Here is a 137,025-nt window from a genome sequence, read left to right on the forward strand (position 1 = left end):
TCAAACATCATCCAGTATTTTTTATTTTTTTGACAAGTGAGTTGTTAGGCATAAGACTTTATTATAGACACAAAGAAAATCACATATTAGACATACTTGATACATACGTATCAAATATTTTCAAAAAATCTCAAATTCTAGTAAAGTACTGCATTATGTATCGATCAAAGTAATATTGCAAAGGTGTATGTTTGGCCTCACATGGTTTGAAAAAAAGGTGGTTGGTCGATTGCCATTTTTTTTTACATTATATTATATGTGACACAATCTGGTCCATGGAGGCCAAAGGCAGCAAATTTGAAATTAAATTGAGATAAAGGTAAAAAATATGGAGTAAAAACAATAAAATACAAAGAAAATAGACATCACAAAACTTTAGAACCAAGTATGCTAGACCTTTGGTGTTTTCAGTATATGATAGCCTAATGTATGTATGAGGTAATAATTGCAGTAACTCAATTGTCAAAAATGCCTCCTTTGGCCTCCATGGACCAGATCGTGTCGCATATAAAGTTACGCCACTGCAATTGCAGGAACCAATTTTAAATCATTTCACCAAGAATGTTAATTTGTTAAAAAACTAAACTGGATTTTTAGTCAAACGCCTCATTTTGCTTGAGCAAATAATCAGGCAAAGAATACAAGTCTGACAAAATGACTCGGAATACTGTATTTTGTCAACAACAAAGACAGGTAAACAAACACCTTAGTATCAAATAAATATAATTCTTGAGTGCTTAATAGAATTAACACGTCGAACAATAACCGGTATAAAGGTGGTAGAGGAACTAGTAATTACATTTCGACACACGAAGTGGCGGCATTGTGTGATGCTATTGTAATGCATTCAATATCAGATCAACACTTTTGTATTAGTGTGTACTCAGAGAGCGAAAGTTGATGCCTTTGAGGGCCGTTGATTTTGGGTTAAAAAGAAGAGGTGCTTGGTGGTCGATTGACAGGGTAGTGATGAATTCTCTTGGGGGACATAATATGAATAAAGTAATTTTCTTACAACATATTGTGAAACAAATTTATTATTCATTATTACAGCTGCAGGTTGATTTCATTTTCAAACGGATCATCCCCTCACCAACGAAGGGTATAAATGACATCGCTGTTTAAAAGAATAAAAGATAATGAAAAGTTGGAAAGAACCTCATCACCGCCTCTAAACGGTAAACTTTTGGACAAATACGCCCACTGTTGTTTTTCCCCATAACCCTATATAATTGTCTCCCTAGTCTCATTATTTACTTGTAATTTATAGCTTGAAGCATCACATTCACCATTTGGCATTGTTAGTAATTTTGTTTGATCAAGTTTTAAATTGCTCAATGATGACGCATCAATTGTGTAAGCGCTCTTTAGCAAAGTTATAGTTCATTGAATTTACAACCGTATGACAAAACAGGCGAAAATAGTAACTTTTTGCACAAGATTTGCAATTTAAAGAGAATTGGACATTGCTCATTTAAATGAAGCTAGCATACTATATGGACAATATAAGTGTGCTCTTTCGTTTAATGACAAAATTTGAAAAATAGTGTAAGGTTTTGACTTTTAAAACCTACATTTTGGTCCAAAATTGTGCTGGGATAGGCCTAGGTCGTTTTCAACAGATTTACCACATTCGCTTTGCATTGAATTGAATTGCATTGAATTCACTGCATTGAATTGAATTGAATTGCATCATCTGTTGACCTAATGAAAAAGATGTGTTTTTAGGGGGAATTGTTAGCTTTCATTCGATATAGAAAAAAATCTGATTGGATGAAGGGAACACTTGAGGTTTTGACAAAAACCAATCACAAATGCCTATTTTCCACTAGATCTCACACAGCTCCTATGTTATGCACTCAACCGTGTAGTATAACCATAGACTGAGTAGCGGATAGACTCGCGGTGCTTGGAAAGGGTGTGCTCGGGTGTATCGAGGTGGAATCGTTTGTATATGAAGTGTAATCAGCTCAATTCCTTGTAAAAAAAAACCCACACCGGCCAATTCTATTTTTTCTTGACTCAACTACAATGAAAAGATCACTTATTCATAATTCAAAATTTATAAACAATGTATAATTTATTATTTTACTTGGAATTTATAAAAACACCTTTGTACAAAAAAGACCTTTGTACAGTTGCAAGTTTTGACTTTCTCAATTCAATTCTAAATTACTTTATACAATATTACTATGCTAATTATATACTAGCAAGGTTAATGTATTACTTTACTTTTTTTCTACATAAACTATTGTATTCTTATGTACAACACTACCTGGAGTATTCCAGTTAATTGCAAACATGTAAATTGTTTTTGATATTTGTGAATGATTAAGGCTAAAAAAATTGTCATGTCTCAAAGCCCATGGCAGTTTCAAAATCGAATGCGGAATGAGGTTTTTTTTTAAAGATATTTAATTTTTTTTAAAGATTTGTTTAAAACTAAATTTTGATGTCATTTTCGAGTGTTAAAAAGTACACAGGATAAAATTGTGGTTGATTTACACAATTGGAAGTACAAATATCAATTGTTTTATTCCTAAACAATGCAAGTATCGAATCAAGTAACTTTTCTTCTAAATTTGTCTCAGAATTTCATGATTTTACGGCAAAAACTAAAACTAAAAAAAACACACAGAAAAAAAAGGAAATATAAAATTGAATTTGTCGTTTCAGCTGATATGGACGTGCTAAGAAAAACTTAATGCACGCTTGGGCTTTGGGACATAACTTTTTTTTACCTTAAATTTAGACAATCTCTTTGCAAGCTTTTAAACCTTGACAATTCCTTAATACTCTCTTTGTATAATAAGATATTTTTATGCTTCAATCAGTAAAACATCCAATGAATAATGTTACCAACATCCAAGATGCGACTTAAAGATATCTAATTTACATATGTTAGGTGTTCTCGTCCTGCCAGACAATTGTGGCACACATCTTTGAAATAAGTTTATCCATGTGATCCCAAGCAAATATAATTGAGTTCCCTGTCAGACATATGATTATCAAAATCATACATTTTATTCTGCAATCTAGTATAGATACTCTGTGGATTTTTTCACTACCAAATTCTATGTGTTGCCCAAGTTGAAATACATCTAAGCTTCTTTTGACATACTTTTGCCTCAGTATCTTGGCACCCTGATATTGAAAATTATATAAACATAACAAATACTTCACTACACTTCATTTTCTTCATAAATAAACAGTGCAATACGAACATCGCAATTTGCATTATTACTAGTGGTGGGCTATACACGGGTCAAAATGCTTGGTGATTCAAACTTCATTGAGAACAAAATAAGAGATGGATGAAACCCTATTAAACCGACTCCTCCCTTCCCAACTATGAAATCCTGTTAAAGGACTGACCCCTCGCTTCCCAGCTATGAAGCACTGTTAAAGGGCTAACCCTCCTTGGAAAATAAAAGGGAAATGGAACCTTTACCCATAAATGGCCACCCAATTGTTGGTGGCACCAAATTATTGAGAACAAACCATATCAAATAACAACAATGTCCAAGGGAACAACCCAAAATATCAATGAAACTCTAGGACAGGCATGAGAGTGGCTTTACTTGAAAAAAGCTGTAGTAGTAAAAAAAAAAAAAAGCTTAAAACAATGTGGAATTGACAATAAAGTCCCAAAATTTGGCTGAAAATAAATAAAACTGCATAAAAATTTGTCCAGTCAAAAAGCTGAATTCAGCTGAAAACTCTCAAGCCAGCTCTGGGAACAAAACTGGTTTCTTAGTGAAAGGAGGGATTGAGTTGAAAATGTTGATTTTCAGTTTGTTCCAGGTGAGAAGGGAAGGGTCAGTGCGTAACAGGGATTCATCTAGTTGGGAGGGGCAGCCCTGCAACAGAGCTTCATACAGGTGGGAGGGGCATTGCTTTAACAGGGCTGCATACAGATGAAAAGGGAAGTCCTGTAACAGGGCTACATGGGAGGGGAAGTTCTTTAACAGGCTGCATACACATGGGGGCAGTCCTTTAATACAACTTAATATTGGTGGGAGAGGCAGTGCTTTAAAGCTCTTTAACAGCTTCATACAAGTCTTCATAGGTGGGGAAGGGTTCAATTTAGAATGCCAACAGGGCATTATTCTGCTTAAAAAATTGCTAGCTATGCACCAATTGTAACTGAAAGTTTATTTTTATTTAGGGTTTTCAAATTAGATAGATGGTTGCAAAAATTGTTAATAAATAAAAGTATCAAATTGCCAAGAAACTGCATCTCATAAAAATCTTTCAAATTTGTGATAATTATATTTTGTTGTTTTGATCTTAAATCTTGTTTCTTGCAATGTTTTTACTTGCCTTTTTGTGCTTTATTAAGATTGTTTTGGGATGTACAAACCTCTTATTAATTATTATCATAATTATTGAAAAACATCCAATGACATCCAGTGAAATTAAATAATTTTCGTCATTATATGCCACTAACATTTCATTCAAAGAGATAGATATAAAACTGGCAGCTTGTTAAACATGTAACTTTCAGAATGTGTGATATACCATGTTATTATAATATCACTCATACACTAATTCTACACTGCTCATTGGTTGAGTACCATTACATATTTTCACTATCAACCAATGCCTTTTGATCAGATTTTATCATCTCAACAACATTATTACACAATATGCTATGATTCTTCTCACTGAAGCCATATATAGTATGCATGTTGTGCATGTGCGGGGAAAAAACTGCATCTTCACTTTATTTGCAAGCATGTTGTCTCTTAAACTCTCCAATTTAGTTGTGGATTTATTATTGCAAATATAAATTATGTTACGGCAAAACTTGAGTTGTCAAATGAGTATTAAACTGTTCTTCAAAAGTTCTTGAATTTATTTACGAGTGATATATAAAAACGTGTGAAAGATTCATTTAACTCGTCGCGTCCAACAGTTTGGGAACTGTGGCTTATGGTATAGTTACTGAAAACATGCTAAATGTGTAATACTACATGGTAACAGTGAAAAGTGTTGGTACTTTTCCTTGGAATTCTGGCAAACAATGCAAGATTCAAGAACACAGATTGGTATGAAGTTCTCTTAGCCTGTGACAGTGGTACATACCAATCCTTTTATCTTGGCGCTACACATGCCAGGGTTAAGGTTGTTGCTATATTTGGTGGTGCCAACCAGCACTGTGGACAATATTGTTAAGTTTTATAATCTCTAGTTTTTGAGTCAAATAGGACCGATCCTGTATAGTTATTATTTTAATATAAACTATCAACTATAAATTTAAGTTGTTCTCTATAAATATTGGAATGTAGATCATGGTTGAATTTATTTGAAAGGGAACAAACCACTGAATAGCTTGTCCAAATTGACCTCTGAGTAGCCGTTGTATTTGATCCAGCTATCTACTGAAGACTTGAGGCGCTGGTAATCTCCCTGACATGTTTGAGTAGTCATCCTGCCGTGACCTGGGAGTGAAAGAAATACAACAAATATTAACTTCAAAAACTTCAAATTCCAGTATAAGACATAACTAAGACATATCAAAAATCTCAAATTCCAGTAATGCTAATGTGCATCGATTAAAGTAATATTGCAATAAGGCAAAAAAAGTGTATGTTTGGCCTCACATGGTTTGAAGAGGAAAAAAGTTGGTCGGTCGATTACCATTCGAATTTTTTTTTACATTATAATATATAGTGAAATATCTAACTGGTTAATACCTGTAGTTGCCTAAATAATGTGTAACTTGCAATATTATGCTATTATGGTGCTTAATTTACATGTTAAAGCAGGTTTTAAGACAGATCACAAGAAAGAAAGAAAAAGAAAGAAAGAAAGAAAGAAAGAAAGAAAGAAAGAAAGAAAAAGAAAGAAAGAAAGAAAGAAAGAAAGAAAGAAAGAAAGAAAGAAAGAAAGGGAGATTAACATAAAAAACATTATTTTGTTATAGACAAATATTTTCTGTATAAGACTCAATGTGATTCACCTATTGAGTTAGTCAGTCAAGGGGTGTGAGTGACCACAGATAAAAAGTCTGAAAACAGGTATGTGAATTGTGAACAACTTTGAAATTGGGAGAGCTATACTTTTGTAGGGAGCAAATGCAGAAAAAGAGCTGAAAAATCAAAATAAAAAAGTCTGAATTCGGATTTAAATTTGAACTCTCGCACCCATGGTCAGCCAAATAACAACAAAACAATGTATCATTTCACATTATTTGCTCATCATAGCAAAAGCTAAATTCAATTCAATTTTAATTCAATTCAAGAAACATTTATTTCACAACTTATACATGATATACAGGGTGTATCAAAATGATTGGTACCCATCAATATCCAATGAGCATGATCAAGACTGCCACATAACAATGCAGTGCAACATCCACCCTATTTGTAGATTTATAGGTCATAAAACTATAATTTTAAGTCATTTCAAGAGGATCTAATGTTGAATGTGGAAGAAACATGTGTTTCATTAGACAACAAAACTGATGGGTACCAATCATTGTGATACACCCTGTAATGACAAATGCCATGATTGGTAACAGCTTTGTGTACTTACTTTTATCTTCCTCAGGGAGATTCTTGATAGCTCTCTCCACATCAAATATATACTGGAAGAACGATAACTGGTAATACAACATCTTGTCGGTGTACTGTAAAAAGAAAATGCTTTTGTTGCAATTAATTTATTCATACATGTGTCTATCCCCTCTGGACTTAAAGGAGATAAGAAGAGAAGACAAAAGTGCAGTGATTTATAGTGCAGTGCACCAAGCACAGGTATAAATTTTACAAGCCTCTGCACACTTTACACATCCTATACAGAGACTGCCCTGGGGCTTGAACCAGCATTGAACTAACACCAATGCACCAGAGTTAAACACCTTAACGCTTCAGCTAAATTGACTGCTAGAGCAGCGGTTCCAACCCCTAGCAAGTCACAACAACATTTGGTGCCACCAGCTCTTAAAACAAAGTTTCGACACTAGGTTGTGAGGGATCAGACTTTCAAGAAATGGAGTAGCAGTACAAAAGGTTTGGGAGCCCCAGGTCTCAACTGTTCTCACATACCAACCAGTCCTTGTCTCTGGGAGTTCATAGATTCACACATATCACACCCTACTTGCTTCAAGTCTCAGTTCAGCCATCACACAAACCCTATACATTGTCTATACACCTACACTGACACACCCTACTTATTTCTGGTCTCAGTACAGCTCTCTCACACAACCTACACACCAGCCCTTGTCTCTGGGGGTTGATAGGTATACATCTGACACACCCTACTTACCTCTGGTCTCAGTACAGCTCTCTCACACACCCTACACACCAGCCCTTGTCTCTGGGGGTTGATAGGTATACATCTGACACACCCTACTTACCTCTGGTCTCAGTACAGCTCTCTCACACACCCTACACACCAGCCCTTGTCTCTGGGGGTTGATAGGTATACATCTGACACACCCTACTTACCTCTGGTCTCAGTACAGCTCTCTCACACACCCTACACACCAGCCCTTGTCTCTGGGGGTTGATAGGTATACATCTGACACACCCTACTTACCTCTGGTCTCAGTACAGCTCTCTCACACACCCTACACACCAGCCCTTGTCTCTGGGGGTTGATAGGTATGCATCTGGTCCTTGTATTGCAGGATGAGTCCTCACACACTAGCCATCCCTGTTGAGAAAACATCGCAAAATTTGTGTCAGTCAGTGCAATGATATTCTACTTGAATTCATGCTTAAAATTGAATGGCCACTATGTCTGCCAGTGTTTTGTCACGGTTCCTGGGTGTGTCAATTTGTTATTAATTCTGCAAATGCAAAATAGTCCAGAATGTATTTTTGGCCTCTCAAAAAGACCAGTGATTAATATTGATCTACTATTTACTACAATGTACATGGTGCTTAAATATATCCCTACCTTTCGTAGTTCATAAAAAAGAAGAAAGAACTAGAATTACGCGGTTCGTAATTAAGGTGGCCCCCACAACAAAGGTTGGTAAATATAAAGAATACTATCACAAGACCAAGTTTGAAGTTGATCAGTGATTGCGTTTAAGCTGGAGAGTGGATTAATGGAAATGTAGGCAAAATATGCAAATGAGCTCATTAATATTCATAAATATGCAAATAAAATGACACAAAACTATTCAGCACATCAGGCCACCATATCCTATCATTTGACATAATATTGGATGGCTGAGCATGATACCATAACATATCGGATGAGTCATAAAAATATCGGACGAGCAAACGGCGAGTTCGATATTTGTATGACTTAATCCGATATGTTATGGTATCATGCTAAATAAGCTTTATCAATATTATCATTATTAGGTTTTCTTAACTCCTAATAACCCTGAAAACATAATAATGAAGTTGATCGGTGATTGCGTTTAAGCTGCAGAGTGGATTTTTAATGACAATGTAGGGTCAATATGCAAATGAACTCATTAATATTCATAAATATGCAAATAACATGACACAAAAGTATACAGCACACGAGGCCACCCTATAATATCATTATACCAAGTTTGAAGTTGATCGGTGATTGCATTTGAGCTAGAGTGGATTAACAGAAATGTAGGCAAAATATGCAAATGAGCTCATTAATATTCATAAATATGCAAATAATGTGACACAAAACTATACAGCACATGAGGCCACCATATACTATCACCGTATCAAGTTTGAAGTTAATTTGTGATTGCGTTTAAGCTACAGAATGGATTAATGACGATGTAGGCAAAATATGCAAATAAGCTCATTAATATTCATAAATATGCAAATTACATGACACAAAACTATAAAGCACATCATGCCATCATATCCTATCACTGTACCAAGTTTGATATAAAATTGGACGGATTGAGTGTGATACCTGAATTTATCGGTCGAGCTAGAGTTTTCAAATATCATGCGAGACGAAGTCGAGCGTGATATTTGAAAACTCTAGCGAGACTGATAAATTCAGGTATCATGCGAAATAATCCGTCCAATTTTATCATTATTATGTCTTCAGAATCTTTTTTTTTGGTAAAAAACATGATTTTTGGTCAAAAATGCGATTATTGGTCAAAAATGATTTTTGACGTGATTTTTGGTCAAAAACATATTTTTTGGTCAAAATGTGTTTTTTTGGTCAAAAATGTGATTTTTGGTCAAAATGTGATTTTTGGTCAAAATGTGATTTTTGGTCAAAATGTGATTTTTGGTCAAAAATGTGAAAAATGTGATTTTTGGTCAAAAATGTGATTTTTGGTCAAAAATGTGTTTTTTGGTCATGGCTTGTCACATAAACAACAAAAAAATCACACCAACAGAGACTTTTACATATAAAGTATATGAACTATGCACTCTATGAAGAGGCTACAGATATGAAAAAACCCTGTAGCTCCAGGTGACCGATACACAAATTGATCAGACAGAAAGGTTATGTACAAAGTATAGGAGCCCAGATTCTGAAGACATAATAATGAAGTGAATCGGTGAGTGCATTGGAGCTGCAGAGTGGATTAATGAATTTGCTTCCGCCCGGACAGCCAAACAAAGTAACAAACAAACAAACAACCAGGCAACAATCTGGATGATAACATATAAGCCCCACATATATGTGGGGGCCAAAAAGGGCAAAATATGACCTCAAGAAATCCCTAGATGTCAATGTACCCAAGAGTCATTGTGCCCCATTGAAGTCCAAAGCAAGTGAGGGAAATCAACAAAAGAAGGCAGGGATGCTAGATACTTTGAAAGGGGTGTGAAGGAGTCAATTTACATCAGAGTCAACCAACCATCTCTCGACCGCAACAAGGGCCGATACAAGATACCAAGAGTGTACGACCGGGTTTTGGGGTCAAGTGTCCAAAAGGTCACTGATCCCAAACTTGGGTTGCCAGTCTCCATATATCGATAAGGTCAAAGTTGTGATCGAAAATTTGAGGTACGTCTTAATTCTGTGTTGAGATCATAAGTTTAAATTACCAATTAAAAAGAAGGCAGGATTAACATAAAAAGTTAACATTTTCTGCACACACACCTTTCCTAACTTTGTTTGGCAGGGGCAGATGAGATTGATTTCCCTAACTTCAGCTTTTTTGAGAATTTTGATAATCATGAACTCTTCAAAATTCTTTCATAGAATGTTACCAAATGTTTGTTATTAGTATTTTGAGTAGTATTCTTTCTAACCTCATAGTACTTCTGCACATACTGTCTTATCAGCAGAGTGATTCTATTCCTTGAGTAGTATTCTTACCTCATAGTACTTCTGCACATACTGTCTTATCAGCAGAGTGATTTTATTCCTTGAGTAGTATTCTTACCTCATAGTACTTCTGCACATACTGTCTTATCAGCAGTGTGATTTTATTCCTTGAGTAGTATTCTTACCTCATAGTACTTCTGCACATACTGTCTTATCAGCAGAGTGATTTTATTCCTTGAGTAGTATTCTTACCTCATAGTACTTCTGCACATACTGTCTTATCAGCAGAGTGATTTTATTCCTCAGCTTTGTGATATGTTCCAAGGGAACTATTTTACATGCTTTATTGGCACAGTGAGCCAAGGCACATTCCAATGTTGGACCCTGGAGAGGAGATAGTCAAAGAGTAAAAAATTAATTTGGATAATTATGATAAGTGTAAAGCTGAATTTAAACTCGATCGCTTTTGCAGAAAAGCTATTCTCACGCATGCTTAATGTTTACTTCAGCGTAAAGTTTTCAGAGCGTCAAGTCGATCAATCAATACAAATCGCTGAGGCAGAAACGACATAGCTTTTGCAAGTTGACAAAATCTCAACTTCCGAAAGCGATATCGCTGACACATGGCACTGATGTGAATGCATCAACCAATCATTTCCAACCAACTGGATCTTTTATTTTGTTAATTCATTTACCTTTCTCGATTAACTTACGGTGATGAACTAATTCAAAGCAATAATCATTGATAGTAATGGCTTGGCGATCGAAAGTATAAAGTCAGCTTTTATTGATTGCAATTCAACAAGCAACAACAAAACTAACTGGCAAATAAATATGTATCGTATAATGTTATGTGAGCCGTCTTTAACAGCATTTTCATAGGTTTGTAGCTTATATACATATTTTTCCCCTAAAGTATTTTTCTATGTATAAATTTAAGTTTGCATTTCACTTTTTATTGATACAGAAATCACTAGAAATATCTGCACCAAATTTGTTTGTTCTATAAATGCAAGAAATGGCCTCAAAATAAACACTATTTTTTAGGTTAATTTTGAATCTACTTACCGCTCCAGTGAAGACATTATCTATGATGTTCTCTCTCTTGCACTCTGGATTAGGGCAAACAAACTTAAATTTGTCTGCATCTTTGTATTTCTCCTCATCAGACATCAAAGCTTCTCCTCCAAGAAGAGCATCCTCTTCATCGTCATGGTGATGGCGAGCAGCCTGACGATAACCAGACGGATCAAGACCTGGCATGAATAATTAAAGAATGCAAGATACAATCATATTCTTAAATTTCTTTCAGTTGAGAAGATGTCCGTGCAATGTGAGTAAATAATATGAACTGTAAAACCTTAACCAAGGCTCAAGGGTTATGAAGGGCAAAACACAATTCAAAGGTGCCTGCTTGAAAGCCAAATACACCTGTATCATTTCTTATGTTTCCCACTATATTTGTGAGCATTTCAAGGGCCAAACACAATTGGTTGGAGCCTGCGGGCTAGATTTGGCCCCTGGACCACATTGAGAACACATGCCTTAACCGAATCATTGGCAGTTGCAAACACTTGTGAAATTAAAAATTTGCGACAGGCAAACTGAAGACTGATTGAGTTGGTAGCTATCATCACACGTAAAACTTCGGGGTCCAGGAAGTGGTCCATAGGATCTTTACTACATGAAATATTAAATTTTGGGGTCCAATTGGTGAAAATTGGGGGTCCTGGATGCTTAATTTCCTTTTGTATTATTGTAACCATAATGGGCTGAAATTTAGCATATTTGGCCCATTATGATTGCAAAAACAAACACGTGTCCCGGACAACAAGCACAGATTAGTGCCACCCCTGCAGTATGGTAGATTGAGGACATCCTGCATTCTTCTATCATTGAGCATAGAGAAAATACGGGAGGAGGGCTGTATGGATGGCTCCTGTATGGTTGGTTCAGGGGAAAAGATGCAGGTTGGCAAAGTGTACCCCTTCATCACTCCAATACTCACTAACTTGCAATGGTTGCTTGTTGAACAATGCATTGAATTCTCACTTTTGTTTTCAAATCACTTAATGGACTTGCACCGTTATATATCTTTGAGCTTCTGCACACTCACATATCTGTTGCACTGGACTTCATCATTTGTGCTCCTTAACTTTAAAACCATCTTCCTACTCATATTTTAATACTTCTACTACTTATGACTCTTTTAAATCTTTGTTCAAAACACATTGTTTAATATCGCTTTTGCTGATGACTTGTAAGAATGTTTTTCTTAATTTGTTATTTTGTACATAATTTCTGTATTTTAATCTGTTCATCATGTTCTCCTTTGTGCTCTTATTGTGCAGTGAACGGCTCTGACGGATACTTGAGCGCTATAAATTTCCATATTATTATTATAAATGAAACAAGTTGACAAAATTGATCTATAACTGACTCTACACGCAGCCCTTACCTAAGCAATCTGCAATATGTGCTGCATCAGTGCCTTCAATGGGATCACACAGTCTAGATACAACAGGGTGTACTTGATGTGCTAGGTAATACTTGGTGTCTATATGAAGATGATCACGCTTTGGAACCTCATCTGGGTGGTATGCTCTTTGTGTTGCTGGTAGATTGGAACCATCCTGGATGGGATTGAACGGAGTTACAGTATTATGTTATTACTGTCAACTTCAGGTCAAGAAAACTCGAATTCATTACAGTTGATTAGGTGAATAAGTAGAGTCACATAACATGGATCAATCCTGAACCTTCAGAACTCTACAATTGAGTTGCAGTGAAAGTTGAAATGAGTTGTACAATTGCCACGTAACATCCTTCAGACTGACACAAGAGGTCAATTCACAGCTTTTAACCCATCATAGTATAAGTAGCCCATTGCTCAAGTTCTGCATATTCTGTTCTCATTGCAACTCACCAATGGTTTTCTGTTACAAATCCTTATTCCCTCTCACTTGTAAACCCTTCTTTGCAGAGTGGGCCCACCATAACTTATAACTTATGATGTATCATGATTTACTGAAATCAAGTTTGCAAATCATCGATGAAATGCTATTCGAGATGAGAGCCACATTAAAAAGGAAAGTAATTAATTTGCAGGGAATATAAGATTCCATCAGTTAACATTTTTTCTCACCTCACAAATAACGTAAGCCACAGTGTCACCTTGTCCAATCTTCTTGCCACCTTGGCTATTCATCCATAATGCTACATGTACATGGGGTAGACTCTTCTTGTCAGGGTAGTCCTGTGGGTTCTTGGTTAAACTCTGAAATGGTAGAAAAGTTAATATCTTATGTCAAGTTTCATCTTTACAATCTTCTTACAATCTTCAAAATTCTAATCCGTTTTGTTTAGCCATAACAGATGTGTTTGCTGTATTTAAGGATTGTTTTGTGAATCAATCAATCAGTTACATTTATGTCCTGGTGCCAAATTTATTTAAAAATATTCAATAGCACTCAAAAGCTACTGCTGATAATAATCCTAAAATAAATGGTTCAAAAGTACAAGTTTTGATTTGACCTGGTAGTATATTCCACAATCTGGGAGGATAGGTAGCAAAAGCTCAGTCACCTAATGGAACACACAAGAGAGGAACCATCTGAGCATGATGATCTAAGCTGCCTTTAAGTACCTCAAATTTGATGCATATTAATGTCAGATGGAGCTTGTCCGGGTCTGTGATTTGAGGTAGAGAGGTGTAAAAATTTGTCTAAGTTCATACAAGAGGTTAAGAGGTTAAGAGGTTTACCTTATTTATCTTGTACATGTCCATAGATATCTGATCAGCAGCAACTTGATCTCGGACTTCAATCAACTTGGAATGGATATTCTCTACGATGGTCTCTCTGGATTCTGCTGAAAGAATCTGCCCAATCACATAGCTGCAAACATAAAATACAATTACAGGAATTTTATTTGTTGGTTATATTCAAGGTGGTGCAGTCACCTTCATATAGTTGGGGGATTTATTCCTCTCAAAATTTTGTTAATTTTCACCGCAGTTTTGTCAGAAGTAATATATTTTATTGAAGTTATTCACACTCTTATGATCATTTCTCTGTGAGTACTGATTATTTTAACCACCTAGAAGAAATTACAAACAATTGATTTCCTGTGAACATGACATGGACTTAGTTCAAATACAGATGCATATGGATGACAAAATCCATATTTGTGACACAATCTGGTCCATAGGGGCCAAAGGAGGCATTTTTGAAAATTGAGTTACTGTAATAGAGGTAGTCATTGTGACGTCAAAGCCGCCATCTTGTGGATAAGGAGTGCCTTGTTGCTAAGATCACCGCGTTGACGCTTGACTGAAGCGGTGCGTCGCACGCTGCGACTTCCGCGTAATCGGGGGCGTAATGTCTAACGCATGACATGCAGAACAGCAATACCGACAAGATGGCGGATACCGCGGAAAAGGCTGACAGCCTCTATTATTACATTAAACATACAATAGGCTATCATTTCCTGTAAACACCAAAGGTCTAGCATACTTGGTTCTAAATTTATGAAGTTTTTTGATGTCTATTTTTTTAATGTATTTAATTGTTTTTTTACTCCATATTTTTACCTTTATCTCAGTTTCAAATTTGCTGCCTTTGGCCCCCATGGATCAGATCGTGTCACATTTTCAGTATTGGTTGATATTGTCATGGTATTTAAAACCAGAATTGGACACTATATCACAAAACACACCCACTTTGCACCTGTGCTTGCCCTTGTCTCAGACAGTGAGCACCAAAACCATCTTTCTTACTGACCCAATAAGAACAGGCCGGACATTTCACTTACTTTCCAACTTGTTTAGCTAGATCACACCAGTCTCTCCTGACAATATCAAGACCTTTGAGTTCCTGAGTTGTGGTAATCTTACCATCTGCTGACTTCTCTATGGCCAAGGCTGCATACCTACATTAAAAATAAAAGTGAACAATTTCAAACTATTACAGATATTGTTTCAAAATGTAAATATTCACTGAACAAGGATAAAAAAATCTTTAAATGTTATGGGAAATTTCAATTACAAGACATTTTGAGTACATATATCATGTAATTTGAACTAATATCTTTACTTTAAACTTCTTTGAAGAAAAAAATGATCCGTTATCTTTGGGCACTTTCTAGATTGTTTTGTACCTTAATAAATAAATATATATATATGCTAAACTTTGGTTTACCTCTAATTTTGTAATGACGTAGGTGCATATTTCGTTGGTCGCTGTATCAAATTGTAATGCATGAAGTTAGTCATGCAGAGAATACAGGCACATGAGCTTATCGGCATGTTTGCAGCACAACCGCTTAAACAGACTGAAGTCACTACCAAACTTGAGGTGACCAAATTAAAGCCATTTCTCCCAATAAGAATGAGTGGAAAATGTTACAAAAACCCTACCCTGGTAGTGCCTCTTTAATGTGATAGGACCATTAGTCAAAGGATTCCCAGACATACATATATTATAGGTGTAACTTACTTTTTCTTTTTCAAGAGTAGCATGGACTGGAAGACCCCATCAATGTCAATCTCCAATAGTTTGTATAACTTGTTCACTTCACCCTTGACCTGGAAATAATTCAAAACAAATTTTTAACAATTAAGACCAGTATAGGGAAATATAAGTCTATGATGACATAACAATTAAGACCAGTATGGCGAAATGTAAGCCTATAACGCCATAATAATTAAGACAAGGCAAAGCGTAAGCCTATGACAACATAAAGCTATGAACAAATTTTGTCTCAGAAAATTAGACTGGCTTTGTAGCGAGCACTATGCGATCAGCCTATTTTGCCTTTTTTGTTAGTTTTCTACACAGGCGGTGTAGATCTCAAACAGAATCACCCATTCAGGTAAACCCATTTGAAATTCACACTCCCTGTGCGGAAGATGAAGGTCATGTCTTCCGTAGGTGTGTATGGATTTCAACTGGAATAGCCCAATGTTCTAAAGCTAATGATATTTATCTGCAATGAGGGAATACAATTTATCATTTCAACAAGAGTAGAAAGGATTAGCAATAGGAACTTTCTCTACTTGTTAACAAATACCTTGTTGCCAATTTTGTAGACTTCTTCCAAGTTATTTGAGTTGGTATTGATCATGATGGAATCAGTGTCACCATAAATAACATCCAGATTCATCTGAAATGACAAAAAAGAAAAAGAGATTGAATTAATTTCAGTAAGAACTTCAATTGAATGAACCCAGCATGATGAATGCCTGGCTCCAAGTTGCTACACCAGTCTATTTTGACTCCTCTGAATGAAAATATAGTTCTTCGGCAATAAGCCAAATCGCTATTGTAACTTCCGGTTTTTTTAGGACACTTTGCCCTTTGACCTATCTGGAAAATTCAGAAAAATTCGGGTTTTGTGCGTACAAAATATAATTTAAAACGTGTTACTAGAATAAAAACAAACTTAAAAACATTATTATTAAATAAATTAATTATTTAAATATTTTTAATGATAACATTATGACAATAATAAATAAATTATTAATAATTACAGCAATTTTCCTGATAGGTCAAAGGACAAAGTGTCCTAAAACTGCAAAAACTGTCCCACAATGCATTGCAAACTTCCAATGCCGATTGGGCTTATTACATACATGTATGTTTAATCTGACCATTAACCTGAACACACACTTCATTAACCAATGAAGCTTTTGGGGTCTACACATTATCACCGTTTACACCAGAAAAAAACCTGTCGTCGTTGCACAGGAAAAACCTCCTTTGTGTCATTGGCCCCTGAACATGTTTAAAGCAAAACCTCCTATGTAACCTCTTGTTAGTTTTGTTTTAAACATGTTCAAGGGCCACAAATACCTAGGAGGTTTTGCCTGCCCAACGACGCTGTATTTTTACTGGAAGTTTTATGATTTAAAATATACAGGAATAAAGGCTTGAGAAGTTGAGAATACTTACCTTTTGAACTAGATCTTTGGTCTTCATTAAAATCTGGAGAAATAAGAAGACTAAGCAATATTACAACCATTTTTTAATGTTATTCTTAATGACTAGCTATATTTGAAGACCGAATTAAAAAGACTAGTTTGCGTAAAGGCGCGACATGATTGGTTAGTGACCTGCGCAGTACGGCATTTTTGGTGTAGTTGATAGGATATATACGCAAACTAGTCTTTTTAATTCGGTCTTCAATTATACTATTTTGTTTCTAGATGGAGCTAAACATACCCCACAATGGAAAGTTGGAGAATTATTCTTGGTATCAAAATCAAAACACTCGAAATATTTTCTAATATCAAATAAATATGTTCTGCAGCTCACTTCTGTATTTTAAAACAGAATTTTCGAACTTTTCTTACTTAAAAATCCCAAGTTCCCAAAATAATGATATAATCTTACATCTCTTCCTAGTCCAGTAACAAGTGCAGCTAGTGGTTTAGCATAGAAACGTGAGAATGTGAACCCCAGGCATCCGTACATACTGTTAGCTGTCAACTTCAACGCCTTCTGTCGTATGTCATACTGCAAAATGAAAAGGAATGGAAAGTTGGATTGAAAACAAGAAGTACATAATCATAACCTATAGTTAATCTACCTGACATAGTGTTTCTTTTTCACACACCGATAAAGCCATATTGTGCATCTCATGCTTTAGGATACCAGTTATTTTTCCATTTTGGGCCTTAGCTGTCAAATGCACTATTTTGTTACAATCCATGACAATCCTCTATGCCAAGTTTCTAAAAGCAAAAACCATGAGCTCACATGGCAATGACAATATTATAAATAAGCAAAACAAGAGCACCAATGGCGCTGTGGCTCTGTGCTTTTTTGAATGTGAAAGTAATTGCAGTCGAATGTGCAACAGGTGAAATCATATACATTGTATGTGCCAGATCACATGCAATCATACATCTTGCTGGTTGGTAGCTATATCTTATTTGCAGAGCATAATACATCCATCAATAAGTTTCATATCCACATGAGGTCAGGCCTCGAAATAAGGCGGGCCCTCGGCCCCCGAAAATTAGTGAGGGCCCGCAAAAGATACATCCGGCGGGCCCAAAGGGCCCGCAAAATTTGTGGCAATTTTTATCACTTACGGACTTGAGCTTACTGCAGAATTCAACAGTCATGCAACACCAACAAATCGCCCGACTATATTGCATTCTAAATTCACATTTCAGGAGAATTAAAGTAAATTCAAGGCCAAAAACATTGTTATTTACTTAGATCTTTAATAATATTAGATAGTTATGATGTCAAAGTAGGTGTAATAACTCTGTTTTTTCACATAAAATCGGCCGATATTGTGTTTTTTGGTACTTCCGGGATAGCACAATACGCCACTATAATACAGCAGGTCAATGAGGTCATGAATATTAATGAGGTTCTGTCACTGTGGTGGGTTTATAATAGCACTGCATGATTTTTGCATATTAAATCACTTTTGATTTTGATAAAATTGGAGATATAAAGGAAATGAAAAAAGACTGATTAACCGGGATTGATACTAATGACAATGTTTAAAAACAAATCAATTCAAAATAAAATAAAAACTTTTTTTGAAAAAAAAAAAACCCAGCATCAGCTAAGGTTGCTTGCCCTATTTCTTTTTTCTTTGGGCTTCTCTTTCTATTCTTTCTAGTACTTCTTTATGTATTAATTAATTACCTAATTACTTAATTACTCCTACTTATTAAATAATCTATTCATTTGAATGTTAACATATGGGTTATTTGTTTCTTTATTTTCCTTAGGCTCCTACAGTTACTCACTTTTTTGTGGGGTCACATAGGTTAAAATCAATGGCCCAAATTTGGGCCCCCAAAAATTTGTGAGGGCCCTCAAACATTTAAGATCAAGGGCCCAAATGGCCCTCAGAAATTCTGGCTTATTTCGAGGCCTGCATGAGGTTTTAGTAATTTGACCACAGATGACCCCTGAGTGACCTTGGATGACCCCAAAATGACATTCCAAAAATTTGGCTTGAATTGTTGACTGTACCCACCAAGTTTCATGCCCATGCGAGTTTTTAGTAACTTAACCTTAGATGACCCTGGGTGACCTCGGATGACCCGAAATGACCTTCCAAAAATTTGACTCTAAATGTTGACTGTACCCACAAAGTTTCATGCCCATACAACAGTTTTTAGTAATTTGACCTCAGATGACCCCTTGGTGACCTCAGATGACCCCGAAATATCCGTCTAAAAATTTGACTCTAAATGTTAAGTGTACCCACCAAGTTTCATGCCCATACAAGTTTTTAGTAATTTGACCTCAGGTGACCCCTTGGTGACCTCGGATGACCCCGAAATGACCATCCGATAATTTGACTCTAAATGTTGACTGTACCCAGAAAGTTTCATGCCCATATGAGTTTTTAGAAATTTGACCTCAGATGACCCCTTGTGAGCTCAGATGACCCCGAAATAACCGTCCGAAAATTTGACTCATAATGTTAAGTGTATCCATCAAGTTTCATGCTCATACGACAGTTTTTAGTAATTTGACCTCGGATGACCCCTAAGTGACCTCGGATGACCCCAAAATGACCGTCAGAAAATTTGACTCTAAATGTTAACTGTACCCACCAAGTTTCATGCCCATACGACAGTTTTAGTAATTTGACCTTAGATGACCCCTGGATGACCTCGAGTGACCTTCACCCACTAACCAATACAAACTTGTTCTGTCTGGGGTCAAGATGCACCCGCCCACCAAGTTTGAAGAACGTGCGACCCCTAGTCTCCGAGAAAAAAGGTTTTTGCATATTATGCATAAATTATGCAAATTAGGTAGGTAATTACCATATTTTGCGCTGAAAATCGAATCAGGTCGAGATCCTCTGGTCATGCTACCCCCACCACGTTTCATCGTCATAGGGCTTAGCATTCTTACGGATCCCCAGAAACAGCTTCACAAGGCGGATTTCTTCAGATTTCCAACCATTTTGTAGAAGCGTTCATAAATTATGCAACTTAACAACTAAATGCGCATACTTTTCGCCAAAAACTAATCAGGTGATCAGCAGGTGTGTATCATTCCTGTCACAAGGTTTCGTTACCATGCGCCGCTATCAACTTGCGCTGATATTAGCATAAATTATGCAAATTAGCTATGTTAATTTGCATATTTTCACCGAAAACATATGATTACGGAGCAAACTTGGATACCCTTCCTCCCACCAAGTAGCGCCCCCGTAGGTCTTACGGTTCCCCAGATACAGCTCCGGACGGACATTCGGACATCCCACCCCCACACACAGACGGAAATAGTGATTACTAAGTCCCATCCGGAACAAAGTTCAGAAATGAAATTTTATCAATTTGCGCTGATTTTCGATAAATTATGCAAATTAGCTATGTTAATTTGCATTATTTTTCACCGAAAACATACAATTACGGCGCAAACTTAGATACCCTTCATCTCACCTAGTCGCGTCCAAGTAGGTCTTACAGTTCCCCAGATACAGCTCCGGACGGACACACGGACATCCACACCCCCGGACAGACAGAAATACTGAGGCGAGACAATAAATGAAATTTTATAACAAATTTTTGTGACTTGAGATCATTTGCATTTTTTGTAAACACCAAAACTGTTCTGTCCTGACATGTCTGTTGTGTCATGTGTGTTGAACCGGTCCAACCGAACAATCGTAAGTTCTGTTCGGATCTGGATCTGCCTGGATGCTGTACTCCGATTAAGCAGGACTAGCCTACATCACATCAGTGTTTATTTCTGATAGATTTCACTTCATGATTTTTTCTTCAATTTCATCACTTACGAAAGTACAAAAGTAGACAATCTAGTAGTCAGTATAACCTCGGAGCAGTTCGGTATGCGTGTGAGACCCACGTACATGGAATAGTAGTACATGGCTTCCGAATTTGGAACTTCACATGTTCAACTTGTCATGCCGGTCGAGTCCCGCGTTTACAACTAATATCAAACCACTTCTAGATTAAGTCCATCGCTGAATTTTACAAATAACTTAAATAAACATCTTTATATTTAATTAAAAAAATATTATGGTATGCTCGTAAATGCTTTGGAATGACATTTACCAGAAGCTCATGAGCTCATGCAAACAAACTAGCGTATTTTCACCTCGATTATGCACCGTAGCTCTCTGTGGTTGAGTTTGCAAGGTCAGTGGGTCAGTGAACTTAGTCTCCTATGCAGCCAGTTTGGTTACGCTCCCTCCACAAAAATGTTTGTGTGGAAGGGGCGGAACCAAACTGGCTGCTGTGGAGACTACTGCAAGAATCGATCAATCACACAAAACTGTTTGCTGATTGGTTCAGAAATGGTGATGTCATCAATCAAGAAAAACTAATCGATTTATTGGTTCAAAATAGCCTCATAGAAAAGTACGAAGTTTGTTGAGCATCGCAGCTTATCGGTAAAAAGCGTGACCTTTAACAAAAAATCGGCACAGTGCTTTCAGTACTGCACTTGCGCAAGCCAAATAGTCCCCAGAAAAGTCATTTGTTCAGATTTATTCGGGATTTATTCAAGATTCAGACATGTTCTTGACTATTTTTTGACATTCCTTACCTATCTCTTTATTGAAATTATAAAGAAATAGTGAAGAAAAGTTAAGAAGTAGTCAAATAATTTCTGATCTGAACTTAATCTTAAGAAATGTACCTCCATTGGTTTCCGTCTGTATTACGCATCTTAAATTATACAGACCAAAATAATCTCTAGCACACACAGGGAACCAAGATATAACTCGATTATCGTGACTATTTTGGTCTTTTTTACCCAAAAATAATACTTTTATCGCCTGAATTTCAATAAAATCTGGAGTGCAATCGATTCAAAAAAAACTTAGCCAAACTTAGAAACGAAACTTAAGCCTTCATATCAGTCATTAAATGATCCTTAGCATAAAAACCAACAGCGTATTGTGGCCTGAAAATGAATGCTAGTTAGTTGCATGACAAAGGCACTGATAAGCTCCGCTCAGAGCCACAAAACGGGCATGGGTAGCTTCAAAAGTATTTCAATTCAAAGTAGAAGGGATCATTTTTTACCTGCAACAAGTAGAATGCATTCAAACATCATTATCGCTTATATCAAGCTTGTAATTTTGGTATTTTTTTGTTGACAATTTTAACACTTCAACTCATGTTAATAAAATGAAATCAAATAAATCTTGGGAAATAAAACACAAGGGGGTAAATATGCCAAGCAACATGATTGAACTTCTAGTTCCTACTCCCAATTCCAGATATCTGTGAAACTAATTGGATATCATCGTTAAACCTACCTGTAACTTCATATCAGGGTGAAGATCTGGTTGCTTCATTAACGTCTTGACCTGACGACGTCGTTCTACTAATTTGCGGATCTCTGTTGGGAGGACACCTGCCTCCAAACTGCTGTCTGGAACATCTGGGATCCAATCTTCCTCATTTTCTGGTTGCTTTGGAGAAAACAAATGTAAGAGAATCAACTGTAATTAATCAATTACAACACAGTTTTTGGCCTGATGGGATAAGCTTACACATCTATCCTTTTGAAATCATGAGAGAGACTGCAACTGGAGAGGGAGGGTTCCCAGGACCAAAGTGCTCAACCCACCGCCATTCCCAAGTTGGGGGAAGTTGCAGTAGACTGAGAGAACTGACAACAGGATGTAGAATAACCTGGGCTTAATAATCCTAGTACAATCACGACTGTGCACATTAAAAAAAAAAACGCTGATGCAGATCAAGCCAGGTAGAAGCCACACTCGGCCATGGTTTTCAATCTCGAAGCAGCTAAAATGAAGTGTTGATCAATCCTTCATTACTCAATACTGTGCCATTATAAAAAGGAGTCATTTGACAACAATGTCAAGTAGACAATGATGCAACAATCAATAAATATATTAGGCCAAAATGGGTTGAGAGCTGTGGGCAGCTAAAAAATCAAGTGGACAAGTAAAAGTTATATATGTGAGCAGGTTGTCCATCCATCCATCCATCCAACAAACACAAACTGGTCAACACTGGCACAACATTTGATGAGCACAATCATATGTTTGAGTAAACTTACCTCATTGTTTGCTGTTCTTACAATTGTTGTGAAACAGATGTTGTACTCCTGAATAATTGACGGATAGAGACTGTTGAAATCCAGCAACAATATGAACTTGTCATAGAATCCTGTAGCAAGGTGAAGGAGAAAGTATGAATTAGAATAAAACTGGTAAATGTTTCAAACACAATAATAAATATTATGTATTTTTTGTGTTTTCTTATAAAAGTCCTGGTATAATTACTACTGAATACAAAATCCTTTATTTTCTAGGGTTATGGGTAGACTGGATCCTTCGTCTACCAACTATGCATGTATATTGTGTGATGCTTGTTTGGTTTAATTTGTTTTTTCATTTTTTCCCTTCTTTTTTTAATGCCAAGCATATCTAGGCATTAGCAGCCGAAATCTAAGAGATAACGCTGACGAAACATCGGACAGGCACAAGTGACCTGGTGAAGGGGGTCATCATAGATAGCTGGTCAGGTCATTTTAACAGGATATGTAGCAACAATAGGGCATTTTACCCTGATCAGAACAGACTATATCAAGGTCTTTTATCATGGATCATCTGCCTAGCCTTTTACCAGATGAGCCATGGGGAGAGCGGAATTAATTAGTGTGATGCTTGTTAGTGATGACTGGAAAAGAACCATTCCAAAGAGTATTGGAGTCCAGAAAATGTGCACCAGCTACTTTCGTAGGATGTCACCTATTTTATCATTTTGAAGAGGTCTAATTAAAGTGAACAGCTTCTATTATATTTTCTACTTCATTGCATGCATATCCACCCACCTCTACCAGTGAATAGGATGTATCCAACATGCACAAGGTGACAGCATGGCTGCAATCTAGTTTAGTATTAGTATACAGAATCAAATATTGCTACTTGCCTTTCTTAGGTTCCAACACAAGACCTCCAGTATATGCTGGTTTACGCTTTCCTTTCTTACTGACAGCCTGGGTCATGTTACCATCATCATCCTCTATCTGCAATGGAATCACATTTATTATGCAACATTTCTTTACCTACTGGGGAGTGTATTCAATTCTATCGGCAATGGAGCTTCCATTCATATTGACTGATTGGAGAACTTTTATTGCTATAGTAGGAATTCCAATTGCATGAATGAGCAGCTGTACTCGTTCCAACCGCGATCGTATATCGCGTATTTCAAATTACAACGCGAACGCATGACCTTGGATACAATGCTAACCAATCACGAGTGCATTGGCATGGTTGGATTCACTTCGGCGTTACTCACGCACAGTCGCACACGCTGGCGTACATTGCGCAGTGTACGCAAAAAATCGTCACGCTATTGAAAGCTGCGTTCATTCAATTGGAATTCCCACTATAGTTAGTACTAAGGACTTGCATTTAGTTGTTTCATTGGGCATAATATTTTTCAATCCTGAAAACTTCTGCTGTATTTTTATAGAATAGGGAGTAACAAAGGTCGAATTCAGGATGAGCAGTTTCATGCAAATGACAGGCAAACCTACAATTCCAGCCAAGACACTGTTCATATCTCTGATACAAATGGATAGATAATGGGTCATTTCTCGAAAATTCATCAAGAGTTTTTGGGTAGTAATCTCAACTGCTCTTACCATAACTGGAGCTGCTTTCTTCTTGAATTCCTTGTCAGGACAGATGAAATTCTTCTCATAGAATGCATGAAGGAGAAGGTATTCATTCCTCTCTGATCTGCCTCCCATCAAGGTCCGAGACTATCAAGTAAAACAATAGAATAGGTCTACATTATAATATCAACATAGATAATGGGGTATTGCAGTTGAAATTCATACACCCTCTATGGAAGACATGACCTTAATCTACAACACAGGGAGTGTAGATTTCAAACAGAGTCACTCATTCCGGTAACCCCATTTGAAATTTATACTCCCTGTGTGGAAGATTTAAATCATGTCTTCCATAGAGGGTGTGTGGATTTCAACTAGAATGGCAAATAGCCCAATATGGATTCTATTAACCCTAACCGAAACAAACATCAAAAACCTCTTCACAATGCATGTGCGGGTATCCCACATGATACGATTGCATCATCATGCGATCAGTCATATGGTCACGGAAAGCTTGGCCTGCCAAGCTAGACCCCCGTGGTAAGGTAGGCCCATGCACAGGTGTCGCACCCGAGGGGTCCGAGTTCAAAACTGCACCCAAGAAAATAATAATTTCTCTTATTTTTTCTTTCTTCCTTCCTTCTTTCCTTGCCCTTGCAAAAAGCAACTGTGGTTTTAGGGTTAAATACCATGCTACTTGAGTTCCATGAATAGTCCTTGTCTAATTTTCATTTTTTTCTGGGATTTTTTCAGAAATTTGGTTTTCTGTTCTTTTGTTCCAAGTGGTCATTCAATCTTATTTACACAATATAAAATTACTTTTTTTTACAATATATCAAATAGCTGCCAAAAGGTTAAGTACCAGCTTGGAGTTTTTCTTACCATAATATTGCCACATATATTGGTGATCTGTAGAGCTAGTGGTACTACATTGAGCTCACACATAATTCTCACTATGAGAGAGGCATCTACCCATGTCTGCTCAATCAGAAACATTAACTGTTTGGAAGTCCTGTAAAAGCAAACAAATATCACAAAAGATGAAAATTTTCAAAAAGGATATGTATTTTGAATGTAGTTCGGGAGCTTGTTATATCAGAGGAGCAATCTGGGTAAAGAAGAGAGCACCAAACACCATAACAGAGACGAGGGGGTCAATTTCCTTAGTCACATACGACCCACTTCTGTGTGCTGGTGCGCCCTCTGAAGAATCTACAAAGCGAAGTATATAAAAAACTTTCCCAGGAAGTAAATCAGGACCACAATATGTGCAATTTGCTTGTGTGATTGAAAAAAAAGTGTGAAATGTATCTTTTTCATTTTAATAACAGTGTCACTATCCCTGGGAATTATTTCAATGACTTGGCACCAAAACTTGCCTGTTTCCAAATGGAAGTTTATTACAAATATGCAAAGAGTACATTTTACTTACGTGAACATGTTCTTGAATTCCTCAAATGGAACTTCCTTACGTTGCTCTTTTAGAATCTGATTGGCTAGTTCTGTCAAGTCATAACTCTTGCAACGAATCAGCTCTCTAGCCGAGATTTTGATGTCGCACAGCATTCGTCCACATGCTGCATTCCTCTCTGAAAATGTACTGCTCTTGCCATGACCTCCCTGTAAAGCAAGGTAAACAATTTTAGATATGTATTTTATCGCTTGAATTTATTTTTATTTTGATACTATGTGATGTTTCTTTTTGTATATTCTAATGCAATGTGTCTTGTATTTAGTATGTTTTTAATGTTGGTCTATACTCTATGGCCACCTGAGTTCTCTGGGGGGATCAGTCTTGCGCATTGAATAGATTCAGGTTTTTAAAACAAGAACAAATAATAAATATATAAATAATTATTGATGGAATACTGCAGGGTTTCTTTATTATCTGATTACATCACCTACTCTGTAATAGACAGGCCTTTATACATTTGAGCCTGTACTCAACATGATTTTGAACAAGCGATAGGTCACTTGTCGCTTGTTCCTCATTCCACAAAAAGGATCCAGTATTACATAACCTGTACATGTTTACTCAAACAAGAGCCTGTAGGTTGTATATTTGAACACTTTTGTCACATGCGCATAAAAGAGTCGGCAGGACTGAGCTGAAAGCACTACAGATGAACAGATTAATCTTGAGCAAGAAATAGGTTATGAAACTGACATGTTACAGGTGCATTTGTAACCTTTAGACTTCATATAGTCTCAGATATTGGTCACACCAAAGATGATAGTGAAGATTTCGCAGCTATCAACTTGGAAAGCATCCAATATCAGTTCTCTCACACCTGCGGCCATGCTAAATTGTATCCTGACATCGCTGGGAAAGATTCAGATTCTTGTCCTGAAATGGGCTATTCCAGTTGACACCCATATGGAAGACATGGCCTTAACCTTCCACACATGGAGTGTGAATTTCAAATGGAGTCATCCATTCACGTAACCCTGTTTGAAATTCACACTCCCTGCGAGATTAAGGTTGTGTATTCCATAGAGTGTGTTGATTTTAACTGGAATAGCCTAACCTGTTGAATGATTGATCATTAGTCTGGAGGTTCTTAATAGGTCAAGAGCCAACTAGAGGCAACATGGATTCTCAGTACTGGTATGTAATTTGAACTCCTTTCTGTGTGTTATCAGTACTTACAGTAAGCTTTGGCATAATTTGCCTTTTCAGTCTGCCGATACGGGACCAATGCGGGATCTTGTTGGCATTGATGCGGTGAAGCAGAACATCTAGATCAAACCCATAGATATCATGACCCTGAAGGAAGGAAAAACAATTATTAATTTGAAAATAAGATATTTCATAAATTTATCCACGAGATGCTACGCTTGAAGTCTATTTCATTTAGCAGTGAGCCGATAAAAGTAATAATGGTTGATTGATTGAAGAATACTCTCTTGTTATTTTTATATATTTAAAAGTATGACTTACCACTATGACATCAGGGTCAATCTTGTGTACTTTGGCTAGAAAGTATCCCAACAGAGCACGCTCTGTTGCCATGACTTCAACTTTGGCATCCTGAAGGGAAATAATAAAGATGAATGAATAAACTGTCAAAATGCTCCTCTTGTGTGTGAAATCTACTGGTCCTGAAGAACATGTTTTTTTATTTATTATAAAACCAAAATAAATGTTACAATGGCCTACATATTACTAGCTTACTTTAGAGAACAATTCATTCAAGATAATCTACACCATTTTCACCCTGATGTGGCAGTGACATCAGGGCACATTTTGCTGGCGTACACACGCTTTAAGAGACACTGCATAGATGTGTGAGTGATTTTGACAGAACAGAACACAAATATTGGACAAGATTGGACAGAATTGTGGGAAGAGCTTTATGTTTGACTCACCTGTCGTTTGATAACTTCCTTGAAGTCATATGGGAAAATACAATCACTTGGTTTTGTAATTGCTGTAGGGGAATAAATATACAAAATCACTTAATGTTTTTTTAAAGAGTAAAATATTTAAAAGAGGGTTTGAAAAAGTTGATGACCTTTATAAAGAAATCATGAATACATGTGGTGATAAGAAGATAATATTGGTAAAGATTGGATAGAATTATGGAAAGGTTCAATTGTCATCACTGAACTGTGATACCATAAATTATAAATAAACATAATATTTCACCATAAATTATTTTCTTTCGTACTTGTGACACAATGACTTTCCTGCTATTTCTGTTATAACTTTAATGACTTTGACATTTTATCTACACTTTCAAATTCACTTTTTTAAAATTTACACTAGTGTTCAGTATTTCAACTGAATTGATTCTTGAAACTCATCAATCAATCAACCAACGAAGCGTATTCTGCATACATGCAAACCCATGTATTAAAGTTCACTATATTGTTAATACAGATGCACAAACATGTGTCAAAGATCACAAACTGTCATGTGTTTAACTTTACCTCCTGTCATCCAGTGTATAGTAAATTGCTTCAAACCTTTGATGAGAGCGTACTTCCGCGAGCTTGACAAGGCCGGCCTAACATCACCTGTATGACGCATAATGCAGCAAATCCCCAACAGCAGATTGTGTCAGCAACCAATCAGAGACAAGTGCATTTAACAGTCAATAAGTGACATACATATTCTTTACAGCAATTTAATATAAATGTACAAAATTATCATCTTACCACAGAAATGTTGTTGAAATGGTGGTTTGGGAGGGGCTTTGTCCATAGGAAACTTGTAATGTACTAGCCCTGCTACTGCCATCACCTGAAATTTAAAAGACTGAGTTACTGCATTTGTTTAATGATGGATGGTCACTACTCATTTCAAACAGGTAAAATACCTTATGCTTAGCAATTTTACAATTTACAACTTTTTGAATGTTATCAACTTCAATCAAATCTACAACTTTTAACACATAAGTGAGCCATCAAAATGCCACTACAAACTCCTCCACGCCTTCATATCTCCTTCATCTCATTTAAATGTTAATAGCTATGCCAACTCAAGCAACTGCATTTTTCTGCAATGTTAACCCCCTGGACACAACTGGTCATCTAACAGCATATCTGATTGGTTGATAACTTGAAATGCTCATTTCAGTTGCCAATCATGACTAGGCTTTAAACTATTCATGGTCAAACTTGTATAATTTGCAGATGATTTTATTAATACCCTCCTTGATTGGTTCAAAATTGGATACAATATTCATTTCGGCCAGATGGTTCTCATGGGGTTAACTTGTCAACTCACCTCATTCTGGTGAGTCTTCTGGTTGAGTATGGTACGTAGACTGATTGTCATGACTATCAGAGGTGGTGGTGTCAATGCTTTCACAACACTGATGTAATCTGGTTTGGTTATGAAGGACTCAACCTTACACCAAGTTACTGGAGCCTGAGGTAGTTCTGTTGCATGGAAAGATATAGCCTATATGTTAAAATAATCAATATATGTGTACTGTAGCCCTATTTGCTACAACGTCCTTCTTTTTAAAGGTGAGCAAAATGTTCCTCAGCTTTAAAATATACCAAGAGGGAAAACTCACGAGCACTGGGTAAGAATACCTTGAAACAGATATTTCTCTAGGGAAAAGAAGATACAAAATCCTGATATTGATGAGAATTAAACCTAAACAATTTGTATCCCTGATATTTATTTGCTAAACATACTGCAACAAAGACTAGCGATAAATATTGAAATCAACAAATGAAATATTTATTCAAATGAAATTGTGAACTTCACTTACGAGGTAGTTTGACGTCAAGCCAGCATGGTCCTTTAATCTTCCTTTCCAAAAGTAATAACTCTAGACCAGTTGTGTTTGTACCAAATGCATGGCTGAATGTCTGCCCTTGTAAATCACTTGGTAGCTGAGGAAGGTCAGCCTACAGGTGAGAGAAAGAGAACAAAAGATTAATAACAAATTCTGTGACAAGAGTTTAGAATGACAGCTGCCACATGAGAATAAAATTAACCACCTGAGCACTACCTGCCGATCTAACGTTGCCTCTGATTGGTCAATAACATGATATCTTCACTTTAATCACCAATCAGAATGGAGCTTTGCAAATAATTCACTCCAATTTTTGGCGTGGTGAAATTACTCTAACAATGTTGCTGATTGGTCCAATTGATAATGAAAACTTTTGGCCAATCGGCAGGTAGTTCTCATGGGGTTAATGTTAGGTTTTATGGTATCATGGTATTATAGATTAAATCCTTCAGTCGTCTAAACTAATTTGTGCTATGCTTGTAGCGATGATTCAAAATCTTAACGCTCGTCATCTCTCCATTGTAAAGAAGACTACTGAGCAAGTAGTATCCAGTTAGCGCTATACTTAAAGGGGCACTTCCTGATTTACATGCTTGTCCTCTCAACTTTTTCCAAAAAAAGTTGATATCATTTTTTTAAATATATATTATCAGAAACCTAGGACTACAACATGTTTGTGTACATAATCTTTCTTACAGATTCGGTCATTTGACAAAGACATCCAATATGTATTTCCAGTATGTTGACAGCCTGAAATTACAACATGGTGGCCTATGAGGCACATTAAAACATGCAATTATGTGTAACTTGCATATTCAATGTCCAAATCAACTGAAATTGTGAAAACCGTTTTTTGTGGTTATCTATTGAACCATACCATAAAAAGAGGATGCTAGAATCATGAGAAATCCCCTTTTCCTAAACTCATCTGACAACATCTCTTCTTATCATCAGTTACTTACCCCATACTTGATTTCAAGGTATTCAGACTCCGCCGGAATATTATCTTTTTCAAAGCAGTAATGTTTTGTTACTTTCTGCAAGACAAAACACAGAAGAAAGAAATAAATCAAATATGAAGTTAACAGAATATGCCAAACATATACCACCTTATCTGTTTTCAAAGCTACTTTTATTTTTGTATTTAAAAGAAATCGTCTGTTAGTGAAATTGCAGAACTGACCTTTGACCTATACTTCATAATCTTGTATTTATTAGCGATGGAGTCAAATTCCTGGTATACGTCCATCATAGTCACTTCTTCATCGAGCTCCTCCTTGGTTTTCATGTTAAATTTCTGTAACAAAGAAAGAACAAATTTGATTCAAATTAGGCTTTAGACACAGCTTGTTGTAATTTACCATACATTCAATAATAACCAAACATAAATAATAACCAAACATAAATAATGTGGGGCCGTAGTGGTCAGCGACAACCTGTAAAGTGTGCTGAGGCTTGTGGATCAACGTCTAGGCGTTGTGCCTGTGCGTAGCGCACTCTAAATCACTGCGCTTTTAAAAAAAAAAATTTTAAATAAATAATACACAACCTTTATTGGTTTTAACAATTGTTTTTGTTTTCAAATTATCTACCAACACCTATGGTTCAATTCCATCAGGGAAAGTGACAATACATTTGGAACAACATTAGAATAGTTAATTTAACAAATTTTAGTGTAATTTAGTATTTATTTAATGCAATGGCAAATTAACAATAGTACTTTGTGAGTTGTGACCCACCACACAACTCACAAATCAAACCCTAATCATAATCATTGCCCAATTCTAATGTTCATGCTAACCATAACCTAAACCATTAACCTAACCCTTGATTCTACCCAAATATTGATCTCTGTGGAGTGGCAGCCGCTATTCTAAAGTTTCCCAAAAAAGTAAAGTAATCCCAAAATTTGAGGTACTTTACATAACGTAAAACCAGGTCTACAAGCATATAGAGTGCTGTTGATGAAAGCTAAATCAATCCAGACGCCATCCATCGACAAAATTATAAGATTATGGAGTTTGAGCAAATTAATTACCGATACTAACATATACAAACAAGTACTACTGTAAGACCAATCTATTGTATTGGCAAATTTACGACCCTCTCATTTTAATTTAGCTTTCATCAAAAACACATTATGCTTGTAGACGAGGTTTTATGGTATCTTACTGGCTTACCTTTTCCCTGGGTAGCAGGAATACACTTCTCTCAATATTCTTGACACACAGACCACAGCTCACATAGGCTTTGGCAGATTCAATATAAACCTTGCCAAATAAATACACAATTCCTGCAAATTAGAATGCAAATCAAATATGTAAATATAACTTTCAAATAAACAAAACAAAAAGCATTCATTCACCAAACAAAACAAAAGCAAAGTATAATCAATTATGAAGCAAAAAGAAATGATATTTGAATTTCTCCAAAAATGGCTCACATTTTTTGGCAAAAATGTTAAATGTCAATTAAGAATGGCAATTCCCAACTTTCATTTCCTCGGCGTAAATTTATGGCATACTGCAACAACACTACATTGAACCCATAGCAAGTCAAGGTTATAGTGTTTTCAGGCTTGCAATAAATATTTCAGCCTGAATCAAGAGTCAAATAATCAAACAGTTGCCTAATTCTTCTCTTAACCTTTGGTTTCTATGGGACAAAAAACTACTGAAAATCATGGGAGCCAATGCTGAACAGTTGTCCAATTCTTAACCATTGGTTTCTATAGGCCTGGAAATCATCTGAAGTTGTGGGGATAACCTTCAAAAATGGCCCAATTGGGCTACCAAATCGCTGGTGTGGCAACCCTGAGTGTTTTCTCTGATTCTTATTTTACCAACCTGGCTGTTTGTACGGATCCTCATACGAATCTAGCCAATAGAATCTCAGCACTTGATCCCCTTCCTCATTGGTTGTCAATGGCAACGATGATGAGTCTACTTGAACTCTACTGGCTGCTTCAGCATCATCATCATTGGATTCTCCTTTGATGGTTTCCCATCCTGTTGTTGAGCACACAGCAGGGTTGATCCTATGGGGAAAAATGACAGGGAACTTATTATAGATAACTACGTTTTAAAGACTTGAAGATCCCACATTACAATCAGTAATTTTTCAGACACTTTCCTCCTATGACAAGCATTACCCTGATCAAAACTGGATGCAAAGTTTTTGTCATTCAATGCATCTGGCCCACCATTCAAATGCAGTAATCATGTCGAGCATGGAGCATGGATGATTGTTTGTGATATTTTTTCCTCCGATAATGGAACCTGGAACCTCGTGCACCAGAGTTACTGTGTCAAATGTTCTCTACTGAGTACTCTGGTCTTAGAATGCATAAAATTGGCATCTAATGAAATATACAAGAGTGCTCTCAACAACATTAAAATCTTCGACAGTGGAGGGTTGAGAACCAGAAAGCCTTAACTCCCCCAAAATTAGCATAAAGTCACCAAGGCACTATAGAAAATACAGTCCATTAAACATGACTAAATTCAATAAAAAACAAGAAATTCTGGAAGAAATGTTGATCTTTATACACCAAAGTTTTGTCAACTTCATGCTCATTTTGTGAAAGCATGCCATTGTAAGTTAAGGCTTTCTGGTTCTCAACCCTCAAAAATTATTCATACTATCTTGAATAACAAACAATACTTACTTTGGCTTCTTCTCTTCCATGTCCGTTTCCATGGCAGCCATATCTTCATCTGTGAAGTCATCTTCAAACATCTCCATACTGGCTTCCTCTTTAATCTCTGGTTTCATTTCTGTTTTCATTTCTTGAGATTCAAACTGCTCAATGTTGTCAGAACATTCCATATCATCTCCATCTGATCACCAATAAATAATATTACTATAAATAGAAACACTTTTTTCTAAATGTTATGATTGGCTGTTGATTTAAATTGGGTATTTATTCTATCCCTCCACTACACAAAGTTTTAACAATTGCTGAAAACGTCTGCAATATACTTCTGCAGTCTGCTATGTTTTACTTCATCAGTTGGGATATTTTGACCACTATTACCCTTTCCTGAGACCTTGCTATCTTCTTTTATATACTTCATTAATATATTCTTGTTCATTGATTGGTTAAAAGTGGATCACATGACCAAAAATAGTTCTACCATCAGTACTCCTATCCGTAAATAGTACCTCTAAGCCGTAAATAGTATTTGCAATGTCCCGGATGAGCCGTAAGTACCTCCAAGTCGTAAATAGTACTTTTGACCATGCCTTCCGCGTGCGCGCATTTGATGCGACGGTACCGTTCACGCACGCGATACTGCCATAGCGCTGTTGTAATTGGTTAGCCCGATTTTAGTTTAGTCTATTCAATTTTTTTGAAGGGCAAAATATAGGTTGTGCTTAAATTGGTCGTGCTGTTCACTCAGGATAGAAGCTGGAGAGTCAAAACGTCAAATAATTTTCTTTTAACCAATCAATGAACAAAGAACATATTAATGAAGTATATAAAACAAATATATACTGCCTTTATTCGAAGTTCTGGTTAAAACTATGGTCCTTCGTTGAGATCAAGTAATACTATTGATCTCACCTCGGGCCCATAGGTTTAACCAGAACTTCTCATGGCAGTATATATTTGTATAATACATTTCCTGAATGGTGATGGCATTATGGGAGCCAACCAAAACAATGCTGCTGACAACTGCACTTTTGATTGCCATTCATATAAGTGGTTCTGGGACAAGGGTATTGACACCATACACTTGATTCAACTGAGGGACACACATAACTACTATTACTAATTGATCAGGGTTATAGCTAGGAAAATTTTAGTGCCGGGTGAAATTTATATGAAATGGTAAAAAAACTTGAAATTTTGATAAGAATTGCTAATTTTTATACTGATTGTTCATTGCTTTTGAAACATTTGTGCCGGGTATTTGGGCTCAAAATTAACTTGAGTGCCGGGTGGAAATTACGAGTGCCAGGCGGGTCCGCCCGCCACCGCCCAGCGTAGCTACAACCCTGCTACTGATTTCTTTGGAATCAAAACAATGCACTTTGTAGATATCCTGAGTTTTTCCATTGATATTACTTCCTCAAAAGAAGCAAAACTATTCCACTATTAAGTGAAAAATATGACAAAAACAAAAACAAACAAAAGCTTACCCAAACCATGTGCTTCATTGTTGAACTCTTCAGAATCATCTTCTTCAATCATCTCTTCTTTAACCTTGACCTTTGACCTAACTCTTTTCACTGGTTTTTCAAAAACAGGCTGAGGTAGTGGGTCTTCAGGTTCCCGCTTAATTGTTCCTCTAGGCCGAGGTGTGGCTTTGTGTACAATGTTCCTTGGTTGTGCTGTTTGAGCTGATGATCTTGTTGGTGTTTTAGAAAAGGGATTTCTAGAACTAGATGTTCTGAAGATGGAAAATTTCAAACAGGAAAATAATGTTATGCTTACATGATTTGTTGACTGATCACTGCCATTATTGCTAACACTATCAACCTTAACTTTATTGCTTTTAATCAATGATATGATATCTGAAATATGCACAGCTAGGAGGGTTGTGCTAACTGAAGTTGTTGGCAGACCAGGACAAACATTTTTTTGCTTTGCAAAAATGAAATGGATTAACAGAATCATCACACATTTATGTAGTCAAATCAGTGCTATCTCAAAGAACAGAAATCACTGAATGGATCTTTTTTTAAAAAGTATATTGTAGTACCTACCCTTGTGCTTTCATCTTCTTCTTAACTGGTAATGGTTTTAGAATCGGCCCTGATGATTTCTAAAAATAAAGAAGTCAAAATGTTTATCAATTAAATCTAACAAAATTATTAATCAGAAAACTTCTACTATGCAAAATATCTGAAGTGAATGATACACAAATGTGGGCAGCAGCATACGGAAGCAGACTTGCTCTTCAGTCAGAACTCCCACCTGTACGCTGCCCTATCACTGGTCACAAGGAGCCAATACTGTGATGTTACTCTAGGTCTTGTCATACCACACACAAGGAATAGAATCTTCTAGTGCATTAGTATATACTGACCATGAGGTATTGAAAAGCTGTCTGCAATTAATTGCCTAACTCATCAAGCAATAAGAAGAATTACCTTCATTAGGCTGATCAGTGTTAAGGGCCATATATACTCCAAATAAATAAGTATTCCTTATTCAATCTATTTTTTAATTAATACTTATGAGCTCAAGTGCACCATTAGGCCAATCTTTACGATATTATCAATTTTATGTCATCAAACAGTAAACCTGATTATCATGTGATTTTCTAGTGAAACAGAATGGGAATATTAAGTAACAAACAAGTCTCAAAATAAGCAGATCTGGACCAGGAGCCACACATTTGGAAAAAGCAGCTTCTGGTCATGTGATTATCTAGTGAACCAGGAGCCATTTTTAAAGAGCTAAGAGGATTTCAGTTGTACACATTAAATACAAAACCTGCTTTAACTAACAGGCTATTTTTTTAAATGTAGAGCCTGGTTCATCTGGTTTTGGTATGGACCAAAAGCCAAAATGTTATATGACTATTGGGTAAATGGCTCCTAGGTGCCTGGTTATTTTGAAGCTTGGTAACGAAGATGTATTGCATGAAATATATCATGTCAAATATAAAGTATGCACCTGATGAGGATGATACACTTTAGTTGACCTTATAATTAGCCTGGTATCAAGACAGGGATTATACAGCTAATGGAATAATTCCTTAATCCTTTAATAATCTTGCCAATAGACTAGTTTTGTGTAGGCTTACATTAGACCCCAATAAAAACACTTACCTCACTATGTAAATCATTAAGTATATCACCTAGCAACTCATCATCAGCTAGATTCACATCTTTGTCTAGCTTCTTCTTCTTATTCTGTGCTCCCATGGCAAACATCGTCTTAATGTCTCTTACTTTTGGAGCAGCCTTCTTGGAATTCTATCAAAGTTAAACAAAATAAAACAGTATTAGTATTAGCGTTACAACTGTTTTATCAAGATTTTACTCCTGCAAGAGTTATAATTATATTTATATACCTCCTATAGATTCCTGTCATCTGATTGGTTAAAAGTGCACTTATTGAATTAGCTATGCTCTCAAAATGAACTTTGCCCGGGCATGGAAACAAACTATTGACCGGTGTGCGTCTACGCATGCGCAATCACAGCATCCACACACACATTCATTTGGTATAAACAAATATTAACTGGTTTATATTCGGGACATTGTTAAAATTATAGTCTCGACTGCACCTCGGGTCATAGCATGATTTATGATCACCTTAAGCCTATAATTTTAACCATGCCCCTCTTAGCAGTCAATAATAATACTGCCAGTAAGATACCTAAGAATCAATATGATTTGACAATACATGCACAGGCAATTAATAAAAAACAGGATTGTCCTACTATTCTTGGCACTAAGTATAATTCATACACAAAAGCGTTTACAATCTTGACATGATTTTTTTTAACTCACAGGTTTCTTTGGGTCTCTCCTATCACCACTTCCTTTAGATCCCTTCTTGCCTGTAACAGAAACAGGGGAAACATTCGTTAACAGTAAAAGCATGGTGACACTGGCTTTGAAATTGTGTGAATATGTGAAAGTGTCAAAACACTGCAAACCAAACAATATGAATAATATAGGGTAAAGTCTGTCATACAATGAAGTCAATCCTGTTTAGATTGCTCTGTCCACAACCATCTGCATCAAAACTTGCAAGTCCCTTCATTATTAGACAATACCTCAAAATCTATGCAACAAATTTTAAAACTGAAATAGCAAAAAGAAATCCATTTTGTTATGCAAATTTTGATATATCATTTGTATGGATAGCTCAAAATGTGTAGCCATGGTGACTCCTTGAATGAAAAAAGATTAAATCCAAAGGTTGCACTAACAAGCTGTATCATTACATTTGGATGACCCATGGTGACCAGTGACAACTAGGCACTCTAGCAACAAAAGTAATATTTTTAGGTTATGGTGCAACTTTTGAATAGGCAAAATTAGGCATCTTTTTCATCAAAAGAGTCACCATGGCAAAAAGGTTACCATGATACATTAAAATTTGCAGAACAAAACTGTGCTTTTTATTATTTCAGTTTTTTAAATTTGATGCATAGATTTTCAGTTATTATCCCATAATGAGGGGTGTAATTACTTTATGTGATGTGTATATGTACCATATAATGGTATACATAATTTTACAAGAACCTAAATTTGATTCACTCAAATCGTTTTATGAGAATCTTTGCCAGAATCTTGCCAAATTTGTAACCGTACAGGAAAAAATACTGACCTTTGGGCACTTGTTCTTCTTCCGCCACCAAATCATCATCAAATATTTCCCTTCCATCTTCTACATAACCTGAACCATCTACAGAAAAGAGTTAAGAGTAAATGTTAAAAAACAAATTAAAAAAATACAAGGTGTGTATTGAAAGTGTCTAATTGCACTCCGCATACTATGCAGTGTTTCAATGCATGCAAATCACGTAGGATTTACTTATTTTCCTTGAAGAAAATTGATGCATTTATATCACTCATATGTTTTGTAATGACAATGGGCTGTTCTAGTTGAGATCCGCACACCCCCTGGAAGGAAGACATGAGACAGAGGGGGGGGGGGGGCAAATATTTCAAATGGAGTTTCCCATTCAGGTAATCTCATTTGAAAATCCCTGTGTAGGAGATTAAGGTCTTTCAAAATGGGATGTATGGATGCCTTTCAAAATGGGATGTATGAATTTCAAGTCTTCCAACATGGGATGTATGGAATATCGAAGTTTAAATAGAAAATATTGTGGTTTTTCTTTGTTATGTGGTATTTTAAATCAGGTTAAAAATTATTTCTTGTTGCTCAAGAAAATAGACAAAATCAACTTCATCAAATTTGCTGACTGCACGGCACTTTTACAATTGGGAAAAGTTAAGCTTCAAGTTCGTAACTATATGAGTGCAAAATACAAAAAAAAAATGAACGTACCATCGTCTACAATCCAGTCATCATCTTGCCTGTCTCGTACTATTTCTGAGTATTCATCTTCATTGACAATGTCATAAACATTATGCATATCCTCATCATCCTAACAAAGTAATAACAAAAAGGAATTAATGTGCACATCTGTTAATCTCAACGCCAGCTCATCAGTGTGCAATGTTCAGTAAGTCCACTTGGCCCCTCAACATGTAAACACTAAAGTTGTGTATAGTTTCGTATAGTTTGGTAATGTTTTATACATGTTCAGGGGCCAAAACAAATCTTTCATTATGTTGTCACCCTGGAACATGTATTAAACATTATAAAACCCTAAGAAACTATACGTAACTAATTAAGTGTATACATGTTGAGGGGCCAAGTGGACTTACGGTCTTCTTGCGCCAAGGGCTTCAATTTGTGATAGAGCCATTGATTTCTCTGTACAAATATTTTATTTTAATATGTAACTGCTGGTTATCAATGAACATAAAATTATTATGGATAGTGTCTGAATTTTAATGTCTGGCTTTTGCAAGTTTTGAGCAAGACAGTCAAGGTGAAGGATATCATTTTTGGCAACACAATTTTACCTGGTATTTGCTTTTACTGTCGCCAGCCTTTGCTTTCTTCAGCCTCTCCAATGCTTGCAATCTGCTGTTCTTCTTACTCCCTATAGAACGACGTGACCGGCTGGCTGCCAAGGAACCTGGAGCTGGATGGAGCAATAAAATGGCAAGTTTTTTTCTAAAATATTAATCAACTACATAAATTTTACAATAAAAATATACTCCAAATTCCAAATAGACTTACATGTAGCATACTTTTATAACCACATCATCAAAACCAGTAAGGGAAGTATAATGATCTTAGAACCCAATGCTATTTTAAGTACAGATCTATATCAAACTTCATTCAATCGTTTCTGCACAGATGGTCAAAACCAAAACTTCCAATCGGAGGTCACGGGCTGCAAAAAGTCCATTCCGCGACTATGTTGCGGTAGACCAGTTTTCGACCCACTGACAGAGCTAGCGAGCTTAAACTGGTCAGGAGTTGTTTATTTATTAAAATCCATGTGTGCGCTTGGTTTTTCGCTGGTTTCAACAGGTTTAGGATATGTTTTATTCTGTGTAAATGTCATCACAAAAATAAATCATATATGGGTCTAGTGAAGTATAGACAACATATTTATGTATGTTTCTTTGACAGACGTCTGTGATTCGGAAGTCACATAAAGCTGTTGGTCCTGTGTTCAGGAGGATTCATCCCTGTGCGTGTTAAAGTGTCAGAGCTGTTTCGTTTTAAGGACTTGATGAGACAAAAAATTATTGAATGATTCATTATAAGTTTTGTGTTACTGTTTATGAGCTTTCTGTGTTACTTTTTAATATTTGAGTGACTATATGCGAGTTTTTGCCATTTTAAACCTGCCAGCAAAAACAGGTTTTTGCCGGCAAAAACCGAACCCTGCTAGCAAATGTGTTAACTAAGGTTTGCCTTTCATACCTACAAGTACAATATAGGCAGATCTTGTCAGCACTTACATGCTGTGTTGCTCTGACATGTCTGATCTGATGCATTGCGATTCAATTCATTCATTTCATTTTTATCAATGCATGTTTCATTAAACAATCATGACAATCAATGTTGCAATGTTCAACACATGAACATGTTCAATGAATATGTTGATCATTGACAGTTGATGTCAATGATTCAATGAACATCATCATGATGTAGGACCTGTATGACAGGCAAACCTTAATTAACACATTTGCTAGTCAGCCAAATTCGCCTAGAACACAATACATATTTATAGAAATATAAAAGAACAGGTAGGTCAAGGAAACATACATAAATATGTACTTCACTTGACCCAAATATATGATTTTTTATGGTGATGAGACACTCGCACATGGAATTTTAGAGGGATTTTGATAGCAGTTCCACATAGAAAAGCTAGTACCTATACGGTGATTTTTTTAAATTTTGGGTGGATCACCGTATATATAGCATTTTACATTGAAAATACACGTCACCCATGCACCACGCAATTGAATAGCAGCCCGGTACTGCACAGGTTTGCTGTTTACCAGTTGCTCTCGTCTAGGTCTATGTACTCTGCAATCGCGGAGCTTAAAAACATGGCGCATGTTGAAAAAATATTCTAGGTATGACTTGTTGTACTATACTAGAAAAGCTGCTATCATCATGAGACTAAGATCTAGAAACACCACTGAAATCAAATGCTGTTTTGTTAGCTGAATCTTTTAGATAAAAGTCAATCTTTTTTTATTTATTTTTTTTTTTATTCCCTGTGCTTGGAACTGATGGAAGGAGAAAAGACATACATAATGAGCCATCAGTTCCCAACGATCATGAACAATAATTACATAATCAAAATATTATTTTTGAGGGAATTGAGCAACAGTCAATCTTTGAAAAGATGTAACTTTGCTACGGAAAGTGCTATGACAAAAAGGTTTTCAGTTTTGGCTTTCTTTACTCAAGGGCTTTAATTTGATATATATAAAATGATGTGCCTGGCAGTTTCATGACAAATTTGAATTCACCTGGCATACCTAGATCATGATATGACAATTGACATGTCCATGATGATCAGACGTGGTCTAATTCTGCATAAAAGCGGGCAGCCTTATTTCTATAGATCTGCTGCGCATTCAAATTGCATTGTATTGCATCGTAATTTCATTTGTGTCTATGCTAATTATGTTTACACAACATGAACTCACGTCTTTTCAAGCAAATTCGCCGATAATAGGCGATCAAAAGCGATCGGAATGTTACAAAAGCTACAGATTGCATTCAGCTTACTTCATATGAGATGATCTTTGGAAAAATACGGCATAATAATTATTTGTCTTAGTGCTTGCGGAATGCCATGGCCATGCAGTAAAATATTAAAACGTTGCGGCAATTCATGATTGACAACTAGCAATCGGCGTGTCCTTCGTATCCTCCGCTCTCAATTTCTTATGATAAGAAACAGTGTTCGATTTACCTGGATTAGCGTAGCAAAATGCTACTCACAATTTTGGAATTGCTACTCAAATCTGAAAGTGAGTAGCGGAACGGCGGTATACTAGAGCATGGCAATCATTCTTCGGCGAATGTGGTCGGTTTTCACTCATTGTTCACAATGTGGCATGCACAACAAATACAGCCCCGAAATGGTCTACTTTTAGCAAGCCATAACTCCGAAACAGTTTAGTCAAAGTTAAAAATGCGATCCCCAACCCTTTGCTTACCTTTGGACGAATTTGCTGTAATTTCCGCTAGCTCCGTGTTGAAAAATGTCCGGTACTTGCCCGGTACAAACATAGAAAATAGCCACACCGCTTCAGTCCTGGCAATGAATATTTCTTGCGTAAATCCAATGGTTCCAACCATGCCAACGTGGGCATCACGATGATAGTCTCCTACACAACCAGATTGTGTCGGCCTGACGATCGTCGATCCTAATCGCTAAAGTGAGGACAGCGTGAGCTCTTACCTGCGTAAAAGTCTGTTCGACAAAGGCCATTGTGAATAAGGATGATTGACAGCCCGTATATTGGGCGGAGCCATTATGCCCATATTAGGTGCATATATTACGGCGGACAGGTTGCGCTGTCCACTGACCCTGACTGTTCGTCACGTAGACAGGCCGTGACCTGGGTACATGTACAAAGCAGGGGATGCGACTGCGAGCCGCTATTTAACACGTGGTATCTACTCTTCAGAAAAATTACTTTTGTTGACGTTTTATATCAAACAATTTTGGATAACGGATTTCTACTAGGATTTTAATTTTTTATTAATGACGGTACATGTAGTTTTGAGGAATAACACGGGATGTTTTGAGTTTTATTACACCTGGTGGTGTAGGAAGGTGAGTGAATTCGTGAATGAGGCCGGGGATTGAGGTTTTGTTGTTTCAACGATCCGATAGTAGGATACGAAACGTAGGCTAAAAATGTCTAACGACGCCATGTTTACATGAAAACATTAGCTGCTGCGAGGTCAGTGTCGTTGAATTCGTTACCTAAATTCCTTTCAGGATATTCTGAATCTGATTTCACTTATTTATAATGTGTACGAATGTGCTCCACACACCGTCGACGTCCTATACGATAAATATAAATTTAATACTCCGTTGGTGAGCGACGGGCGAGTGGTAGTGAGCGACAGGCGAGTGGTAGTGGCGACAGGCGAGTGGTATTTCACTGAAGCAAGAAAAGGAGTTCTATCTGATTGGCTAGCAATCGATCGCTTAGGTCGCTCAGTAGTCAACTACAAACTCATGCATTCAATTCGATTGAAATCGATTATTCTATTATTGACGAAGATAAAGAGCGTGATAGTGTGTCAATAATGTACATTGTATTGCACCTGGTTTTACCAGCATTCCTTTATAAAATAATTTTCTCAAAGAGTTGAATATTATCAAAATTTTTACAGCGGATTTCAAATGTTTTACATCAAAATTGCAGTTAAACATATCCACAGCAAAATGCCGGTCCTCACTAATTAGTACATTTAATTTCCAGTTAGTACATTTAAACGAAACCTGTGATTTACGTGACAACAAATAAAATTTTCTTACAATAGAAATATCATATAGGATACTGATATGGTAGGCGCAACCGCCTGGCGTGGAGCTGCTACGCGTAGCTGACTTTTTGTTCCGTGGAGCCAAATTGACCAATCATGTTAGAGTTTTTCATTACTCGGAGGTAAAACTGACCAATCAAGTACGACTTACTCATTACGTGAAGCGAATTTAGTCAATAAGAATTTGCCAGACGAGATTCACGTAGTTGCAAGATATCCTCGGTCACGATAGTTATGATTCAAAAAGTAATTTATGAAAAGTACGAACCGACTTATTATTAAGATGGACATGCACTCACAAGAAACTCATACAGTATTGTACACAACTATATAGCTAGGCAGAGTGGTGGTAAACCATGCACACAATTCTGCGATCTGCAGTGTATCGCCGGGAGCTGATTTGTACATCTTTGTGGCGTGGCCTGGAATTCGACCTTCAGCAAACCAGTTCGGATTTACTTTATATACTAGTAGTAGGCCATACATACTGTAGTTACGGTACTGCCCGTTTTCCTATACACAATACTCAGTGCGCTCACCATTGACGCGTGACCTAGTGTATGTTAGAAGTACTATGCCATTGCCTATATGACGTCACTGTGTAAAAAATAACCAGTCAATATTTAAAGTATTCTCTGAAATTCTAGAAAATATAGTTTTGTAACATTTCCTAAATTTTAGCTAATTTAGGTGTTTGGAAATATTGGTACTTTTGTGTTTTAGGAAGGATATGTAAACGACAGATAACACCAAAAAATATGAACAAATTATTTCTAAACCGTGTTAAGTCTGCAAACCATTATGCTTCTCATTTTCAAGAACGCTGGTTAACAATAAGCAGACTATTGTCTCATTTAAGTAAACAAAAGCCCAGACAGTATTGTTACCTTGCGTTAAGCTTTATAATCATTCACCCAACTGAAACTATAATACCAGCTCATTGTTCATTGCACAGGTAAAACAGACACAAGTGCAGTGTGTATTTAACCAGAGAAGATCTGATGTAACATAGTTGAGCTGTTTTCATTGAGTGTTATCTTGGTTTAATAGCTTTTAATGGGGTTTAAGTCCTTCAAAGGTCGTGGGTGAATTCTACTGTAGACATGACTGCATCATGATTATTTTAAAGTCAACAACATTCAACAATATGATCACCGTGATAGTATGACAGTATCAGTACCGTGGGTGTCAGTGATCCTGGCCTGACACAGACAAACAAACAAACACGCCACACACATGGCACATGCATGCAAGGTAACATTGACTATACACTACATTTTTTGTTTTTTTTTTGTAATCAAACAATGGTATTGATCCTGTACAACTGTTTGTGGTTTATTTACATTCGATTCATTTAAAATCCACATATAGTAAACATTAATTTTGGCAAGAGTTTTCTCTCTCTGGAACGATGCATCAACTGGCTCCGCGTAATGAAAAGATCTAACATGATTGGGTCAATTTAGCTCCATGAAGCGAAAAAGTAAGCTTCTGGCGTAGCAGCTCCACGTTATGGCGATTACGGCCAGCCATATACTGATCATGCGAAAATCGTAAAACATAGAATAGAAACAGTGTGGCGGCTCTCAAAATCTCAAATTGTGAAATAGCTCAAAATCACCATGCGTAGTTGTTGAAAAACGTGAGGATTTATCGTACTACCACGGCAATTTTTAACACGAAGATATAGGGATGATGACGGTGTGCTCCATACAAACTCAAAAGTATGAATGCAAGGTGTTACTGCTGACAATAGAAACATTGTTGCAAAGTCATTAAAAACAGGTATGTGCTACAGACGTTCTTTCCCCGAAACGAGATACAGGCCAGTAACGCAGTCTGGCTCCGAGGCGGGTTTCTTCTTCATCTTACGTAACAGTATATCAGTATTGTTCTCCAAAAAAACCCGGAAGCTTGTCGTCTGGCGCTCTAGCTGAAATACAGCAAGATAATGTAAGATAGTAAATGTAAACCTGTATTTTAGCTAGAGTATCTCGAGCTAATGATGATGATCATGTCTGCATGTCTGACTTTCATCAAATTCATGTATGATCGAGATCATTTTTTATCAGAACGAATTTGCTAACTATCTCATAATCAGACAATCGATTTACGTTTCAAATATATCTTACCACCATCGTCTCCAAGATCAGGACTTTTATCTGCATCATCTGAAATTGGGGCCATCATAAACAATGTATAAAACAGCAACAAACACCAACTTCTCTAGCTGGCGCGAATTGTATCTTTCGCGGATTTTTTTGTCGAAGAGGTCAAATTTTAAGAGGTCAAGGTTGAAAGTTCACCATTGGTAAAGCGTACCTAGGTATGAGGTTACATTAGTTTCATATTTAGTAAGCGAAGTTCAAACACGTAAAATTGATTAATCTTTTATGGTAAGTGGTATTTTGTTGAGGTTACGATATAACAACATCGTCCGATATCGTGCGACACAGAAGATGTGTAACTGACGTGTACAGAAAGGATATGTTTTATTAAATTTTAGGAATATTACTGTCGTAAATTGACCAAGATGTCGAAAACAGCAAAGAAAAGACACAGTCCTGTATCGTCGTCAGATAATGGAGGTACGTAGTCTCCGTTGTAGATGTTTTTGTATTGTAAACCCATGAACATCATTGTGATTCAGTGATTGACATGCATGCATCATTGCATGCCAATGCAATAATGTATTGCATGTTTATTGTGTTGTTGAGTAGTGTTGCAAGTTCATGAGTTGCACTAAAGTTGTTTTTTTTAAACTTCCGTGGTCGTGCCTGTGCGTATCGCGTACACGAGCGTAAACGCTAAAGCATACACAATCATGCTGATTGGCTGATCAACACACTTGACAACAAGCCGGTTGACCCATTGGTCTTCGGTGCGGTGCGTAGTAGGCGACCTTGACACTTCTACGCGATCGCAATTCACCAGCGCGCACCCCGACCACGGAAGTTTTAAAAAAACAACTTTACAGTCAGTCTAGTCTGAAGTACAAAGCCAAAGATATTAAAAGTACCGACGCGGACGCAAAATTGTGCCGACTTTGTCTTTGAAGGCACGCATACCCATGTACCTGCAGCAGAGACACAGCACTGCGCGTTGCTTACGCGCTGTATACGCGCGCGTTGTCACTTTGTACTTCGGAGTGGACAAACTGTATAAACAAAATATTTAATTCTCGATCATGAGAGCCAACTTGGGTACACAGACTACATGTACGCCAGTGGCGGATCCAGGAATTTGGGAAAGGGGGGACACATCAGACGTTTTGCGGTGACCACGAAGCTTCGCCGTTAGAACTTAACGGTCACTGACTGACAATGTATCGGCGACCAACAATGCATGACTGCACTCAAAACACTCGTCAATGCGAAGACTGGCGGCCACCACGACGTACCACTCTAATTGGGTCAATAAACTTCCTTTGGCTTTGAAATCGCTGATTGCACTTATGATATCTTGTTAACAAGCTTACAATCGATCGTATCATTTTTCATAGCATAATCATAATTATTTTAACTAATTTGTTGTATTAAATATTGCAACGGCAATGATAACCATCTGTCCAGATCTTTTTCAACATATAGTGTCTTCCTAAATTTAACCAAAAAGTTACACCTGTTGAACAGCTACATTTAACCTGCAAGTGTAAGGCCTACGTCAGTTCAAACAAGTCAATTAATGGAATAAAAAGGCATTTATTTCACCCACAACATGAACAGTGTCTGGTGCCCCCGTCCCCAGGATTGATGCCCATGTTTGTATTTATGATCTCAGTATATGGCCAAGGTCATTCAACATTTGAGGGAAGGTTATTTATTTTAAATTTGGTAAATTTGATTCACTATCAACAGCAGCCGTAGCGATATATCATGATCGTCAACGATGTACTCAAAATTCAGCAAATTTATAATAAACACGCTCATATTGCCACGATTCAGATCTATACATTCACACCATTGCAAAACCCGATATACACAGCTGGTCTGAAGGACGTTCTCTACACGGTACATAAGCATAGTCCACAATCAATATAAACACAGATCTTACTTTAGTTAACACATTTATCAACTATTTAGTTGATCAATTGTATCACATTTTACTTTTTATTTCCACACGTAAAAATAATTGTTTTTTAATATTGTTTGATGAGCCCTGCAACATCATTTAAACAAAATCAATGTTGTACACCTGTTGCGTGTTGTTGTCAAATAACATGTAAATATAAATTATTTTGAGTAATCTTTTTGAACAGTTTATCACAGTATTGCATTATTTTTTACTAGCGGGATACCCGCGCTTCGCGCGGGTCCCCGCTAGATGAGTAAATGGGAGCGATCACTAAAACAGGAGGAATTACTGCAAAGGTAGAATCATTGAAAGGTAAATTTTATTTTTCTAAACCTGTCCCTTCTTGCATTTCCATTTTCTTTTCAGTTTCTTTTGCACGGGCCTAGTTTGTTTCCATTAAAACAAAATGCTCTTTAGCTTGTGATTTTCCGTTTCCATGTTATTTATCTATCTAGGCCTAACCCCATTCCCATTATTTTCTAAATTTATCCTTTCTTATACGTTTCCCTTTATAGCTTCATTTATATTAGCTGCTTAGCTTGTGATTTCCCGTTTCCTTCAGTTGTTATTTATTTTTCTTATTTTTCCTGATTAGTTTCTAATTTTACCTTCTTTTTTCCCTTAATTTTCCGGATTAGTTTCTTTCTTTCCCTCTTTAGTTTGCTCCCATTTCATTTAGTTACTGTAACCATAACCCGTATAATAGGCCTACCCGTACCTTTTTTGTCATCTTCTTTAAAAAAAAAAAATCATTTAGCTCCTTTCTTTCTCTTCAGTTTCATTTGCATAGGTCTATTTTGTTCCCATGCTGCTAAGCTTGTGATTTCCGATTCCATGTTATTCATTTATTGAGCCCCGTTCCCATGCATTATTTTATAAATCTACCATTTCTTACATTTCTCCTTTTAGTTTTGGCTTTTTTCTACATTTTATTCCCTTTTTCATATTTCCTGCTTAGCTTGTGATTTCCCGTTTGAATTTTATCTATTTAATTCTGTTCTCATTATTTTATTTTTTTTTACATGAGTTATTTATTTATTTATTAATATTTATTTATTTATTTATTTATTTATTTATTTATTTATTTATTTATTTATTTATTTATTTATTTATTTATTTATTTATTTATTTATTTATTTTTATTTTATTTATTTATTTATTCTTTCATTTTAGCTTCCTTCTTTCCTCTCTCATATCCTCACGATTTTTTATCATCTTGGCGGGTAATCTCTTAACCGAATCCAGTACCATGCATATAATCCACACCCGACCGTCCATAGGCCTACCTTTTCAGTTTTGTCTTCCTTTCTTTTCTTTTCTATTTCTCGGCACGGAAAGTTGGTCTGTGCATATTATGCACCCGTGCGGCGCTGGCGTCACATTGCTCAATGCGCCCGACGTAGGGCCTACTAACGCGCTGCTGCCAGTTGAATTACGGATGCAGCGCTATCGCTGAGTTTTGACAACAAAAATCCCGGAAAACCCCGGTTTTAACCATATTTTCACTGATTTTGAGGCCAATTCTTGGTCTTGACCGTTTTCAACCAAATAAAGTGCAATGCGTTCCCGTATATTCCTCAATCTCCCGTATGAATTTGGCTGTAAAACTAAGCGGCGATTCATAGGCCTAGAATAAATAATAAAATTCACGCGACGTAGCCTTAATCTCTTGGCTGCCAACCGGTGCAGTGGCGGAAAATGGGGTGCGTAGCTCTGCGTGAAAGGGCTTAAAAGCTCGTAAGATCATTCTTAAAGCACGCGATGTTGTGCATCTAGATAGCCTGAATCATTTCTTGGCCACCTCGCAATTGGCAGAAAGCAGGGCAATGTTGCTCTGCGTATGGTTTTTTAATGGAAATATTATTACTCGGTTCACACTGTCCTTATTACCCACAATGCCACTGCATGCGATTTTGCATAGCAACACGACAGTTTTTTATGTTATTCTCTTAGTTACCATCAATTTTTTTTTTTTTTAATGTCCGATGGAAAAATGGCAATATGTACCCGATCAATATACCACTAAATCAAAGCCGAAAGTCTAGGCAATTCGGAGAACACTCGCGCACATTCCCGGGATTTTTTATCATCTTGGCGGGTAATCTCTTAACCGAATCCAGTACCATGCATATAATCCACACCCGACCCGTCCATAGGCCTACCTTTTCAGTTTTGTCTTCCTTTCTTTTCTTTTCTATTTCTCGAGCACGGAAAGTTGGTCTGTGCATATTATGCACCCGTGACGTCTTGGCGTCACATTGCTCAATCACGCCGACGTAGGCCTACTAACGCGCTGCTGCCAGTTAATTACTGTACGCGCTATCGCTGAGTTTTGACAACAAAAAAACCCGGAAAAAACCCCGGTTTTAACCATATTTTCACTGATTTTGAGGCCAATTCTTGGTCTTGACCGTTTTCAACCAAATAAAGTGCAATGCGTTCCCGTATATTCCTCAATCTCCCGTATGAATTTGGCTGTAAAACTAAACGACGATTCATAGGCCTAGAATAAATAATAAAATTCACGCGACGTAGCCTTAATCTCTTGGCTGCCAACTTCGGTGCAGTGGCGGAAAATGGGGTGCGTAGCTCTGCGTGAGGGCGAAAAAGCTCGTAAGATCATTCTTAAAGCACGCGATGTTGTGCATCTAGATAGCCTGAATCATTTCTTGGCCACCTCGCAATTGGCAGAAAGCAGGGCAATGTTGCTCTGCGTATGGTTTTTTAATGGAAATATTATTACTCGGTTCACACTGTCCTTATTACCCACAATGCCACTGCATGCGATTTTGCATAGCAACACGACAGTTTTTTATGTTATTCTCTTAGTTACCATAAATTTTTGCAAAAGCGAATGTCCGATGGAAAAATGGCAATATGTACCCGATCAATATACCACTAAATCAAAGCCGAAAGTCTAGGCAATTCGGAGAACACTCGCGCACAAGATGGGCAACCTTCCTTTTATTTATATAGATGTATAAAACATAGCATGATAAAAAAATTTTTTTAAAAAGCAAAACTCTTCAGAAATATGTCAGATTTACTACTAAGTGACTAGGAAACCATAAAATAAACAATTTAAAAACTTCATTTTCTCATGTTCTGTGTACCGATTTTTTTACCAGTTTAATATGATTTAAAAATATAGAGCTTTATATAATTATTTCAGCAATCGTTAACTAATTTGTTGTATTAGATATTGCAACCAGGGGGGCCGGCCAAGATTGACTGAATTTTGACGTCGTCATTGGTTTTACACGTAAACACGAAAATGTCTCAAATAATTCCAAAAGTGTATGCATGTTATCAAGCACTATTTTATCAGTCTCAATCCGTTGAGGTTCGACAGTGAACCTCATTGCAAGTACTGTTTTTTATATTTTTTTGTATGAATAACGCACGATATGTTATGATATATAGAGAAATTTTCCTCCCACGTGTATCAATGCCTTCGTGGTATAGTGGTTAACATGTACGCCTGCAACGCCAAGGGTCCCAAGATCGATTTCCACTCCCGGCTAAAATAATTTTTTTTTCTTCACATTCATTTTGAATCCAAAATTATTTATTTTCATGTGAAAATGCATACATTACACTGGGAAATATATTTTGTGCATTTTTTTTTCTGTAACGGGGCCAATAGAGCTAAAAACGCACCTCGGCTCGGGACGTCCAACATCCAGGCAGTGTTGCCGTCATATTGTCTGTTTTGTTTACGCTAGATCGGCTGTTGCCACATTAAATGATTGTCGTCCACCATCGTCTGATTGCAACGGCAATGATAACTATCAGTCCAGATCTTTTTAGTGTTTTCCTAAATTTAACTAAAAAGGTACAGCCGTTTAAATAGTACTGAGAACATGGAATATTTCTTTTTCTTTGAGTTGTCAGGCGGGGGGAGGGTAAACTGTCAGGCACACCACTGGTTCAATCGTGAGCTCCGCGGGTGTATTGGATCCAGGGGCAACGCCCCGGCAGGGTCCAGGCGCTGGGTCTCCATGGAGCTGATGGATTTGAGCCTTTTTTATAGGGCACAGTACCCCAAATGTTAAAACAAATGGCTATGGGAGCCCATAATATTTGACCTTTGGAGCTTATGTACCCAGTGATATCAGTGGAAATACTTAGAGACCTGAAGCTGCTTTAAGCGAGTCTTTACAATATCGCCGCCCACTTTCGTGGTGATCACGAACCCCTTCGCCGTTAGCTCGTCACCACGCCAAGTTGTATGCTTGGCCACCAGCAATTACTAGAAATCTATGATTTCATAACCGATAGGTAACATTCCATCTCCGCCAGTGGCTTCACAACCTCGAGTACCTGGTACTTGAAAACAAAGAGCTTTCAATAGTCATAGAGTAGCAATAGATTATGTATTCTTAAACACTTGAGAACGTTCCTGCAATCTTATTGGTTCTTACCCAGCTTTACCCGTGTGATATGACACGATATCACACGGGTCAGCTAACTTGTCGTCGTCGACGCGACACGTGTACTCGCTATTTGGACCAATCGGAGGCGCTTTGCACAGCAACAACAGGACTGATCGATTTTAAGCCCTAGGTAATTCCTTGCAAAATGTAGATTTAATTTGATTAAAATTTGTATGATATTTTTATTTGAATTGAAGTGTTTAAGAATGAGAATAAAGGTATTGTTTTTAGCAGCTGTCGTGCATCTATCGTCTCATATAACATGGGCGACATCATGAATTTTGGCGTAAAACACTCCGGCTTCGACTCGTTGTTTTACTTAAAATAATGATGTCGCCCTTGTTATATGAGACGATAGAGGCACTCCAGATACAATACCTTTATTCTCTAAATGCTTTGTTCGTTTGATTGCGACAGGCTATTCATAAAAGTGGTACCATTGTTTCGAACAAAGGGGTTCCGCCATTAAATTGGTCATATTAACGCTCTACACAACAGGCGAGTATCAATAAGTGACCACAATACAGTCATGTGTAAGGGCAGCCATGTGTAAAGTGGTACCATTGTTCTCATGTATCCCAAATGTGTGCGTGTGTGGGTCTGAAGTCTACAAGGGAGGCTTTAGCTGTCGATGCAATCATCTTTACCACCCACCTGACTCTAGGCGCTTCATTTAAATAAATTGAATGCTTTTGCTGATCGATTACACATCAGATTGTATTACGGCTGCCATGTCCATATAATATCTATATTGCTCTATAATGGTAATCGCTATACATATGCATGTAAGTATAAGTATAGGCATATAAAGGTTGTTTTTAAGAAATTTCCATATAATTTTATTTTAAGAAGGAGATTTGTATAAAAATAGTGGCGGAGGGGGCGGGGGGCTGGGGAGGGCAGATTCACCCCTGTGAGAAGTCTTGGGAGGGGGAGGGAGGAAGAGGGGATATGGAGAATAAGAGAGGGCTGGAAGAAGGGAGAAAGAGGAAGAAATGAAGAGATATAATAAAGACAAGTAGATAAATAGAAATATAAGGAAAATTATGGCAATGAGAGAGGGGGTGAGAGGGGACAAGGAGAGTGAGGGAGTATAAAGTATAGTGATAAAGTATAGGCCTAGGAAAGAATAAGTACAGAGAAGGGAAAAGAAAGGAATGATGAATACATTTAATAATAATTATTAGGCCTATATATAACTAAACACATAACAGCACTGGGCAGCCATTCGATGATGTCAATGCCTTTATTTGTTACATAATTAAAACGCCCAGTCAGATGTATTTCACACCTGCCAAACACAAGTCACCCAATTTCGAAAACCGGACGTTGAATGTACACTCTCATGAATATTGATTGGCAACATTTTCCAATATTTCAGCGCTCTAATCGGAAACAATCTAACAATAGACCCTGCAGAGCTTTGCTTGAAAACTCAAGATTCCCGTTGCGATCCACAGCGGCCTTCGCCATCAGGCCAAAGTGTTTTTAAACTAATTATCCCGTCTGCGATTAGCAGTATTATGAGCCAATAACATTAAAGAATATTGTATATGGATATATTATGCAATGTTAATATTAAGGGATCTGGAATGAGCGTTTTGAGCATTTCGACAGTATTATTTGTGGGACATGAGAGCACATCAGACATATCGAATTGCATTCTGAATACGAAGAATTTCTTTCTGATATCAAATAATTTTCATTTTTTGAAATTCACAATATTATACAAATTTTATGACAAATTATTAAAATTTGATATTTTTCACATTTTTGATATACAACAGTCCTCCAGGGAGACTCCTGTTTTAATGTTTGGGGATTAGTCAACAGAACTGGCAAGAAAACTTAAAATTCCACGTTTGCTATTGTTGGATTTTCCTTGGCGAGAAATACAACTTTTGCTTGAAAATAATGCAAGCGGAAAATTTTCTGTGGGAGGTCGTTGATCATCATGATGCAAATTATATTTGATAAAACAGGTATAAACAAAGGGGTTTTATATCTTTTTCCAACAAAATTGTAAAAATGGTAATTTTTTTTTTAAACCCTCTAAAAGGGGAGGCACGGGCCCGGTGTGCCCATTCCTGGATCCGCGCCTGACATTGTAATGGTAATTAATAAAAATTGGCATGTATGCAAAGCTACTTCTACAGGACTTCCAACCCTTAATTATTTACAAACCTTTGTTGTGAAGCCACCTTAATCACCTTGATTAAATTATGAACTGCACAATTCTCTTTTTTACCAAATAATTTCAATTTGTTGCTCACAAATCTTTCATTTTACTACTTACATGTACAACAATATGACCTCTGAATCTGGCTATTGAAATACAAATTTTTATACATAATTCTACTACCCTCACGGCCTATTATTCAAAATAATAATGGGTCAAGCGCTGTAACACATTCTACGCATAGCAATATTTTCAATAACAATATTTCCAGAATATGCGCAGTCACTATGCATACACGCTCCACATTGAACCATACAACCTAAAATATTTGGGCAAAAATTTGATATTTTGATATTTGATATTTTGATATTTTCTCTTTAAATTGCACTATTTTGTGTTAATAGAATAGAAATAAATGGTGCAGCATTATCCTTTACACCCAAATAATGTGTCCTTGGCAGTGAAAACGTTTAAATAATTGTAATAATTATTTACGTTTTTACTGCCTCGGACTCATTATTTGGGTGTAAAGGATACTGCATTCCCAATTATTATGTGTCTATATCACTTATCAGTGTCATTTTGGAAAGGAATCTTTATTATAAATAGATGGTGTTGTTCTGCATTCAACAACCATGATGAAATCCAACTTCAAATGAACTCTCTGTATTCATTGTCATCAAACAAAATACAAATATTTGCAATTTAGTTTCAGGTGTCAGAGTTACTATACATAGTATTTGCTGCTCAGTCAGTCATCAGTCAATACTACCCTTTGATCCTTTATTTTACTTATCAGTGCCTGATCTAGTGAATTACCGAAACAATTATCAAATAATCATGTGACTTTTATCATGTCTCGAAGGTGTGATTCCCTGACATAGGACACAGACAATCACAAATTTTGCAATACATGTACTTGATACTATAGTGAGGGCGGGAGTGAGGGTCATAGTTGTGAGCTTAAATGTACTATATTACGCATAAATTTATCAATTACATAATATACTCTACTTATCTTGTGTATGTAAACAAGGCAACCACCTTAAGGGGGTACTACACCCCTGGCCAATTTTATGCCTATTTTTGCATTTTTCTCAAAAATTATAGCACATTGGTGACAAGGAAGATATGTATAGTATAGGGGCAAGGACTATAACTACTGTACTGAAAATTCAGCAACTCAAGGCAAGTAGTTATTGATTTATTGATCAAATATTGGTTTTCCCTCATTTTGACTGTAACCCCACAACTGTTGTCTGTGCTGAAATAAAATTTATAGTGCAGTAGTTGTAGTCCTTGCCCCTATAATATACATATCTTACTTGTCCCCAATGCGCTATCATTTTTAAGAAAAATGCAAAAATAGGCATAAATTTTGGCAGGGGTGTAGTACCCCCTTAAATACCATGATTTGCTTTTCATTGACTAAACATAATAGGAAAATGAAACTTGGTAAAGATGACCCAATGATGAAAGGGAAAGAAGGACACAAAATCCTAAACAACCCCCTCCCCTCCCCCCCCTCAAAAAAAAGGACACAAAAGAGCTCTATAGGCACCATCTAGAAGTTTAAAAACAACCTTTTTTTGTGAAAACCTTAAGCGTTGATCCGGGGTGATGGAGCCCCCAAAAATGTGCCGGTCACTCATATAGGCTGATACCATTTCATGGTTCAGCAAAAATTCCCCAGTTCAATTGGATGACAAATAAAAATATGTCTTAAAATGTCCAAGTTGTCAGGGTGGAGTTGGTGGAGGTGCAGCCATAGAGTTTACACACAAATTGGTCAAAATGATGCCTTCTTTAAAGACTCATATCTGGAAAAGTTTAACTCTTGGGGTCTCAGGCTCAGCATTCACATGTATTGCAATCACTAACATATGTATATGTATTATGAAATATCATTTGTAACAAAAGATGTCATTAATTAATTGTTTAACTCAAGTGCTAATTAGTGCTAATCACCCATAGAGTTTACACACAAAGCAGCTATTTACATACATGTAGAGAGCTTACACACAAAACAGTGCCTTCGGTCAAAACAGTGCCTTCATTTACAAAATCTGAAAAAAGTCTAATGGTGTCTCAAACTTCAGAGGTATTGCAATTTGTAACCAAAGATCAAAATAAATTATTAATTAAGTGTGAATTAATTAAATCCCTATTTTCCATTTTTTAATATACATGATTTTGGCCACCCTGTTTATTTTTACACGAGATTTTTGGAAGAATGGGTTTTTTTTACTGAAAGCTCTATCATGCCCTCTTACTGCAATATTTGTTTTTAATAAAATACTTTCAGAGAAAAAAATAACATGGGTATGTTAAACTAGAAAATATTGTGATTTTTATGTTAGACCCTGTATAATTCATACACACCCTGTATAATAACATTTGATGTTAACATATTCTGTATCCTTATAGAGTCAGCATTTTAAATATGTTTACTTCATGTCAATTGGATGTATAGAATGAAAGTTATGTTCATTTGAATCAGATTTGGTGACTTTTCTCTCAATTTTTAGTGTAACCTTTTTCATACCAACTGAGACTGTATAATATCAGGCTTGAATAGATCAGATTATTTGAGACACTTCTTTCTCAATGTAACATAAAATAATTAATTAGACCTGGATTCTATTATGGATGATCATGATTTGTAGCAAGCTTGAGTACTTGACTTTAGTATTTATAGCGGATAGTTGATAACACATTTTCATGGATTAATGAACAAAATGAAAGAAATCCACCTGTATATGTGAGCAAACTACCTGTATGACAAACCATGTGGCTAATTGAAGGCATGTACTCCAGTCAAGTGTTGATGTGTCAGGGCAGGAATTAACAGTTAACTTTTCCTGTTCAGGGGCAGCATTATATTGGGGTCATTTGTGTACAGTCTTGTGTTGCACATTGCAGTCTTGACCAACGTACACCATGATCAAGATTTGCTGATCCACAAGAAGCAAATTCTGTAGTGGCATTTATTTCTAATAAGGCTGTTATAGACCATCTTTATATGATTCATATTGTGAAGTTAATAGTTTTACATACTGATCTACTTGGGTCTACAACCTACATTCACTGTGAAAGTTAAGTTAAAGTCAACGGTAGATTCACTTGGATTTAAATCAGCCATGCAGGGTTTACTAAAACACCTAATGCCTACATTTGACTTTCTTCCATCGATGACAAACCAACCATCTGCAGAGGAACAAGATATCAATGCCAATTCACGGAAAGCAACATCTCTTCAAGTATCAATCACAAAGCAAGATGACAATGTTAATGGAAAACTACCAGATGGTATGATATCATAAAAGGCTTAGCTACAAGTGATCATGCAATCATCATAGTGTAGCAGTTTGAAAAATAAAAATCAGTGAACTGGAAAATTTGGTATATTTGACAAAATATGTAAAGATGAATGTTTAAAGTACCGGTACCCAGTCCTGGTTTTTACTTTTACATGAGTAGTTTTAGAACAATGGGGTGAAAGTGATTAATTAAAAATTTGTAACTTCGGATACAAAAAGTAAAACTGATTCAGAAAAACAAAATGATGTGCACAATACAGAATGTGTGTTTTTTGTTCAAGATTATAATTTAGTACCTTTGCTAATTCAAGTATATTGCAAATACTTAAGTATTAAATTTACATAAATCATTTGTAAATGTCACCAAATTATGAAATTTACCATATTAGGCAACATTGATCTCCGGGCATTGATGTTTTTCTTATGCATTGGAATGGGTACCTAACATGATTTTTACACACATTCTCTTTTCTCTGGCTTACCTTTACTGACCTGAAATCAATCATTTTGAAATTATGGCTAAAAGGTGAAATGGTTAGAATCGGTGAAATTTGATACTATCTCTACAGTGAAATTAAAAAAAACAAATTGCCGTCAACGTCAACACGCATCAGCCAACCATGCAGTATATTTATTTCCAGTATTTATAGTTTGATCAGCTCATAATCAGCGGACCTTATAACATCATGTCAATATATTTTATTGGAGAATTGTCTTGTGACATCTCACCAGAAGTATTACAAGTTATTATTTGAAGTCCTATACTTTGTCTACTTTCTTTAACACACAAAATATAGACCAAGCAGATCAAGTACGTCCTTCTTAACGTGGGTCTACTTTTCGGCGTAGTGGTAAAAGCCTAATAATTCCCGTCGATTACATGCTGATCAAAGTATACTACATGTAGTATGCTAGTTAAAAAATTTTGGTTTAAAATGCAGTTGTGAAATTATTATCTCCACAAATGGGCAAAGTTTATTTGTATATATGTTTACTATTATTGAATTGTGATTATTTTGCCTTTATAATGTAAACCAACTGTTGGTTCACTATGTTCACAGGTAAACAAATTACATACCCACAACAGTTTAAAAACACATGGTGTCCAATTTTGTATAAAACTTTACCCAGCCGTTGTGATCTAAATGATAAGTTTACCTTTTGCTTGCATATTTTTCGAGTTATCTTGTCATATCGTGCAATGTTGTCAAAAGTAAGCTGTGAGAAATTGATGTTTTAGTAACAAAAATCAAAATTATGCACAAAATGTCCTTTTATTTTCAAATGACTTTCACGCTTGTAAAGACTGTATCTGGTGCATGGTCTAAATTTGTATCATGTTTTTGCACCAATTAATTCAAAATGTTTGCTTTTATCCGAGTGGCATTTTGAATGTAAATCTTTTTTGTTTACACACGTTTGCTAGCGTTAACAACATACCAAATGCAACTTAACTGCGTTGGACATACACACATGTTTGTGTCGCATCACACGATGCAAATCGCACACGAAATCACAATATTTCACATTTCCGACTCATTATTTCCCACCAATTTACTAAGCTGTCTTGAGCCATGTGACTTTTTAGAGTTGAAAAGTGTGAAATAATGATTTTTAAATCAAGAAAAAATGGGAGGAAATATTAACAAGTTGTATTTTATCAATTTCAAGTGAAAGAATACATCTTGGTGTTCACAAGTGTCAAGAAATGTCAAATTCGGGCGTGGACGAATGTATCTCGCCTTTCTAACTTAAAATGTCTTCTTCTTGATCCCAGTGCTCATTTCTTTGTCAGTTGCTGTCTTGAGTTTGTGTACTAATACATGTATGTACACTTATAGATTGAATAAATAGATAAATACAGGTACATAGTTTTGGACACAAAAATTATAACACAGCAATTTACACACGTTTGCTAGCGTTAACAACATACCAAATGCGACTTAACTGCGTTGGACATACACACATGTTTGTGTCGCATCACACGATGCAAATCGCACACGAAATCACAATATTTCACATTTCCGACTCATTATTTCCCACCAATTTACTAAGCTGTCTTGAGCCATGTGACTTTTTAGAGTTGAAAAGTGTGAAATAATGATTTTTAAATCAAGAAAAAATACGAGGAAATATTAACAAGTTGTATTTTATCAATTTCAAGTGAAAGAATACATCTTGGTGTTCACAAGTGTCAAGAAATGTCAAATTCGGGCGTGGACGAATGTATCTCGCCTTTCTAACTTAAAATGTCTTCTTCTTCGATCCCAGTGCTCATTTCTTTGTCAGTTGCTGTCTTGAGTTTGTGTACTAATACATGTATGTACACTTATAGATTGAATAAATAGATAAATACAGGTACATAGTTTTGGACACAAAAATTATAACACAGCAATGATGGGCATCATCATCAGATAGATCACAAAAATGTCACACAAGATGTAATAATAGACATAATTTTGTATTTATTAAAATTTAGCCAGTCAAACACATTTGCATAATGACCAGTGTGTGTAGCAGCTGTAGCTAATTACAAGCTGTAGTAGATAGTGATGTGATACAAGCTGATATAATTATTGCTATCTTCAGTAGATAGTAATACTACAAGTAACTCACTGGTGGTACACTTGTACCCTGTTTTGAATCAACTTCCCTCCCTTCCCCAGGTTCTTTATACGGTAACCCCCAAACATGTAATGCAACAAAAACATTTTTTTATTAATTTTTCTGGGGGCACAGTGTATTTCTAGAGTGACTAAAGTGCAATTGACTAAAATTTTAAACTAGTGAATTGGAAATTTGACAATTCTGTGATGGGGTGCTTTAAGGTGTGATTAACTCAAAACTTGGGAATCAGATTATTTTGGTACAGGCATCAGCGTGAGAAAACAAATGGGGAAAAAACCCAGTTAATAGTGTTTGTTTTCTTGCATTGTAACTCGATTAATTAATTACATGTGCTCAATACATTATTATTATTCATATTTTGTTCTCTTTGTACAGTGGATCTCAAAAGAAAACGTTTACGAAATTCAACAGATGACTATGATGAAGATGACAACATTGCTAATAAACAGCCTCGGATGGTAGGTATACACACCCAGTATTTTTTGTGGGGGGGTGTCATTCTGTGTATGTGTCTTGTGTCTTAGTTTTATTTAAAATTACTGAAAATTCCAGTTACGTGAATATTTGCATTACATTCTGTGAAGGTATCGTTTTTATTTCAAAACAAATTCTTTAATCTTTAACAAAATGTTCATGTATTCTTGCCAATTTCTCATGTATATCAACTGATTTCGCGCTGAATGTATAAAACATGGTTTATGCCAGCACTTAGTGCAGTGCACAATGAGGAATCTTCCATTTTTCAATGGGATGAACAAAAAAATCACATCAGCTAGCTAGAGCAAGTACTACAAAAATGTAGTAATTGACAGCATGTGACCCTTAGATAGCTGTGAGCTACATCAGTTGTTGCTAAGATGGCCGATGCATGCAATGATGACTCGTATATAGATGGGGAGCCTCTATGTGATGGCTATGATGATGATGATGAGGAGGAGGATGAAAATATTCAAAATGGGATTTTTAAACCCGTGGGACCTGAACATAGCTATCCAGAGTTAGAGGGGATTGTAAGTATGTCTAGATTACAAGATGTCATGAATGACAGTTATAGGTGTGGTGCCGACTAGATGTAGTTTTTGTAACAAGTATATTTTGATTTTAATGATTTTTTATCACAAAGTATCATGCCAGTTCTTTGAATTAAAATTGGTATTAGTGTTTTGACTAACAGCTATAACTTGTGCAAAATATCTTGTCCTTAACTGTTTTAATTTTTTGGAAAACATGGAAAAATAATCCGAGTATGTGAAAATTATTCTGTATGTCACTGTATGTCTGGTTTCCATGGTTATATTAAAGATGTCAGTTTCATCATTTCATATTATTTATGAACTGGGCTGCATTGCTTTATGTATAACTAAATTATGCTTTAAAATGAATCAATTTAAGTAAATTGTGTGAGAATAATAAAGAATTAAGAATATAGATATAACCAATTTAATAAATAAACAATCATAAAAATACATATAGCGCTAATATTCATTATGCTAAATGGCACTAAGTATTTGAAAGTGAATGAATCTTCATAATTTTTGGTGTTTTTTATTTTGTTTTTTAATTTTTTATGATTGCACAATTTAAGTTGAGTCAAGGTGTAACGTTTTGTATGTTAGATGAAGCAATGTGAACTGTATCCTAAAATTGACAGGCAATATATAATTAACTAATAAATTTTCTGCAGAATTGGTTATGATATGATCATATTTCATAGTCTAGGTTATGATTCTTGCAGAAACACGCTGAAAAATATAGAAATAGTAAACAAATTGATAAATTCTAAATGTAGAACTTAATATTGTCATGATTTTTGACTTTGCACATGAGTATTGTTAAAAAATTACTACAAACTTAATATGTGTAATAATAAATTTCCATATGACTAACCTTTTTTAATGCAAATTTAAAGGTCACATTTTGTCACAGTCTACTGTGCATTCTTAATTGCCTGCATAGTGTATATTAGCTAGTGGTTCAATATTATTATTCATAATATACCTTCCCAGTTCCCACTTGCATTAAAGGTGCCTTCCTGCTTATAATAAACAACATCCCCAGAAGCCATTGATTGATTTGAGATCTGAAATCTTAAGGTATATATGTGAATGCAAAGTTATAATGCATACATGTGTGTGACCCATCACAGCAGGTGTCAGAATATGATTAAAGATAATTAAAGAAACTTAATGTATGAAAAAGAAAATAATATTAAAAGGAATATTCCCTTTAAAAAAACTCAATGTTCTTTCTACATGCGACATCAATGCGCAAGATGGTGCGTGGGAGCCAATTCTTTTTTACTTGTTACTTGGTTAAGAAATCTAAACGTAGATTTTTGAAGACAACTGCTATGTTTTTTGATGGGATGGGTCACATTTTATCATTATCACCGCAAGATTCCTATTGTGGCTGTGCCTGCACAGGCACACAGTCGCCAATGTACCCGACTGGTACCCACAGGGTACCTACATAGTACCAATGCTGCTATAGAGGTTATCCACTTCACCCATGTGTGACTTCTAACAAAAGGCACTGATTCCCGTAGTATTCCTTATTCAAACCAATTCAATGCACAACCTCTGAGTTACCTGCATGAATTTGGCGGGCTATTTTGAAACAGTCATGGTTGCACATTCGGGTACTTCTTTTGAAAGTCCTAAACATGGTATAGCAGTCGCTGATAGGATACACAGCTTATAGAACACGGATAACCTCTATTGCACAGGGCCCATCAGCAATGGTACTGCACTGGTACTCCCCTGGTACTGCACAGTACCAACCAAGTACCTTGGTGTCAGTGTACCTGTGCACTGTGTAGGTTAGCCCAATAGGAATCTTGTAGTGTAACTAACAAAATACCAGAACATACTGATGTGAATTCATGAAATAAAAAAAGAGGGAGGAAAAACAATAATCTTCTATGGACCGAGTATTTTAATTCTTTGTGTACAATTTCAGGAAAATGTAGATGGTAAGTCACAAAAATGTTGAGTTACTATCTACATTTTTCTTGAAATTCAGGAATTATATGCAAAGAATTGAAATCTAAAACTAACATTCCAGATGAAGAAAAAATGTTCCCTCCCATTTTGTCTGTTTCTCTATGTGGAGGAAGATGATAATTTCAGAGTGAGTTGCAGTCACTCACTCAGACGGAGGAACATAATAGGATTCCAGATTACGTGGCATAAAATTGGATCAAATGTCATAATTTTAATAATGCTTAAAATTTAATCCTTCAAAATTAAGACTTGAGTGGATTTGGAGCTATTAATAAATTGCACCATTATATGTATATACTGCAGTTTATGGTACGTTATGATACGACAGGGCTGATGACGGGTCACATTTGTAACATAGCTTAATTGGCTAAATGGGTGCATATGTTCAAATGAGGATGGGCGTTAGGTAAGGGATTCTGGTAATTCTGGTGATTTTTTAAAGGAATCATTATCAGGTATCTTGAGGTGTGTTATGTTTGCAAAGTATTACAGTGTTTTGTTATATGTTTTTTCTTATTACTCCAGACCCTACTGAAGCCAGCATGTTTTGCACACACTCCTGAATCAGATAGAGAGAAAGCAAGATGGGACTTCTACCCAATAACAATAGATGCAGCAAAAGCAGGAAATCATGGTAAGTGGCTGGTATTTGCTCAGACATGAATGAGTCCAGGATAGAACTTAAGGTCAAGACACTGGGATGATAGAGAACAGTCAAAGGCTATCCCATAAAATGCAAATAGTGGAATTACATCTTGAAACAATGTCTGTCATTTTTGTAAAGTGGCCATAGACCATGTCTTTGTGGTCTGTGGATTGGCGAGGCAGAATATACCACTTGTTCCTCAGTTGTGTCAAAGGTGCTAGCATTGTAAAAGGGCTTCAAGTCTGGAATATGGCATGGGTGCATGAAGATGTTATGTTCTGGCTCCATGTGAGGTAGTGACATTATTTTAGTTATTTGAGCTCTAGAATAAAACTGGAATGTTAGTGATATTCTTTATAAGGGTACATATAGCAAGTATGCAAATTTTACTTTCTCAAGTCTGATATATTTTAAGGACCTATTAGTATTAGGCATGTTTATTGAGCTAAGTGCATGACCATAAAGCTACAGCAAGTAAGTGTTCTCATGTCACTGTCTTGAAGGCAAAGAATTACTAACATCTCTTCTGTTATTTTTCTAGGTCCCAGACCAGTTCGTGTATATGCAGATGGTATCTTTGACCTATTCCATGCTGGCCATGCAAGGGCACTGATGCAGGCCAAAAATGTGCTTCCTAATGTCTACTTAATAGTAGGAGGTAAGCTAGCATGAGGATCTCAAACATGCTCATATGTCGGGATATACTTCTTTAACCAATTTGCACATTTCATCTTCATCTTCATCTGATACAGTGCATCCCTCAGAAATGAGTATTGCTGCACCTTGAATAGAATGACACTGAAATGTGCCCAGTACAAACAAATTGTACTCTACAAGATGATTTCAAATATTGAGCTATTAGTGTTTAATGGAGCTAAATGAAACCATATTGGGTACAGTACAGGGGCGCAGCAAAGAGGTGGTTAAAGTTTGTTTGGCTTATAAATTACAAAATTGTTTTTGTTACTGCTGGCATCAATAAAGTCTCAACTTAAGCTTGCATAAATTCACATAATCTTGTGCCAGTCACACATTGAGCAACTAGCGTAAGTGCTTTGCCCAACTGTATGCATGCCATTCTACATCAATACATGATGTTATGAGTGTCATTTTTTGTGCCATTTGTAAGCCAAACAATCTATCCGATGCACCTGATGCTAATGTGCCTGATTGGGCAGGAGACTATTTGGGTCATACTCACTGAAAATCACACTATAGTCTGTCTCGTCTCAAGTTGAGAGTAATGTCATGTTGGATTTTGCAGTGGCAATTTAAATTGTGCATGCTAACCTAATCCTGCTAGGCATATACAGATGTAGAAGGGCGATTTGTCTGTAGGCTGGCAATGCAGCTGCGTAAACGCACTGATTTGAATCTGCCTCTGCAAAATCCAATATGGTGTTACATGTATTCTCAACTTGACAAGACAGACTGTAGAATTTTTTGTTCAGCTGATTGCAATGTTTGAAAATCAATTTAAATTATTCTATACCATCCTCATTATCATCATAAAGGCTCTTGACAAAATAAACTTGGATCCACATATAATAGGAGAAACCCATAGTGCGGATTAATATGGAATAGCATTCACTATGATTCACACATTCAGTGTTGTGTACCTCAAAAAATGTAACAATTTAAAGAAAAAGTATTAAAATACAAGGGTAAATCAGAGTTAACACTTTCATTCCCATCTAAAGTATAGGGGTCTCAACAGAATGTGCAAATTTGACCATTCTTCTGTGCAACATATTGCAATCCTATATCTTCGCAATCTGAGACCTAATGTAGTCCTCCATGATGACAATGATCACCTCCATTATCAACAACTACCTCCAGAATATGGGAGTAGAGAGAACGGAATGGCCTGCCATCAGCAAAGACCTCAACCTGATTGAACACTTGTGGGACCAGGTTGGTTGTGCTGTACATGGCAAAGTAACCAATGCAACCACATTCAATGACCTGCAACAAATCCTAGTTGAGGAATGGAATGCCATCCCACAGCAATGTGTGTCCAGCCTGGTGAGCAGCATGAGGAGGTGCCAGGCTGTTGTGGCTGCATATGGTTTTTCCACCCACTATTGAGTTAGTGACTAGTGTTGAGCACAGAATAATGGTCAATTGGCAAATGTATTCGGCAGTGAAAAGGCGATTATTACAAATGTGGTGTATATTGTTAAAGGAAATACATTAGCTGTCCATTGAATTCAGACTATGAGACACTAGTATGATTAATACAAATGGTCAACAAAGCCAAAGAACCATTCAGTAACAACCATTTGATTGCACTTCTGTAGCTGATTCCAGATCTGGTCCAATCAGGCTAAAGTTGGCAATAATGAAACTAAGATTATGCAAAAAGTGAGGAGAAAAAGTAATAAAAAACATGCGAAAATTGACATATGAAGGGTTCATAACTTTGCAATTGCAACCAACTATTTAAGAGACCTGGGGATTCAACATCAGTAATTGTAGGTACTGAGCAAGTAATCGTAATAACTTAATTTTCAAATTTTTCGACTTTAGCCTGAGTGGATCAGATTGGGTCTCATATTATTCATATTATGTATCATTTTCTCCATCAGTTTGCAGTGATGATCTGACGAGAAAAAACAAAGGCAATACAGTGATGAATGAGTGGGAGCGATATGAATCAAGTACGACACTAATCGCTATGTGGATGAAGTTGTTAGAGATGCTCCCTGGGTGCTAGATGCTGAGTTTATGGAGGAGCATAGAGTAAGTGTTATTGAAATATGTGACATGGTCAAGAGGAATGAGTCGACCCTGGTCAAAAATACGTTTGGAAGAAAGTCTAAAGAGAGGACATTTAGAGCTTTCAGATACAGAAACCCCCATGTTGATACGACTTTTCGTTACGAAGTTATGTCAATTTATCAATCGCTGAAAACAATATAAAACAAAAGAATTTTAACACTTTCTTTGCCAATATCTCAAAATCAATATTAGCAACATCCGACTCATTTCCCTTGATCGTGTCACATATATAGTAATGAATGAATGGGAGCCGTATGAATCAGTACGACACTGTCACTATGGGGATAAAGTTGTCAGCAATGCTCCCTGGGTGCTAGATACTGAATTTTGGGAGGAGCATAGACATAGCCGTATGAGTCAGTACAAAAACAGTTTCACCACAAACTTATCCCTCCAAAAAATTCTTCATGGGATAATTAGTTGTTTTTGTAAATGCTATCAAGTGTAAATCAGTTCAAGGGATTAATGTAAGCTATCTTCACTGTGCATAAATTCTATTTTTGCAAAAGTATAATTTCAGTGTATCTAATTCTTGCATTTTATATTTTTGACACAGATTGACTTTGTAGCTCATGATGACTTACCCTACACAAGTGCTGGACACGATGATGTGTACAAAGATATCAAAGCAGCTGGAAAATTTGTTGCAACTCAAAGAACAGAAGGAATATCAACATCAGACATCATTGCTAGGCTAGTCAGGGATTATGACAAATATGTTAGGAGAAACTTAAGTCGTGGATATTCACCTAAAGATCTCAATGTTAGCTACATCAATGTAAGTAAAGACCATCTCTGTGTAGATTGTGCAACTGTGATGACAGGCAGCTAGCACAATCTGCTTCTTAAAACAATATTGTAACATTTCCATAAGAATTAATAGAGTTGTATGTATTTTCCACATTATGTTACTCTTCACTGTCAGATATATCCCCTGTTAATTTTGAGCCAAACAAATAAAGCAAAATAAGAAAGTCGCTATTTAATTCCAGTATCTATGTCTCCGATGCATGTCACTCAGTCAAACCGGATCATGACTAAGGTTGGTCCTTTTGATGTGTTATGACCATCCTGCACACCATGTATGTACAGTGTTATGAACACCGCGCATGAGTTGGACTAATTTGATTGTGTGAATAAAACAACGGGACACATTGTTTTATTAAAAAGATCATCTCAAATTTTTTGAAGAAATTTGAGGTTGATAAATTTTGCATAGAGTTAGTGTGTAATATGACCAGTAGAAACAATGAATAACTCCACACAGGTACTGAAATATGCATCAATTTGTACTCTAGAGATGAAGATTTATTGTAGTGTGGAATTTGTATAGCACGCATACAGTTCACTTGGTGATTATAGCGTGATTGCTGCATCTTTTGAAAACAGCAGTAAGGCACAAGTGTGTATCATGCAGCGCATAATGGAAGAAAACCTTAAAGATACATTTTATGTAAGCACTAAATTCATAACTCTGAAATAAACATTGATGCATATCGTTCACCTGTGTAGTCACCCAATATCGCAGAGCATCTTTAATAGAGAATACTAATGTAGAAACATTTGGTAACTTTCAAAGATCCAAGGTGAAACATGTATGTCTTCTGTGTTTATACTCCTAGAAAGTGATACTTGTCCTGGGTACTCATCATTGCATAGTGTTATCCAATAGTGCTTCCTATTTTCCCAATTAAATAATGTGGGCTGTTAGTAAATTAGCTTTGTATTCGTAGTAGAAATTTCATATATATGCATGCAAGTGTAGAGTGTAAGCCCCTAACTTATAATGGTGAATAATTGAAGCAATTGTGGATTCTCTAAAATGATCACTATTGTTAATGGTTTTTCATTCAATAATTAGCCACTTGAAGTAAAGGAAAGTTTTCAATGATGTGAAAACATAGTGTAATATCTAAAACAGGAGGGTCTTTTTAGAAATACACATTACACCAGCTTGATTTACTATTTTGCTCTTTACATATGTATATCTGTCACATAGGAAAAGAGATTCCAGTTTCATGAGAGAGTTGATAGTGTGAGGAAGAAAGTACATTCTGTAAAATCCAAATCCAAGGAACTAGTGAGCAACATTGAAGACAAAGGAATGGAACTGATTCAGAAGTGGCAGGAGAAGTCAGGAGAGATTGTTGGAAGTTTCTTGGATCTGTTTGGACGTGAAGGATCATTTGTAAGTACTAATACTAAACTTCATTTCGCCTTGAGTTTGGTGGTGACATCAGTGCCTTGATGTGATTGAACCAGGGTTGGCAATTTTTTTTAAATTTTAAATATAAAAAAATCAATATATTTGATTTAAATCAAATTTTTTGTTATTTAAATTGATTTTTTTTCAATCTTTTTTATGCCAAGAACTGCTATTCCCCATGATAATGTCAAAAGATTATCAATGGAGTGCTAGACAAAAGCACAATCTTATTTATTAAAAAATAATTTACAAAAAATCGAAACATATTTTCAGATGTGAAAATTTCAAAGAAAAAATTATGGGAAAAATCCTGTTGAATAATGCATTTTAAAAATGATTTTTAGCAAAAGATTACTTCCCCTGCACAAAAGTGATAAACAATCACGCTAATTAGTTGATCAACGGTCTTGACAACATGATGGTTGATCCATTGGTCATCGACACATAAAATGACAAGAAACCTTGCCACTTCTACGTGATCGCCAATCACCAGCACATACCTGGACCACAGAAGAAATAAATAAGGGACTGTTGGACAAATGCCACACTCGTAATTCAACATCTAATGATTTCCTGCTGATTTAATTCATATTTTAGCCAAATTCCTTGCTAAAAGTGCATTAAGCAGGGACAACTAAATTGGTGTGATTTAAAAAAAAATGGTGCTTATTTGGTTGAATATGGTATATGACTCCACTAGGCTATCATTTTCAGGAGGATATTAAAATGGTGTATATTTGGTTTGTCCATTTCAGAATCAAATCATACAGACCAGTAAAGACCGCCTCAAGCTTGCCATCTCACCTCCAGCTAGTCCTTCAAGATCATCAGATGAAGATGAAGACAATTATCCATCAGGATCAGGAGTTGGAGCATCAAGATATTCAGACTCTGATGACCATGATCATGATGATGAACACAATGGTGATGAAGAGGAAGAAGCAGAGGAGGAAGGAGAAGAAGAAGAAATTTGAATATTATGGATGGACAGAAACAAAAGTGTTAAGATCTGAACTGACAGTTTCCAATAAAGTGTTTTGCAGGCTTGTGAAAGCATCTTAGAAAGGGCTATTCCAGTTGAGATCTCATACAACCCCTGTGGTACACATAACCTTAATCTCTCACACAGGGGTGTAGAGTTCAAATGGAGTCACCCGTTCAGGTAACCCCATTTGAAATTCACACTCCCTGTGCGGGAGATTAAAGTCATGTCTTCCATAGGGAGTGTATGGTTTTCAGCTGGAGTAGCCGACTGTAAGGGCTTTCAAATTATCAATGCAGAGACTGGGTATAATTTCATGTTGGAAAACTGAAATGAGTAGGTCACAGGTCTATGAAGGGCAAATAGGCTTGTTTGACCCTTTGTGAAAATGACAACAATGATTATCTACAATGTATTAAAAATGGATTGGGTGTAATATAATATAGAAGGGAAAAGGGGCTTGGTGGATTTGTGAGAAGTCACAAATATTTAAGATTTAAGTCAAATTGGAATCAAGAACTAGAGTCAATAGAATCTGGGTACACAGCGAATAGCTATCTGCAAACCATATTTTGACCTTTTGACCCTAAAGTAAACATTGACCTTTGGGGTAATAAATAATTTTAACATGTTTAGAATGTCGTAAGAATCGTTCCTGTAGAATTTGAGCTCGATTGGGCCAATTTTAAACATTTTTTTGCAAGTTTGACGTTTTGACCTCCTTAATGACCTTTGACCCCAATATAAAAAAAACCTCATCTACACCGAGAAAATGCATTGTTACAGTTTAAATTTTAAAAATCTACTATGCTTAGTTATGGAGATAACAATTCTTGAAGTTATTTAGCTTAAAACCGGAAATGACGTCTAAATGACCTTTGACCAAAAAAATAAAAATACCGTGCATACATCGGGTAACACTTATGCATGTATGAAGTTTATGTCACTCAATGTTTTGAGATAAAAAAAATAAAAATATTTGATGATTTTTGGTTTTTGACCGGAAGCGACCCCTTAATGACCTTTGACCCCAAAACTGTAGACACCTTAAAGACCCTGGTTGGTAGCAATGCATGTATGCTAATGGCAACACTCTGCTATGTAATTTGTAAAAACAGTGATTTTTGAATATTTTTAGCTTTCAGACCGGAAATGACCCCTTAATGACCTTTGACCCCTTATCTGTGAACACCCTATAGACACCAAACAAAGTCAAGTCACATGACCTAAGCATGTCACCATCACATGTTATTTGTGGAAGAAGATACATTTTATAGTAAAAATCGCATTTTAGCCATTGTGAGCAGGTCAAAGGTCAAATGGAGTTCAATGTCATGTAACATGTGGGGACATGGTCAGTGGTGTATGTGACCAAGTATGATCAAAATCGGTCAAAGCATAGCAGAGCTAGGGCCAAACGTGGCAAATCACGCAAAATGTCACGTTTTGCAAGAAAAAAGACGAAAAAAGCATGTTTTTGACCATTGTAGCTAGGTCAAAGGTCACAGCCAGGTCAAAGTCATATGCAAGTTTTGCACTAGCCCAATGGTCATTTGGGTCAAGTATGCTTGAAATCTGCCAATGCCTTTGCGGAGCTAGAGCTTGTTGCCAGAAAGAAGAAGAAAGAAAGAATTGGCAAAAGACAGAACACAGCGAATTTGCAAATTCGCTGTGTAACTATGATGTCAGAACAAGTATATATAGGAAAGAGGTTATCCCTCTTGGTGATGTGATATGTAGGGTTGTTACCATAAATCTAAAGGTATCTTTCAAAGCATTAATTCTTGCTTTTGGCACTCACTTGGTAACTCAATCAAAACAAAAGATGCACAGTGTATTGGGTGCAAGAATGCAAGAGCTTTGTAAGTGTACAGAAATATATAAAAGTACTTTATTATATTCTTGCAGTTTGCCGGTCATTCCTAGATCACCAGATGGAGTTTGATGTAAAAAAAAATGTGTCATAAAACTGAATATGATGTACTTGATCGCTTTTGCAGAAAAAGTGAATCACACACATTATCATTATTTACTTCCATTTGCAGGGCATCGAGCTGACAGACCATTTCAGTTCCTGCGAGATGTTGCGTGTTACATAAATTACATTGTCCAATCATTGGCCACTACTGAATGTATTATTTTTGCTAATTAATTTACTTATCTTGACCATCAACAAAGTAACGTAATACCATGCCCACCTAGGGTTTTGGTAAAGGTTATGATTAGGATGGTTGGCAGGGTATTCCAGAATTATTCCACCTTTTGAAAGTTGATTAATTCAGTATTATGCAGTAAATTTGGTATAAATGCAAAAGTAACAAGCGAGGCTTTTTTTGAAGCGATGGACACCGCATGTATTTGTATTCAGTGAATAATGAGATGTGCCAATAAAATTGATATTTAAAACGTCCTGCTTATACGTTGTTAGGCTTATAATTGGCAAACACTCATAACATTGTATATTGATAATAGAATCATTAGAATAACATGCACACAGTTGGACACAGCAGCTATGCTAGTTGCATATGCGCGACTAGTGCATGTTTATATGAATCTACATGAGCGTAAGTTGGGACTTTATTGATGCACGCAGTAACAAAAAACAAATAAATTTGGCCAATTATAAGCTGCATAAAGTATAACAATGTCACAAATAGATGATTGTAACCACCATACCAAAGAAGTGCAAATAAGTTGAATAATAAATTCAGGGATATTGAGATTGTGGTGAAATAAATATTTTTATAAATAGGGTCAGGGCAATATTAGTGTTTCTGGTGCCATAGGTAATTAAGCTATCTATATGCCACCACTTGTGGTTTAGAGACCAAAGCATGTAGATCCAAAGGGCTGCATCAGATATGCTGAAGGGTTCCCCTCCCCTCCCATGCAAAGCATAGCTAGCTTTAATTATTAGTAGCAGTTTTTTAGAGTATCTTTGAAATTCTACAGTTGAAATAACTTCAAAAAGTCCCAATTTATATTGGCATCAACTTTCAAGAGTGTTCATGTACAAACATGACATAGTATTGCTTAATTTTCACTTCTATTCTTGCATTGGCCATGTTGATAAAATATTTTAAAAATCATCCATTGTTAGCTACTGCTGTGTTCTATGTATCAAAAATATAAATTTTATTTAACTCTTTTCTGTGAAATAAATATTTTTATAAATAGGGTCAGGGCAATATTAGTGTTTCTGGTGCCATAGGTAATTAAGCTATCTATATGCCACCACTTGTGGTTTAGAGACCAAAGCATGTAGATCCAAAGGGCTGCATCAGATATGCTGAAGGGTTCCCCTCCCCTCCCATGCAAAGCATAGCTAGCTTTAATTATTAGTAGCAGTTTTTTAGAGTATCTTTGAAATTCTACAGTTGAAATAACTTCAAAAAGTCCCAATTTATATTGGCATCAACTTTCAAGAGTGTTCATGTACAAACATGACATAGTATTGCTTAATTTTCACTTCTATTCTTGCATTGGCCATGTTGATAAAATATTTTAAAAATCATCCATTGTTAGCTACTGCTGTGTTCTATGTATCAAAACTTTTATTTAATTCTTTTCGGTCTGTATGCACAAAAGAGTTAGACCGGGTCTAAAGTTAGACCTGGTCTAACTGGAATTCAGTTCCATTAATGGTCCTTTACTCTTATTTCCTTCATAGAGTAACTAGCAAATTCTAAAGATTTTAATGCAATGTTCAAAAATAATACCATCTAACTTCAGCAAATGTAAAGGAAAATGTCCTTTCTCCAGGGACTAAATTCCTCTAAGACCAGGTCTAACTTTAGACCCGGTCTAACTCTTTTGTGCATACAGACCAAAATGTTTAGCAGGGCATGGACACTAAGATATTTTCTTTAAAAGATATTGTTTTGAATTGGCCCAATCACTGTGGACCCATCTTGACTTATTGTCACAGTGAAAGGAACATGTAAAAGTCGAGCAAGATTAATTATTTTGGTATTAAGTACAATGCACCGGGACAATGCATTGCTTATTCAGTACAGGGACAACCATCCTAAATAAAATAAGTGGAAATGTTGGTCTATGGTGCAATATCTGTGTATATAAGCAAATATTGAAGGAATCAGGACGATTCTTATTAGACATAAACTTACAACTTGGGTTATTGGGCTACACCCTTGTTATAATTGTACTCACTGGGTAAACTGTTCTTAATACAAGGTTATTAAAACAAGCAGTTGAGCCAAGGCTTCCAGAATAATTACATGTTAAAGGGCATCGTCCACTTGCCACCATAATAATAGAGATTTTGGTAGCATTGAAATAATAGGATTGGAAGATTTTTTTTTTTAATTAGTTCACCATTTTCCATGCATTTTGCTGTGGGAATGTGTAAAAAGCATGTGTGCATGCAATTTTCTTCATTCTACATTGTACAGTCTGGTAAGATATAATATATATTGTACACCCATCAGCAGCAAAACACATGCCACATATGGAACTGTGTACACTAATCTTATGGCAGTAGCAATGCAATGTAACACAGATGTGTTGGGATTTCTGTGTATAAATCTTATTGACATATTGTATGTAGAAATCTATTTCTGTATGTAGGCCGGACCGTATTCTGTTTTTAAAATTGATAATAATAATAATAATAAAACAGCATTTATCCATGCTTTCTGGATGGTCATATCCCTCAAAGCTACTGGTCGATGCTGCCAAGCTCCTAAGGGCATCGCAAGTTGATCTCAATGCTGAATGTGACAGACAACAGGCCCAGGCTGATCCCCTGCTCTTTATTAAAAGGCCTGCAACTTTTAAATGCCCAGATACTGCTTGTCTGGTACACAAGACAACCATTTTATGTGATTCTTCATACCACGGCACCCCACTGTGATGTCTGCACGTTTTTTGCCACAATGAGTGGGATAGAGGAGAAATGAGAAACCTCATGATCTTACAACCTTCCGACCACTAGCCTAGCACACCTACTACACGACCACCCTCTACCTCTATGCACATCGCTGACTGTACTGTCCAAGGCACTTACAGTTGACAATCATTAGGGTGTTATCAGATATGGTCAGACATATTCATGTGTAGTATAGTAGTAATTGTGCTTAAGGACATAAAACAAATTTGGAACATTATTATGTTTTGATGAATCCAAGTGTGTGAAAATATTGGATCCAACACATAATAATGATAAAGTTGGATGCTTTACGCCCAATATTTATTGGTCTCGCTATGAGTTTTAAAATATTGGACTCGACTATGTCTAAATCGACTAATAAATATGGCCACAATTGATTCAATTTTGGTCAGGTTGACATAAACATAGGTTGCAATGACTGTGAAACCTATTACTTTATAAAATTTTGTAGTGATTATTTTCTTTTTTTTATGTTGGCATGATGCACAAATTTCTTGTTATTTTATTATCTGTTTATATTTTATGGAACAACACTTGCCCCATAATATGGTTATATTATATATATTGGAATTATTGAAGGAGTTTGAGGGTGAAACAAAAAAATTTGCAAGAGCTAAAAAAATAACCTTCACTGAATCCAACTATTTTGATCAATTAAAGTAATGTCATGCTTTGTAAATCAGGATATTTTGCCTCCTAGATATATATCAGGATAACTGTACATTAACATATCTCACCAATTGTAAAACTATACCATTCAACAAATTACTTCAGCGGTGTTCGTCTGCTCTGTCTGATCATCGCGTAAAAAGAACTAGGTCACACGTTGCTACACAGCTTGACCGGCGAATGTGGTGCCGATGTGATGACGACGTGTTCAATTGGCCAATTAGAACCACACTTCCATAATACGCCATAAACTGCACCAAATTGGCAGACCGCTGAAGTTCTCTGCTGAAAACTATAGGAAGCACCATTTCTTAATTTCTTTGTTAATTATACACATTGTTTTTGTTCTGAAATTGTACACGAACTTTAAAAAAGGCAATCCCACCTAATTTATTTTGCTTAAAAAAATGCAAATGACATAAAAAAATGTTGTAGAAAACTTTGTGATTTAATGTGTATCTATTGAGATGAAGGAAATTTGTTTATCCTAAGTGTAGAAATGTAGAACCAAAATGGATGCACTTGTTGGCAACAACATAATTCATTTCAAACCTTGTAGCTGGACATAAATGCTAGACAATCAGAACAGGTTGTAGTAAGTACAGTATAAATCACTTAAAAATCATAATTGTTTTATGATTAATTGAAAAACAAATGGCTGATATAATTGCCACAATCAGTGTGTTTATAGTGGAAGCAGATGTGGGCTACATTGCGGTATAATTTCTATCCAGTCAGAAATTATCTAGATACTTGCCCACTATAAACACTAGCAGTATATGTATGTACATCGATATCCTTCTCAACCGAAGGATATTGTTGTGAGATATTTGCACTATAAATACACCAGTATAAATTGTGTTTGCGGTATTACCGGAAGTAGGGGCTTCTTCATGATGCATAGAATGCGCGCAGGACTTTCAGAACGATGCTAACCCCAAGAGGTATCAAAACAGAAGCTACATGTTTGCAATCATGATCATATTGTTGAATGGGCTGTTTATAGCTCAGCGCCACAATATTTACACATTCCTGTGTAACCTCCGGGTCATTGCAAATTCCCTGTGTGACCTCGGGGTCGTATAATTTGGTATATAATTTGTGCGGTAAATGTGTCCCACTATAAACAGCAAGAGTATCGGTACATATACAAGGATTATCATATATGGTATACTATACACTGAATGAATAATGAAAGGAGGTGTAAGTAGCTACCTACAGATAGCTATATCATTTAAGTGAATATTGACATTCTTGTGAGCCTATACAAAATTAGCTTATTGTCAAGACTTCATTGAGGGATTAGACAGCTTTATTCTGTAAGCTGTGTAATCCATGTCTTGATGGTAGGCTAACTCGGTGTATGCACAAATGATGGTAATACACCATGGACATTGGTACAATGTCACATACCACAGAAGATGGAGATAGAGTATACACTCAAGTTGCTATTCCAAGTAGAACACAGCACCCCTATCTGTGACACTATGATTAGTACAGCTTGTTTTTGTAGCTTCTACACATTGAACAAGTTTAAAGGAAGTATATGAGGCATAATTTTGAGTTTTGAGGTGTGCATTTGATGAGATTTAAATTATTGCTCTCCATTAAAAATCAAAACCCTTTTCACAAAGTCTGATGACCGATCTTAAGATTGATACACCAGAAGGAAACCCTGATTATATAACTCGCAAGATAGATCATAAGACTTTGTGAACTTGAGTTGAATTTTATAGCTACTTTGAAATGTACGCATTTCAACATACACCATAGCTATCTATGAGAACTCAAATGTGTATTTCACATGATTTGCAGTATTACATTGAATTTAATGGGTATTCATTGTGCTTACACATGACTGAGAGAATCTTTTAATTTGAATATGTATGTATATGTATGACAAGAGAGCAATATAAATATTTTATAAATATTACCATAATATTTATTTGATTTTGGTTAATGTTTTAGCCATTCAGTAGCAGCTACTTTAGAACTTATTTTATGTCTGTAGTGTTTACTTCATTGTTTGTATTTTGAAAAGAATTACTTGATAGGCTTATTCTTTGAATCTGTGGAAAGTAAGTAAGACAAACATATGAAGAACTTTGTTTCAAAACCCCTTACATCCACTTGCCCATTTTTGAAAAATCAAAAAATCATAAAAAAAATCACTGATTTTGGCGTGATGCTTGGTTAGGATGAGCATCCTGCCAAAAACTGCTTTTGTTGAAAAACACCTTATATCATTGATGATTTTTTGAAGTGTTCTCAAAATTGGGCAAGTGGATGTAAGGGGTTTTGAAACAAAGCTCTTCATATATTGCTCTCTTCAGAAACATTATTACATGACTAAATTGGAACAAACAAATAAGGAAGGGCTGAATTATTTTGACATAGCTTCTGCATATAGCTCTGTTTATTGGCCATGTCTTTGAAGATAACTTTTTATGCTATTATCTTTTGCAAAATTCCTTTGCTGTTTTTATTTTTGCACAGTTTATGGCGTGAACATAAAGTCGGGTTCTGATTGGCTAATTGAATCACGTCATCAGTGTGAATTTACGCGAGAGGTTGGATAAAAACTGAAGGATATTTGCTCTACAAGTAATACCCTTGATACAGGTGGCTGTACAAACATGTATTATTGTAAGACCAATCTATTGTAATGTATTTGGAGGATGTCTGCCTTTTGTTACTTTCTTCAACAACAAAAACTGAGAGGCATATATGCTTCTAGATGGAGTTCTAAGGTATTTTGTAAGGTATGCAGACCAATTCGTGCCAAATTCCCAGATTTTTTTAAAAGTTATCATTATTTAAAAAAACTGATCAGCTCTGTATATAAACTGAGCTCAAAAAGAAACTTATAATTTTTCACAAGGTCATATCTTGAAATCCTGTCCATCAAATTGAACCAAAATTACACACAGGTTTACTTCAATAAAATGGGGTGACTTTGGACACTGGGGTGACTTTGGACACACATGGGAAAAACTATTATTTCATGTAGGCTGTTTTACCTTTTAATATTTCTAAGAATATTTTTGTATGTTCTTATGTGGTAATGTATGGACATTACAAATGACTAAAGTTTTCCAGTATAATGTGTTATCTTATATGTTTTTCAGAACTTTTTAGCGGGGTCCATAAAATAAAGGATTTTTGTGGTGGTCAAACTTTCGGTACTCCACCGGAACATAAGAGTGGAAACTCAAGCCTGTTGGTTGGATAGTAAACACAGATGAATCAAGAACCTACCTGGATAGTCATGATATCTAGCCACTCTTAAGAATTTAAAAGCAGGCTGTGTCCAATGTCACCCCAGGGTTTGGCTTCCTTTCCGGGGTGACTTTGGACATAACAAATGAATACAAAAAAAATTGACACTTTGTTAAAAATACACCACAGTGACCATGCACTACCACAACAGTGTCCTCTGTGCTCCTACCCACCTTACAACTACTTCCACCCTCTCCATTGCTCTACTCTTCAGGTTGGGGTGACTTTGGACATGCACTTGATTACATGGTGTCTAAAGTCACCCCAAACCCAGGGGTGACTTTGGACAAACTTTGCCCCCCAAAAATTATTGTAAAATAAAATAAACTCAAGTTGACCTTATGGGCATGAACTGTCCTCTATTGGTACTTGCCAAACCCAACATGAAACTCAGAATTCTACTGATCATTATAAAAATATTTACAACAATACATCAAAATTGTCCAAAGCCACCCCATGTTACGGTACTCTACTTTTAACACATGTCAGTAATCAAGCAGTTATCCAACTGAACACAACAGCAAAATGCACTGACATGGAACAGCTTCCTGGACCACATTCACAGCCCAGCCCTGTTTCATGAAAAAAGTGTATGAAGAGCAGAAAGCAGCACCGTTTTATCATTTATGCAAGGATCTTGTGTGCATTCTCACAGATTTTTTGTGCTGTGTGTCAAATGTTGGGCTGTGAAAGTGGAGGAAGTCCAGGAAGCTGTCCCATGACAGTGCATTTTGCTGTTGTGTCAGTTGGACAACTGCTTGGTTACTGACATGTGTTTTGAGTAGAGTATTAAAGTAATCCTGTGTGTAATTTTGGTTCATTTTGATTGACAGTCTTTTAAGATATGACCTTGTGATTCACAAGTTGTAAAAAAATATAAGTTTCTTTTTGAGCTCAGTTTATCATCACAGAGTATCTTTCATGTGCTATTATACAGACATCTCAATGGACTATTTGATTAATGTGATGATGTCCTGTTGAACTTGTGCAAGAAGGTTTATAACCCCTTTGGATTCCAATTGTGTGCTACAATTATCAGGGGTGTGATTTGTATGGATTTTCCGGATTTTTTGTGGCCAAAATTTACGCAATTGTATTGATTTTCAGCCCGTTTTAGGGTCTTTTTGCCCAACTTCACGCTATTTATCTGGATTTTGTTAACTATTTTCATGATATTTCACAAACTTTGAATCACACCCCTGAATTATGTGTAAATATTAAACAAATTATGACCCTTAATTGGCGCATTTGATTGGTCATTAGAACGTAATGATTTTAATCTTTGTAGATTGGTGGCAAAGATTGGGTGTAATACAGGGTTTTTCTAAATCAGTGGGGTCAAAAGTGGAATTGTGTTACAGAAAAGTTTGGGAACCCCTGGTACGGTTCGTTTATTATTCTGTTATTGTAATGTTATTTTTGCAATCTGCAAACACGAGGTTGAGATACTGGTGTGTATACAGGTATACTTGGGGCTTCATTAAGTAAGCCATTAGAATATCATGATTTTATAACAAGATACATGGTAGCGATGAAAAAAATAGAATTGTAGATTTCATATTGATAAAATGAAGGGTATGGGGCATAAACTAAACTGGCCTCAAAAAGAAGCTTATAATTTTTCACAATGTCATATCTTAAAATCATGTCCATAAAAATGAACCAAAATTGCACACAGGATTACTTCAATAATCTACTCTAAATACTGGTCAGTAACCAAACAGTTGTCCAACTGACACAACAGCAAAATGCACTGACATGGAACAGCTTCCTGGACCACATTCACAGTCCAACAACTGGCACCCAACACAAGAAATCTGTAAGTGGAATAATGTGGAACAAGACCTATTACTTGAAGAAATTTTGTGAAAAGCAGAAACAGCCCTGTTCCACACTATTCCACTTTAATATATTCTTTGGAAATAATCACCTCTTGTATGTATTCTCACAGATTTCTTTTGCTGGGTGTCAGTTATTCGCCTGTGAATGTTGTTCAGGAAGCTGTTACGTGTCAGTGCATTTTGCTGTTGTGTCAATTTAAAACTGCTTGGTTATTGACATGTGTTTAGAGTAGAGTATTGAAGTAATCCTGTGTGTAATATTTGTTCATTTTTATGCACAGGATTTTAATATAAGACCTTGTGAAAAAGTTTCTTTTTGAGGTCAGTTTACAAACTTTTGTAAGCAATGCTATGAAAATAAAACTGAATGAAATAAATAATGTCAAGAGACATTTTCAAACACAACTTTGATGTGTAGTTGTCTTGTAAATTAGTGGATATAAAATTGCCATATTGATGAAATTTGTGATCAATCTCATTATGTTTAGTCAATTAAAAGAGCACGTTGTGATCAATAGCCCCCCCCCCCAACTTACCTCAGTATATGACCTTAAACACCACCCAAAAAAGTAGCCAAGAGTTTTTGACCATGACTAATCTACCCTAAAAATCTGAAGTCAATCTGCCTATCCATTCACGTTATACAGCATGCGGAGGTACTGAGGAATTCGGGCATTGCAAAAATAGTATGCCTCGCGGTGGAGGCAAAAAAATGTAAAATGCTATAAATTGACCGAAAAAGATTTAAAAAAAATAATAAATATGAATCATGTCTTCAGTAGATAGCAAAAAAAAGCAACAAAATAACACGAAATTAGACATAAAATACCAATAGAGTTTCTTAACACGCGTTCTGCTATTAGGTATGAATTATTTTCTGTATGGACCCTAAATGCTGTCTTCAGAAGATAGCGAAAACGTGAAAAATAAAGATATACGAACAAGCTGGGCGCGCGTTCAGGAAAAAAAACAGTCATTAGGCCTAATGCAACGGTATCATGGTATAAAGAAATACCAAGTGACGACAGAGCATATCCAGAACGTGATAGGAATAAAATAAAGAAACAAAAATGCAAAATGAGTCTGATAGATTCAAAAAAAGAGATGCGGATTCAGAACGCGTCGGAACTATAATAATAATAGTCGAAAAAGAAAACAAGAAGTTGTCTTCAAAAAAGACAAGTCACGGATCAGGTGTATAGGCTTAGTACCTGAGACTATTATACCTGTGATTATTATATCAGATAAGTACATGTACTTTGAGCTACTAAAGTAACAAATTACACAGCTAGTCTTGGTCTTGCTAGCTTTTGTCAGGGATATTTGTCTCATACTTAACACCAATTAATATTTTGTAACAGAAAATATATTATACAGGTTTATACACACATTGCTGGGTTATTACAAGAGTCAATAAACATTCAATTAACTATAGATAATGGACTTAGTTTTGTGCCATGTAGTTTTCTGAAGTAAATCGCCCATTGTGTAGTTTTCAATACAGATAAACCTAATCACAAAGTAAACATTCAGTATGCTGGCCATGACCTAGCCTACCTAGCTTTGATTAACCAATCAGTTATGTGTATTGTCAGCATGTGATGGCTATAAGCCAATTACAAACATGTTTATTAAAAAAAAGGCTACGCAATTACTACACTCAACAACTCATTACCAAATTTAAGGGATAATTTAGTCCCTATCATGTGGGCAGGATTAGATAAAGGCATACAAACTAGGATATGAGATATTAGGAATTATTTCCTAGACTCTTATAACGACAGGGTTGGTGGGCTACAAGCTATTCAAGACACATGACATATAAGGGATAAACTGTGCATATGAGATGTTGGGGCAAGTGGCATCATTTCCCTGCCGTGAAAAAAAAGCTAAATGTATGAATTATCTTTTGTATCATTGGCCTATAAACTCGCGCCCGCCTTAATTGCTATTTTCAGTAGATAGCAAAAACAAGAACATGAAGGTATTATTACGGAATACCCTCCGCGCTGTGCACAAATGAGAGAACCATAATATTTTATCCAGACTTGACTATTCAAGTGCTATGATGTATGGCATCACATCCAAAGATCCAAAGGTTTGAAGAAACTTCAATCTCTGCCAAATAGGGCGGCGTGGATTGTGTTTAGACAAGATAGGAGACATTCATCAGCTCCATTGCTCAACTCCTTTTGTCATGTTTGTGCCCGCCATATTTCAAAAAGGCTTATTGGCGCATGCCCCTTGAATTCCGGATAGTTTTCAAACCTCATGCTGCTCGCTTAAAGGTATTCCGGACTACTGCCGTCTTATCTCACCGAGTATTCTCATTCCTTATGTTCCATTAAGAGTAGACTGCTTTGCATTTCTTTTTTAAACAATTCATACCATTCCATGCATAAAACACAACACATCCTCAGTGACTGCCCTGCTCATTTTTTTTTATCATGGATACCCAGCAAACACAAAGACGTTTTAAAAACGTTTTAAATAAGTTATATTTTGGCTTTTGGTTTAGGTAAAAACGTTTTAATAACATTAAAATGTCGGGTTATATAAAGGTCATGATAACGTTTTAAAACATTTTGTATGAAAACACACTACAACAATATTTTTGAATGTTTTTAAAAAATGTTATTTTAAACCATTTTTGCAAACATTTTTGCCAAATATTTTGTCAATATTTAAATAACATTATGTTAAAATATTTGAACCCAGCAAACACAGAAATGTTCTTAAAATGTTGTTTTCAAAACCTTTTAATAACATTTAAATGTCGGGTTATATAAAGGTCATGAAAACTATTTTAAAACGTTATTGCAAATATTTTGGGCAAACATTTTCGCAAAATATTTTTCAACCCCAAAATAACATTCTGTTTAGAATGTTTTGTATCAAGTTTTCAAGAATGTTTTTGGAATGTTATTAAAACGTTTTATACCCTTTATATAACCCGACATTTAAACGTTTTCTGTAAAACATTTTTGTTTTCTGAGCAGTGGATTATCAAAAATGTTTTTTAAGGTTATGAAAACGTTTTATACTCTTAATATACCCTTTATATAACCCGACATTTAAACGTTTTCTGTAAAACATTTTTGTTTGCTGAGCAGTAGATTATCAAAAATGTTTTTTAAGGTTATGAAAACGTTTTATACTCTTAATATACCCTTTATATAACCCGACATTTAAACGTTTTCTGACAACCTTTTATAACCTTTTGCGAATGATGTCGAAAACGTTTTGTGTTTGCTGGGTAGTTACCTGTTGGTCAGAACAGGATTGGTGGATTTTCCATGGTCGGCTTTAAAATTTAACATAATAAAGTGAAATGCTTACTTGCTTGCTTGCTTAATTCGAGTGGTGTCCTCGAACTGTGATGGCTTTCCACAACTTCCTGTCCTCCATTGCTGTCTTGAAGTCTGTTGCCTCCAGTCCAGTGTCATTTTCCAGAATGTCAATGTAGGTCAGAGCAGGTCTTCCAGGTTTCCGCCTCCCATGCTTGGGTATCCAATGAACCATTTTTGATGCGGGCTCCTCGCTTCTGGAACAGTGGCCAGCAAACCGGGTTCTTCTTTCCCTGATCTTGTGGCTTATTTTGGGAATATCTCCATATAGGTTTGCATTTGACATATGTTCCTTCCAATGTACATTCAGAACAGTTCTTAGCATGCGGGTGTAACAGCCATCCAGACCCTTTGCAAGTTTAGGGGTGATGGTCCATGCTTCGCAACCATAAAGCAGCACCGACTCCACTGTTGCAGCAAAGATTCGGAGTTTGAAACTCCTGGTAAGAGTTGACCTCCAGATAAAATTAATAAACTATCATTTCACCCGCATAGGCATTATCAATCTAAGAATCCCCAATCACGGCCATATCTAGTCTTGCGATATTGCAATTACCTGGTCGTTATTTTATATCGTAAACACTTTTTTGTGAAAATTTTATTATCGCAAATTTTAGAAAGTGGAGAAAAGCGGAATTTGACATTTGTAAAGCAGAAAATTTTGGGATTTAGTTAAACGCGCAATTAAATAGCTGTTAAATTATTAGCTTTCCATTGTATACCATTTCGTTATAAAATAAACTGTTCAACCTGCCGTAATTGCTATCTTTAGCTAAGTAGATCGTCAAAATAATAATAAAATAATAATCATTAAAAAAAAATATTAAACATAAAGAAAAAAATACAGGTATTAATTATCTTCTTTATATGCCCTAAATGCTATCTTCAGAAGATAGCAAGCAAAGCAAAAAACATGCAAATTAATGTTTCCAAAAACATTGCCTAATGCCTAACACGCGTTCTAGATGATGATTCAGTACGCAAAAATCCCGGTGCAAAAACAGCTAAAATTGACCGCGCGCTTAGAAAAAATAAACAAACAAACAAACAAAACAAACAAAAAAATAAAAATATACTGAACCAATAATAATCCAGTACGCAAGAAATTACCTTTTGTCTTCTATAAACCCGCCGTAATTGCTATCTTCAGTAGATAGTCAAAATAATAATCATAAAAAAATCATTAAACATAAAGAAAAAATAGGGGTATCAATTATCTTCTTTGTAGGCCCTAAATGTTATCTTCAGAAGATATAGCAAGCAAGGCTAAGAACATGCAAAATAATAATAATGTTCCAAAAACATTGCCTAACACGATAGATGATGATTCAGTTCGAAAAATACTGTAGCAACATGGTGTATCCTTCGTGTAAGAGAATACCAAACAAATCCCAACTCTAATCCTAACCCTAATCCTAACTTTTATCCTAACCCTTACCCTAACCCTAAATCCTAATCCTAACCCTAACTCTAATCCTATTAGTATTTCGTGCTCTCTAACACTAAAAAGGATAAACCGGCAAAACGGCTATAATTGACCGCGCGTTTAGAGAAAAATAGCCAACAGGCCGAATGCAAAGCTATAAAGAAATGAAAAATGGCACTTATATATAGCAGAGATTATCAGGAACATGATGGAAAACAATAAGAAACAAAAATGCAAAACATGGCTGGTATTAAAAAACAATCAAACAAACAAAAAGCAAAACAAAAAAGCAGTAATGATTCACAGACACAAGAAATTACCTTATTTTCTAATATAAACCCGCCGTAATTGCTATCTTCAGTAGATAGTCAAAATAATAATCATAAAAAAATTGAACATAAAGAAAAAATAGAGGTATTAATTATCTTCTTTATAGGCCCTAAATGCTATCTACAGAAGATAGCAAGCAAAGCAAAAAACATGCAAAATACCAAAAAAACATTGCCTAACACGCGTTCTAGATGATGATTCAGTGCGCAAAATCCGGGAAATCGGCTATAATTGACCGCGCGCTAAGACAAAAATAGCCAATAGGCCGAATGCAAAGCTATAAAGAAATGTTAAAATGACGAAGCTGATTTCAAGTTATTGCGTGTGTACGTGAATTAGCATCTAAATTGGTAAGCTCGGGTGAAATCTAGCTAAATCTAGTAGTGTTCATGACCGCTCTGCTGTCTATTCAAGCGAATCATACCAGGGTTAGTTGGACCGTCAGATATTTTTTATATAAATGCTCAACACTTCCGCATGGTCATGTGCAAAGTCAAAGGTGCAGGTATGAACCTAAACGCTGATTATAGATAACGTAATACGTTTCAACGATTTAAGCTTTTACATGGGTCATACATTTTATCTGTTGACGTAAGTATACCTTTTTGAATATCTCTTTATTCCGCCATGTCCAAATCCGGATCACATAGGGCGTCTTAGTGGAAATGGTGATACGGGTATGTGCGGCCGATTCTGGTGCATTTTCAGCCATTTAGTTTAGTTTTGGTGTGCATTTTCAGTCATCTTATTTTACTGCGAAGCTATCTGGCCTAAACTTTTCCATTATGATTAGAAATATAATCACCAGGTGAAAGATGGATTGTTCCATTCCACGAGCCGGAACGTGAGTGGAACGGAACAATACATCTTTCACCGAGTGATATATTTCGACCATTACACGAATTTAAGACAGTTAATATTTGTTTTATATCACTCATACATAAATTCTATTACTAAAATACTATTTAAGGTAGGAAAGACATTTTTTCATCAACATAACATCATGTTTTGCCGTGATATACTCCCGGGGATATACTTCACATTTTGGGGTCCACCCCATAACTAAATCTGCGAGTCTAAGAGTCAGCGCACGGCTTGGCGCAGGCGAACTACGGCGCAGCACTATGATGGTAAAGATATCACACGGAGAGGCTGATGGTAAAAATGATAAATGGTAATCAACCAATGAACTGTCTAGAATTTATGTATGAGTGATATAAATAGAAAATATCAATCGATCAGTCGTTGAATAATTAATTAACGACCAATCAAATAATCACTCAATAAATCGATCGATCAATCAATCAATCAAGTATTCAAATAATCAAATTCTACACATTTGCATTATTTTCTTGTATGATATTGTCCATATAGATGACTCACATCATTTGAATTCTTTGAATAGCAAGTGGACTCTGAACTCGAATATCGGGATCTTCCGTAACCATGACAACACGGTATACACCTTATTATACACCACCAGTAGGCCTACAGGTAGGTAATAAATCGGAAATATTCTTTCAATAAAGAAACATTCACAGATTGTTTTGTTTTGTGTTTTTCCGCGGCAAGATGTTTTGCTTGAACTGGAAAACAAGCCGGCAACCCTGATCACTGTTTTTCAAATGTTTTAGACCCATGTATGTTTTATAACGTCATACTCAATCATCATATTTAATTTTCCATCAAAATTAAAACATTCAAATACCGAAACATAATAAAAACCGATGGAGGAGACACAACTAGAAGCAGAAGTCTGTAAAATGTTGTGCCCCCTGAAAAACTCAAAAGTAGGGCCTAAATATATAAATACAGATACACAAAATGAAAAATACAATACACCAAACCTGTAGGGGGAAAAGAAAATACACTTGACTGCTCACCGCACACTCCAACCCGCACACACCCCCATATGCATTAAAATATATCATTGGTGATTTCATTGCAAATTAAGATAAAATGAATCAGCTCTTTTGTATTGCGCTATCTTTTTTAGAGACATTTCTTGTTTAGCCTGATTTGTATAAATTACGTTGAATGTCCAGTCACAGATTTGTGGTGGTGTTTGACTGATTTTTTTGTTGGAATGTGGCTATTTTGGAAGTTCATGATGTGATACATTCATAATTTAAAATGAAATGTCAAATGACATGCAGTTGTGGCATATGTTTTCTTAAAGGAACAAAACAACACTTAAAAAAATATTGGCTCTGATAACTGTTTTTATTTGCTCTTACACACTCAGTACGTAAATATGACAATAGGTATGTTAATTTGTGTTATGGTTTAATTTGTAAGAATATTGTGTTGTTGTAAGCTTATTCTGACGCCAGATAAAATTAAAGTATAAATTATATTATCTACAATCCAAATAATCGGTATAATTACAATTATGATCAGGTCTTAAAGCAGTAAATATGATTTTTGTGACATACCTTAGTGATTTGTAATCATCTGTAACTTTTTGAAAATTGTGAAAAAAACTTTTGAAACGTCTGTATGTGAATAAGTATGGTGTATCGCCGGCAATCAATACGAATTCAAGAATCGAGTAAGTGTTTATGATGTCATTTGCATACAATAGAAATAATAATAGGCACAGGATTGACCCTTGGGGCACTCCACATTGAATATCTTAATACTAATTACGGCGTGTCCGTCCGTCCGTCCTCTGTCCGCGCGCTATCGCGTGCGAGTGGCTCGCTAACGCGTGCTCGCGGTGCGTATAACGCGAGCTCGCGGTGCGTATCGCGTGAGCGCGGTGCGCTATCGCGTAGTGCGGGGAGTACCGACGGGCGTAGTGCTAGCATCGGAAAGCATTACAGTGACTAACAGGTGCATCTCATCGGACCAATAGGCCTATTTTAAAGACATGATTAACATAAAAATCCGCAGTTATGGTAAGGCCTATATAACCCGTTTGCGTTCACATTTCTCCCGATTGAATTGACGGCCTACATCCAGACACTACTAAAATTTCGGGGTATTTTTGGGTCCTCCGATGTGGTAGCAGGACAGGGTTTGGAAGAGGCGAACGATGGGTTTTCAGATTATAGGTACCGAAGTAAGCGTCACAGCTACAAAACAGACTGAGTTGATAGTTGTGTCTTAATCATTGAGAGACGTATACATATCGTATAGTAGTTTGAAAGGTCAGGACACGTATTATGGGTAACGGGTGTTGGGTAATTAGAGATAGGCCTATCACGAGAACCGCCCAACCCGAGAACCGCAAAATCTAGTTTTTATAATTATTGAGATTTACATGAATTATAATACACCTACTGTTTTCTATTTATCTTCAAAACATTTCAGGACATTACCTCTAAAGCTTAATCCATAGTGTTCTAATAATTTGCTATATGATCATTAATATCAAAGGCTTTTTTTGACAAGTCAAGGAATATTCCTAAAGTTGTTTCATTTTTTCAACTGAGTTACTGATTTTGTCAATAAATCATGAGTGTTATGTAGAATGTTTAGACATGAATCCAAACTGTTTATCTAATCATTTGATCTAATCTAATCATTTGATATAGGCCTATAATATTTGTCAAAATAAATTCTCGCATCTGTTAAACACAAGTTCTTTAATTACGTATTTTGAAAAAACATGGCAAGTTGGTATACTTTTCTATTTTTTTTTTCAGTTATATTGCGTACATGTTTAATCTTGCTTCAATGTTAACAAATATTCAATGTACAGAAAATTCAACAGACCAGTGCTGTGCTGTGTTATAGATCATGCAGATAAATAGTACAGCAAACATGTTCATTGTGAAAATCGTTTTTATCCGCATAGTTTCCATTTGTGACCCTAGTATATTAGAACTTATTCACCACAATGAATGATCCATGAAGATACAGTCTGTATGAAGTCAAGCGGTTCATTAGGGACGCACCATTAAATATCAAGGGGCTGGGGGAGGGCTGGATAGTTTTTCGGATTGTCTTAGCTTTTTGTCTATATTTTGAAGAAAAACAATCCTTAAGCAGCGATCTCCTTTTAACAGTGGCGTAGCAAGGGGGTAGAGGGGGAAACTGTCCCCCTGTGAGCGCTCCTGTGGGGTGCTGGCCGCCCTGATATTTAAGATTTCTAGGCCATTTTAAACCATTTTCGGCAATGTTTACTCCCCCTCTTAAAAGTTGCCCTCCCCCCCCCCCCGTTCCGTTTTCCCACCGTCCTCTGAATGAATGCCGGCTACGCCACTACCTTTTAAAAAAGTTCCTCGCCACGCATGAAAAACCAAACTCACCATGTGAACGCATTTTTAACCTAAACGTTATATTTGCGGCACACAAAATTTGTGTGCTACAATTTTTTTTTTGGCGTCGATGGGACACCGTATAAAATTTGTCTCACCGAGGACTGAAAAAAAAGTGTATCGTCGACGTGTTAAATAAAAAATCCCTTTAAAAAGGGATGCGTCTGGTCCATCAGAGAGGAGATTAGATGCGTTGTGGTCATGGAAACAGACTTGAAGAATCGGGAATCAAATACTAGTCCATGTATTCTCATGGCATATTAGTCGGCATATAAAAATAAATGTAGTTGGTGGTAACTAAATATAAAAATGAAAAGAGAGTTTTGATATCTTGACAATTCTTTATAGTTTTTATTGTTGATGATATTAGAGATACAAGATGTTTTTAAGTTCTGTCTGAAAAATTATGAAAAAGACTGGTGTGCAGATTGTATACTGATTGTATACTGTTTAAATAGTTAGCTCAATTTATTAGAAAGTTGCCACAAACATGTTGTAAGAAATGTAACTAAATGATTCATATGATCATTTTAAGACCAGTTGTAGAATGCTCAATATCATTAATATGATCATTATTTTTAGTAGGGGGACTGGGCTTACTTCCTTCATTGGTTGAACAAACATTACACCACAATCCATATCATAGTGTATGAGTATTGATATGGAGCTAAACTTATACGAAATCCACTAGCCATTTATTTGGTTTTAGAAATCATACCAGATACATGGCCAACGCTTGCGGTCCCCCCTTCAATAACTGGCTATCGACTACACAAGGTCGCATCGTGATTGATATGAGAGAAAAACCGCGGAGCGATATATTTAAATAGCCTAAGTGAAAATAGAAAGAAAATAGTGCCATCGCCCGTCATAACAGTATTGACTGCTCTGTACATGGCTGTTTGACTTCACAATATTAAATCTCGATATCAGTCAGTGTTGCCGATGCCCTAAGCAGACAAGTACAACAGAGGCTCCGAAAGATTTTTAATATTGGGGCCCAAAATTTTGGCCAGCGTAAGCTTTTGAAATGCATAAGTTTTTACATGAATTGTACCTTACATTTTAAATTATACCCTAAACTTAGGAATTTTACCTTAAAATTATGAACCTGATCCTAAAATTATGAATTTTACCCTAAAATTATCAATTTTAAAGGTAAAATTATTGGGGGGGGGGGCTCCAGGGTACTTGTGACCCCTCACCAAAAATATTGGGGGCGGGCCCCCAGGCCCCACCCCGGTTCCGGAGCGACGGTACAAAGTCGTCGTGAATAAACAAACGACCTCCCAGTCCGCGCTAAGTCCTCTGGTTTAACAAATGTTACATTTAGCCAACGGAGGAACATTTCATTGATAAACCATCCAATATCTGCTGATGGATATTGTTCCAAAAATACTTCCAAACAACATCCAAAACCAGGATCTAATATTAATAGTCATATATTTTGGTGAAGCCCGGGGTGAAGCCGTGGTAAACGATCTTATGTAACAAACTGAACTAGCGCAGTTTGGCGGTTTAACCGTGCCGTTGGCAATAATGTACCTTATTGCATAGCCTTTGTTCTCGATCGATCAAGATCCCGCAGTTGTAAAATTAACTGACATTCCATGTTCATCATGTACGCAAATTCAACACGTCAGGTATTTTTGAAGCTTTTTGATACGCCTATGGACAGAAAGTCGAATAGAGATTGAATACAGCTTCACCAGGATTTGACAGATGAAATGATAGAATCATAGCCCATTACAGACTCTGCATTCAAGTTTAAACTGCAGTTTAGCCTGAATTGGAATTAAATTTCGAGTCACATTAGGTGAAAGATGCACCATTTTCGGGCCATAAATATTGTGTCTGAAAACTATCAACATGATTGTCGACTTGCACCTAAAATCATTTGGTAAAACAAGATTCGAGCAATTTTGAAATTTTGAAATTTGACCCCATGCAACCTTTGACCCCATGCTGGGACCCCCTATAGAGGATTGATTTAGTTGATCCATAAGTTATTGCCATGACCCATAGAAAACACCTATAACCCTTTATGCGCAAAACAAGTTAGACCAGGTCTAACTTTAGACCTGATCTAACAATGAGGTAAAACAGAGAGTACCGACTTCACCATGAAGTTTGTCACTCATTGAATGAAACTATAGAACACCTCCGGATTATTTTGCCCTGCACATAATGAAATAATTCAGAGGTACATAATTTTGCTCTCAGTGTTGCAAGCTGCATGGTAAAGGTGTACTCTTTGTTTGGTGCACCTCGTTGTTTACACCAGGTTTAAAGTTAGACCTGGTCTAACTTGTTTTGTGCATACGGGCCTGTAGAAGCCAACTTTTCACAGCTCAACATATCACTTGCTTCCAAAATATGGGAGTTGGCTTCCTAAGTACAAGTGTTGAATGACTCCGAATACCGAGGTCATAACTGAAAAGCACTTTGTTATCAGTGCACCAATTCCGGCAGTACCGTACAAAATTTATCCTCGGTCGTTTTAGTGCGCCAATATCCATCTGTTTAGAAGGTTATCAATGTTCGGTACATCCCTGATACGGCTGGTGTTTAAGGCCTTTAGTAAGGAGTTTCCGGACAATTTCTGACCGGACCGCGCCGTTTACATGCCAACACACCGTACATCTGTTCCCACTATAAACATGTTAAACACGCAGATTGACCGCCCGAAACTTCCTAAACACGACGATATGAAATATCAAATTGATAACATTTCCTTCTGTATGTATTACTACCAGGCACCCCCTCAACAATGGTATCCCCCAAGATATGCACCCCCTCAGCGGCGTGAGCAGCGTTATCCACCACAGCAAGTAGGTTATGCACCCCCACAGCAGGAATATCGACCACCACGGCAGGGATATCGACCGCCACAGCAGGAATATCGACAACCACAGCAGGAATATCGACCACCACAGCAGGAATATCGACCACCACAGCAGGAATATCGACCACCACAGCAGGAATATCGACCACCACAGCAGGAATATCGACCACCACAGCAGGGATATCGACCACCACAGCAGGGATATCGACCACCACAGCAGGAATATCGACCACCACAGCAGGAATATCGACCACCACAGCAGGAATGTCGACCACCACAGCAGGGATATCCACAGCAGGAATATCGACAACCGTGGCAGGGATATCCACCCCAAGGATACCCATGTCCACATCAAGGTCAATCACCACCAGTAGTTCTGGCACCTCCTTCACATGACAGAACAAAATCCCAGATGAGGCCTAGTCTTTGTCAAAGACTGACTCGAGTCGAGATAGTGTCGGACTTGCGATCAAGGGGGGGGTGAGCGGCGAAGCCGCGAAGCGGCGAATTCGAGCCGCGAAGCGGCGAGTACGAGCCGCCAGCCGCGAAGCGGCTGGCGGCGAAGTATTAGCAAAAGACAAAATACCCATATCTGTATCACCCCCGTAAGTTAAATTGAATATTCCAACAAACTTTTCATTCACAAAGAAGTAAACAAAACAGTAAGAAGTAGGCCTAAACAAAACAGTAGTAAACAGTAAACAAATAATAAGTAAACATGTGAGGACATTTACTAGTAAAAATAAAATATTTATAGACCCAGATTTGAAGTAGGAATTGCTATATATGATTTGGATCGCTACCACTGATTTTCAGAACATTTTAATGATGAATAAAAACTAAAATGGCCGCTGCTAGTATAATAGCCATGCGGTGTTCGGCGTGTGGATTTTCTGTAAATATTTGAGAAATATTTGTAAAATTAATTGAGATTATCTGTGACTACTGCCTCTGGGTATACTACCCTTAGATCCGGTGGATTTTTGTCATGCAGAGTCATAATTTTTTTTTTTGGGGGGGGGGTTTTGGCTCAAACTTCAGTAAGCTTAAAGTTGATTGAATTTGGAAAATTGAATCAGGAAAATCAGCTTGTGTCGTGTGCATGCATTTACTTGCAGCTGGCAATCGTGAAGGGGCTGTGCAATAATTAAGAGCCATTGGGGAGGGTAAAATTGGGGGGTAAAATTGGGGAGCAAGAAAATTTTGGCGAGCCGAAAGGGGGGCAACCAATTTTTGGCAATTAATTTTTGGCACTCACGTTCTTGGGGCGCCTTTCAAATAAAACGCTCTTAAAAGGCTTAGAAAAACCGTACGGAAACGCTTAAATATGCAAAAAAAATGCAACTTGTATATAGACCATTTAAGGTTTGGAAATTGTCAGAGAGGGGGCAAGCGATTTTGGCGAGCCATTTGGAAAATTGGGGGCTCATAATTATTTTGCACAGCCCTAAACGCTAGAAACATTACCATGATGATGAAAATTGCACTTGGATTTCGTTCTGAATTTCGACCTTTCCTTTTTCCCAGGATTTATAAATGACGTTGGCTTAAAATTCCTTTTTAAAATTATTGATTTGCACCTGATTGTCAAGTATCGAAAGTTGGGGCCTAAATGCTTCCCATTTGAATTTTCTCCTTGATCTCGTCTGATCAACGTCCGACTTCAGTTCTGTGCCGAGACGAGTTCCAAGTTTTTAAACATGCTGCATGAGGCCCTACATCAATATATATTTTTATTTATAAAAAAAAATCTAAAATTCAGATCCGATTTTTTTTTATTAAAATTTAAATCTGATTTTTAACATTTTTTTTTAATTCTCTCCAATCCCATAACATTCGCAAGAGTCAACCAAAGTATTCGTTGGCAATAATAATAAAAATCAAACAATTTGTCACCGTATGCAAATTATTGTTGATGTAAAATCTTGAATAAATGAAAATTGGAGATATTACTAGGCAATTTTCAAATTCCATTGAAAAAAATCATAACTGGTTAATTATGTATGGGTTCTTAAAATGTTTTTTTAAATCATAAAGAACATCAAAAATAACTTAACGCAGATGATTAACCAAAAACATTGAATAATCCATGGTTAATAAAAAAAATGTAGAAATTTTCAGAAAAAAGGGGTCATTCGGTGTTGGCAATGTCAAAAATGGGGTGATTTTGCGGTATGGGAGCGCCCAATTTTACAGTACAAAATAGACAAAACTCACTTATTTTGCTCAAAATGCGCGCGAAGCGCCCCGAAATTTCAATTTTGAGGACTAATTGTTCAAGAAAGGGAGTCATTTAGTGTAGGCTACTGAAAAAACGGGGTCATTAAGTGTAGGATTTGCCAAAAATACCGGGGTCTTTTCATGGGCACATGACGTATATCAGTACGTTTATATGGGAGTGCCCCTGGGGCCCTGGCTAAAATATGGGGGGTTATCCCCCATATCCCCCCGGATCTACACCTATGACCTATATTATCCATAGGGAGAGAAACTATTGGGAACCGCACACTCTCGGAAACCATAGTGGACCTTTTAGAAAAATATATAATGGAAAGAACATAATTTAGAAAGCAGATGGTTTCCAAAGTTTCCAAACACAAACAGTCTGTAAAATAATATTTTGGTTTGGCATACAAGGCACACATTAAGAATAAGATTAGGCCTATTGTGTGCGATCTCTGCAACCAAATTAACCAAAGTAAAATGAAGTTCAGAATTGTGAAATTGTTCGGCAAAGCATCACTTTGACAACAAGTAATATGAGCAAACTATCTATAGCGAGTACCCGCGCTTCGCGCGGGTCCCGGCTAGGCGAGTACACGAGAGCAGTCAGCAATAGTCAGTAATAAGTAAACAGGGAAATGGTGATTATGACAATTGGTATCGCTTTTACCAGCCCAATAGCGCGGTTGATGTTGCATTTTTGCGTATTTTTGGTACCAATATACCGGGTACCCTTTTTACTTCTTTCTTTCTTTCTTTCTTTGATTTCTCATTTATACCCTTCCTGTATTTCTTTCATTCATTCGTTGTTTTCTTTAATCTCTCTTCGACACATCCTTTCGTCCTCACTTCCCTTTCCACCATTTCTTTATTTATTTCTCGCCAGACTCCTTTAGGGGACAACCCAATAGTTCGATGAAGCCCTATAAACGAAAGTCCTTTCGTTAGGGGGGGGTCAAAAGTACAATTACGTTTGTAAAAAGTAGTTAAAACATCGGTCAAAGTTGATCTTTTTTAAGGATTTAATATATAATTGTAAAATTCTAGTATTTTCTGAAGTACGATATTGTCATTTTACAGTGCTTGCTTCAAAATGATTTCAAATAAATATAGAGTGCAGTACTCGCAACCTGCAACTGGTAAGTTAATTTAAGCAGCTGTACCGCATTTTGATTCTTTTTCATTTGAAAATCCAGCAAGTCCTTATTTTGTTATGAAGAAAAATATTTCAAAATAAAATAGAATTATTGTTTGTTATTAAACGTGATTCAATATTCTAGCAATGTCGCACCCCTCCACAACCCCATAGACCCGTGATAGCGACGGCCCTGTGCCCAATGAATACGGGTTGGATTTTTCGATATTTGACACTTACGTTAGAGGGGAGGGGGAGGGATTAGCCTTCTAACGAAAGGACTTTCGTGTATAGGGCTTCATCGAACTTTTGGGTTGTTCCCTAATTCCATTCGCGTATTTGGGGGGGCTTGGGGTAAAAGCAGGGGCGGCCAAAATGAAGGGGCGGCGGAAGAAGAAGGGGCGGCAAAAATAGGGGCGGCAAAAACGAAGGGGGTGGCAAAAAGAATTAGTAAATAAAAAAGGGCAGAAAAATTTGATAAAGCATAAAGCATGTGCTGCTTTTAGGGCGCTAGCGCCTGAAACCCTTTTTTTTTTTTTTTGCTCTTCACTTTTTCAAACGACCGAGAAAAAAATTTGGTCAACCTTTTCGGGCTGTTGAGGAAGGGGCGGCAAAATTGAATTTTCTTCAGCCCCCCGGAGTTGGGGCGGCCACGGTACGCCACTGAATTCATTACTAGTTGAATTAACATTTCCAATGAACTTGTTCAAAGATGATTCTAGTCAAGTCTGTAAGTATTACCTTACCATGTATACGCCGCACGCAGTGCCGTAGAGTGAGCCATGAGGAGGGGAATCGAGCCTGATATGGGGGGGTTTGGGTGGCACGGCACAAGCCATTTGTTTGTTGTTTGCAGATTTCCTAAATATGTTTTCCAGGGGGGGCGATTTTGTAAAAAAAAAAAGTGGACTCCTCCTAAAAATTTTGCTCGCTACGCTCGCAAATTGTCATATTTTGGGAGTTTTTGTATACTTTTTCACATTTGGGGGGGTTCTTCCACATGTAGCTAATTTAGATACTGTCAGTATCTAAATTACAGATTCGTGTATATAAATGTCTTATTTTGTCATACATGGCTTTCGGCTGAACTATTCGCAGGCTATGTTTATAATAGCACATCTATGACAAAGACAAAGGGACCAAACTCTGAATTTTGATGATTTTTACGATCGTCCGGATGAGTAAATCACTGAATGGGCCTTTAATGTTTATTTAATATATGCATCATATTTCATTATACGGCCTATAAAATTATTGAAAACGAAGGGCTTTGAGGTTACCCTCTGCAACCAACCAAGAGACCAACTATAGGGCCTAAATGCTAAAGGGGGTGTCAAAGGCAGGGCCGTAATAATGTATAGCTACATTTATTTATTTTTCAGATTGGGTTTGGTGCGGGAGCTGAGAAGGGGACCTAATTCGTTGTTCAAAACCCGGGTTCAAAAAAGGGCTACTCGTCGACCTTTTGTAAATTTCCCATCAAAAAGGGACCATAGTGGTTTTCAACGGGTTACTACGCAGTACGCATTGTGTTCAGTGATCCCTTTGCATCACATTTCTGCGAAGATTTAGGGTAAAAAACAGCACTTTATTTAGTCATTTCGTTATTTTTTCCGCAGGCGGATATAATACGGAATTTGCTGGGGATAAAATATAATTATTTGACACATAATTGTGACTGTGGAAATTGTTTTTGTGTTTGGTAGCTTTATGTATAACAAGATTGACTTATGTAAAATTGTTGTTGTATATGCGTTGAGTTTGTGTACGATAATTTGGAAAAAACATCCATATTAATATACTATTTTTAGAAACACACTATTTTTAGAAACTCTCTGGCCTCTTCACTGAGCTAGACGCATGCGTGGTGTCAATTTTGTATAGAATTGGGCTCATTTGCATATGCATAAGTTCGTTGATAAGGCTGTGGCGTACTTAGTGATAGTAGAGTTCCAGTAAAATGAAGTTGCACGATTGCGTTTGATGATATAATGCGTATATATTTAAACTGTTGAAACATTTGTTTTGTAAATCTGCACAATGTCCAGGCATGTCGCAAATGGCAAATATTGTACTACGTGTAATAATATGTCCTAGTGTATTGTATTTGTTCGAAAAGTTTAGCCCCGCTAATTTACTTCGCGCAAGGCATAGTTAAAGTTGGATAACTTAATTCACGATAAAGGTAGGGATAGAGATATGACATCATCGAAAATGATTTGTTTTAGATTGAGAAATAATGCATGTCAAGTAAAATTTTCGCTGACATTTTTATTTTACTGTTGTATTAATTGTTGTCAATGAAAGTGACAGTAAAATTTCGAAAATAACCGTGCATTTATGACGAATTTGTGTCATGGGACTATTTGTTATGGTTTTAATGCGGAGGACACGGAGCTATAGAGGTCAGTAAACGTGAAATGGTCAAAGTCACGTGGACATGCACATGGAGTTGCAGACACGTGCAATAAATTATGCATGTCAAGTAATAATAATTGTGGGAAATGTTAAATTGTTTTATTGTCGTATACAATGTTGTATAGGTCTACTGAAGCTGACAATCAATTCAAAGAAGATAATGAAGAATGATGAGGAAATGTTTGTCATGGGACTATATTTTGCTTTAATGTGGAGGGACATTAAGTTAACGTTCAGATAATGTCAAACGGTCAGCTTGCACGTGGATGACACGTGAATTGAAAAAGTCTTTGTCTCCGGTTGTTGTTCCGGGTTTGGAGTAAACTTATTTTCTCGTTTTATACACAACGTGTGATCACTGTGATGTAATCGGAAACCAGCGAATAACGGCTGGCGTAACATTTTGTGATGGGGTTAAAGGAGTAGTGGGGTTAATATAGAAGGTTACCATGCGAAATGACTTGACCAGGTCAGCACGTCAGTGCATACTGCGAGTTTGTTTATCAAGATTTTTTATGAACCCAAGCTCAAGTGCACTAATTGCTTCTTGTAGCATCACCAAGGTAAACATTCGCATGGCCTTGTAAGTTGTGCATGTTCTCTCACACAGTGGACTTGACATGTACGTTCTCTGTATGCTGCTTTCAGCATAATTATAGACCTTTTAGGGTCTAGTATGCTTTCAGTTGACAAAAATCTATTACTGTACTTAGTATGTGCATCGCCTATTTATATTACCGGTGCACACATGATTTATAAAGCGCGTTCATCTATGTGAACTGTTAGTATTATGTTAGTATTATAGTTTCAAGTATTTTACAAACCTGTTACTCAGATAAAAAGTATCATAACTCCAAAAATGCTGTTTTAAAGAAAACTAAAAACCACATTCTTGTGATTCCCGTTAAGTTATGTGTATACTGATTTAAAAGCAACCCTTTGAACCCAATACAAAGTCTGTGAAATTCCAGAAGTTACGTATTAAATATGTGACACAATCTGATCATGCAGAACAAAGGAAGCATTTTTCACAATTCATTTCCCGGGAGGGGGGGCACTCCTATTGTCGCCTGTACACCATCCGCGATAATCAACTTTTGAAAGCACCCTAAACAAGGATTTAACCCTTGGCAAAAACGACACCCTAAACAGGTACGTAACACGCGCCTGTTTCACACCCTAAACAGGGATTTTATTCCTTGTATCAAATTTCATACCCTAAATTTCATTTCCGCGTATTAGCAATTGAAATTTTGCTACCTTTTCCCCCAGTTTTTCATGTTTATTACACTTTAAACACGAAACGCGCGTATCGCGCCTACCCACAAAAAGTACCCGTTTTACGCGTTTTTATTATTGCGGATGGTGTACCGTGATGCCACAATGGGAGTGACCCCTACCTGGCAATCGCCATACTTCAATATGCTTGGTTCTAGTAGAGTTCTGATGATTTGTAGTACCCATTTTCTTAAATGTTATTTTTGTTGGCCCCTACACCATATTTTTGCCTTGATCTCAATTACAAATTTGCCGGCTTGGGCCCTAAACCAGATATCACACATTGTTACAAATTCAATTCCAGCAACCTGTTATTTCCAGGGGCGGCGGAACGATGTTGAAAGTGGGGGGCCAGTCAGGGTGATGTAAAAAATTAAAATAATGGCCGCGAAGCGGCCATCGCGTCGCGCTTGCGCGACACAGGGGGGTGTCTGAGGGGGGATGTGCCCCCCTCAGAAGTGAGAAACTTTTGCAAAATGAAGGCCCAATTTAAGCCATTTGGTGGACCATTCTGGCACTATTATTGTGTACAATTTTAGTTTGAAAATTCCAAAAATGGGTTAAATGAAGGCCCAAATTGAAGCCATTCGTGGATAAGTTTTCACTATAATTGTATAAATTATTGCTTTTAGTGTTGGGTGTCCTAATACAGGGGAGTTGGACCATTTTGCAAAATGAAGGTCCAATTGAAGCCATTTTGTGCATAATTTTTACACTTTCTTTAAGCATGTTAAGGTCTAGAATAGAGATTTGATTATTTATGTTCACCCAGACATGTTACACACAGCACATTATGGGTTAAAAGGGGGGGGCAGGTCCCCAGTCAAAAAAGTGGAGGGCCACTGGCCCCTGCCCTAAGCCCCCGGTTCCGCCGCCCTTGGTTATTTCAATTACTTGCTGTCTTTATATGAATATACTAAAGTGCAGTCAAATAGGCCTACAGCAGCTACATGTAACTCAATTCATACAAAATCTCAGTTTTGTTAGGCATTGAGTGTTAATGCTGTGCTGACCTTTCAATTAATATTAATTAACAACATTAACAACATTGAAGACAAACCTGCAGTGACAAAATCATTAAACGGAGACGAATATAACTATTCGTCTCAGATGTGACATGTTTTCATTCAAAGATTATTTATTCTATACTTCTCTTAAGTTAAGTGCTTTCAGTGATTCCAGCGAAAGTAAATTTTGTCTTAAATACATAGCTTTCAGCTGAATTATTATGTTAGGACATCTATGACAATGCAAAGGTACCAAAATCTGAATTTTGATGACTCACGATACGATCGTCCAAATGAGCAAATCGCCGAATGGGCCTTTAAAACCTGTTACTTTTAAATCAGTGGCTCCGGAACCGAGGCAAATCCATCATGTTTCTTTAAATCACTGCGTTGTCTTTTTTAAAGACATTTCTTGTTTGTCATTAATTTAACAACAAACTTGAAATAGGTCCGAAATATAGATCTATAATTTACCCCGAATGTTGGTTTACTATAATTGATCTATTTTCCCGTCAAGTTTTGTTGTGGGCCGAGATTTTGGGGAATATAATTTGGACTCCCAGCCGAAAATCCCGCGCAATCTAATCTTATATATCGTTTGACTTTCTTCCATGAGCAATATATCTAACGGAAATGACAACTTGCAGGATTTGTGACATGCTTTTTATTCCGATTTGCTAAAAACACGGGCTCAGAAACCATGAATGTGTGTCATTGGCGGATTGGCCTGGGTCATTGGTATTAAATAAATAGGCCTACTGGTCTACAATGTAGAAAGAACTATATAAAACTTATTCAATTTCGTCGGAAATCAATATTTTAAATGACAAGGGGACCGTTCCTGACATGTTCGAGTGTAAAAAGAAATGAAAGCAATATTAAAAACAGACAAGTAATTTCAGGCTGAGTAATTTGTAGAACTGAAGTTTATATAAATCTAATTGTAGTCTGAAAACATCAGTTTTCGTTTATTTTTTATTTTTTCCTTGTTCTTATTTCTTACGATCATACAATTAGCAACCTGTACATGAGAAGGTTTATCCATAGGCTTAATTAATTAAATGATATACGAGTTCTGTAAAATTTAAATTCTAGATTGGAAAACGTATAGGTTATAGGCCAATATGACTGGGCCTAATATTAAAACAACGGACTATATCTCTAAACATTGATTCTCAATGTCTTTCACAATTGTAAATCCTATACTTAAAACATTAATTCTCATTAGAATTCTTACCAACAAACACACGGGCAAACACAATATACGGTTTGACAATTTGTATGGGGTTTTTTTTTTACCTAAAACATCAATTCATGATCAAAACATGAAATACTGTATTTTAATGAATCTTTGGTCAAGTACTTTAATATGGCAATTTGACCTAGGAATCTGTCGTTGTCATGATAGCATGCCCATTTTTAGACCCAGACAAGTGTCTGCATGAGCAGAAAGAAGTTACCAACATCAAGACACCTGTGGTGATTTGCCATAATACTTTAATTAGGCCATGGTATCAAATGTCGGCATGGGTGTTTCAACAACTCTCTTCTCCATGCCAATCAGCAGTGATGACCTCATCTACCACTAATCCTATTGGATAATAAAATAGCCACTCCTTATAGGCTCCTTATATGGAAAGCAAATCTTTCCCTGGCTGAGGGAAAGATTTTGTACAGTGGTCTATGGCATCCGGGTATTTTGAGATAAAATACTTTTCCTAAAGTTCACAGACCGTGTGCCCACTATGGTTTCCGAGAGTGTGTGGTTCCCAGTAGTTTTTCTCCCTATGGATAATATAGGTACACGGTCTGTAACACAGTGTGCCCACTATGGTTTCCGAGAGTGTGTGGTTCCCAGTAGTTTTTCTCCCTATGGATAATATAGGTACACGGTCTGTAACACAGACTAGATGAGGCCCGGTGTAAGTTTAAAAAAAATACCTGTTTGTGAATTTGGCCGCCATCTTGGACTCAAGTACCTATGCTTTTTTGGTGGCTCCTGGATCTATATAATCAGCATGCTTCAATGAACCTTTTGGAATTGGCGCATAATGCTCTTTGTATTGTATTGTATTGTATTGTATTGTATTGTATTGTATTATACTCTATTGTATTGTATTGCATTGCATTGCATTGCATTGCATTGCATTGCATTGCATTGCATTGCATTGTATTGTATTGTATTGTATTGTATTGTTTCCCTTACATACACTCTGTCTTGAATAGCGATTGTAACCCACCAACCCTGTGGTTAAGAGGCTAGGAAATAATTCCTAATCAAGGTTTATATGCCTTATATGCCTATCTAATCTTGTATTGAAACAGTGGCAATTAAGAAAAATTTAGCATTTTTTTCTAAACATGGAGTGCCATTGGCTCCAGCCAATCACATGATTATAAAAGACTTCACTGATTGGTGAGCAAGGTCAGTACGGTTGTTTATCAAGTGATGAGGCTAAGCATATGAATGCATATAGGCAAAATGCACTGGATATTTTCAACTAACCGATTTACTACTAACCCAGGCTGCCAACTGAAACTTAGTCCCTATTCTTAAATATGATAATTAAATATATATCTCTACCCAGTAATGCTTGCTTATAATTATTTTCTGTCAAAAATTAGAGCCCTAATATATTAAAGACAAGTTCATGTATTTTTCTCATCTCATCTGCCTGGTTTGTGAAAGTATAGGCCTATTATAAATAAGTGTCCATTGTATATATGAAGAACTTGCTATGAGTCACCCCCAACATCTTATCAAGGTTGTTTTTGTTTGGGTTGAGTGTGTTTTTGCGTCCCCTGTTTTGTCTTGTTTGTGTTGGGGGGTGTTGGGGTGGGTGGGTTTGGGTTTGTCTTCTTTCCCTGATTTTAGAGATTTCACTTCTTTTTTTTACAACTACTGTGTGCAATTAATTATATGTTGTTTTGTTATGAATAATGAATCCTCTTCATCATGTTCATGTTTTTGTTGTTTATTATGTCAATGCAACTATTGAGTTGATCTGTGTCTGTCATTTCCCAGCTCTTTGGCAGCCCGTGCTTCTTGCTTTGTGCATTCTCTTTCTACTGGACACAGATCATCTCCATGTATCTTAATTTTCAATAACTTCCATGATGTGTGATTTGATTGTATGAACAGTAGTTGATTAAGAGCAGGGGCTGGTGGTTATTTTCTCTGTACCAGAGATGTAAGTTTTCGGGAAATCTCCTGGGTTTGTTTTGGCTTGGTTCTTTCTCGGGCATTTCATGCTTTTCATAGGAGTTTTTTCGTGGCTTATTGTTGTGTGTCTTTTTCCCCACCAGTCCTTCTTTGTGAAAGGATTGAAGCAGTATGAGTAAAACATCTTATCAAGGCCTTATCTGCATGCTATAATTGGAATGATACACTGCAAAAACAGTGTTTAGAAAGTGAAGGCAAGAATGTGTTTAGAAACGTTGTGTTTAGAATATGGATGTCAGATATTTAGAAATTGGACACCATCACTATGATCACCACTGACCAATGTTCAGAAATTTGACACCTGATGGTTAGCTTCTAAACGTGTTTACAAAGTGAAGGCAAAATTGTGTTTAGAATAGTGTTTAATTTCTAAACACTGTTTTTGCAGTGTATTTGATTAGAAAGTCAGGATCAAATGCCCCTCAAATCACTTATTTATTGTCAAGTCAGTGCACAGTTAGTTAGATATTGAAAGTTGGAATAAATTACTATAGGCCTACATTTGATCCGTGAACTCTGCCTTTAAAAAAAAATTTTTTTTAATAGTTCCATAACATTCTAATACTGTAAACTACACCACATTTCGCCATAATACATTCTAGAAACGCTTGCTGTTAGAATAAGAAAAATTTTAATGCTAATTTATTGCACATTCTAGGGAAGCGTGGTTACCTTTTAAAATAACCGAGTGAGAGGGTTTTCAAGAAAATATTTTTCCTGTCAAAACTGAAGCATCCTCTGTATAAAAGAAAATATGAATATTAACTGCACATCATATAAACGATTCGTGATACCCAATTGTGGCACATTTGATGTCGTTTAAGAAGCAGAGAATTTTATTTCAATTTAATATACGCCAAAATATTTTTTTAATTGAGCAAAAATAAGGATAGAAAAAACGTTGAAAATCCTATGTGAATATTACATTAGACCCGGCAAAAGATTACGGTTTCGTTTTTATGGTAATCTAATCTTTTATTTCCTGAAAAAACATTTGGGGTCTAAAATGGATTTTTTATGTAATTGATAAAAACATCGAACGTGTATACAAGAAAATGGTAGGTTTTCCTCTATAGTATTTTACTAACCATGGAAATGTACTGAGACACAAGCACGTGTCAAAATCGATATAATGTATTGTCCATACAGACGCCCAGTTATCATGTTTTTATTGGATTTTTTTGTATAAAACACGCAGTTAACAATAATTGAGCGCTAATAATACACATAAATGTTTTTAGGCAAATAAAATTCCAAAATATGGTACGTTTTCTGCCTTTGCTTGTCACGTGGTAGGCCTATGTTGAAGTTGCGATTATATCTTCAAATAAGTTTCAAATGAATTCCAAGAAGACAAGTGGCCTAGTGGTCTAAGGCGCTGGGTTCATAGTGTATCCAAAGCAGTCCGCCGCCGTGAGTTCGAACCCTGCCTCCGCCAAACTTTAATGAAGTAAAATTAAAATTAAAATTTTACTTTAAAAAAATTTCATATTGGGGAAATGTGACTGGCAGAATTTACGTATGGCGTGGAGTGGTGTGACTGTAAACATGACATTTTAAGGATTTTGGCCGCCATCTTGGATATAAGGAATATTTGAGATTTTTACTTCTTTTTACTTCTTTCATCCGAAGTAAACATGCACGTCAAATATGGTTATAGGAAAGAGTGTGGGGTGAACCTGCTTATTTTCTTCTCTTTTTTTATTCTTACAGGATTGTTGTCGAGTCTGTGAAGGCTGGGGCGGCGACTGTGGAGGCTGTGAAGAATGTGAAGGGACGCTAGGCTGTTGTGGAGAATGTGGGGGTTGTGATGATTGTGGAGGTTGTGGAGATTGTGGTGGAGGTTGTGGGGATTGTGGTGGAGGTTGTGGAGATTGTGGTGGAGGTTGTGGGGATTGTGGTGGAGGTTGTGGAAGTTGTGGAGGTTGTGGAGATTGTGGTGGAGGTTGTGGTGGAGATTGTGTTATTATGTAAAACTATACATTTTCTGAATCCTTATGACCAGAGGAACTAAATGTTAATATAATATCTCAAAGTTAAAAAGTGATATAGCTTGAAACTCAACCGAGATCCATCAATTATTTATTCTGGTGAAAGATATATTTCACACCATAATAGATGACCGATGGATCTCCAAGTTTCACGATGAAAGACTCGCTGAATACACGAAGAGAAAAAGCTGGAGAAAAAATATATGACTTCACAATAATCTTTAATTCCGCATCGTCAAATCAACAAAGTATCACAACATATATAGATTACAGATTGAGTACGCTTGCGGTCTGTCTCCTTCTATAGCTGGCTATCGACTACACAAGATCGTAGGCGAGCGTGATTGATGAGAGAAAGACCGCGGAGCGATATATTTAAATAATTGAAAAAATAGAAAGACAATAGTGCCATAACAAAAGACTATCATTCTAAAAGTGTTTGGTTAAGAATGTATTAAAAAATTCATAACAAACGAAGGCAAGTTGCCACATCAGCCAGTTTGGTTCCGCCCCCTCCACACACAGTCTGCCAATGACAACGAACGAGTTGTTTTTGATTGGCTAGCCGTTTGCCATGACGTCATCCAGCACGTGCTGCTCGCGTATCTGATTATTCAGCCAGGAGTTCAACCCACGGGCGTCAAGTTCCCGGATGCAGCGTTGCTGATCAGGTTCTCATAGACTTTGCATTGTCGCCCTCTCAGCTAATCAGAAACGCCGCGCCGTATACGTGGTCATTGGCAGACTGTTTGTGTGGAGGAAGCATAACCAAACTGGCTGCATAAACCTCGTATCCATAGGCTGTTCCTTGTGCCTTGTGCCCTTGTTCCGTGTTTACTTTTCCCATGTGACCTGCCACACAGACAACCTATGGATACGGCCACTAAGCAAAACAAAGGTTCGTTGTCTGTGTGGTAGGTCACATGGGAAAAAGTAAACACGGAACAAGGGCACACGCCACAAGGGAACAGCCTATGGATACGAGGCCTAGGAGACTAGAATATTTATATGAATTCCGGAACAAGACGCTAAGCTAAATACGTAGAAATTAACGTGTTTGTTAGAAGTGCTGCAAATAATTTAAAACAGCTCAAAAGAACTCAAGCAGGGCCGTTCCTAGGGATTTTGCCGCCCTAGGCAAAGCCTTCACCGCCGCCCCACCAAAGCATACCAAAAAAGTGTTAAGGGGGCCCTCGACTGTTTTCCTGTGGCGTAGATTTCTTTTGGGGTTGGAAAAAAATTCTTGAAGTATAGTGAATTCAGGACCTTTTGGCGACATAATAAGTTTATGGTACAAATGCACGCGAAAAATGTTGCCATTTTGAAGCTAAACTGTTGAAATATGTGACCATCCACCACAACTGAGCCCGGATGTCGCCAGTGCCACTATTGAGATATGCTCCATTGAACTTTGCAATATTAAAACAATAGGAAACAAAGGATTTATTGACTGTTTTATTGATTTTTCACTACTTAAATGTCAAGTACTATAGACATGATATAAAAATACATCATTTTAAAGCTAATTTCAAGCAGAATATTTTGGTTGAATATCTCATAAATGATGATTGGCGACTTAAATAAAATAAATAAAATGTTTGTATTTATACAGCGCCTTTCACATGTGAACATGTACCAAAGCGCTTCACATTTATTCCGCCGTCATTAGAATATGTCAGCTGCCATACAATGCCCAAGGCATGCTCATACCTTTGGGCGGCGCTCAATGGACAGTATTCATAACAGCTCCCCATTTCACACCTGGGTGGAGAGGAGTAATCGAGATAAAATGCCTTACTCAAGGGCACAACACGATGGCGTCGCCGGGGCTCGAACCCGCAACCTTCCGATTATGAGTCCTAGCCCGTTCCGCTCGGCCACCGTGCTCCCTCTTCAGGGCTCAGTTGTGCTGGGTGGTCACATATGTGCATAAATGGAATAAATTCGCGCGAAGCGCGAAAAATGCACTTTTGGGACTCAAATGGCCAAATATGAGGTTAATTTGTCAGAAACCCACATATAGGCGTCAACATTGGGGGGGGGGGATGATAGTATGGAGCATCCGCCCCCCCCATCCTCCGGGATCTACGCCTATGATTTTCCTTCTTTTCTGTATTTTTTCTCCCACTATTTGTTCTTCTTCGGCACGTGCACTTAGTGTTTTCTGTTTCTTTTCTCCTCTCTTCTATTCTTCCTTCTGTTTTTCTTTAGTCCTGTTTTTTCACCGCTCATTTTCATCTTCCGTTTTTTCCGCCCGTTTTTTCTTTCTTTTTTTCCGCCCCATTTAGTCTTTCTTTTTCTCCGCCCCGTGTCTTCTTTCCTTTTCTCTGCCCCGTTTCTTTTCTTTTACTCACGTCCCCCTTTTCCGCCTGTTTTCTGTTTCTCTTTTCGCCCCTTTTTATTTTTCCTCCCATTTTATCTTTTTATCCGCCCTCATTTTTTTCTCCCCTTTTCTTTCTCCATTCCCGTTTTTTCTTTTTAGCCCTTTTTTGCGCATATTTGCGCCCCTCTGCATTTGCCGCCCTAGGCGACCGCCTTACCTACCTGGCCTAATGGTCGAAACGGTCCTGAACTCAAGCTATGGTATATCATGAATATATTCTAATTAAAAGTTGCAGAAGAGTTAGAAATTCGTTCGTTATTATATTCTGGGGGGAAACTTCTCGCATCACTGCAAATTGTTATAATATTTACAACACCTTCTTCTATGTTTTTGGGCATAATTTATGTTTCAATATATTTTGTTCGATTATTTCTATATACAATACTTATACTGATACATGTTTTATGGAAAAATACAGGCAAATTATGATAATGTAGGCACCATCAGTGTGTATTGGGGACTGCTCTATAATCCGATGCTTCTACAATCCGAAGGTTCTTCAGTCCGAAGTTTCGCTAATCCGAACATGTGTTCATAGGATTCGCTAGTCCGAATTTTAAAGAGGTTCTCTAGTCCGAAAAAAATTTGGAATGAGGTCTTTATTCCGACGGTTCTTTATTTCGAAGGTAGGCCTACTATAGTCCGAATTTTAAAAACGGTTTTCTAGTCCGAATATGAAAATAGGCTCTATAGTCCGAATTTTAAAAGGGTTCTATAGTCCGAATATAGAAAAAGCTCTATAATCCGAATTTAAAAAAAGGTTCTTTAGTCCGAAATTGCAAAACGGTTCTATAGTCCGAAACGGATACCGTGTTCTTTAGTCCGAATCAGTAAAAAGCTTATCCGAATTTTTATAACATTAACATATACTGCGCCCTCTAGCTAGATAATAGCAAAGTTTATGGTGAACAGGATGACGCTACTGCTAAAGGGCCCACACCCGGGGGCCCACACCACCAAATCACGATGTAATGTGGATTCCGGTAAAAACAAAATCTTTTTAGAGATATTTTGGCCTTTCTGTGGACTAAAAGAGAGTCATATTTTCACCATACTCTTAGAAAGATGTTCTTTTAGAATATACAACAATTTGAAACAGAATTTCAAACTGTGAGAAATCAACCTTTAAAATTGGGTAAAGTTTATGTTTATGTCACCTGAAGAATATTCAGGAGGCATTTAATTATTTATATCAGTACTAAATTCTATATACCTATGTGTAAAAATATGTATGCCAATGAGCATTAAATTGACTTTTTACTTTTAAGCCATTCCTAAGAATTAAATGATAATTTATTGACCCAAAATTAATATCTTTTTGCTCTGGATAAATCATTGCCATTAAAGGACAATAATTGCATATACAGGGTGTCCCAAAAGTCTCGATACCTTTTTAAACCATTGTATCTTTAAGAAGAAATAGTATACAGAAAATATGAAAACATATTTAGAAAGAAGACATTTGGGCAATTTTTTTGGTACCAAACTTGCTAATATTTGCATGTTGTAGTATGAAGATACGAGCAAATGTTTATCATATTGGAAAATCGTTCTTTCAACCGGAGAAACAAAAACACTTAATTAAATGCAAACGAATTGTCAAATTAACACCCTCTTCTGCATTTGCTCACAATCCTAACAAAGTGATTTGGTAAAGTAATTTTCCTTATCTCAAGTATTTTATAATGTTTTGTTTGAGTTGATACCCATATCAGTACTGAATGAATTGTCACATTGACACTCCCCTTTTCATACTAAGTCAGAAGACATTATGCATGAATATAGCGCATTATGCAAAAATGGTTAATGGGAACAAATCACCAGGAACATTGTCAAATTGAAACACTATTCCCAACAACTTCACATTATTTTTATTTTGTTCTTCCGTAGTTTGGACTTTTTTTTGTTTTGCAAGTAGTCTATTCGGAATATGTTCAAGATGTCCATCATATAAATTCGCACACTCGCGTACTCTGACGGTGAAGTACTGAATGACGCTTCTGCAAGTGTCTCTTTCAAGTTTTCTTATCTCACTCTTTATGTTTTCCTTCAAGTCGGGTATGCGGCGAGGTTTTGTGCTATACACTCGGACTTTGAGATAACCCCACAGAAAAAAATCAGGTTGACTTAAATCCGGAGAATGAGGTGACCAAGTTTGATCAGTTTTGAGGAACATGATCTTCTCATGGAAACGATTTTCAAGCCATTGGAGAGTCACTTTGGCTGTGTGTGGAGTCGCACCGTCCTGTTGAAACCATTGTTTTGCTCTGCTATCCCCCCCATTCCATTCAAGCGCATTCAAGCGGTTTGTTTTTGCACAGTGCTGACATTTTGTATGCACGAATAAGTGATAAATGGCGTTGTATCAACATGACTTACAATATTCAACAACAAATTCACATTCTTTGGTGTTATGCCGAAACGAAATCGGTCAAACTTACTCAAAAGAAGTTCAACGAACATTATCAACTCACTGGACATGCTCGAGCACCATCAAAATGCTGCATAAAAACATTGTCAACAAATTTTTTAAGACAGGATCAGTACGTGATTTAGTGGGCTATGGACGTAGGAAGACAAGGCGATACACGAAATATTGATAAAGTAAGACGTGCTGTGTATCAGCAAGCCCAAGAAGATCTGTGAATGTTCAGAAAAGGAATGACTGCTGTATGGTACTGCGCGTTATGTGCCTATACATTCATCTAACATTATTTTTAAGTAGGAGGCACAAAAGGGGGCAAGTTTGGTACCAAAAAAAATTGCCCAAGTGTCTTCTTTCCAAATATGTTTTCAAATTTTTTGTATACCATTTCTTCTTAAAGATACAAAGGTTTAAAAAGGTATCGAGACTTTTGGGACACCCTGTATATTGTAGGGGTGTGGATATGGAGTCGTTCATAAATCAAATTGAATGCATTAATGTCTCTTTCCGTGTAGTGTAGGGATGTTGTCGACAAGGCTATTGTCGACGAATCATTTTTCCCGATTGTCGACAAGCCTGGATCAATTATCGACAAAAGTTTATCATAAAAATCTTAGAGAAATGCTTAAGATATGCTTAACATCACCATTATTTGCCATGAAATAACTGCAACAGTCTTCTGTTTCAGTGGTGCAGATTATCTTTCCAATTTTATAAATTCCAATATTCTGATGATGCATAATTGCGTATATGGTAATATTATGATGCAAAAAACCCGCATGTGGTCGCTGAACCTAATACTTTATTGATGTATTGTTTTGTCGACAACTTGTCGACATCGGATCTTGAGATTTGACGATTGTCGACAATGTAAATTCTACTCGACAACAGCCCTATTGTAGTGTATGATTTTGTTATTTAATCAAGATTTGATATTAATTTTATCAACTCTGTGTAATTAAAGGAATCCTTCATTTATACTTAGTAGTTTAACAATATATATCCACTCTTAAAAGGGCATTTCGTGATCCACAGCCTCATCCCCCATTTTTCTCAAAAAAATTGATATTTTTATATCACTGGAAACCTCTGGCTACATACTTTTTATGTACAAAATATTTCTTGCAGATTAATTCGTTTAGCAAAGATATCGTAAAAATTGAACAACGCATTGTCTATGGAGCAGTGTAATACACATAATCATGCATAACTCGCGAACGCAAAATCGGAATAAACTGAAATTTTGGGAATAGGTTTTTTTCGTGGATATCTAATAAAAATGACATAAATAGAGGTTGCTAGGATCACGAAATACTCCTTTAAAAGAGTGGATATATATTGTTAATAATGTCTTTGTCCATGAAGTTTATGTTTTGTTATCATCATCTCGGTGAAAGTATTGAAGGAAATCTTCCTTTGTACTCTATAGCTACTCAGTGATCCCAGCAAAAGTTGTATGTTTTTGTTATTTAGACAAGATTTTATATCATCAACTAGGTGTAATTAAATGAAATCTTTATTTGTACTGTAAAAGAGTGAGTATACATTGACATGTTGTATAGGATGTAGATGGAGTCGTAAATAAAATTGAATGCATTAATGTCTTTGTCCATATAGTGTATGTTTTTGTTATTTACTCAAGATTTTATATCATTAAAAGGAATATTTCAGGCTCTTACTATTGGAAGCATAAACAGTTGATTATACTTTGTGATTTATTTCGCGCGAGGCGCTTGAACATTTGCAGTGTTATATACATTATTATACCCCAAAATCAAGGTGTTTACCGAATGTGTGTGTATCTAAATATGAAAAAAATGCAAAAAATCATTGCCTAACAAGCGTTATAGTTAGACGATAGATAGCCAATATGCCGAATGCAAAGTTATCAAGAAATGCTAAAATGACGAAGCTGATAAACATTTACAACGGAGATTATCAGGAATGTGATAAAAAATAAGTTTATTAAACAGCTTCCACTGGTTTTCTTCGTAGGGCCTAATTAATCTTTAGAAGATAGCAAAGCTAAAAACATGAAACATACAAATATTTTTTTAAAAAAGCATGCATGCATTGCCTAACACGCGTTCTAGCTGGGCACTAAAAATAAATACAGGCCAAATGCAAAGCTAAAAAGAAATGCTAAAATGACGAAGCTGATAAAAAAATTAAAACGGTAATTATTTAGCAGATATAATTAGAAACGTGATGGAAAAAATATACAAAACGTGACTGATACATTAAAAAGAGATAATGATTCAGTACGCTTCGTGGCTAAAATAATTGACAATCAAAATGCTAAATGTATGATTTGGTTTTTTTGCATATACCTGCCGCCAGTTACTACCACTATCTACTGAAGATAGCAATTACGGCGGGTTTACAGAGTACATACAAAGATCATTCATACATTTAGCATTTTGATCGACCAATTATTATATAGCCCCGAAGCGTAGGCCTACTGAATCATCACCACTTTTTATCCGTCACGTTTCTGATTATCTCTGCTTTATAAGTCCCGTTTTAAATTTTTATCAGCTTTGTCATAAACCCGCCGTAAATGCTATCTACAGCAGATAGGAAAAAATCATCAAACAAAATAATATACCGAAAAAGGTTATTAACAGCTTCCACTCACTATTATTTATTATTATTTATTTTCTTCGTAGGCCGTAAATGCTATCTTCAGAAGATAGCAAAGCAAAAAACACAAAAACTAAAAATATTCCAAAAACATTTCCTAACACAGGCGCGCGCTCAGAAAAAAGCAAATAGGCCGAATGCAAAGCTATAAAAATATACCACAATGACGAAGCTGATAAACATTTACAACGGGACTATTAGGAGAGATTATAAGGAACGCGATTGATAAAACAATAAAGAAATCAAAATGCAAAACGTGACTGATCTACTAAAAATGTGACGAATTAGTACGCTTCGGGTTATAATTGACCGATCAAATTGCTAAATGTATGAATTATTATTTATATTTATATAAACCTGTCGTAATTGCTATCATCAGTAGATAGCAAAACAATCATCAAATGATAATATAGCAACAACAAAAATTGGATGGTGGGGGCAACATTATGTCAAAGTTTGAAATATGACCGCGAAAAGGCCATCGCGACGTTGGAGGTGTTTGACGGGGAATGTGCCCCCAAGAAGTTATAAGAATGTTACAAATAAGCGCCAAATTAAGGGGGTACTACACCCCTCGATAAATTTGTGTCTATTTTTGCATTTTTCTTAACAACTAATAACACAGTGGTAACAAAAGTTATGTATGTTATAGGGGCAAGGAATCCAATTACTACACTGGAATTTCAGTGACCCAAGAAAAGCGGTTTGTTATTTATGATAAGAAATAAGGTACCGCTAGGATGTAGGCCCTACCTTATTTCCTATCATATATACTGAATCGCTAGTCTTGAGTCACTGAAATTTCAGTGTAGTAATTGGATCCCTTGCCCCAATAATATACATAACTTGTGTTACCAGTGTGTCATTCATTTTTGAGAAAAATGCAAAAATAGTCACAAATTTACCACAGGGGTGTTGTACCCCCTTAAAGCCGGTGCACTTTGGGTATTATTGTGTAAAATTCATATTTTGGAAAGAGTTGAAAAAATTCAAAATGGAAGGCCCAATTTGACCAATTTTCCCCGTGGACCAATTTACAATTAGCCTGTTCGAGATATGGCGTAGACAATAGGAGGGCAGTCTTCAATATGTATAAAACCCTGGTAAAACCCGGCAAATTCAAAAGACTTTACCCATTCCATGCAGCGCCATCCAATTGTGTCCGCCATATCTCTAAAAAGGCTAAAGTGCCGAAACGTGGGGCGATTTAAATTTAATATTACGCCCCCCCCCCTCCATACACACCGACTTCGCCTGTTTAATAATTTACATTTGTACAGCAGAGACACTAAAATGAATACACGGGATCGATACCACAGCAGCTGATAGGTGTATCCCATCATGCTCTGCGGTACCATAGTAGAACTGCACATGCCATAGAAAGTGTACACAAAATCCCTCACTTTAACTTTCAATTACTCGCTTATATCAGGGGAGCTTAGACTTTTGTTAGAAAAAATATGATCTCTAAAGTATTGTGAAACTATCCATAGCTCTCAATAAGCGGCTCTTACTTATGTTTTGTATGCATTTGCTATGGAGCAAACAGATAGACTGCAATGCATGATGGGATACTCCCTTCAGCTGCTGTGGATCGATACACGTGAATGTGCTATGCACGATTTGATATTCAGGCGATAAATCTTTGGATACCGGGGTAGAAAATGATGAATATCACGTAATTTGTTTGTTCTAAAGAAGCCATATTTATTTCCTTGCACTTGAACATATGTGTTGAAAGGATATGATAGTCGTTAGCTTGCGTATTGAGAAAGAAGCGTGCGTCTTGAGCTCAAAAACTGACCGAAATTCTGATTTTATATGTGCCGAACTATAGCGCAGCGTAGGCTAGCTGCACTCACTCGTGGAGGTAGTCTAAAAGCAGATGACCCCCATGGCGTATACATGCTCACTCACACACAGAGAGGTCACTACCAGGCTATTGTCAGTAGCCTTAGTCGGTGTCCCTCGGATCATTATGCGTCTCAAAACTATTAAACAGGTCGGAACAAAATGGCCATGCGTGGCTGTGGATTCAACCTACCATGGCGATTTCTGCCATGAAGATATGGGCGATGACGCTGTGTGTAACATGTGGGAGTGACGCCTATGTTTATGCCAATTTTTACCAAAAATGGTGTCCATTTCTATACTCGAGACACAGATATCCAAAATGTTGATATGTTTTGGGAAAGTTTGAATTGGCTCCATATTCACGAAATTGGGATAATTTCCAACAAATTTGAGAAAATGTTGAATGAAATTATCCATCTACAAACCAATCTCACAGAAAAAGGGTTATACCCCTAAAGAAGAGAACCTGTCAGTATACACAGAATGGATTCGTTACAACACAACAAAGGAGTTTTAGAAATACAAGATATTTATTATGTCTTCAGCTGACAAGAAATCAACGTCTGCACAATTATTCTGAGAAAAATAAACAAATTATATATAAATTGAAATAAACCGAGAGTGATAAAGTTATAATATTGTAATCTGGTTCCAATTTGGCACTAATCACAAATCGAAGAGCTATTTACCCGTTAGCGTTACAAAACAAAGTTTTTCGCCCTAAAAAAGTAACTTTTTAGTAACCAAGTATTCACACGATGAAGAGAGGTAAATTCATCTTATTTTTCTTGATAAAGTATGAACATCGATCTAAAATATATATGCCATAGTAAACATTTTGCATGTTAACTTATTTGTATGCTCTTATTGTGCAATCAAGATGATGCGTCGGTGTTACATGTCAGTACAGTGTTTGACTTATGCGTAGCAACCTGTCCTGTTTTACCATAGCATACAACTTTAATGTAAGAACTTAGGGACCGATCGTTATTTACGGCAGGGGGAATGGGCGTTTTGGAAAAAATATCGACAAAAAAGTTCGCGTCTCCCCTCACTTCCGCTCAAAATGTTCCGAACCCCCTGTCGTAAATAACGACCGCTCCCTTACTCAGTGCAAACAAGCAACGATGAAATGTTTTTAGTATAAATTTCTTATTTTTTTATATATCACTTGAAAAGGCGTTTCTGATATTGAAAATTTGATGTTGTAATGTAACAACTGTCCCCGCACTCTGGGCAAGTTGTAACAATATTTCCTCTTTGTTGAATGATTATAGCTGGAATGAGGCTTTAATAATTTGCTTTCATTATCAACAGCATAATATTCCATCACCAGAAAAAATAGTGATTGCCTCGTTTTATTGGGTAGATAATGATCGAAAATGTAACTGTGTTAAGGGGTGGTGCAATAATTATGTGTTCCCCCGGGGGGGGGGGGGGGCAAAGATTTTTGGCAGGCCAAAAGGGGTGGGCAAGCATTTTTGGCAGGTCGAAAGGGGGTCAAGCGATTTTGGCAGGTCGAAAGGGGGGGGCAAGCAATTTTTGGCACAGATATTTTAGGCACCGTTTCTATATTACGCCCTAAAAAGGCGTAGGAAAACGTTACGAACACGTTCAAATATGCAAAATTTCCTGCTCGCTGCGCTCGCATTATATGTTAAGACAATTTAAGGTTTTAAATTCGGGTTCCCCAAAATCTTGCATGTGTAAGGGGGGGCAAAGATTTTTGGCACGTCAAAAGGGGGGCAAAGGTTTTTGGCACGTCGAAAGGGGGGGGGCAAGGTTTTTTGGCACGGCCAAAGGAGGGGGCAAGCGATTTTTGGCAGACCATTTTGAGAATTCACCCCCCCGGGGGTACACATAATTATTGCACCACCCCTAATAACGTACCCATGTGTCCACTACAAATTCAAATGTTGGCAAAGCAACTGGTCCAATATTGATGAAGGCCACGTTGAACAAAAAGTTAACCAGTTGATGCTCAATTCACATTTCGAGGGGTGAGAACCAAATGGCCCTAAGTGCAAAAGAGCCATATAATGATACAAGCATTTTTGTACTTAGGGCCTTCTGCCTCTCGCACATTTCATACATTAGTGTTACACTTAGGGCTTTACATTTTCGCTAATAACAGTTTCTCAGTGTGGCTATTACTTGATTATGGCTAGCCTATAGGCCTTACAATCATATGGTGCCCAATGTTGTAAGGATTAATTTGATACCAAAATCTCATTTTGGCCAAAAATGCACTTAGGGCCTTTTGGCTCTCACTCCGCGATTTACAATTAACAATTGGCAATTTGTTTTGGTTTGATATGCATTACAATTTTACAATTATAGTATAGTATAATAGTATACCGTAATATTCCTATTCCTAGTTTTACGAGAATATATATTTTTCATGCAAGTACAAAAATACAATTTATTAATATTTACAACGTTATGATATATGATAAGACTTAATTATAATTACATGGTAAGTCCTTTTTAGAACCAAGCTGAAACCTTTTGCATCATAGCCGAGTCCAAATTCGGCTAAAAGATCTCCGCTAATTGTTACCGATTCATTCATACCAGTTATGTTCCCCTCATCGTTGTTTTTCCAATTTCCACATAGTTTCTCCTTGTTTTTATTTCCCATTTAATACATTTTCACCTTGTTTACATGAAACACGGACGTACTAAAATTTAGTACGTCCATGCTTAAAAGTTTCTCCTTTTATTTACCCGCTTTTTAATAGTTTCCACCTTTCTCTTCCCCCTTTCAACATAGCTTTTACTTTCCCTTTTCTGTACGCTTTTTGGGTGGGTGCGGCGTGCCGCACCCGCCCTGTATTCTCTGACTATTGACCTACTTTTTCACATGCCGCAGTGTTGAGAAAATATTCGTGCCGGTTATATCCCAAACACCCACAGAGGTGATAGCTTACGGCAAGTTTTGTAATTATTACTTGCTTTTGATATGTAAGTAATACGATAAAGTCGTCATAGGCAGTATAGTAATGTGTTTGTATTAAAAGAAATAACAAAAATAATGATTTAAGCAATAGGCCTAGAAATACTATTTGGAAATTGCAGCAAGATTTGCAGATGTTTTTATTTGAACAGTACCAGTTCACCAGTTTTGCTAGTTTTCCTAATCTTTGGGCTAAATTAACAGCATCGTGAAGGTCATATATATCATTTTATACTGACAACTTCTGTATGGACTTAAATACAGCTTGTATGTACATTGTGTTCAGTGTGTACATAGGCTATTTACTTTTCAAATTGTGCTTGATAATCATGATAATGCTTGTATAAGGTATTATAGACAAATTATTAGAATGCATGTGCACCAGTAGAAATGGCCCAGGTTGAATAAAATAAATAAACATATGAATGAATATTTTATTCCCTGGATTATTTTTGTTGGGACAAAATAATGATATAGTTTGACGCTTTGAGATACAGTTATGTTAATCATAATAAAGTTACAAAGTTAAAAAATAATATCGAAATATTGTATAATCAAAGTTTTCCCCTCGTAAGTTGTATCAAAACAACATATTGAGGAAATTGATATGACAGATTTTTAAACTTTGATATGGAAAGATACCCCAGCCCTGTTGTCTCACCAGAGAAGATGAGCAGAAGTCTTTCTATCTGATGATAAAAAAAAACTCTAGGTATGATTACGAAAATGTTTTAAATAACTATTATCTACAAACGTTTTATAACAATGTTTTATATAAAATGTTAACATAAAACGTCTTCTGTTATGATGTGAAGGGTTAATATAAAAACAGGGAAAATCTGTTCCAACTGACCAGCAGAGAATAAAGGATAAGCAATAGATAAGATTAAAATCAGGGAAAATATGACACAACCTCCAATGGGGGAATAACAAACGTATAAACGTATAAAGTTAAAAACTCTTTTAACTTTGTTTATACATTTTGTGTTATTCCCCCATTGGAAATCGATGTTGTGTCATATTTTCCCTGTTTTTAATTGTGAAGACTTACTCATCCTTTCATTTCTCTTGACAATTTTTCATTTGTCCGCCCTATTCCTTTGAAAGGAATTTTTATTTAATGTTTGCGTCGGTTTGTACTTCATTCACAAACTCCCCTTTCATTTAACCGTTACAAACGAATATAAGTCTGACTTACTTACTTGGGGTGGGTGTAGGCTATTATGTATGTTGGGGGGGGGGTATCATGGGTGTGGGTGTTTGCGCAAATATAATGTTCAAAACAAACGGCTTCCATCAAATCTTTTTAACATTAACAATGTAATTATATGACAGTTATCAAAATTCAAAGGTTTGGCGACTTTGGTCTACTGTATAAGGTCATTCAAATTATGATGATAATTCAAACAAGACACGTACATTGCATAGAGTCGAAGAGACGGAAGATATACTCGCAGAACAGAGTGTCAACTATAACTTTCCGTATCTTATTTAGTTCATATTTTTCATTTTTTTTGGGAGTGGCGTCCAGGCTAGTCTATTATAGTCGGATACCTCAGATTTAATAACTCTCATTGAACTTTTATATATAGGCCTACGCCATACAAGTAAAATAATATAGGCCAAGTAAAATAAACAGTTTCTTCTGGTATAGGCTTATACAAAATTGCCATTGCCAGCACTTTAAATCAAGAACATTGCATTTTGCTGAGTAAGAGGGCTATGTTTTTTTTCTTTAGGGTCTTTTTTTAACATGCTTCTTGTTCGTTAGTGAAGCTGTTTATCAATGTACTTTCGACACTCTTAAATTAAAAATTTCCCCAAAAAGGAAGAGAAGGGACAAGAAGCGTGTAGATTTTTTTTACTTGGCCTTAGATAGATCTGACATGACAACCGTCACGCTGTTATATATTCGCACGTGACCGTGCATCATTTATCTTAATACTACTCTGGTATCTCGAATGATTCAGGCTAGCGAGCAGTCGGTTTTAAATCTGCATAATGGTTGTGTGCTATGCTATTCATCACTGTGCAGTAATCACGCCGATAGCATATGCATGTAGAATACTAGTCATTAGTCCGAAAACCCACTAGTTATTAATCCTTACCCTAACTCTAACCCTATAAAAATCATCATAACCTACAACCTAAGCCCTAAACATATATCCCGGACTCTAATTCTATGATTCTAACACTGACCCTAACCGTAATCAGATCCGGATGCTAACCATATAAATCGTGTAACCTTTAATATCCCTAACCCTAATTCTAAACCCTACAATGCCCTATACCTAACTTTAACCCTTTTCGGACAAATGGACTGTTCCCACTCCCAGGGGCGTAACCAGACCTGACCTTCCGGGGGGGCAAGATTGTAAAATTTCCCAATTTCTGAAAAAAAATCGTAGTATTTATGTGCGAGCGGCTTGCCGCGAAGCATTAAACTGGTAGGGTCCATGGGCCCCTCTGGTGGGGTCCAGGGGCAAAGCCCCGGCGGGGGTCAAGGGGGCGGAGCCCCCTGAAGCTCCTGGTTTTTGGCATATTAGAAGCTAAAAAATCAGTGTTTCAGAGAACAAATTTCACAATGAAAGTAGTAGGACCCTATAGATCTTCTTCCCTCTTTCTTTCCCTTTTCTCTTCCCCTTCCCCTTTTTCTTTTCTTCTTTTCCTTTTTTTCTTTCCTCTTTTTCTTTTCTTCTTTTCCCTTTTTCTTCCCTCTTTTTCTCTTCTTTCCCTTTCTCTTCCCTCTTTTCTCTCCTTCTCCCCTTTTCCCCTTCCCAATTTTTTGCTCTTCTTCCCAGTTTTTTTGTGCCCGGGGGCAGCTTGCCCCCCCCCCCCCGGCCACCCCACTGGTTACGCCACTGCCACCACTCCATACTGTTTAGAATACATTTACACACGACTAGACTGAAAATCGACTGGTCGAGCAGAAAACGCTGGAATATATCCTGTTCGCCCACTGCCTGGAACCAATACCCACATCCAATCCACCTGGTTTTCTCGTTGTTGCTTGGAGTTGACGAAAACCAATTCACCTGTTTTGACGTTCACTTCATCCATTTCTTCTGCTACATGATCCTGGATTATAACGTAGGTTTCCACCAAAGTCATGTAACGGTCACTAGGACCATTTCTGCGATTTTTCTCTACCTGCAAAACAATGTTGGTATAGAAAAGCTAAATCATACTGATTTCATTTTTTAAATGGTGTCACTGTTCTACACATTTGTCATTATGTTCATCAGCAGTAACTGGATTGAAAACCGACAGGTTGAGCACAAAAGGCTGGAATATATCCAGTTCGCCCACTTCCTGGAACAAGTACCCACATCCACTCCTCTTGACCTGCCCGTTGTTGCTTGGAGTTGACGAATACCAAATCATCCTTTCTCACGTTCAGTTCATCTATTTGTGCTGCAACATGATCTTTGATTATGACGTATGTTTCCACCAACGTCATGTAACGGTCACTAGATACATTTCTACGATCTTTCGCTACCTGCAAAACAAGGGTGGAAACACTATACTACTGGGGTCTATAATCTAAGCAAAATCATGTCACACAATTTTAAATTAAAAACCTTATTATACATTCAAATTCATTCAGCGCGGCAATAGCTTAAATTTCAACCTGAAAATTGAAGCCGGTGTATACTTATATAAATACAAAGTCTCATCTTGTGCACTCAATTTGTCTTTCCTTCCTTCTCTTCCGCCGGCGCCTTATTGAATAGATTCCTTCTTTATTTCGCTTTCTTTCCCTTTCATCCCTTCCCTCCCTTTCTATCTGTATTTCGTTTCCGCGTTTCGAAAATGTTACTTTCTTGATGAGGATAATTTGTTGAAATTGATTATCCGAATACCAAGCTCGATTTTAAATGCTGGTTTTTGATCAACAAGCTTGACAAGTGAGACGAATTTACCAGAAGTCCAAAATGTGACGAAAAAGTGACTAACGTTCAAACGTTCAATCAAGCATTTTCACGCCCAGTTTTCACGTTTTTGAATGAACGCTACAGTGACCTTTGCATGGCGATTAAAATGTGAAAAAATGCATGGAATAATCATTTCATTTGAAACTAAAATCCTACTAAAAAGCAGTTTGTAACATATCTAGATCAAAAGTGATACAAAATTCAATAACGGCGAGTTGTTTTTGAGCTACCGGCCTGTACATTTTATTACAATGACATTTTTCGAAGCCCTTACCCTTCTGTTGTTGAGTTGCGCTCGCTTGTAACTGGCCTTGCGTGAGAGTGTGTCACGGCCCTTCTTAGTGGTGGGTTTGATTTCTCCCCTCGTCTGTTTGGCCGGCAGGTTTTCATAAGCATGATAATCCGCCTGCATCTCAATCTCGTCTGAAGATTCAGCAGGTTGGCTAACTACAGCACTCGGTACAGGTGCACCTATAGACAGACAAGATAACACACATTGTTAATGAGTTATGTATGTTTTAACAAAGTGTTGTTGTCCCTCAAGAACCACAGGACGTATAAAAGTATATCTGTGATATTTGAATTCTTCTACACACTCTCTAATGATCAATGCCATTTTGGCCAAAGCTCACTACCAATCGCAAGATGCTGTGAAGTACCAAATTGCAACAGTTTAGAATAGTTGCTAACCCCAAATTGCAACAGTTTAGAATAGTTGCTAACCTTAAACTGTTCAACATGTTTGAAATATCCTCCAAAAGGGCGTATCCCAATTGGTGTGCGATATTCACGAGTTGGACTGGTGTAAAGACTCCATAGGAAGTGTAGTTTTCCAGAATAAAACTGTACATAGAAGAAATGTGGGTTAATTTTTTGGGGTAAAGGTTCACTTTTTGCTTGCAATCGAAATTGGAGAGCGGAAAAGATCCATAGCGTATTTGAAAATACCTTGCAAAAATCCTGTCTACGTGCCTGCATCAGTAAATTGATAGAAATTGGACCAAAATAGTATTTTCTTTAAACATGTTAAAAGAGCATTGTTAATAAAACCCCTTTCAGTTCTTCACAATATTCTTAAACATACCTAGACAAAAAGGGGTATACATTTTGTTAAATATAGAAATTAAGTATGTCAGTTGACTTCATGATAATAGACCTACCTTTTAAGGGACTGATAAATACGTAGGACCTTGGCACAAATCCTTCCGTATTTAGTCCATCACCTAGCCCATCACCAAGCTGCACGAAAATCCATTCTTCGTCGTCCATGTTCAAAACTGTTACAAGTTCTCCCTTTTTGATAGAAATGTCCCCTTCACTCCGTTCCACAAAGTTAAATAGTGCAAAACCGTGCCCACAAGGTTCCTTCTTCATGTTCCTACAATGGATCTTCCTATCAGTAACCGAGGGAGTGAAAGGTGGACTAATTGTCTCAATGTCGCCAGGTTCCACCTCTTCCGGAATGACATCAATTTGACGGGGCCTGAGAGGGGTGTTTTTAATCTTTCCTTTAGGTTGAAACGAAAGACGATTCTGTACATTACGTATATTCGTTGCAGATGTCCGACGAAATTGTGGCACATTATTGTCCTGCATCGGGTTTACGTACTGTGAAGGATTCATATTGGGTCTCGAGCCGGCAAATGACCAAGAACGTTTATATGGGTCGATTGAAGGTGCCAGTTCTGTTTCATTGGTCACTTTAGTCGATGTTACAGGTTGTGAGGCTTCCCCGTCATTATCTGACGACGAACATTCCGACGACGGACTGCGAGATATCGATACCACACGTGCTTGTCGCGGCGCATTTGCTGCGTATTCGGGCTTACGAACAACGGAACCACCTGTTCTTCTTCTAGTACGTTGTTGAGGTTTGTTACCGGTTTCAAGTCCATGGTGAGATGGTACTTCATCTGTGTCACAAGATGGCATTATTATTTCATCGTCCACAGTCAACTTCTCAAACGCTTCTAAAAAATCTTCATTTGGAAACTTGTTAAGCGTCTTTGGGCTGAGCGAGTTTTGCTGACTGTATTTTCTGGATGTAGACAAAATTTCGGACATGTCATCAGAAGACCTCATCCCAGCAGCAGCATCTCTGTTTTCACAATTTACTGGCCGGTTATTGTTTGTGAATGCTTCATCAATATCTTGTTCTTGTATTGGCTTATATGAGAAGTTGCGCATCAGAGCTTTCTTTCGAAGATCACTTTTCTTCCTAGCAATAGCCTCTGACTGCCGTTGGGGACGTTTCTTCGCACTAGTTGCCGATCTCTGACCGATTGCAGGTTGGTTTTCTTTGGCATTCTGAGGTACATTGTCGTAAATTGAAGCAACGGATTCTTGCCTATGTCTAGCAGCTCTTGGTGTCACCCGTGGAAAAGCTGGAGTATTAAAATTTAATTGTTTCAGTGGTGTACGAGATTTGGGTGATGACAATTTTGTGGGTGTGTTCATCGTTTTGGATACATCCGTAGATGACAAACTTACAGAGTCTCTCCTCATTGATTCTGGTTGCATCAGATGTGCCTGCGTAAATCCCGCACCATGTGCGGCTTCTGACGCAGCTGTCATGACTTGAGGATTAGCAACATTTACTAAGTGTGACGGTAAGGGCGTACTACTATAATACAACCTATTCATCTGTGCTTGCAGATATAAATCCGACAACTCCTGGTCAACTAAATTCTGATATATTGGCGATAAATTGGGCCTAATAGAAGAATCCATATCCGACATCAATGATTTCAGTCGTTCAGGAGTTCTTTCTGTGGTGGCTGCTGCAAGGCTATGCAAACTTATAGCGTCAATTTGATCAAAATCGACGTCATCAATCGTCGGCAGATATCGTTGATTACGAACCCAATTAGGGATGAAGACTTGGTGATGTTGTTCCAGAGGTTCTGTACGGTCCGGTGGCTCTGGGGTAGGTTGATATGGAGTATCGCTACGTAGAGTATTTGCAGACGATCCGTGTTGGGCGCAGAAGGAATCTTCGTAGTGGTATACGATGGATTCAATGCCAGCTGAAGAGGAGATTGGACCATTGTTGTTATTTTCTGAAAAAGAAATTGTGAAAATAGAATCATTATCATCATCATCCATCATCATCAATTATCATCAGCGACAAGATTCGAAAACTGCAGGTTTCTAGTGATGATCCAAAACAGTACCGCCAGATCTAATACAGACATTGCTATTAAATAAGTTGTTTTCAAATTTGAATTCGTTATTTGTTATAAGAAAAAAAAAGAAACTTGAGTCATTTTCAAAAACAAAAAACATTTGTTGAGTTTTGAAGAACAAAAATGGACCACATTGGTCGCACGTAACGACTAACGAGCTCCCTGGCCATATTATGCATAAACGTAAATCATTGGCTTCCCCATTTTTCGTAACTCGTGGAAAGTGTGCTGCATGAAGATGGTTTTATATGATAATGCTTATTGGCTACTTAGTTCAAATACCGTAAAATTCCATCTACAAGCATATATGCCACTAAATGAGGTTTTTGACGAGACAAAAACGAAAGGCAGACACCTTCCACAAAAACATTATTTATCGTGTTTAGAGTTTGAGCAACTATATTACTGATACAGGCGCCTGTACAAACATGTATTATTGTAAGACCGATTTTATGTGGAGGGTGTCTGCCTTTTGACTCTTTCGTTAAAAAACTCATAAAAAAAGAGAGTTGTAGACGGAAATTCTATATAGGCCTATATCACATCATTTATGCGTATTGGGTATCTAGAAAAGTTGATAACAAACCTTTTCCGAGATAGACGCCGCCGAACTCATTGTTATTCTTTGCGTTCGTGTGTTTCTCGTCTTTCTTTCTGCTGACACAGCCACATGCGGGTTGGCTACCAACGGATGAAGTCAGGTCGGTAGTGGATATTCCTCGACTCACCGTCTTGTTACGTCTACGCTGAGATGCTGAAAATGATACAGAAAATGTCTATGATGTCTTGCCTTCAAAAAAAAAAAAGTTATGGCACTTTTACTACATGCATGTCTGAGAGTACACATCTGCCTTTAAAACAGTATTAGGCTATACATGTAGATGCTCGTGTTTGATTATTGATACTATTATAGGGCCTATAAGTTTTATAACATATCAAAAGGTTTGGCTACAAAACAATACACTTTTATCATTATGTATCTACGTGTATGTATATACAGTTTCCACCTCGATACACCTGAGCACATTTTGCCCAAACACAGCTGAGTCTAGCAATGCATTGTCTGCACAGTCTGTGTTTACATTAGGCCTACACGGTTGAGTGCATAGCATCAGAAGAGCTGTGTGAGCTTCTATATAGCTGGTGACTGGTGGAAAATATGGCGTCTGTGATTGGTTTTGTCAAAACCCCGATAATTTCCTTCATCCAATCAGAAAAGTTTTTATATCGAACGAAAGCTAATAATATTTCCCGCTAAAAACATTTTTTTTCATTACGTCAAAAAGGCGAATGTGGTAAATCTGTTGACAATATTTTGCAAATCTTATGTCATTAAATGAAAGAGCACAGTTATACTAGATTCTTTGCAATGAGCAATTGCCAATTCTCTTTAAATTAGGCCTACAAACAAGTTTTCGCATATTTTGTCAAGAGCGCTTAGAAATTGACCTATGCATATTTTTCGCCAGCTCAGCCTAGAATCTAAAATAAGCTATCCACCTGTTTTAATTTAGAGCATTCCAAATGTAAAAGTGTTTTCTCATAATTTTTGCCAGTTTTTACTTTTGAGTAATGCTGTTTTCAATTCAAAACACTGCATTTTTCCTGAAATATGACGCCGTTTTTGTACATTATCTTTCAGGGTCACTGCACCTTTTCAATGTGACGTGTACGATTTTCAACTCCTTGCTTCATAAACTTTTAGAAAATACAGAGTTTAAGTCAAAAAAAAGTGCAATGGAGAAAAGAAGCCATTTTTATTTAAGAACCGAGTTGAACCTTTTAGGTTTTAAACCATTTTATAAATGATATCTCCATCCGTTTTGTTTTTATGACACATTTTATAACGATACCCAAGTTTAATGTTTGTCCAGGAGACATCTGAAATTTGAATGTCAGCCCACTCTGTGTAAAGTAGATTTGGAACAACTGCCATTTTCTTAACCTCATTGGCATTGAAATGAAATGGAGCACTCAAAGTGTTATTGTCCTTGGTCTTGTATAAGGAGAAGAAACATGACTAGTATTTGTTGTTATTTTCATTTTAAAGATGTTTATTCTCTATCAAATAGGCCTACATTACAAATTTGTAGGCGGGTTTTTCAAATGTCGAAATGAAATGCGCGCAAATTGACGTGGAGTGAATTACAAAATATCCAGTAAAGTTGGACATACAGTATTGGGATTAAAAAACTAGAGTTGGAGTCGAGTGAGGTATGAAGGACTTAAAGTAATGTTAGAAAGTTTGTTTGAACAGAAAAAAATACAAATACATGGCTATTTGTGCTATTTGTACAAATTGCACACTTTCTTGCAACTGTAGGCTATTCGTGCAATTTACTGACATAAATTCCACAAATTGCAACACATGTGGCTATTTATGCAATTTGTCGGACATAGATTGCATCAATTGCAACTATATCTGTGGCTATTTATGCAATTTGTGAAACAGGGTGAGTCAAAAAAAGTGCAATAGAGAAAAGAATCCATTTTTATTGAAGAACCGAGTTGATAAAAATTATAATGAGGATATTAATCGCTGTTTTGGGACTAGTTTGTTCAGAGAAGATGAGCAATCTTCTCTGGTTTGTTACATGTACATTCTACAAAAAATGGTCCAGTGTACATGACTAAATGAACTAAAACACTAATTGCTTAAAAATTACACGACAGAAATTTATTTGCTCTGATAAAGTTGCATATCTAATCTAGTCAGGTTGTGCACGTCCGTATTTGTGTCCCTATATAGGATTACGCAATGAATATAGTCATATTTATGGGGAACATTTTTCAGGCTCTCCATGAATCTACATGGATCCACTTGAAATATATGTCAACATTATCTAATAAAACCATCTTTGTCAGTAAAAGCGATCAACTTTTCACTTCCTTAAAAAAAGCATTGTCTTTTAAATGACTACTAAAATTCAGGGTAGTGTGTATTGTGGGATAAAAATAAATGTTTCCAGAAAAGGAAACTGAGTCTTCCGAACTGCTGAATGCGTTCATCATGATTAATATTGATTCATTTTGCAGAAAAACAAAACAAATTAGCAATCAGCAAGCATCAACACACAAGAAATGCACAACCATGCCTGGGACCCTTACACATCTAAGAACATCAAAAATCTTGAAAAGGTTCAAAACGCAGGGGCGAGATATGTTACAAACACCTATGGCAAGGACACCAGTGTCACAGCTCTGAAGAATTCCTTAAACTGGCCGCTTCTTCAAGACAGACGCCGTAAAGGAAGACTGACCTGCTTCTACAAAATCCTCAACGGACAGATGGACATCGACCACACTAACTACATCACCCCTAAAATAAACCGCTCCAGAAGAGGCCACAGCAACCAATTTCAAATAAACCAGACCAGGACCGACGCATATTCAAACTCATTTTTTCAAAGAATCGTCAAGGAATGGAACTCTCTTCCACCAACAACAATCAACCAACCTTCCATAGCTACCTTCAAGAATTCCCTGACAAATGACTGTGTTCGACCACGCCTCAAAAACTAGCCCGCTCTCATCACACCTCCAGTTTAAACTCCCCAGGAGTATTTAGGAGGTCTACCAATCCAAGATCCAAGAACCAAGTCAATGAGCTAGGATAACTGCCCATAAAGTAGGGTAAATATGCCAGCGCCAACTTATTTCCAGTGGGTTCAAATAACATATTTTTATTTATCAAAAATCGACTGTGGCATCATCCCTACCTAATTTAACCTAGTCCCATCCATGATACTGAATTGGGTATTATCTGCTATGATTGCCGGGTTAACTGTCGATGTCACGGCCCAATTATAGGGTTAATCGAAATTCCTAGTTGAGCTTATTTATTAGTTACTACGACTATACCCCTCCCCTTTTTAAAAAAATCTTTTTGGATACGTGATTTTGAGGATCTATGTTGTGATCTGAATCTGCGATTGCTAGCGCTGTCGTACAATATTTTATTTAAATACCCCAAGATTCCCGGGTTTCTTACCTCCTCTCGTCAATGCTTTCCGTCTCCGGCCCCACGAAATTCCAGGACAAAATAGCGACATGATGACTACGAAAATCCCAGCAAGCTTGTCCCGAAGGAAGCAAAATTTCCGCTCACAATACGATCAACATGCTTTCTTCCTCTGAACCCACGGTCATCATGGCATCAGGCTGTTGTTTGCTTTTGGCACCGGAATTTGACACTGACACCAATGCGAATTTTATGGCAATTGTTTGATTCAAAACAACCGCTGATACCAGTCCCTTGTACCTGTAAGCCTCACTGATTGGAGGAACTGACAGGTCATGACACATACCTATACAAAGCATGTAAAGAGTCCAATTTGGGGCAAATCAACCGTGCACACTTTCAAGGTTTTAAATTTCACATAGACTTGATCCGAGTCGTTATACTTGAAATAGAAAACTAACTTTTAAATTGTATAAATTGAAAATAATAATATACTTGCACATTGATTCGCATGTATTATACTTATTGAAATTGTAAATAAAAGTGTAAATGAGATGCAGAGATTATTCCAGTGCAGTTGAATTTTACATTTCGAGTAAGTCTTGTGGATAGACTAGCATGAAACCAACCATGACCTCGCTTTCTGCATGTATTGGTATTGGAAAATACTTATCCAAATACACCAGGCATTTATTGTGTAAATTTACTCAATAAAGGAGTTTACGTTTTGGATAACAGGGCATTCAAGTATCACAATACAAACATTTAAATTTTCAAAAGGCGGTTAATTTTCTAAAGACTTATATGCAAAATATTGAAACCTTTTAGATAAAATATCTTGAGGATTTGGAGTATCAATATGTTTTGTGCTGCAGAATTTTTTACCCTGCTAAAATATTTTGTGCCAAACCCGGTGCCAAACCCCTTTTTTACCACCAAAAAATCTCCGCACCCACCCCCCCCCCCTAAATTCACCACCCGAGTTTATATGCTTTTCTATAGGGTTGACCGGCCCATTAAATTTTCATGTCAAAAACTTGACATTTTGGAGGTCTGAAGGGGGGGGGCAAAACATTTTGCAATGAAATTTTTTCCAATTTACAGCTTAAAATGTGTGAAAAAAATTTAAAAAAAAAAAAAAAATTACCGACCGACCTATACTCTATTTTTTTTATGTTAATACGCCAATCAAACAATTTTTTAGGCCTAAATCTAATGATATCAATTGAAAATTTGCCGGCTTTCATATTGAAGATATACAAGTTTTTTTTCCCCAAAACATGCAAACCTATTTTATTTTGTTTTGGGGAAAAATTCCATATCTTCATTATACGAAAGGTCAAAATTTTCAATTGATCGTCACTGAGCTTTTCATCCCAGCTACATACACTTAAAGCAGGGCCGTAGCAAGGTTGTAAAATGTGGGGTGGCCATGACAAATGTGGGGCGGCCAAAATACAAATATATGACCAAATTGAAATAAAGATATAAAGAAATTACATCGAGGACTGTTATATTTAAAAAATATCAAAAACATAAATTTTTAATCATTTGCCATAAAATGTTTATTATATCTTGAATTTCAAAAAATCAAAATTATTTGATATATTAAGGACAGTCTAGAATGCAATTCGGTATCCGCGCGGTATGTCTGATGTGCTCTCATGTCCCACAAAAAATCCAAAAAATACTGCACAATTTCCTCCTCGCAACGTTTGCATTATATTCTATGGCATGTGCAAACTGGTGGGTTTTTTTTCGTTTTTTCTTTTTTTTTTCTCTTTTTGCAGGCTGAGATGGGGCAAGCGATTTGCCAAAAGGCCGGGGAATAGGGCTATTGCAGAGCTTTTATTTAGCCCATATGGCCAGGGCCGCCAAAACAGAAAGAGTTTAGGGGCTGGCCCGTAGCCAGCATTGTTTGGGGGGGTGCTAATTTTGAAAATGTGGACTTTTTTCCCGGGGGCAATTTATTGACTTTCTTCCCCAAATTTGGACCTTTTTTGATCAAAAAAGAAAATCAGATTTTTGGCTCCCTACACTCGCAGATTCTTAAATCTTGGGACTTTTTGTATACTTTTGCAAATGGGGCGGGGTGCGTCGTACCGATAATTATCTACCATGCATCCCGTGCAAAATGAGGAAGCAATACTTCGTACGAAGTGACTCGACTAGGCAAATGGAACTGAGAAAATGGGCGAAGTAATTTGGTACCATCATGTGCATCCCCGGGGTGGTGGTAAATGGTGAAAAGTTTTTGGCAGGGCAAAAGATAGGGGTATTAGCGATTTTTGGTAAGAAGTGTAGAAACGTTCACATACGCAAAAATAATCTGTTCGCTGCACTATCAACACATGATTGGACAATTTCAGGTTTTAAAATTGGGATTCCCCATGCCATTTGTATAAAGGGGAAAGGATGTTTTGCCATGTCGAAATTGGTTGGGGCAAAGGTTTTTTTAGTATATCGAAAGGGGTGGCAAGCGAATTTGAATAGCCCATGTTGAAAATTCACCACCCCTAAGATACACCTTCGACATATTGGGGCTGGATTTTATAAATAATCATGTGAAAGTGAGGGGGGTGCAATATAATTATCTTAGGCCTAGTACAGATTTTGGTGATTTTTAGAGTCATTTGCATAACGCCCGACCGACCGACCGACCCTACTTATGGTCTGCCCGCCAGTAGAAATGTTTCAAATGGATATATTTTTGGGCATGTCGGTGGGATTTTTGGCAAGTCGAAACGGGTGGGGATGAGGCAAAGATTTTTGGCATGTCCAAAGGGAAGGGCAAGCGATGCAGATTTTAAGAATCGCTACCCCGGGGCACATCGTCATCAGTGTTCTTAGTCGGTTAATTAACCTCAATCTTACCGGTTAATTAACCGGTTAATTAACCGCATCATATTTAACCGGTGGTAAAATAGGTTAATTATGAATTTTGAATTATTCTGACGCTTTTTTAAGTTTTTACATTTTAATGTCACTTCAGTTCACTGGAAATATTAAAATAGTATTTTTCTTCTTGCTCTCTAGTCCTAGATTGTCATGCAGTACATCATAGACCATATGCAGACTATATCATAGTCTATGAGCACATGTACAAATCCGTGAAGGGGGGGTCTTTGAAAATATTTGTACGGGGATGTGCCACACAGACTTTTGGATGCTGCTATACATGTACCTACTTCCAATCAGAATTTGTTTTATATCTAACGAAAGCTAACACTTTTACTCCCTAAAAACACTTTTCCCCATTAGGTCAACAGATAACGTAATTCAATGTTATATAGCAGGTGAATGTGGTAAATATGTTGAAAACTACCTATCCAAGCACATTTTTTGACCAAAATGTAGGTTTTAAAAGTCAAAACCTCAAGTGTTCCTTACAATATTTTTCAAATTTTATGTCATTTTAAATGAAAGAGCACACTTATATTGTCCATACATGTTATACTAGCCTCATTTTTAATGAGCAATGGCCAATTCTCTTTAAATTGCAAATCTTGTGCACAGACTTGCAGTGTCATTGTCTGTGTCAATGAGTGTAAAATTTTTAAACAGGTTGAATTGATATTAGGCCTATAAGTTTATATGAAAATAATTTTTTAATTTTAAAATTTTAAAATGGAATGTTTTAAAGCTAAGAACACTTCATCTGCTCATGTTAAATACTTGCACAATGTTCTTCAGTATGATGGCATATTGAATTTCGAGCTCGGATTTATATATCTTCCAACCATAATTAACCAATCTTACCGGTTAATTAACGTTAATTAACCGGTTAATTAACCGCCGTTTATAATTAACCGGTTAATTAAGGCAGCTGTGTACTCTCAGACATGCATGTAGTAAAAGTGCAATAACTTTGTAATTATTCGCGCAAGACATATAAAAGTATACATTTTTATAACGGCAAGACATCAATGAATCTTAATATAAATATAGATTTGGTGTAAAAACAACAGTTATGAAGAAAATCACAAAAAGTGAGTTTTTGGCAATATTTGTTAGGTACATCATAACAAAAAACACTCTTTCCAAAATATTTCATTTTGTTTTTATCGCAATCTTGAGGCTCCATTCCAAAAACGGTTTTTTTAGTTTTTTGATATTGGCCTTATTTTTTGAGTTATTGACCATATAAGGCATCAAAATGAACTTTTTGAAATTCACAAACGCCTATTTGCACAAAATGATGCCTAAAATCGGAAATAGACCAAAATATAAAAAAATGGGAAAACCGTTTCTCGAGTCGGTCATGCTTCTTACGATGATCATATTTGCTTACATATAGATGCTGTATTTATTGAGTTATCGTGTACCTAAATCGTCATTTTACCGAGAAAATGAACATTGAAATAATGGCCGTTGAAGTTTAAAGTGGTAACATTTTGCACTTTCATCGAATCTCACAGGAGAATGCGGCAGTTTTCGTTTTTCTACCTTACATTACATGAACATCGGGTAAATCCACGGCCCCTTGAGAAGTTTGAGCGAAATCCATTCATAACTTGATATTTAAATCGGGGAAAGAACTTGAAAAACCCACATTTTATCAGCTAAAACGGAGCCATTTGACCACTAGGTTTATGTGAAATCAGTGCTTTTCCATAAGATGCGCCGCGCAAGCAGATAAGCGTCGCGTATGCGTAGCGTATTTGCGCGTTAACAAATTGCGCGATACGCAACGCGATGCGTTGTTGCGCGCGTGTACCCTGCTGGTACACTAACGATTTTCTTTCCTTTTCAATTTCAAACACGAGTGGAATAGTGAAATAAAATCCTTAAAATATTGCAGTTGGAGTTTACAAATCTGGATTTTCATTCCTTGTATTTATAAAAAACATAACAAAGTACAAACATATCAAAAAAACTCAATTTCGCGAAAGAAACAATGTCTAGAGTACACAGCCGCGTTAAGAACAATGATCGTCATCATCCCTATATCTTCGTAAAAATTGCCGTGATAGTACAGCGAATCCTCTCGTTTTTTAACAGCTACGCATCGCGATTTTGTTCGAGATAGGCCGAGCGACTCAGGCTAAGCATACCATGACTATCATATGAGATACCACAGCGTTTCTATATTCTACACATTATTACGATTTGTGTATGCTCTACATGTAGTACCCCCATATGATGTTTCTATTACAATAAAAAAAAATTGTTTTCAGGTAAAACCAGAGTTTTTTGTTTCCAGTACACTCACTCGAAAATCAGTACACTAATTAGCGGGGCGGGGGCCTTGCAGCTTGCTGTGGATATCTTTTACTGCATTTTTAATGTAAAAATTTTTTAATCCAATGTAAAAATTGAGATATATTTAATTTTGAGAATGACATTTATACTATATAGGTATAAAGGAACGCGTTTAGCCCATCCAGGTGCACGTCCACTAACACAATGCATATGTAAACTTTCTTTATCTGTGTCAATAATAGAATATTAATTTCAACGGAGTATTGAGCTGTATGGAAAAAATATTAATAATGCAGGGTGTTGACACTGTGCGGGGTAGGCCTACATAATTATACTTTTTGAACAGCACCTATAAAGTTTTACCCCATGAAGGTATTCCACGGAATGTGTGCCAATCTCCCCTCCCCTTTTTGAGTTGCCAAAATTGCTCCCCCCCCCCCCGTTTTTTACCCTGCCAAAAAAGTCTTGCTCCCCCCCCCCTTCTTTTTTTGCCCACCCGGGGAGACAGATAGTACTAGTGCACATCGTACACAAATCAAAGATATTTTATCTAAAAGGTTTCAATATCTTGCAAATAAGTCTTTAGAAAATTAACCACATTTCGGAAATTCGAATGTTTGTATTGTGAGAGTTGAATACCCGGTTATATAAAGCGTAAAGTTCTTTTACTGAGTATATTTACACAATAAATATCTGGCGTATTTGGACAAGTATTTTCCAATACCAATACATGCAAAAAAAAGCGAGGTCATGGCTGGTTTCCTGCTAATCTATCACGAAGTCTTGCAATAAACATGAAATTCAACTGCACTGGAACAAGATCGACTGTGCATCCATTTTGGCCAAAAATATACAATTTTCATCATTTTTAGCAATTTCAAGCGCTAAAGTTTGAATTATACTTAATTGATCTACAAGGCTTAAGTTAATTTAAAGCTAGTATTAAGAATATTCAAAGAAAAGACAGTGATGGCAAAAGTCACAATTTTACACTCATTTGCTTTAAAATGAGTATAAATGACCATTGTCATGAAAACTGCCTTCTCTTTGAATTCTCCTGTAATAGATGGACGTTAATAGGTATACGTGGAGGAAGCGGAGAGATAATTCTTCCCCCTAAATATTTCCATTGAGGGATGCCCTCCTAAAATACATGCATCTTCGTTTACAGCCCCCCAAAACACCCGCGTTTTGGGCCCCAAGTTTCGGTCATCACTTACTTTCAGGGTGCCCAAAATTTGAAGTCGTTAAAGGACGTCTCCAGCAATCACAACATTTTGCCATGATATATGTTAGAAAAATAATTATCAAGCACGAATCATGTGATTTCATTTTAATTAAACAAACTTTGCCATAAAAACAGCAGTCTATCACGCGATATTCAAAATTCCCGGGCACTGAAATTGTCTGGTGCAATGACGTCCCAGAAATACAAGGAAGGCTGACGACAACCGAGCACAAATAACTATTACGTCATTGTACCGGGAAAAAAAAAAAAAGGTTACATGTAGATTTTTGAAAATAATGTAAGTTAATGTTAACAAATAAAATTATCCTTTTCATGACATAACCTATGTAGCCTCTACTAGTACCCCTGTGAATGTCAAGTTCACAACGTGCGTAATTAGCCTGCATTCCACGCATTCCTGAGCAAGTTGTTTACCATGTTTACGTTACATAATGCAACACGAGGTTCACTGCCCGCATGCACGTGCACGGTGCATTTGGCGCGGGTCATTTGAAGAGGTCCAGCCATAGCATGGCAGACGCAATTTATTATTTTGTTGAACAGATAATTAAATTAATTGTTAAGTATTATTTCGAATGGACAATATTCTTACAGTTTTTTACACAGCAGCGATTTCAACTTTAAAAAACCTAAATGCAAATTGTTATTATCGTAATGCTAGTGGCAGGAGATACAGCGTGCAGAACTGCTTTGACGAAAAAGTGTTCCTCTCTAGTGACCATCTTCCTTTATTTTTACCACCAAGAGTCAAGAAGCAATATTTAATCGTGAATATGGTTCTTTATAGTGCAATAAGTTTTTCAGCCATGAACAAAATAATAATAAAAAATAAGAGATAAAGTAATAAGAACAAATAGAAAACAAAGATGTGCTTGTGTTCAACTTTCGTTGTACAATATTTTGATGATAAGGTCACTCTTGACACCCATGTCATCTTGCGCTCATAAGTTAAGTTGCTTTTACGATACGGAGTTGAAATTTAGCAGACAGTTACAAGAAGGATGAATACATAATACCTGAAAAAATGACACTGTTTGGTTGTACCATCGCAAAATGCGGTTAATTTTCTACATGTAACGTTTTTATGGGACACCTTGTACATGTCATTCGTGTGTGATAATTATTTTCTAACATACAAGGCAT

At 36.7% G+C, this 137,025-nt stretch overlaps 3 protein-coding genes across 4 annotated transcripts; 1 reads left to right on the forward strand and 2 right to left on the reverse strand.

Annotated features, from left to right (window-relative positions):
* Positions 1-2,096: 2,096 nt before the first annotated feature.
* On the reverse strand, positions 2,097-45,913 carry LOC140155055 (DNA polymerase alpha catalytic subunit-like). Its single transcript, XM_072177738.1, has 38 exons — positions 45,782-45,913; positions 39,629-39,750; positions 39,045-39,144; positions 38,358-38,435; positions 37,532-37,581; positions 36,845-36,991; positions 35,774-35,832; positions 35,207-35,457; positions 33,729-33,900; positions 32,908-33,098; positions 32,242-32,354; positions 31,245-31,358; positions 31,024-31,098; positions 30,035-30,173; positions 29,539-29,693; positions 28,968-29,052; positions 28,176-28,237; positions 27,748-27,837; positions 27,457-27,573; positions 26,239-26,426; positions 25,689-25,818; positions 24,834-24,953; positions 24,113-24,209; positions 23,238-23,347; positions 22,468-22,623; positions 17,583-17,705; positions 17,142-17,174; positions 16,261-16,353; positions 15,687-15,775; positions 15,004-15,120; positions 13,955-14,087; positions 13,337-13,468; positions 12,650-12,824; positions 11,260-11,447; positions 10,444-10,575; positions 7,546-7,662; positions 6,541-6,634; positions 2,097-5,444 (listed from the first exon to the last, which is right to left on the reverse strand). The coding sequence occupies exons 1-38, from the start codon at positions 45,837-45,839 to the stop codon at positions 5,305-5,307; spliced, it is 4,545 nt and encodes a 1,514-aa protein (XP_072033839.1). The 5' UTR covers positions 45,840-45,913; the 3' UTR covers positions 2,097-5,304.
* Positions 45,914-46,067: 154 nt separating this feature from the next.
* LOC140155060 (choline-phosphate cytidylyltransferase A-like) lies at positions 46,068-70,419 on the forward strand. Its single transcript, XM_072177746.1, is given in 9 exon segments — positions 46,068-46,237; positions 60,662-60,744; positions 63,814-63,922; positions 64,476-64,592; positions 66,523-66,605; positions 66,608-66,676; positions 67,272-67,493; positions 68,715-68,903; positions 69,677-70,419. Coding segments are annotated over 9 exon segments (1,146 nt in total). The 5' UTR covers positions 46,068-46,182; the 3' UTR covers positions 69,896-70,419.
* Positions 70,420-121,216: 50,797 nt separating this feature from the next.
* Positions 121,217-129,805, reverse strand: LOC140155057 (uncharacterized). 2 transcript variants are annotated; one of them, XM_072177740.1, is made up of 5 exons: positions 129,462-129,804; positions 126,057-126,224; positions 123,446-125,344; positions 122,560-122,756; positions 121,217-121,500 (listed from the first exon to the last, which is right to left on the reverse strand). In XM_072177740.1, the coding sequence occupies exons 1-5, from the start codon at positions 129,520-129,522 to the stop codon at positions 121,243-121,245; spliced, it is 2,583 nt and encodes an 860-aa protein (XP_072033841.1). In that variant the 5' UTR covers positions 129,523-129,804; the 3' UTR covers positions 121,217-121,242. The 2 variants fall into 2 exon arrangements, with proteins under 2 accessions (XP_072033841.1, XP_072033842.1); XM_072177741.1 differs by lacking the exon at positions 121,217-121,500 and adding an exon at positions 121,526-121,849 and having other exon boundaries at positions 129,462-129,805.
* Between the last annotated feature and the right edge of the window lie 7,220 nt (positions 129,806-137,025).

This window comes from Amphiura filiformis, chromosome 6 (genome assembly GCF_039555335.1).
Source record: "Amphiura filiformis chromosome 6, Afil_fr2py, whole genome shotgun sequence".
Classification (NCBI taxonomy): domain Eukaryota; kingdom Metazoa; phylum Echinodermata; class Ophiuroidea; order Amphilepidida; family Amphiuridae; genus Amphiura; species Amphiura filiformis.

What these genes read in the sequence shown, in the direction of transcription:
- LOC140155055 (XM_072177738.1), bottom strand. Translation starts at nt 45,839, where the DNA reads ATGATGGCCCCAATTTCAGATGATGCAGATAAAAGTCCTGATCTTGGA. An exon ending in TAAGAACAGCAAACAATGAG is followed by an intron (nt 22,624 to 23,237) that starts GTAAGTTTACTC and finishes TTTTCTCCAAAG; the next exon opens with CAACCAGAAAATGAGGAAGA. An exon ending in ATAATGTCTTCACTGGAGCG is followed by an intron (nt 10,576 to 11,259) that starts GTAAGTAGATTC and finishes TCTCCTCTCCAG; the next exon opens with GGTCCAACATTGGAATGTGC.
- LOC140155057 (XM_072177740.1), bottom strand. Translation starts at nt 129,522, where the DNA reads ATGTCGCTATTTTGTCCTGGAATTTCGTGGGGCCGGAGACGGAAAGCA. An exon ending in CGGCGTCTATCTCGGAAAAG is followed by an intron (nt 125,345 to 126,056) that starts GTTTGTTATCAA and finishes TTTCTTTTTCAG; the next exon opens with AAAATAACAACAATGGTCCA. An exon ending in CGCAACTCAACAACAGAAGG is followed by an intron (nt 121,501 to 122,559) that starts GTAAGGGCTTCG and finishes ATTGTTTTGCAG; the next exon opens with GTAGAGAAAAATCGCAGAAA.